This window comes from Cydia splendana, chromosome 2, assembly GCF_910591565.1.
Source record: "Cydia splendana chromosome 2, ilCydSple1.2, whole genome shotgun sequence".
Taxonomy (NCBI): Eukaryota; Metazoa; Arthropoda; class Insecta; order Lepidoptera; family Tortricidae; genus Cydia; species Cydia splendana.
In genome coordinates, this window is record NC_085961.1 from 3,762,060 (window position 1) to 3,906,238 (window position 144,179).

General features: G+C 37.3%; 1 protein-coding gene across 2 annotated transcripts; it reads right to left on the minus strand.

Moving 5' to 3' along the window:
- Window positions 1-9,176: 9,176 nt before the first annotated feature.
- On the minus strand, window positions 9,177-104,415 carry LOC134802541 (uncharacterized). Of its 2 annotated transcripts, XM_063775207.1 has the most exons (9): window positions 103,998-104,415; window positions 53,597-53,908; window positions 32,463-32,911; window positions 31,987-32,088; window positions 27,155-27,263; window positions 26,432-26,505; window positions 26,218-26,290; window positions 16,194-16,328; window positions 9,177-9,381 (listed from the first exon to the last, which is right to left on the minus strand). In XM_063775207.1, exons 2-9 carry the CDS (start codon window positions 53,808-53,810, stop codon window positions 9,245-9,247), a joined length of 1,293 nt encoding a protein of 430 aa, XP_063631277.1. In that variant the 5' UTR covers window positions 53,811-53,908; window positions 103,998-104,415; the 3' UTR covers window positions 9,177-9,244. The 2 variants fall into 2 exon arrangements, with proteins under 2 accessions (XP_063631277.1, XP_063631269.1); XM_063775199.1 differs by lacking the exon at window positions 26,218-26,290 and having other exon boundaries at window positions 26,359-26,505.
- Window positions 104,416-144,179: the final 39,764 nt, after the last annotated feature.

Below are 144,179 nucleotides of genomic sequence, written 5' to 3' on the forward strand. Positions count from 1 at the left end.
GGGAGCGTAGCCAACACGCCAAACGTTTGCGCTACGACAACGAAACGCTATCTTTGTCTCTCTGTCGCACTAATATGTAAGAGTGACAGAGACAGAAAGCGCTTTGTTGTTGGAGCGCAAGCGATTGGCATGTTGGCTAGGCCCCCAGAACAGCTAAATTTACCTAATGATTTGGTTATTAAAATAAAAACAAAAATTGTCATCTTGGCTAGGCACCTTGGGTTCGTAGCCAATATGCCAATCGTTTGCGCTACGTCAACGGAACGCTACCTCCGTCTCTCTATCGCACTAATATGTAAGAGTGATAGAGACAAAGCGCTTAGACCAGCTAAATTGAACCTAATGATTTGGTTAGTAAATTAAAAATAATACGGTTACTGAAACTATGCGTTCTGCGACAGTCAATTTGTAAGATTTTATTCCATAAAATAGGTATAAATTAGACAAGAGACTAACTACTATTACATCTACCTAACTATACGTAATTAGTACCTATACGGTACCCGGACTACATTTTTATTCGTGGAATATTATTTCGATTAAAAATCATGATTATATTTATTTGATTAAGAATAAGTTATTCTCATTCAATTTTTTCTCATACGAATTATTCCCGACCAAAATTATTTGAATATTTTTGACGGGAATAAAATCGAGATGATTTTATTCCTACGAATTCTTATTCAAATAATGATTTTATTCTTGAATGCCCAACACTGCTTTGAAAGCGGTGGTGGCCGAGTGGATCTAACGTTGACTTTCAATCCGGAGGTCGTGGGTTCAGATCCTGGCTCGTACCAATGAGTTTTTCGGAACTTATGTACGGAATAACATTTGATATTTAACACTAGCTTTTCGGTGAAGAAAAACATGGTGAGGAAACCTGCATAATACCTACATCCGCGAAGACATTCAAAGGTGTGTGTGAAGTCCCCAACCCGCAGCGTGGAGACTATAGCCTAAACCCTCTCGTGCTTAATAGGAGGCCTGTGCACAGCAGTGGGACGTATATAGGCTAAATTATTATTATTTTATTTGTACTTTTAATTTTTTTTATCTGTTTTGTAAAAGAAACGTTTTGTAAAATAATATAAAATGAATATTATTTGATCTGCGGTTTAAAACACCGAATTAAGAATAAATCCCCGAAATTAACGAAATCCACTCATATGTCCTCTTTTAATAACAGTTGGCACTCGTGCCGTGACAAATTAATTTCGGTCATGGGACATACGCTTTTAGTCACACACGAGGATATTTGAACCTCATTTTGAATGTGGATTTAACGCGTTCAAATTATATTGGAATCAGAGTGGGTTGAAGTTATGCTATCCAGAATTAATCTCTTAAGTACGTGTAAGTCTTATCTTAGACTTGTTACATTTATTTACATGTACGTCTACCACGAGTTTCGCTAACATCTTGATTTAAGCTAATACGATTTTCATTTATAAATATTAAAACTGAAACGGAATTTAATCGCGTACACTTACGTTTATTATTGAAGTGAAAACTTCTTCAGCGGCGCTGTGCACTTTTTGTGATGGGGAAAAAATGCGACTCGCGACAGGTAAGATTCGGAAGACGTGACGTCACGTGTCATTGAGTTTTTCTTTATTGATTTAAATGCCATCCATTGAGTTTCCCTCTAACTGGTACTAATATAACTCGAGTACTAACAGTGATGTGCTTAGGGGTTTCAAGTAATGCGACGAAATAACGCTAGATGGCGCGTACGGTGGGTGATTATATCTTGGAATATACTGTTACAATAACAAATAATTTACACAATCACATATTATTCTATGAATTTAATATATTCAATGACACTTGACATTTTCTGATTCTGGTCGCACATTTGATATTTGACAGGCATGTTCAATGTACAAAATACAATGTAGATCTGTACACATATTTAATTACACAAACGGGTCTACAGCAACTCAACGTCGCAACGTCGTCGGAATTTAAGATACAAACAATGAAATTACATTGTAGATCTGTGTTTACAACATGAATCATTTCCAGTAGAGTAAATACAACAAATAATTAATTGCAATATTTTGTAATCCTCTTTAATTTTTTCTCCATGTCTCAACGAATAAATGTAAGCACGAAAGATTCATATTGCATTGTTGCTAAATTATTTTTCTGAATAAGGCCCTTTAACTCGGAAATTGAACTAATTATGGCACTGAAATCAAAATCACGTTAAACTGAATCCACTTTGTACTGAACCTTGTAAAGTGAAATGCGTCACGGAAAATTAAACGGTATCATTATTTCATTTTTAATGTCAATTATGGGGTCAGTTACGATATTGCTGCCCCAGTGGACATTTATGCCCTGATAAGCATATATTATTAAACTAATCGTTCAATATCTGGGAGACCGAGCTTTGCTCGGAAAACACATAAAAACTCAAAAATGCGCATTTTTGCAGATATAAGACCTAGCTCGATCGATTTTTCGCCCTCGAAAACCACCATATAGCAAATTTCATCGAGATCGTTAGAGCCTTTTCCGAGATCCCCGAAATATGTAAATAAACAGGAATTGTTCGTTTAAAGGTATTAGATTAGATAGATAGATTAGATAGATAGATAGATTAGATAGATAGATAGATTAGATAGATAGATAGATTAGATAGATAGATAGATTAGATAGATAGATAGATTAGATAGATAGATAGATTAGATAGATAGATAGATTAGATAGATAGATAGATTAGATAGATAGATAGATTAGATAGATAGATAGATAGATAGATAGATAGATAGATAGATAGATAGATAGATAGATTAGATAGATAGATAGATTAGATAGATAGATAGATAGATTAGATAGATAGATAGATTAGATAGATAGATATATTCAGAATGTTCGCTTCGCCGTTTGACGCTAGTTACAAGTAAGGTAAGGTGGGGTAAGATGAACACAGTTTATTTTGCTCGGGGCAAGACAAACCGTATGAGGATTCCATACAAGTGTTTGACTTGCCCCGGTGATAGTCTTAGCCCACCATACCTTACAGCTGAAATGCAAGGCTAAGAAGGGGGGGGGGGGCTGATAAGATTCGGTCTCAAGAGATTCAAGTATTTGTTATAGGTACATATGTTACATATGTACTTGTAATTAGTATATACCCAGTAATTTTTTTAGGAACTTTAAATCTTGTAATATGACCATATTTAGTGTAACGGTCAAACCTGTTAGTTGCAACTATTAGTAATGGCTCCTCTACACGATGCGCCAACGTCGGCCAATCCTAGGGACGCAGCTATGCGGTAGAATGAGATAGCAATATCACTTGCTCCCTCTACGCATAAATGCGTCCCTTGGATTGGCCGACGTTGGCGCATCGTGTAGAGGAGCCATAAGGTTTTTAATGAAGTTGATATATTTATCAGTTTGGATATTACTTTGATAATGCGTTTTCGTCAAATCCCGTTGATTATTATATGGGTGTATCAAATATTAGCGGCATAATTAAAAAGGTTTTAATAATTTAAAAAAAACAATACGTACCTATTTATTTACCTTGAGATGTTTCTTATATGCAGCTATCTACATCACTAATGCAATGAATTCCATATCTACCGATTAGCATTTTCCACTTAAGGTCAGAGGGCCTACCGCGAACCACGTTCGACGTGTCGCCTCCCTGTCACACTTACGTACGAATTTACCAGTGCGAAAGAGAGACAACACGTATTACGTGGTTCGTGGTAGGCCTTCAGATGACGAGGCGTTCTGTAAAGGGTGATAGACAGAGATATGACGTATTTCGGGGAATCGCTAAACTTAAGTGCCTTAGGGTTGGGCTTCACTCGTAAAACTGATGGCTGATATGGGGTTCTATTCAATGGTCGCTATGTATAGATATTAGATGTGGGTAATTATATCATTGAAACGCAAATAAATTATGCAATACCTGAATGTTTCAGGTAACGCAAAATCAGGTAACTATAGTCCTTATACTCTGTATCTTTAGGTAGATATTTAAATAAAAGTGAACAAATAATTTGTACATTTTCGGGTACATAACATTTATTGGTTAACCAACCAAATACAAAATCGCCAAGTACGACTATGGTCCAATTTTAACGTTGTTTTTTAACGAGCCTTTATGATTTATACTCGTTACATTTATTTTGGAGCTTAGATACGCGAATGCTCTTTCTATATTATAATATTATCAACAGAATTTGAAAAATACTTAGGTAGGTAGGTATATAATTATTTTTTACTGGAACTTGAATTTGGACCATAGTTGTAAGTTGTAGACTAAAGTTACCTGATTTTACGGTATTATATAATTTATCTATTGAAAATTGTGAAAAAAGTACTCCGTTTTGTAATGACACCAACTTTATTCGTATACTTACGTTTTTAACAATTACGTAAATTTGAAAAAAATAAAGTTTCCCTGATGACCCTGCCGTAAGGCATAACAGCAGTAACAGTAAGTATATGTATCAATTACTGACCCCAGACTACCCAGGAAAACGCTAAGACTAGAAAAAAGACAATTGCACAAATACCTGCATAGCGTAGTTAGATAAAACCGGTTTTTTTATATTCGAGGTCTTAAGATGGCGACAAAATTAAAAATGTTATAACCTACCTAAATGAACCGGATCAAACGACAAGCGAGGCAATGCCAGGAGAGTTGGTAAATAAAATAAAAGCGTTGCAATTTGTCTAGCATACCATTTATTATTTATAACCGGTATTGCGGATATAAACCGGTAAATGCAAAAACACACATCAATCACACACACACGCACACAATTACACACACACATCAATTTCAGTTTACACTTCTATTTTCGTTTTAATACCGGTTTCGTAAGTTACACAGTTATTCAAGCCTCGGTATCTTCTCACAAATCTGAATACGCACCAACACTTGATCCCCCATAACTATCCCTCACGTAATCGCTAACACCTCGGATTGTCCCAACGATGAATGGTGTCCGGGACAAAGAACATGTCTGTCCCCGACAGGCGTGTGCAAGAGATTGTGTATAAATACGGATATTGTAGGCGCAGTTTACCATTTAAAACCCTATTCCTATAGAATTAAGATACAGTTTTAATGTTAGGTTGCTTGGGCGAAATCGTAACTTTTCAGTGACAAATGTTTTGATAAGTACGGGGTTTACACAGAGAAAAACTAAAGTTGTTTGTTATGTTGCGAAAAGTTGCCGAAGTATCGCCTCTTTTCTGGATACGTCTTATAGGTATTACAAAATATTGAGAATGTTGAAGTACATTTTATCTATGCTATAAAAAATCCAACTTTGTAAAAGAAACCCCTAAGTGGCGCTTCAATTATTTAAAGTCCGTGAGTTCCGTGACTGTGACTTTGTCCCACCACGCATGACAACCAAACTCCGTTATCAATGTTGCAATTCATGGAAGCTCAGGTTTGGCAATACCTACCCTAAATTCGCCTTTAGTACAAAATATCGCCTTTGACTAATAATAGCATTAAATCATAATGCCACTATAAATTGTATCGTGGGATTCATGGGCGTATTCAACGTTTAGGATTTGGAATAAGTTTTATCATTTGGTATGCTTTGATGTTGATGATACTCCTGATTTCCTCCTGATTTTTTTTATGCAGCCGGCTGCAATACTGGAGCTGTAATTTGGGTGCAGTCTTAATTCGAACGGTACCTTTAGGTTTCATTTTCATATGGTTGTTATACGGGTTGATACATATTTCGCCTTCTCCCCTGAATTTACTAAACTGCCCAAGAAATAACTAGCTAAAATGCTTTGTGCTTGTAACACGTGTCGTGTTGAGGCGATATTGTGTGAATTGTCCCGTGAATGGTGTCACAGAACAAAGGACGAGCCTGCCTCTTGCAGTTACTGTTTGCAAGATTCCATACACTATAGTCTGTACCTATCTTAAAGTATTTAAATAAAAGTATACAAATAATTTGTACGTCTCTGGGTACCTTATTATAACGTTTATTGGTTAACCGACCAAATACAAAACCACCTGGATCACTGAACGACCTGACTTTAACCTACATTATTTGATTGTGTAATGTTTTCATCTACCCTCAACTGGCTTGAGAAGCCATTTGAAGGTAGATTTTGTTTACTTTTATTTAAATACCTAAAGATACAGAGTATAAGGCTGGGCGCACATTTCACACGGAGCCCATTCGGTAACTATATTTTAACTTTCCCTACATTCACTTGTCCACGCGTAGTGGGACGCAGTAGTTGATAGGCTGGTAATCTGAGGGCCTACCACGAACCACTTTCGACGTGTTCCCTCTCTATCGCACTTGTAAATTTGTACATAAGTGTGACAGGGAGGTAACACGTCGAACGTGGTTCGAGGTAGGCCCTGAAAAGGCGGCGTAGCCAAGGTGACGATCGTTTGCGCTTCGCCATCGAATCGCTTTGTTTCTCTCTATCACTCTTCCATATTAGTGTGACAGTGACAGTTGTGTTTCGTTCGATACGTATGCTCGCTTCGCTATGGGTTAACAGCATTTGTTTGATTTTCTGAATATCTACTGAGCTGGCTAATTTTGAATACGACTTTAATGATTATCATTAAAATAAGGAAATAATTTTAAGCTGGCCCAAAAATCTTACACAAAATAGCATAATTCATAAATAAAACAAACGAGCTTGGCACGTTGAATTCAAAATTATTATTTATTCTTAAATCCAAGTGTCGATAATTACATTTCCCTTAATACATACTTATTGTTAGTAATTATTTCACAATTTATTTACATTAACATTATTGTACTCAACTGGTATACTTTTATTTATTAACTGTGATACATGATAAAACCTTGAAAAATATTTTGGTGTTTTTCAGCTAGTTTATTGCATTTTAATAAAATAATCTTATTGCTAGCGAAAATTCAAATTTTGTATATTAAAAGAAGGCAGTTCAAAAACAGTTTTGATCGTTTTTAACTTATTGGCAATACATTTTTAAATATAGAGCAATCCAATTTTAAATTACTACATAATTATAATAGCCAAATTCCTATGTAAGAAATAAAACTTTTCATTATTGAGGACATGACAATTTATGGTTTTTAACGCAATGCTAAATTTACATGGGCTTTCTAATAACAACAAAAAATAGCTGATAAATAATATAAATACAATCACAACAATATTATATCATTTAAATATAACATTTTGTCTAAAATATAGGTAATTTATACGGTTTTCCTAATAAACAATTCTAGAAAATGACAAACAGACATTATACATTTGCTGGAAAAACACCATATTTAACACCAGATCATAATTATTTATTATAAACAGTGAAGGTGTAGTGAAAAAGAAAAGTAGCTCAATGCATTAGACGCTTTATTAATTAGCTCAACTAAGCTACAAATTAAGCTAAGTCACACGAAAATATCTAAATCACAATAAAATTTATTGCAGCTAAACTCAAACACAACATGATTGAAAATATTTTATTTATATTTTTACGAATAATAATACCTACCGTACGAACTAAACCAAGACACACACCATCGTTAGATATTGTGTTGGTGGAATAAAATTAGCGATAGCGGTACAGCCTGAAATTCGGGAATCAGCTGCAAATGGTGTTAAAGGTATGAAAATCGGCACGATTAATCTTTAGGCCATTTGAATCAATTTGACCCGTAGCACCAAAAAAAAAAACAAACGGAAAGGAGTTATGACGTCATCTTTTTTTTTGTATGGAAAATTAAAAAAAAATTGTTCAGAAACCCATCGTGTGTGGTATTAAATGAAAGGGCATTTCGAGCCGGTTCTAAAAATATATCACATTATTATATTTCCGTCACTTGCATTCAATTAAAATAAAAATAATTTTCAAAACATACCAAGTTTGGGCTCCTCTAGATACGAAACCGTTGCATTATTTTTTGTAAAATATACCTCAAGTAATACCCAATATCCTCATATCTAACCTTAAGAAATTAATTTCGAAAATATTTAGTTTTAGTATTTTTTTTTTATTTTTTATTATTACAAATTGTGATCTATCAATCTATCAATGAAACGGCCTCCTAGCCTAGTCGATAGTGACCTATGAATCACGAGGTCCCAGGTTCGAATCCTGGTAAGGGCATTTATTTGTGTGTTCATCATCATCATCACACAAATAAATGCCCTTATCAGGGCTTGTATATATATGTATATGGGCATTTATTTGTGTGATGATGATGATGAACACACAAATAAATGCCCTTACCAGGATTTGAACCTGGGACCTCCTGAAAATGATTTTTATTTTAATTGAATTCAAGTGACGGAAATATAATAATGTGATATATTTTTAGAACCGACTCAAAATGCCCTTTCATTTAATACCACACACGATAGATTTCTGAACATTTTTTTTCATTTTCCTTACAAAAAAAAGATGACGTCATAACTCCTTTCCGTTTGTTTTCTTTTTTTGGTGCTACCGGTCAAATTGATTCAAATGGCCTAAAGATTAATCGTACTGATTTTCATACCTTTAACACCATTTGCAGCTGATTTTGGTCAACCGCTAGTACTAAATGACTTACGACCTAATTCGAACTTTAAGATACGTCAAATATTACGTCTATAGACGTATTTTAAAGTTCGAATCGGGCCGATACTGTACAAAAAAAGCTGAATACCAACGTCCAGACCAGTATTCAAACAAACCCCAATACACACCAGCATCCTCTCTCTCTTCCGAGCTATATATCCCACATGGTGATGGGGTCAGGTTTCCGTCTCTTTCGCTTCCACTTCGCCCTATCCTCGACGTCGTTGTCGGACAGTTTGCACTCAATCATATCTTTTAGCACTACGTCCTTCCATCTTGTTTTCGGTTTACCTCTGCCTCTTTTACCGGGGATGGAAAATCGTAGTGCTAAATACACACCAGCATCCATCCTTAACACGTTCCCTGTGCATGCATCATATGTGTAGCATTTTAGGGTACATATGATACGTGCATGCACCACTAATGATGCACGACCCCATATAAACTTAAAGCATTGCCAAAATTTACACGTCTGAGCTAGGTCTTTTTTATTTGCATGCACATACTGGCTATGAACCTTTTGACAAAAAAAAACACGTTGCACGTGAGGACTCAATTTCTGGTTCCTAGGTACACAGGGAACGTGTTAATTATTTAACAAAATGAGCTACTTTTCTTCTCAACTATGGGAAAGGGATAACAAAATGCTATTTTACGCTTTTATCACTATCCGTACTCTAAAGATATTTGTGTCAGCAATAGTCTTAACGCCAATAGATAGACGAAACCGCTGGCCAGTAAGTGTAGACTGGTGGTTCGGGCTGACGAGTTGTTGCCGTGCTGCATTGCTGCCGGGGTTTCACCTGTGAAAAACAAAGGTTATTTAAAAGAAGTTTATAGCTAACTAACTCTGGAGTACCAAGTGGCCGAAGGCCGTCTGGACGCCCTAGGTACCGTTGGAGATACGAAGTGCAGAAAGACCTTAGCGAACTCGGCGCCGTCGACTGGACAGAAACGGCTTTGGACAGAGTAGCATGGGGGCCTTTGGTCTCGGAGGCCAAGATCCACTTCGGGTCGTTGCGCCACAGCAGTGAGTGTGTGAGCTATCTCAGATAAGGGGTCACCAGGAGGGAACGCCAAATGGTGCGTCAAGGACCTGTGCTGCGATCTGTGGCGTCTAGATGATCGGCTTGATTTGATACAATCACGAACTCAAGTTGTGGCGTAATGTGCTAGCCGTGAAGTATACATAATATATATGTATATTGTCAAACGGTAACTTTAGCGTAGTTATGCATATTTGTTCTTATGCGAACTGCTAAAGAAATAAATTTGTTTCATTTAAGATGACATCCGAGGGCTCTTCCCTGTCCCAGTACGTGTCATCTTCAAACTTAAGTGTTTACACTGTTTATATATTATATAATTGTATTTGTGTGTCGCTTAAATCCATTCGACCCTCTCAGCAGATATACCCTATTACCTTTTCTTAATACCAAAATCGCATAATCTTACACATGGATTTACCCGAGTTTCGAGTTAAGCGACTCATGTATGTATATATATATATATATATATATATATATATATATGTATATGTATGTACAAGTAAGTATATTATAGCAGTATGTATATTTGAAGTAGTATGTTGTCTAACATAAACATTTATACGTAATATTAAATTTTTCGTACTTTGTAAATTCTTGTAATATGTCTTCTCTATTTGGCCCGAGGGTTAACTGGTAGAGAATGCCTTCTGGCATTAGGTTTGCCGTTTGTACTATTATTACTATTCAATAAAGTTTAAATAAATAAATTGTCAAAATATATGACAACGAGGTGCCATATATCGAGCATTATTTGTTATAAATATTTCAATTTCATTCCTATTGTAAATAATTATGGTAGTTTATGTTGCTATACCCTTACAGGGTTCATGTTGAGACTACTTAATCATAAGATCCTCTGTACACATGAAACGCAATAAAATATATGAGTATTACATATAACAAAAAACTTCCAAAAGTACGTCACGCAATTGTCCTAGTTTGCCTTACACAACCAACATTCAGCAATAAACCTATATTAGTAAAATAGCAGATATAAGCTATATAAAGTACGTCATTAGTACGGCGCGAGTATTACTGATGGCCGCCATCGCACTAATGTTGGGGATTTATCATCCAGTCATTTAGCAGGCGGTGAACATTTCTTTTGGTTCTAGTACTTACTGTTGCTTTTACTGAAGTATTTCAGTATTATTTCTTAAGTTACTGATAGTGAAATAGAACCATCCTTTGTTAAATAGCCTTTCACGATAATTATAATTAACGGCCTCCTAGCCTAGTTAGTAGGAACCCTGCGTACAAAGCAGGTCTCGGGTTCAATTCCTTGTGCTACATTATTTATTTTGTGTGTTCATTACATATATTTACTTCTGAGCCACGAATGTTATCTACGTATTTACGTATATATCTATTATAATTATATATCGTCGTCTATTACCCACATCACATGCCTTATTGGGCTTGCTGTAAGGCTAGGGTGATTTGTGTAATAAGATTTTCTCATAACAATACACTAATGGGTCACAAAAGTAGAATTAATTATATTATAAAAATATTTTAGTATCTAAAATTAACCATTATTTTGCCCTGTACTGTTTCTGTTCAAAGCTCTGGGACTTTAATTGAAAACTAATTTTATCCAATAGGAAGTACCTACATAATCTTATTACTCTCCTGTATGTCGCACTATCGGGTAAAAAGTAAATCATTTACCTACATAATTTCTATCCAAAAGTCCGTTTCTAAAATTTGGTGAACAATTTATACAAAACTTGAACCAAACCTGTCGCTGTCAGTAACAAAATAAGCCCACAGATTTCACAATGTCCATTCGTCAAATCCATTTCCGATTTACAATTTTGACAGCTAAATCTATCCATGAAACAGATATCCATAATAACAGTAGGTACAATGTTAATAATAAAATGTGTCTAATTAAATAGGCCAAGAACTTTCTTTTTCTGCTAGAGTTAAACCAAGAAAAGTCTGCAGAGATTTTGACGGCACACGTAGTATAGATGTTATTTTAAACGTCACACTTCTATGAAATTATGACGTATAAATAACACTGGCACTGCGGGTGCTGTCGAAATCTCTGCAGACTTTTCTTGGTCTAATTCTACTCGACCTAGATCAATGCTCGATTCCACCATCCTGAAGAGAATTCTTAAGCTGGCTTATTACTGTCAAGTTAAGAACTTAAAGTACTTCCATCTTGCAAACTTTGTAATTGCATTCACTAAAGTTTTTCATCTATTAAAATAGCTTACTCTATTACCCGTCTTGCGTCAAAACATTTCCTAAGGTTTATTCATATTTCTACCTTAGTAATATGTAAACTCATAATCAGGGAAAATATTCGGGATACCATCTTGTCACAAAATTGATCGCGTTAGTGCCAATTAGAATAAATTAAGACCCTTTTTTCCAGGTAAGTAGCACGTGCGCTTTTACTTAACAATAGACAAAGGAATCAAAGGATTAGCAGTTCGGGGCCAGCTACAAATCGACAGACTATACTTAGTTACTGTTGCTCCACAGTTCATCCCCAAAAGTTAACTGCAGTGTGGATGCTCCTTTACAAGACCAAAAACATAACAGAAGCACTACCACCAGTTTTAACATTGACATATTCACTCACGTTTAAGTAACTTACTTTCTATGCATCTCGCTCGTACTCGCATATTAGTGCAAGCGAGATGTATAGAAAGTAATTTACGTAGATGCGAGTTAATCTGTCAATGTCAAAACTGGTGGTAGCCGTACAGGTACCCAATAGACGCTAACTTAAGAAAAGGTCGATCACGTTTTTTGATGCTGTTCTGTCGTGAGCGTGTTCTGTCAAGGGAAAACAGATTGCACATGTGAAAAAAAAGTAGTTACATAATATTAAGACATTCTCTTATCATTATTAATAGAGCTCTTTTTTAGGGTTCCGTACCCAAAGGGTAAAACGGGACCCTATTACTAAGACTTCGCTGTCCGTCCGTCCGTCCGTCCGTCCGTTCGTCTGTCACCAGGCTGTATCTCACGAACCGTGATAGCTAGACAGTTGAAATTTTCACAGATGATGTATTTCTGTTGCCGCTATAACAACAAATACTAAAAACAGAATAAAATAAAGATTTAAATGGGGCTCCCATACAACAAACGTGATTTTTGACCAAAGTTAAGCAACGTCGGGAGTGGTCAGTACTTAGATGGGTGACCGTTTTTTTTTTGCTTTTTTTTGTTTTTTTTTTATATGGTACGGAACCCTTCGAGCGCGAGTCCGACTCGCACTTGCCCGATTTTTTTTATTTATTTCATTTAATACTTTTATTTAATAAAATTAAAATTTTAATATTTGACCTTCATAAAGGGTTCTGAAAGAAACTATGTGGAGTAAAAATTGAATATTAATTAAAGAACGACATTGTTTTGAAATAAAACCATTTTGATTATGATTTTGCTTCTAAACTTAGTGCTATACTTAACTGCAATTATTTTGATTCAAAAGGTAACCCATAAGACGTAACCGTCCCAACCAGATGCACAGAAGGATAAAAATAATTCACTTAAAACCAAGCATTTTCATCAAGCTGTTTAGTGTCCATTTCCACGCTATATCCGCACTAAAGTGGCTATTAGGAGAACGTCTTAAACGTTACGGTCCATAAACTGCAGTCTTTATACCACGAGGTATCTCGGTCCATTCAAACTTAAAGGATTATTTACGCTAGAACTGTCCAGACCGCGTAGCCAACATGCCAATCGCTTATGCTCCGTAAAGATCGAAACGCAACTGTCACTGTTGCACTAATATTGAAAAGCGATAGAGACACAAAGCGTTCCGTTGTCGTAGCGATAGCGATTGTCACCTTGGCTAGGCCGGCAGGTCCGAGCCGAGGTGTCCGACACTTCAGTTTTCTAGAATAGAAAGCGCCATGTGTCACTGATCACTAGTCATAGAAAACGAAGTGATGGACGCCTCGGCCCGGACTTGTAGCTACCACGAAAAACGAAAATCGAAACATCGTTATCTGCCTATCTATCACTCTTGCTTTGGAACGAAAGAGAGGCAGTTAACGAAATTTCGATTTTCGTGTTTCCCAGTCGGCCTTCTGGATCGATCTAGCCTGAGAGTATTTTTGGTCTGTTGTTACAAGTAGTAGGCCTAGAAGTATCGGTTCCTTTCCTCCTTATTTAAAGGAATTAAAAAAAAATATTTATTATGAACTACGTCCCTGCCTAATTTAACATTTATTCTAACAACCATTGAACTTATAAACACAAAAAAGTGCACCCCTAGTTCTTGACCTTAAGATTTCACTTTGCTTGATCGAAAACAAGAGCGAAACATTAAGTAGGTACCCCATTTAAATAGTTCATTGTAACTTAAACACAACTATTCTACGTAGTAAAATAAAAACCGGGCAAGTGCGAGTCGGACTCGCGCACGAAGGGTTCCGTACCATAATGCAAAAAAAAAAAACGAAAAAAAAGCAAAAAAAAAACGGTCACCCATCCAAGTACTGACCACTCCCGACGTTGCTTAACTTTGGTCAAAAATCACGTTTGTTGTATGGGAGCCCCATTTAAATCTTTATTTTATTCTGTTTTTAGTATTTGTTGTTACAGCGGCAACAGAAATACATCATCTGTGAAAATTTCAACTGTCTAGCTATCACGGTTCGTGAGATACAGCCTGGTGACAGACGGACGGACGGACGGACGGACGGACAGCGAAGTCTTAGTAATAGGGTCCAGTTAAAATATTTACTGAAATATGCGAAGCTGCTAATTTTTTCACCTCCCCATCGCCTTTGATGAATTTCTCGTGAACTCCAAAGGCGCTCAAGACATTAGTTAAGAACTTTAATTAGTGCAAAAAGGGACATCAAAGATATTTTAATAATTTTGAAATAAATGAGCTGAATTTCAGCTAGCGAGTTGATCAAACGCTGAAATTAACACCTGTAATTAAGGTAATTTTAGGAATTTACTCGACATTTCTTGTTTAATATTTCACAGACGATGTTTATTTAATGTAACCGCATGCTGAAGGTCCCAAATTTATTAAAGGTCTAGAAGCGGGGCGTCTTTAGAACTCAATTCCTACAGGCTTTTCTAAATATTCAGACGGCTGATCATTTTTAGGGTTCCGTACCCAAAGCGTAAAAACGGGACCCTATTTCTAAGACTCCGCTGTATGTCTGTCTGTCCGTCTGAACCGTGATAGCTATCCAATTGAAAATTTCACAGATGATGTACTTTTGTTGCCGCTATAACAACTAATACTAAAAACAGAATAAAATAAATATTTAAGTGGGGCTCCCATAAAACAAACGTAATTTGTTGCCGTTTTATGCGTAATGGTACGGAACCCTGCGTGCGCGTGCCCGACTCACATTTGGCCGGTTTTTATTACCGCGTAAGAAAAGGAAAGTCAAATTAGCTCCATCTTGTCTATACATAATTTTGATGCACCGCCACTGCTGAGTAAAGAAAGAACGGGGAGCACAAGAAATTTCGTACATTGACCCTCCTGTTCCTATCTCTATCCACGCACACAATTACGGACGCACTGTCCCGCTCGCACAGTGTCATTGACAGCCTGCATCATGGGCGAGTAGCAATATAATTATGCGCATATGATAGGGGGCTGCTCAAAAATTACGTCATTTATTTTTGACGATTTTTGACCCCCCCCTCCCCTAAAGTCATCCAAAAATCATGCTTCGAATGACCCCGTGTCCTCCTACGTCATGCTACCATCATCCGATATCCAGACCCTCCCCCCCATTTGAAATGACGTATTTTATAAATAGCCCCTAGAGATATAAAAATATATAAAATATATATGTATATAAACGCGTCCTTTCTTTAGCATCCATTTTTCTCCACTTAAAGATAAAACTAATTAACCCTTAAAATATAAAACTCATAACCAGAATCAGTGTTATTTTCAAAATGATAAAAATCCAATTTCAATCTGATCAACATCCCAATATTTCAATGTTCCTTGAATAAACAATTTAGTTGTTGTCTTTGACAATAAATTAATTTCACCCCGCTTTTAGACTCCGCTTTTTTCCCTTCAAAACAACAATCATTTGCATTTAAACAGAAAATTACTTTAACTTGAGAAGCTTTTTAACGAAACGTTTTAAGTAATTAAAAATTGCTTGAGCTCTTGTTGGTGCAAGTAATATAAAAATGGGGAAGGAAAATTCTGAGCGAAAAATACCTTGTACTTATAAAAGGTTAAGTACCTTATGAATTACCTAATCTATTTTTGTGGCGTTAGTGGCCATTTTTGTGAAAAAACCTAAGTGAAGATATATTTTATAATAATAATGTATGCTAGTTTTAAGATATTTATCTATGGGCCAATAGTTTCCTGAAAATAAAGATTTTCGCACGCGTAAGACGTAGCGTAGGACGCCCTCAGACTAGATGGAGCGATGACCTTCGCAAGGCGGCTGGCAAGAGCTGGATCAGAGTTGCCGCAAACCGTGCTCAATGGCGTGCAATAGGAGGGGCCTATGTCCAGCAGTGGACGAGAGTAGGCTGATAATGATGATGAAAGATTTTCATTCATTCATTCAAAATACAAGTTCACTTACTCTGTACAACATGCACGGTGACCGAGGCAGCCTTAGCGTTCGCTGGCACGCAGGTGTAGTTTCCTGCGTGCCGCGGCTCCGCTTTCCCGATCACCAGCTCACTGGTCTGACGCCCGTTGTGAACACTCACGCCGTCTGCAACAATTAAAAACAAAGTTTTTAGCAAAAAATTCATTATTGGTACAAGCTTTTATCGCTGACTATACTTTTCCTTCCACAGACAACTAATACTCATCGAGACAATTCTAAAAAACCCAAACACAATTAGGTTGCGTTGTTTTCAGAGTTTCTATGGCCACTTCCAGTCTCCATCATGAGATCAGCTCCATGATACTAAATATTGCATTGTCACCCAACTTACACACGTATGCAAATTTTCAGCTTCATCGGAAAGTGGGTCAAATTTAACTTGCAAGATTTGACCCGTACAAACATACATTACATAGGTACATACAATGCAACTTAAGTAAAAGCTTGTAAAAAATCAAATCAAGCAGGATTCGGAAGATTCCCACGGAACCGCCTAAATACCACATACCACCCTTCAGCCAGAAAACCGTGTTCGTGATGGTTTCCAGCAACCAAAGAAAGAAGAAAGAAAAGGGGAAAAAGAAGTATCTTCTTCAAACAGGTCCTGTTTAAAAGCTCCAGGAGCTTTCAAGAGGTCTGAGGAGTAAATGTAATAAAATGGGGATTTTCCTACAAGCGAGTATTCAAGAGTTGTCAAGAGTCACCAACGACGCATAGGTGGCATCGCATATACAGAGTGTCCCTAGCCATTGGACAAAGCCGAAATGTACATATGCATTAGGGTATTTAGAACCAGTATACAAAGTATCATAACAATCGGTGTAGCGGTTACGAAGAACCTGTATGTGTAAGTAGCTCCTGAGGTAATAAATAGTATGAAACCTTCTTCGACCGTTTTGATTATCTTTTTTATTTAAGTATGACATTAATAAGATTCTGACTTTTGACAAATGTCATCATTGCCGCACATTTTCAAACAAATTGTCAAAAGCACTGCCAATGATTAATACAGTATGTTTCTTTTTGTTGACGATTATTGGAAATAACTTTTGTTTGATAATTTATTTTTTTATCTTTTGTTCTAATTAAAAAAATATTACCGTTAGAGCATTTCTGAGAAGTAACCCTACGTGGGATTTCAGGCTTTGTCCAATGGCTAAGGTCACCCTGTATATATGTCCATGGGCAACAACGACCGCTTCCCATCAGGCGCTTCGGCTTGAGTTAGCTGACTATTATGTAAAAAATATTACTTATCAATAAACCTGGCCGCGGGAAATTTGCTTATATTTTAATAATGGTTTCGAGCGATCCGTCTTCAGATAAGGAAGAAATTATGTAAAATGTTTGTTGAGGATTGATGGGTTTTGAGCACCAGGGCCGCCTCATCTTTGCAAAGCCTGTCTGTACAGCGGAATTGCACGCAATTTTTCATAGATACCAAATCATTGTAAACGCAAATTTATCTGTAAGCTTTTGTTTAGTGAACTATAACGATGATTTAAATATTTGTAGGTATGAATAAAGGATGACTCACGTTAGACCGGGCCATGTCTGGGTCTGAGCTTCCGGCGCATCGTTTTGTATGGAAAGCATTACGTGATTGCCTGTCATGTCATAGAAAAGTAAGCGCCGGAAGCTCCGGCCCGGACACGGCCCGGTCTAACGTGAGTCATCCTTAAATACCTCCCCTAGCTTTTCCATAAAGCCGAAAATTCCTAAATTATTTTCATGGCCCTTCAGGGGCATTCCACTAAAAGGTCTAACTTGCAGAGACGCATAGGTATCTAGCTACTTTAATAACGTACAGAAATCTGCATTGTATACCGTTGAAATTAAAGCCAAGCCAACCTTATCATGCCAAATATCGGTTTCTTAGCTTTATCAGAAGTGTTAAAAAATAGCGTCACCTACAGTCACCTGCACTAATATGTTACGCAACGAAGGCCGCAAAAATATGTGACGCGCTCTTATTGCACTACAAATAAGATCATGTCAGATATTTTTGCCGCCTTCATTGTGTAAGATATTATAGCTGGTGACTGTACCAGACACGTTCTGGAATACCCCTTCAGCACATAACCAGAGGGGCTACCGCGAAAACCGAATTTCGCAAATTGCGGGGATCTTTCTCTTTTACTCCAATGAAGGCGTAATTAGAGTGACAGGGAAAAATGCCCGCAAATTGCGAACTTCGATTTTCCCGGTTATAGCTCAGAGTCCATATGCTACAACTAGTACGTTTCAAAGAGCCTCGTGATATCCCAGGAGACAAGACGAATGCAATACAACTTTGAGATTCCTAACTTCGGAACCCCCCGGCCAAATCATGTTCAAAGTTGGACATGTTTCATAGAGATACCTCACTAAGATATCCAAGTGCTTGTCACTGTCCTAGTACATGTCATCTTTAAACTTACGTCATTAGATGACAACAGGGTGTCATCAAATGGGCATTAGCATGTCAAGCATTGGGACGATTAACTAATATTATCGTTGGACTAACGGAATATAACTGATATGGCCCAATGAAGTTTGAGCGAATAAATATGAGCTTACTGTGGGACTAGGTCAATGTGTGTAAACTTGTCCTAAAATATTTATTTAGGTATTAATTTTGTTCAAGAAACTTAGATCTCGGCCTTCAGCATTCACAAGCCACAAAGATTTGTCTATTGGTCTGTAAATATTGTCACAGACAAACTACTATACGGATTTTTATTAATTTTTAAATGTAGAATTCGTAGGAAAAAACTGTAAACAAGAAAATAAAATCAAATACCGAACGCGCAAGCCGCAGGACCAGCTAGTAAAATATATTTTCACTTCAGCAGCTCGAACAATGGTACTTTGCTTCTTAAAAACAGTGAGCAAAATCCGATTTTGCTCACTGAGTGAGACAAAATGTCATTCAAGTGACCTTTATAGTCAAATGTCATTTCAACATGCGGGGTCTAATACAAGTTCGAAATACTTGGGTTCTATTATCTCTGTCCGTTTCACACTGTTAGCAAAAAGAAACAGACAAAAAAAAGTTAAAACGACATTCAACGGTATACTGACGGTTTATAATAGACCCCCGAAAACTTCAGACCGCATCGTTCCAAACCACGTACGAGTATGAATTCTTAATAATTAATTAATAAAAATAAAGTTTAAGATTTGATAAAAACTGATAAAATACTATAGTTTAGGTATTTTATAGTACAATTAAAATAATAAACTCAAAAAATACACAGATTATCACGCAAAATTAATTATTTTACTTTTAAGAATTTCTACCATAGTTGACAAATTTAATAGTACGTATCCGAAATTCGGAACGTATCTTACAAAGTTTTTTTTTTACAAAATAAAGTTGACGATTGAAGTGTCAGTTCATATTATTTTACTGAAATTGTTAATTACGTTTTGTTTTTGTGTTCGATTGCGGTAATTAAACTTAATTGTAAATATATCTTAAGAAAACATGAGTGCCGGTATTAAGTGTTGAAGAATGATTACATTTTTCAAGTTGTCTAATAGGTATGTTCTCACTGCTTAGGGTGAAAAACTTTGTGTACTACACGAGATCAAAGTTATTTCTATTATAAACAGAATCTATTATAGAATCTTTCGCTTGCACGGGACTCAAAATAAGCACTCGAAGAAATATCAAACTTTGATCTCTTGTTGTACAAATAACTATTAAAAATTTATACATATTATCGCGATAGACCTCTCTATAAATGTGAGTTAATAATATATGTGCAGTATAACCAACAAATTAAATTTTGGCAGTTGGTTATATGGTAAAAGCAGTTAAAATTATTATGCAAGTGCATTAATTCAGTCAATCATTAAACTAGTGGCTCTGTGAGCTGTAGACCTCGCGAGCAGAGCTTGAAATAACATGGTGCTAAGAGCTTTAAATACACCGTGTTTTTTTTGATTTCCGTTAATTTCAAGGGTGCATTCCTGAGCTTAAATCAAGTAACTTTCTCAAAGACACCGATGTTCTAATTAAGTCCATTTCGGAGATAATCCATAATTTATTTTTTTACTATAAGGCCTCTACAAGCGTGTACACTTGCCTTAGGGCCGGCTTACATATTGATTAGTGTTTAGAATGAGTTCATACATTTGCTACTAAACTTAAGTACAATCTCGGTCGATTGATGTACGAAATGACATTGATATGTCACAGATTTCAATTGTTTGGTTGAGTTAAATGTAATGCCCGTGTTACAACAACGCTATATGCTACATTTAATTACTTTTTAAACAAAAAAAAACAAAAAAGAAAACAAAAAAAAATTTTTTTTTTGAAAATTAACTATGCCATTTAGTTCTTATAAACGTACTTAACTATACCCCGAAGTTAACGGAATTCAATAAAAACACGGTGTATAGTAAATTAAAGAAAAACAATACGAAATTTATGTGTAAAAAAATACAAAAAGTTATAATATCCCAGCATACAATTACTGGGGATCGAACCCCGGACCCTCTGTGCAAACAGAAAAAGCGAACGTTTACAAACTGAGCCAAATAGTTCTTAGATGGGTTGACGAAATGTAGCTACTCCTTCTCAAATTAAAATTAGTTAAAATTAAATATCTAAATACCGCCTAAACCAGCGATAATTTTTTTCTGCATTTTTTGCTATTAACTCTGTAAACATGTTTCAAAAAGAAAAAAGTCTTATGATATCGATACGACTATTTGTTTAGGCGCCAGGTATCACGACTCCGCCATTTTAAAAAATTTCCAAAAACCGGATTGACAAAAAATTTTTATTTAGTCATAAAATTCGGTCACAAAATTTCACGAGAATCGGTTAAGAATTGCGACCTGTAGAGGAGAACATCCGGACATACGAAAGCAAAATGCCCGAGTCAAAACGTAGACCTTCGCTTCGCTTCGGTCAATAAACTAGTTAAAATTTAATTATTTTACCGCTACATCGGAAGTAGGCAAAATAGTGGATTACTAATTAGATAAATTGACCAAAATGGAAAATTAGCCACACATATCCAATGATCATTATTTATTATTAGCGTAACGTCAAAGGCTTAGTTTGAGGTAATTTCCAAGCCATTTATTTAATTAAATTCGTTGTTTTTGTGTAATTAGTTTTTAATTTAAACGAATAATTGACCGATTGAAACAAGACCTAATGTCAACAACTATATTATTTAATGCATATTTATAACCAACATGCTTAATTTGTTACCAATAGTTACTACAGTAACATATTTATGGTACATGGATAAGCTAAGTAGGTATAATAAAGAGATTAAACCTCCGTTCCATAGCGTGACGAAAATCAATGTTCGTAGCCGAAATACAAGTAATTGGATCAATTAATTACAAGCGAGTGTTCGAGCATTAACGAAAACACTTTTAGGCAAGTACCCACGTTTATTGCCGAGTCACGTGTAACCTTTGCGTGGGATCTTCGTAATCAATTTTCACGCAAAATATTGCTTATTTTGTAAAATTATTTATTAATAAAAACCGGCCAAGTGCGAGTCGGACTCGCGCACGAAGGGTTCCATACCATTACGCAAAAAACTGCAATAAAAAACACGTTTGTTGTATGGGAGTCCCAATATTTATTTTATTCTGTTTTTAGTATTTGTTGTTACAGCGGCAACAGAAATACATCAACGGAAAATTTCAACTGTCTACTCTGTCTAGCTATCACGGTTCATGAGATACAGCCTGGTGACAGACAGACGTACGGACAGACGTTGCACCTCAGTAGTTACGGAGCCTTTTCCTACATTTTAAACAAGCTTTTAGTATGAAACTTTTTAAGGCTTTTAGAGGCAGCGACTTGAAAAAGTACATTAGCGCTTTGAATGAAATTATATTATTTTTATTTTTATTACGAACCGAGTTGATTAGAAGTACCTGACTTGTTCTAACTGTATTTTTTTCTAAATGACTGAATTTAATTAAATTTATTTAGTACTCCAGCTATACCTACTTAAAATGTAGCTACATAATTTTGATGTCATTTCATTAATCGCCCATTTGTAAATGGTCCTGCCATATTGTAACGCTTTCAATTTTGCCAACCTTTTTAGATGCAATGCAATAATGCTTAAAGTGACATAATGCTGATGTTAGTTCTTCTTAGATAATCTTAGAGCATTTAATAACCGGAGTCGCCTTCAAAATCTTACCCCTCTGACGAAAACCTTGCACAATTTGTGCAAACTTTTGTATGGACTGACGTTTATCTGACATGGCACATGGCTATTTGTACGTTACGTACAAATCATGTACAAATAGCCATAAATTAGACGTGCACCTCCCCCGTAAAAATCGGCAGTCTGTTTTTTACAAAAAAATACAGTCAAGGCGTCTCCAGATATTAAATACTCTAAGTAGATAATATACCAACTAGAACAGCATTTTTTTTTAAATTTAAAATATAAGTAAGTGATATCAGAGTAAATATTTATTAAGGTCTATAAAACCTATGCATGGATACGTTAAGCTGACCGAAATGTCTCTCCCAAAACTAACTTGAAATTCTGAATACAAACAGTAACTTGTGTTTATTTTGAGACTACGTTCGGTCGGCAGCATCACAATACAATTTGGAGTAGAAATTATTTCGTGTGACGTCACACAAATTGACACCAGGTAGTGGGCGTTGTGATTGTTCTAAATTTACTATATTACGTTTCATATTCTAAATTATCTTTCGGTGTTCTTCACCTGTGGTATATTATGTATCTAAAATGTCATTCTATGGAACTTGCTAACTATGTAAACAAAAGTCAGTAGTAAATTCATCGTTCAGAGACAATTTCAATATATGGCGGTTTGTTTACATAGTTAGCAAGTTCCGTAGAATGACACTTTATAATAATGACATCTAAAATAAGAAGACCCTACACGGGTAATTATTTTGTAAAAAATGATAAAGTTACAATTCTGGAAAAATCTAAATACTAATAGAAATTCACAATTTTTATAGAACCGAGTTGTGTTAAACTTATCAGTGTCACTAAATATTATATACACTTAGCGTCGCAAAAAGCCGGTGGTATTCTGGCCAGTTTTAAATAAAAACAGTATTTCAAAATTGTTGACATTCAACATTGGACTCCATGGTAATATGAATAGGAGCTAAAATAGGTTAGACACTTGCAAATTATACAGTGAAAACCAGGCTAGAATGTTTGCATAACTTATTGTACAGTCGTGCAAATTGGCTGGTGAATTTAAAACTAGGGTAAATGTTCTATTTAAATGTTAGCGTTCATTAAATATTCCAATTATCAATTGGTTGTCGAGTGTGGTTGTCGAGAGTTATGTTTTGCTAAAGAAAATTTGGCAATATTAAAAAAAAAAGAATCATGAAATGATTGATGATAAGGTATGTCTTTCCCATCACGGAACAATGGTGTTCCGGACCTTTGGGAGGCGTGCGCGGAGCCGAAGCCAACACGTAGAGGCCCTTTTGACACTTTAATGAAAAGTAAGGGGTACACCGAGCGGATGCTGCCCTTGCCCGTGTCATGGGACGCACGCAGAGGCAGCACCCGCCAGGGTGTAAGGGCTATTGAGAGTTGATGGAATCTAAAATGAACTAGGTTATTGGGTGAAAGCGATGGACTAAGTACTGAGCTATGGGGTAAAAAACCGGACGCCTGCCTAATAAAACGGTATGCAATTTTATTTCCGGCAGACAGTGACTCGCCCTCACAAGATGGGCCCCCACAAAAAGCGACATCTAGGATGGCTCAAGGGCAACAATAAGGTATTATCATTATTAAGATATTTATCTTCTTTTAATAGTAATACCTATTGGTCTCCCGTTGCCACGTAGGAATGGAATTAAGTTAAAGACTGTAGAAATAAAAGTAGTAATGGTGCTCTTACACTGGCAGATACATAATGTTATATAACATCGTGTGACAGGGACAACATAATGTAATAAATATGTATGGGGGCGCCATAAGCCTTCAGTAAGAAGTGCATATACTTGGAAAATTTGACCTATGCCGCTGTGGCCCGGTGGCCGAGTGGCTTAGGCACCTGCCGCGATAGCAGAGGACGCTGGTTCGATTCCAACCTGGGGCACTAGAGGCTTTGGTCACTTTTTCTTAGTATATGACATTTATTTCAGTTTATAATGTAATAAAGTTTGAAATGAGAGCGCGGCTTCGGTGCAATGTACCTTTAACACGTTTTAAGCCTAGTGCGCCTGTCAGCAAAAGACGCGTTAAACAATAATTTGCATTAACCCAAATAGGCTAGATGACAAATTTTCATTTATGGTATCAATCGATCAGATTTCTTTTTAGAATCAAATGTCTATATGGGACCCATTGCATTAAAGCAATACAAAAGTCAGAAATGATAGTCAAAGTCCGACAGTCGTACTTCACTCGCGAAACGCTTCTAACAAAACGATAAGTGAACGTGACGTCAAGGTCACTGAGAGTCCATCTTGAAGTACATATGGGCAAAACAAGAAAATTGCGTTTTTGTCGGTGAAATATTGCGTATATGTATAAAGTTGCTGTACAATATTTTTTTGGATGAAATATAAGGAATCGAATGGTATCCTTATTTATTTCCTTTTTGGAAGTAAAAAGAAAACATAAATTTTGTAACTTTCAAGTCCTGTATTTTTGTATTATTTCCATATATTATTTTAATATCCACATTATTGTGATAAATTGCTCATTTGCTATCTATTTTACAAGATTTGTTATAAAATTCATCATATTGTGTCATCATCCCTATTCTGTGTACTTTTCGGATCCATCGCGGCCACTGCATTCGATTATGATAACGTCATTTTTAACAATCATATTATTATAACTATTTACATTTTAAGATCAATAAACATTTTCGAAATTTTAAAAAGTATGTGAAACCGTTGTCGTCTAAACATTTTCTCTACTTTTCTCTCTACTTCATTCAACGTGAACCCGCAAAGGTCAAGTTTTTAAAATTTAGATTCATGTCTAAGATTTCACACTCTTCGTTAGGTACTAAATTTGTTATCTACATACACTACACGTTACTTGTTATCTATTACTATTAACGTAGGTAACAAAGATCCTCACAAATGAAAATATGAACTACAATTTACCCTTTAATCCGATCCTTTATTTACTACAACAATACGAGTATTTGATACTTTATGGTAATTAACCGGTACACAGTTCCGACGTTAATTAACACCGGGAAACAATTATGGAACTGAGATTGTATTGATGTATACTAAATTGATTAATTAAATAGCGATCTTATATTTAATAAAATATTTGCGATTGTGTATTTCATTCGGTTGTAATTAATTTTGAATTTCTCTTTCGAATATTATAATTATAATAAGAATTTATGTTAAAGGACTTTTATGTCTTTGATATTAACTATTTCGATAGAAAACTATATCATTAGGTAACAAAAAAGGTCGGCAATTTTTTTTTATTAGAACAAATGGTGGGAAGGCTCATTACTATGAAATTAATACGTTTAATTAAATTACATACTACGTTTTTATAACTAATGAATTACCTAATTAGCCATAAAAAAAACAGCCTCCAACGCTCCTCGAAATTATAATGCCAAGCTAAAAACGTCAGGTATATGATAAAAGTAATATTATTACTTTTAAAAGTACCTTAATCTGCCTACTTAGATCGAAATTCTTGAGTGTGATTGATTCAGAGCGATTATTATTTCCATTTCCTCTTATCTTTCCAACTACATAATGAAATTGATGGAACCTTCAGAACTTTGAGATGATTTATAGGCATTGGATCTTTAATAAACTGTTTTTATTACTTTTCATTTACCGCTCAACAATATAAGTCCAATATAAGATCCAAAAAAAGTTTGGAGGAATTAATTCCCAGCAAGCTGGAAATCGTTTTAATACCTTCATTTCGGCCTAAATGCGAATCGTTGGCCCATGTACTACGCACATTAGCCTATTATTTCTTACTTATAATTCTATAACTTAAGAAAAACTTACTCGGGTCATAATTGATCATTCTGTTCTCAACGTACCAGAAGACGTATGACGGCGGCTCGGTGGATCGCCGCAACTCGCACACTAGCCTATTCTTAAGTATAATTAAGATAAGATAAGTTAGATAAGATAAGACAAACTTACTCAGATCGTAGTTGATCATTCTGTTCTCGAAGTACCAAAAGACGTATGACGGCGGTTCGGTGGAGCGCCGCACCACGCACACTAGCCTCAGCATCGAGCCCTCGTGGATGATTTTCTCGGATTCACCCATTATCTCCGCGTAGGCAGCTGTTAAAGTAACATTTTGTTAAAGTAACATTTTGTTAAATATGTTTTGTTAAAGTAACATTCTGTTAAATACAAAAAATAATGAACTAGTTAATCAACCACAGGTGGTCTCATAAACAGTATTTTACTTAGTAAAGCGGGACAAAGAAGAATACCTACAACTGTGTATTTGTGTGTTGATTGAGAAGAGGAATTTTATTTTAAGAATTACTGGAAAACAAAGGATACACAACCATTACAACATATACAACCATTTTTACTTGTTATCGTTGGTAGAACTATAAGGATGTTGTAGAAGTATTTCGGGTATTGGCACTCGCCATAGTTTTAAAAACAAATAAACATACATAATTCACGCACATTTTTATGAACGGAAAAACATAATCGTGTATTTAGACAAAGCTTAAACAATCCGTACTTAAACAATACCAAGGGGCATAATCTTCGTAATTTTGCATATAATTAATTTAAAAAGTAATTAAATCAAGGAAAAATTTGGTGAAAATTATAAAAAAAAAATTCTAGCACATCCCAGTAGAGTGAATTGGAAAATTAAGTGAAAAGATCTTCGCGTAGACTCAGGCCCATAAATAATAAATGAAAATATGCTCAAGACTGTTGGCTTTTTAATAATAAATTGAATACTTACCAACGAGAACTAGCTTAAAGAATATACTCGTAGGCGGGTGCGTTGGGACTTGGCACTCGTAGTAACCACCGTCTGCGGACGTTGAGAACCGTATGTGGAGGGCCCAGTCCTGGGAAAAGAAACGACATTAAAAACACTGTGACAAAGTTTTAATAGTCATTTTTAATTTAAGAAATGCAGCACCGGTTAAACCGTAAAATTGCTTTTTGTACTTAAAACTTACGAGTATAATATTATGGTAGCGTAAAGGAAACTTCCTAATGGACATGCTTATACCGAGGATACCCTAATGTTACTGACGTGTACATTATACAGCCAGTTGCAAAATTGCATGGACACATTATGAATGAGTTTATTCATAAATAGTGAATAGATTCAGGCGTTACTTTGCGGAAATCCATAGTAATTATCCGTTACCGGGTGTCAGACCGTCAACATCCCCTGAGGATGCCTCGTAGAGAGTCGAAATCCTTGTCGTTCCTGTTGTTATTTTGGTGGTGGTATGTTATATTTATTTGTGTATTTATTTTTGCGGTGGGAGGGTGGGAGCATTAATTGCATGTAAAAAATACGCAAGTAAGTATAACGGGTTAGCACTGACTGACGAGCACACGGACGTCTACCTTAATATCGCATAATATGTACAGACGCGTTAATTCATGTAACGATCAGATTTCACCATTAATAACAGCGACACGTGACGTTTAATTATAATGATTACCGATACATATTTGCATATTACTTGCATTATTTATACATTTTGTGTTTTATAAATTTTATAGTGCTCATAGGGGACAGATCCATTTATTATGTTCACTCCATTCCCAAGCGTACCCGAAAATTCCGTATTCATGCGATCGCTTCCACTATTAAAATATGAAATGATCTTTGCACACGTGCTCGTTCAATAAAGGAAAGCGGTAAACGTGCAACGGTTTCTACACCTTATTAACATACTAATAGAGTCACATTTGGTTTGAGCAGAGCATTCCCAATAATGGTGGCATTTTTTGCCATGGATTTTTGCAAGCGTATTATATGAAATGGAGCTCTTGTTATGTACGCGGTTATGTGAGTATATAAAAATGAAGATGCTGGGAGTACTTGAGTTGAGAGGAATAATACAATTTTGGCATGGGTTTATTTTTATTTTACTGGCTATGAAAGTAAAATTTAACTTGATTTGAGCATGAAGAGTTTACTAAATATGTTAATTTTTTGCCGTTAAGTTAACACTGCCAATATTAGTTAGCTTATTTAGGTACTTCATTTTTTTTAAACAATTAGTTGATAATTTTTTGATGAAATTGTTCGAAGGAGCTGAAGTTATTACTAGTTACTATTATGCCTACTGTAATCATTTTCATTACAGATTTTCATCATTTCAATAATAAATTTATTCGTGTAGTGTTTTAAATGTCAAACAAATAGTTTTTCTAGGTGTTTGAAGGAAATTAGCAGTACCAACCAACTTAACAAATGCATTATTACCGGGCCAGATTGGAGAAATTTCCGGTTGCCAATTACTACTATTATTCCCATTTGCTTCCAAATATTGACAAGAGGGATGACAATTCCCCTGACGAGACAATATAGAAACTTAGCCAAAGTTGGTGTAATCACGTCAAGTGGCTTGAGTTCGAGACCCGAAACCTCTATGTTGTGTTTGTCTTTGTGGAAAAGTTATTCGGTTGATTGATGAAATGAAATTTTAAACGTAGAGGAAAGTACAATTGCCGTGAATATTTCATATCATTTAAAAAAAAATGGATCATACACATTTATTAGTACGCTTAACTTTTTCACGCCTTTCCTGGAGACATCGCAAAGTTGAGGGAATTTACTTAAAGCTAATTTTTACGCTGCACCTATACATGTAATCGACATTTTTTCAATACATAACTTTTATTGTATTGTGCACAGAAGTGACCATTTTCTAAAATGTTTAGGTATGTAACGAGATAAAAATGATGGATGCGATAGATAAAGTAGGTCTACCTCGTCCATAATTCTCTTTATCTAATGAACATAGAAAAATGTGTTTTGCAGATTATATTTAAGTAGGTACTTACCACCTAAACAATTTGTCCGAGTGATTGATATGAAGTGAATATCAATGCTATATTGTAGCTTTCCAATAACGGTCACTAAGCTATTAAGCCAAGGAAGAATACACAGATAGACGGACATATAAAGACAGAAAGGAACTTTATCGGTTTCTAGTTGAAAACACTAAAAGAAACTGGTAGGTAAATTAACCATAAGGGTGAAAAATACGTTGACTAAGATATTTAAAGAGTATTGTTCTTATTTAAAATGTATTTTACAAAATGATATTAGGATCGTGTGATCGTGTAAGATCGCTAAGGCGATCGATATCAAAACCAGTTCAAAACTATTATTTTTTATTGGAATCTACCTCTAGTTATAATTTTAATGAACACTTAACAAAATCACCGTGCCTTCAATTAGAAGTGTTTGAACTACTCGACAACCTCAGTTTACTAGTAACGAGTTACAATTGGGGTCAAAAACTTCTTGTTGATCGGCATACTGTTTACAACTTACGTTTCTGAATTCTGCCGTGCTAACAACATATGCAGTAATTGCAGTTGAAAAGTCATGCAATTGTTTATCTTGTTCTCTTTGAATAAGTTCTTTATTTAAACGATGATTTTCATGCAAGTACTGCACATACAATAAGCAGGGCAGAATTGTACGGGGTTTCTAGTTCTGAACGCTCTGTTGCTTGTAATAATTCTGCCAACACACATAACAGCCTTAACAACCATGAGGAACACAATTCAATGTTTATCGTATTCTCGAGCAAGAAATTCCAAATTCAAATTGATTTTAAATGGCTAAACGAGGTACGGCAGAATTCAAACAGTTTCAACTATAACCTTACCTAACTCAGAAATCTTAGAAGGTTGCCTGCGGTTGTATTTGGCTCAAATAACTTAGGTCTTAATTTGATCTGGAAATAGTGAGCAACAAATAATCAAAGGTAATAGACGAAAGATAATAAACAAAATCAACAAACGGTAAATACACTATTCATTTTGGCTGTTGACGAGATATTTAATATAAGTTTTTCGGTTTTCATCTTATTTCAGTTGGTTATACAATACTTGTATTAAGATAGCAATAACAACAAAAATTAAATAGGTCAAAAAGCTCAATTGGAATTTTTATGCTTTCAACAGTTTACCGTACCTATTGGAAATCTAATTTTATACAGTCACGAAATCCCTCGATTTCCATTCGTCTCGGTTTTGAGCAATCTCCGGCCAGTCGTTAAGATATGCGTACAGGTCATCCCGCCATCTCCGTCTGAGTCTACCAGATCCTCGCCCGTCTTGTGGCATCCATACCGTGGTTATTTTGGCCCACCTCTGGGGGTGCATGCGGCAGACATGGCCCCGGTTTTAATGATAGTTATACTTACAGATCCTCGCCCGTCTTGTGGCACCCATACCGTGGTTATTTTGGCCCACCTCTGGGGGTGCATGCGGCAGACATGGCCCCGGTTTTAATGATAGTTATACTTACAGATCCTCGCCCGTCTTGTGGCACCCATACCGTGGTTATTTTGGCCCACCTCTGGGGGTGCATGCGGCATACATGGCCCCGGTTTTAATGATAGTTATACTTAACGTAAACCACGTTAGCTTGAAATCATATGAGACAAACAAAACTTGTATTCATGACCGTACTTTTATATTCTGATAGCCTGAATTTCCAATAAAATAACATTATAAAGACGTAGCCTACAGCTACATGGGTTGTAAGTTAACAACAATAAAACGAAAAAGAAAATGTAATCTGAATTTCACAGTCCATGTTCTATCAGCATACTTACATCACATTAGCAATATATTTGAGCACCGAACGATACCCTTTAACAACAAATGTCATTACCAGTGTGCTCAGCGTATCTTAGGACCATTTATTTTCCGAATCCCTCACTTATCTTTGTTTCCCGCATTACATGAATGTTTTCTCTCGTTTACGAAGGGAAACAATTTTATAGTGACCTCTGGATGCATATGGTTAGTACTGGTATAGGAGCCGTAGATACACTGGTTTGGAGCCCATGGCTCGCTTCTGGTCGGAATAATAAGTTAGGCACATGGGTTACTTCGCACAGACTCCGTACTAAGAAGCGTTTACGAAGACTCGTGGTTCGTCATGTTCGTCTTTCCGTCCGTTCGTACGTGTGTCTGTGTTTTTATGGAGTAACTGTCACGTAAAATACACTCATGGACATATTTAAAGGAACGCAAAAAAAAGTCTAATTACTAATTTTCAAATTACTTTAGGTGCTGTAACTAAACCTTTTTTTTGCGTTCTAAATTTGTCCATTACTATATATATATTGATTTTTTTAAAGAAGTTTGCACATAGCTTTATTCAGATACTAGCGACCCGTACCGGCTTCGTACGGGTTAACAAATTATACACCTAAACCTTCCTTAAGAATCACTCTACTCGTATTTATAGGTGAAAACCGCATGAAAATCCGTTCAGTAGTTTTTGAGTTTATCGCGAACAAACATACAAACAGACAGACGCGGCGGGGACTTTGTTTTATAAGGTGTAGTGATGTAACATTTTAGTACCTTATTTATATAAATACGGTAAAAACATATTTGTTCATTTATTACTCCAATTAAGCCCAACCAAAAAACACTTCAATGAACTGTCATAGGGTCTTTCTGTCGTAGGCGTAGGTCATTCGACGTGAGAGGTATAACGATACGTGTTGCAGCTTTTTTCCTGCCATTTTGGCCCCGCAATATATAGTAAAGTGATCTGTAAACAGGGCTTACCTTCACATGTCGGCCGTGGGCAGAAAAGAATCGGTTATCTGCGCTGTATGTAACCAGCCCCACTGATAACAACGAATAGTCTTTTTTTCTTATCCACGTTACCTGAAAAAGGTATTTCGGTTAATTCACAAATCTATTAGAACTGTTTTGGAGACCGTCAGCAACTATCATTGGTAAGAAAAAAACTGAATGACATCAAAATTTTTCGTACTTGTCAGTACATCTATTATTAGCGCGGGAGAGACGCTCGATAACTAGATGAAATGATTCATAATATCATTCTGATTTCAGTGTACGTTCTAATCGGACTGTTAGTTTTCATAATTAAGATAGACGTTTAGACGTCTTTTAACACACACTGAATTTAAATTTACCTAATACAAAATTAAGAACGGCAAAGGCAAATAAGATTATAAGGTTGAATAACAAGATACCTAAGTATCGAAACATAAGAAAATATATATAAAAATGCTTACCGTGTTCTCTGTGATATCGCTAACTTCACAATGCAAAACAGCTGTGGTTCCTATCTGCGCTATAACAGTTGTACAATTGTCAGTCAAAAATATACCCGTCTTTCCAACCTTCCCACTTAACTTATTAGCGGCCGACCCCGCCGAATCTCTGTACATTTTCTTAACTTTACTTAAAGATTTAGCTAATGATGTTTCATCTAGCTCTGTATATTTCTCATGGTGCTTATAACCTTCTATAATCTCACTTATTTCATCTTCAATTGCATTTTTATCTATATGTACATCGTAGTCTTTGTATGATGTTAGCCTTTGAGGCTTTGGTAGTTTGGGGTGGGGGGTGGTGAGGGTTTCGCTGGTGGTGAAGGGGTTGGTTAGGTCGTCCTCATTGTCGACTGCCGTCGTGTAGATGACTGTTGTTCGTGTTGTGGTGGTTGTTCTTCTTCTGTGTCCTGTTGAAAAAGGTTTAATGGGTTAACATTCTTTTCACATTTTTTCAGGGTAAATATGATTGAAAAGGTCCCTACCTTACGTGCCACGCCACGCCACGGTACATAAAAGTAATTTTAAGCCATAAAACTTATAATATATAAGAGATAACGCCGCAACCATAGATTTATAAGGCATAGATCGAGTGTTCGTACATCCCTAGTGAAGCCATTTCAAGTGCGACGTCACGTCGCAGTCGTGTCACCGTATTCGATCGGCCCTGGCAGTACTCAAGGTCACGTCGGTTTGTGTACACCTCCCGTTTAAAAATCAAAAACACAGGAGAAATGGTTGTTTGTGCATTGAATGGGTGTCACAACGCATCATATCATAAAAACAAACCGACTTACATTACATTTCACGCGTAAGTATAGAGTTTAAAGTGATATTTTTACGTAATCGTAAGTACAAAAATCCAATGTTTCGTCAGCCGCCATTTGTTATAAATGTTGCCAGTGTAGTGAATATTTTTTCCTCAAAATGGGACATGACGTTTACATTCTAAAATGAATACGCTTAATTGAAATTCCTTGTGTAATTATATAAAAATTATATATTTGACGGACGATGAGGCATATTGGACTCGTTGCCAGACATTGTGAGCGTAGTAGGCGAGCAAGACAAAACACTAAATTAATTGCTTAATCAATTATAATCAATAACACAAACACTTCGAAACGTGATACTGTTCCTGGCCTGATACGTCCGACCGCCAAGTGACAATTGACAATAATGACCGCCCTCCGGTCAGGTGATACTGGTTTTATACCTGCTACCCTACCACCTGTCGTGCACGAACGTCAGGCCAGACTCAGTAGAAGCGCGCCAACGCAGCGCTTGCGTTTCGTAGTCAATTGATGTCCCGTACTAATGACTTCCTGACACGGCCATCCTGCGAGACACACGTCCCTGTGTGTTAACCTGTAACAAGTTTAGCGCACAGGATCATATAGCTCGGTCACTCCTGACCCACCATATGGGTGATAAATGAAACTTCCTTAAAACTGATCATTAAGTTTAATTCACAAAATCAACAATACATTACATTCGGTAATTATTGATCGACATACAAATCGTCACAGCGACGTTTACTACGCATTTAATCCTTTAAATAATTGAAGTTATCTCAAATATTATCGTACACCACAGCTTAGTTCTCAGAGCTTTACTGATTACTAATGCACAATTTTAAATGCGGATATGCCCGACTCACAACTATGATTAAGCTCTACATGTGATATGGCTATACATAGCCCGGCAACTGACAGTTGCACTCATTTAATGCGCGTCCCCTGCGGACCGCCGAGTCCTTCCCTAGACTCCAAGGTTTCTCAAGAAACCCGACCAGTCCGCCAGAGTTGACGGCCCACCGCGTACTCACGGACTACTTACTGCGAACAACAAGTCGATACCGATTTCTACCGAGCTACGGCTACACGTCAACCTCTGGTACGGTCTCCATCACTATGTAAACTTAATCTTAATCAGATTCATAATTATCTGAACCAACTTCTAAATCTGCTTCAATTTCGTCAGTTAAGCTCTGATCTGGCATCTTTCTTAACCTATCGTGTGCGTATTTGTATGTACGTCTTGAATTTAATGATTTCAGGTTATAGCGATCGCCATCTAATACCTCTGTAATCTGAAATGGACCTTTATACTTAGGGTCTAGCTTAGTTTGGTTTCGCTCTTCATTCTTAAGTAAAACAAAGTCTCCAACTGAAAATTTATTGAGTTTTGCCTTTGTACGATCAAATCTTTGTTTTTCGTAAGATGCTGATCTCTCAATACTATGAGCTGCCTCGTCCCTAATTCTATCGAGATCTACTTCGGTATCTTCGTCCTCACAAGTCATCATAGCTACTGGACGTGCTACCTTGCCAATGAAAAGCTCTAATGGGCTTGCTTTCGTCGTCCGGTTAAAGGTGCAATTAATCGCGAGTTGAACTTCCCCTAATGCATCTTGCCAAGATCTGTTATCACTCGTTTCAACAGCTGTTAACATAGATTTCAAAACGGACATAATCCGTTCCACCTGACCGTTTGCTCGAGAAGACCCTGTCGCTATTAGATGCAGGTTTATATTACTAGAATCACAAAAATCCTTGAATTCTTTGCTTGCAAAGCAACGTCCTTGATCGGCAATAATACGCGTAGGTGCACCAAATAATGCTACGCTTTTCTTAACGGCCTTGATACTATTCTTGCTATCAATGTTTTTGCTATGAAACAAGAGGACATATTTTGTAAACGCGTCAATCAAAACGAACACGTACTCCTTAACATCATTTTTACCACTTAATCTACCGGTAGCATCTATATGTATCGTATGCCATGGCGTGGGCACCTTTGGGATTGGGTGCAGTTGAGCTTGAATCTTTCCCGATTGTGATTTTGAAACTTTACAAGTAATACAACTCTCAATAAATTTCTTAACATAACGTGACATTCCATCGAACCAATAGTAATTGTAAAGCTTTTCTAAAGTTTTGTCATAACCAAGATGGACAAGAGACTCGTGGATATTACTGACAACTGACCATTTGAGAGACCTAGGGAGGATCGGTAAGCACTTCGTCCCGCCGTTTCGCTGAATTTTACGATAAAGTATGCCAGCACGAATCTCGTAGGTATTCGCAACCTCTGTATTAATTTGACCAGTATTCAAGTCTGAAATAATCTTACAGATCTCGCTATCTCGTTTCTGCTCTGCAAGAAGCCAATTACCAGACAGTTCTGTGATGTTAATACGTTTTGGCTCTACTTTACTGAACTCTTTCCTGACAGTCTCATCTGACTCTACTTGGGAGAGGTTGGGGTTTTCTATATCAGGTTGTGCTAATGGTAAAAGGTTTCGAGAGAAGAAGTCTACGTGTGCCATTTCTTTGCCTTTGTTATAGACTACATTAAAATCAAAACATTGTAAATATGCCCACCACCTGTGGACTCGCGGCGTCAAGTCAATCTTTTTACTAGAACACTTGAGAGCGTTGCAGTCTGTCACCACAGTGAACTCACGACCGTGCAAGTACTGCCGGAAATATCTCACTGCGTTGACAACCGCCAAAGTCTCAAGCTCGTAACTATGATACCGCGACTCCGCAGGACTGGTTCGTTTACTATAATATGCGACAACGCGTCGTTTTCCTTCGATAATTTGAAATAGTATGGCACCATAGCCCTCTGAGCTCGCGTCTGTATGCAATTCGATTGGATACTGAGGGTCAAAGATCATCAGAACCGGTTCTTTCGTTAAAATTGAGATGATTTCTTGGCGAATGTTTTCGTGACGCTCTTGCCATATAAAAGGAACTTTTGCTGACGTCAGTTTATAAAGTGGGCCCATGATATGGGAGAATCTAGGAACGAACTGTCGAAAGTAGGTTGCTAACCCTATAAATTGCCGCAACTGAGTTACGGTTGTCGGCGGAGCCAGAGAAGACAACGCCTCGACCTTACGACGATTCGGCCTAATCTCTCCGCCCTTTACTTCATAGCCTAAAAACTCGAGTTCGGTTTTCAAAAACGAGCACTTTTTCAAATTCAAAGAGAATCCGGCTTTAGTTAATTTGTCCAGGACTATATTCAGTCTTTCAAGTCCCTCTTCAACAGTTTTAGACATTATTAAAATATCATCTACGTAGACAATAACATATGTATTTACTAAGTCACCTAGTGCCTTCACTATTGCTCTCTGAAACACCGAAATCGAATTTTTCAGCCCGAATGGCATAGTTAGGTACTCGTATTGGCCGTCTGCGGTTACGAAAGCAGAACGTTGAATAGACTCTTCAGAATTGATTGGAATAAGATGAAAACCGGAAGCACAATCTAATTTCGTAAAGAACTGCGCCCCGTGTAAACGCGAAATTTGGTCAGAAATGAGCGGTAACGGATACCGGTCAGATACCGTATTTCTATTCAGCTCCCTATAATCTACGACCATTCTGTAAGATCCATCACGCTTCTTAACCAAAAGAGCTGGACTCGCAAAAGGCGAACTACTGGGACGAATTATATTTGCACGTAACAACTCATCTACTCGCTCGCGCATTACTGTTCTTTCTTCCGGACTAAGACGATAAGGTCGCCTCTGTACAGTTAAATTCGGATCAATTAAACGAATCTCAAGCTCTCCCGTAGTTACTCGCGTCTTAGGCATACCGGTTATGAAAAACTCCGAATAACGATTTAAAACGTCAACAAGTTCAGATTTCTGCTCCTGGGGAACGTCTGTGTCTACAATAGTGAAATCATTAACTAAAAGTCGATTAGTCACCAAGGCATCACTAATTGTATTGATCGAATTTGACGAGAGTAGCTCAGAATGATCAGCATTTACTTTGAAAACTTTGAACTGTTTTTCAGTTTGTAGAACACCAAAACCTTGACGTAAAATCTCACGTCCTATCAGGATATCACTACGTAAATAATCGTCAGGCAAAACGTGCAATAAAATTTCAATAAGATGGTTGTTAATTTCAACAACACATACAATCTGCTCGGTACTTAAAACACTTGATTTAGTAATACCCTTTATACTAACAACATTGTGCTCACGCTTTCCACTAAATTTAAAAGCTATACTTTCTTTTACTACTGAGCACTCTGCACCAGAATCATAATGGAAAGTAAAACACTGACCTTGATGTTTCGCAGTCCCTGCTGGTGGATCCACTTCGCAAACGTCCACTCGACGCTCCCTGACAGTAGTCGCATCCGCGCCTCCTCCACTGGTGCAGCGGCTTGCGATGTGACCTGTTGTTCCACATTTGAAGCAGACAATAGCGCTTGATGTGGTTTGTTGTTGATGATTAGGCTTCGTAATCGTAGTATTTTGTTGTGACTTCACCGGTTTTGCTTTTCCATCTTTTTTACGAAGTAGACAATCTGCTTGTTTGTGTCCATTTTTCCCGCAATGATAACATTTGATCGCAGGCGAAATCTTCATCCGTTTGTTGTCTGTCCCTTTTTGATCTCCAACCGCATTAAATTTACGTTTCAAGTAGGTAAACGCCTGTAGCTCTTGTTGCAACTTCTGACGATTATTTATTTCAATCGTAAATGCCAATCGTTGCAATCGCGTATCAAATTGAGCAAGGTGTGCAAGTGTTTGTGACACAGCGATTTGTTCAATTGTGGCCTTCTTCCAACGATTAAGCAGTGACGTCATCACTCGACTTCCGTAGGCCGCTAAGGTCTCGTTTTCTTTAGGCTTGTCCGAGTTTAAGTTTATGAGGGTAGCCGCAGGTGTTTCAGCGCTTACAAATCTGTCCATAAACAATTCTTTAAATTGTGGCCAGGTCATACCTGCATAAGATATTTGGGATAACCATGCTGAAGCCACTCCCTTCAAGGCTTTACTGATGACAACAATCAACTGTCCTCCTTCCAAAGGGTTGTCTGTTAAACACAAATCGGCCGTAGCACACCACGACTGTGCGTCCACATCGGTCTTGTCGGGATCAAACTCTGGAAGACTCACATGTTTTCCGGACTGTTGAGGTTTATGAAGAGCCTCGATTAACGCCTTCATGTTTGAATTTTGCATTTCGAATAAAAGCCGCCAATTTTGGTCCTGACTACCACTTTGTTCACTTTGTGTTCCATCTTCACATTCGTCGGCCCGCTCGAATCCCACATCTGATGACGGACGATGAGGCATATTGGACTCGTTGCCAGACATTGTGAGCGTAGTAGGCGAGCAAGACAAAACACTAAATTAATTGCTTAATCAATTATAATCAATAACACAAACACTTCGAAACGTGATACTGTTCCTGGCCTGATACGTCCGACCGCCAAGTGACAATTGACAATAATGACCGCCCTCCGGTCAGGTGATACTGGTTTTATACCTGCTACCCTACCACCTGTCGTGCACGAACGTCAGGCCAGACTCAGTAGAAGCGCGCCAACGCAGCGCTTGCGTTTCGTAGTCAATTGATGTCCCGTACTAATGACTTCCTGACATATTTCATAATTATATAGTAATTTCATGCACATTTTAAAAAAAAATTGTTAAAATGGACCAATTTTTTTATTTAAACCTTATTTCACAAAGGACTCTAATGCAAAAAATCCTTAAATAAAGCTTTTGCTATTAAATCTACACACAAATTATTAATAACCAAGTGTTAAGGATATTGTTAAATCCCCACTTTGAGGGAAATATCTATATACTGGCAACACGTTTTTGTATATGTGTGTGTGTTGCTGAGCATAAAACACGAGCCTCCCACGCACACATCGATCGTGTTTCGGCTTCACTTTTGGCAGGTTAGCCGTATGGGATGGGGCGCTAGGTCGGGTAACCTCCACGAGGGTCTGGGCCATTCCAATTTCTGTTAATCCTTGCGGATTCGCAGCTAAGGGAATGGTTTATGGCTGGTGCGCCCTGGGGGCAACGGTAAGTGATCTCCTGCGTGGGATTGCTTACCGGTGCTGCTAATAACCCGACACCCGGGGTTTAGCCCGGGGGGGGGGGGGGGTGTTCTTGGCGTGTCTCTGTGATCTCCTAGGCTATACCGGGCAGGGCTACCCATACCGGGAAGGCGAAGAGTGAGGGACACTATCAAGAGCAGGACGGGTTTGCCCGCTTTCAGTGTAGAAACCGGGTGGACAGGCTCCGGCCACCGTCCCAAACTCGTTATCCCAAATGATAAGGTGTTGTTGTCATGTCTAGCAGCCTTTGATGGGACCGAGGGCCTTGCCTTGGTCGGCCGGGTCAAGAGGAGACAACCTCAATAAAAAACCACAATCCCTCGCATGCCGGTTCACCGTGCGGGGGTGCTCTCTATAGAGCGGCTGGGGTGTGCATCAGCCATTAGTGGCCAACCTGTGACACCGCCCGACCTCACAGAGTATATAGGGCCACAGCTTGGGTACGGGGATCTCTGCCCCTGTGGAGTTTTTGTTCTCCCCTTCTCGTGGGATTCATATGGCAAACAATATTCAAAAAACTTCTAATAAAAAACGGACTGGAAACACAAAAGACAGTGGCAGCGGAATGAATGATGTAGACTTAGCGGTGGAGGTGGGCACCCCGATGGTGTGCACCGATACCAACGACAATGGCGAGGGAAAACGGACCTACCTGAGGGATAGGGCAAGTGATGGTGAAGATCAGATACTCATGGAAATACTGTTGAGCGACGAGCCTCAGCATTCTGAGAAAGAAAGCAACCATGACCCTACGGACTCAAAAGTCTGTAGGCGAAAGGGGAAAAGAGGACGTGTCCTCACTGATAATGATGAGATGCCCGAAAATGGACCTAAGGTCAACTCCTCGCGGAGAGGGAAACCTCTTGGAACACACTGTGGTATGTCGCAGGCACGGTCCAAACTGAGGAGCTACAAGTTCGACGTATCCTGCTTAGACGACACCTCAGAAGAGGATTTAGAAGAGGAGGAAACAAGTGCTCGTCCTAAATACATGACGAGGAAGGCTTGCGCAGAGGACAAGAAGAAAGCTCTTACTGCAACTTCAGACGAGCGGCAATTCGAGCGCAAAGCCGGAGAGGAGTACATAAATGTTGCTCGCCAAGCGACAATTAAAGTACTAGAGGAAGCTCGGAAGTCGGGGAGCTTGAACGATGAAGCCCATGGCCGCATCAAGCTGGCATGCCAGGAAATAACTAAGGCCATGGATGACCTGGAAACCAGGGAAGAGAGTGATGAGTTGAGGATCCTGAAAGCCGACAACAAAAGAATGAGGGAACAGCTCGCACACCTCCAGTCAGAGACCAAAGCGCTACGAGTAGCTTTCTCTGAGAGGAAAAGCGCTTCCCGGATGCCCCTCCCCGAGGATAAACCGGAAGATGTAAAAGAGGTATTTAAAGAGTTTAAGGAAGAGCTTAAAAATGAACTCCTTAAAACGTTGGGCGAAATTATTAATGTACGTCTAGGAGAGGTGAAGGACCGTGTCCCTCCCGCGAAGATCATCCGCCCTCCCTTAGCGGCGGACAGGAAGAAGGCTGTGCACTCTACTAGTCAGCCTGAGCCGATAGTCCCCGAGCTTTGTGATTCGACTCCTTCACAATGTGCAACGCCCACTACTAACAAGGGTAAAACAGCTGCGGTTGGTGAACAGGCCACGACAGGGTCCACACTGATGCCCCCGGCAAGGCCTAGCCCAGTGATGCAAAAGAAAAATAAGGCTACAGCCAAACATCAGTCGGAACCTTTCAGGCCGGATAACCCTCCGCCCCCACCACCACCAGTTGAGGGCGAGTGGAAGAAAGCAATCGGGAGAAAGGCAAAAAGAAAATTGGAGAAAACTGCCTTACCCTCGCCTGCAAAGGCCAAGGCAGCATTAAAGCCGAAAAAGCTGCGAGAACCAACCACTGCTGCGGTGGTGGTAGCGCTAAATCCTGAGGTCGAGGACACATATGCCAGCATTATGACAAAGGCTACCTCCTCCATTAGGTTGGCAGATGTTGGATTGGATCACGTCAAGATTAGGAAGACGGCGGATGGGGCACGGATTATTGAAGTCCCCAACTCAGACAACGGAAGAGCTGCTGACGCGCTTCGCGAAAAACTTGAGGGTCTGATAGGAGAAGTTGCCAGAGTCTATCGACCGGTCAAACTAGCCAAACTTAAGATCTATGGGTTAGATGAAGCAGCTACATCAGAAGCCATTCAGAAGGCTATGGCTGCCAAGGGAGAATGCCCACTGACGCAAGTAAAGGTGGGCAAAGTGTGGGTTAGCCCAAATGGATCTGGTGCTGTTCTGGCGCAGTGCCCGGTCGGGGCAGCCAATAAAATATTAAATGCCGGACGCCTACTTGTAGGCTGGTCGTCTGCCATAGTTAGGGCAATCGATCCCACACCCATGAGGTGTTATAAGTGCATGGGCACAGGGCACACCAGAGTGATGTGCCCCTCTGCTATAGAGCGCGGAAACTTGTGTTTCCGCTGCAGCAAGCCTGGGCACAGGATGACAGACTGCACAGAGTCCGCGTTTTGCGCAGTTTGCCATCATTCTAAACTACCAGCCGGACACATAATGGGGGGATTATCATGCCACCCCACAAGCACAAGAGGGAAGGCGCCCCCGGTCGGGGCCCCAGTGGCCACCACGCCACCCAAGGAAAACAAGAACGAGGGACAAGAAATGGAGCACTGATGCCAGTACACCCTCAACAAGCACTGGAGGTTTTACAGAGCAACATAAACCACTGCGCCCGGGCTCAAGACTTGCTAATGCAAGTCATGGCGGAGTGGAACATTAGTGTTGCAGTGGTGGCAGAGCCCTATTTTGTCCCTCCTCTACAGAATTGGGTTGGAGCGACTAATGGCGTGGTGGCCCTGGTAGTTCCAGCAGCAGGCGGCTCTCCACCCTTAATTCCACTGGAAACAGGACCTGGCTATGCAGCGGCTAGGTGGGGGGACATTGTACTCGTCGGGGTGTACTTCTCTCCCAATCCTAATCATCCGCTGCGGGAATTCGAGAACTATTTAGCGAATCTGGGGGGCGTTCTCCGAAGGGCGGCACCGGCTCAAATAATGCTCCTTGGAGACCTTAATGCTAAAAGCGGGGCATGGGGTTCCACGGTCACGAACGCCAAAGGAGTAGTCCTTGAGGACTGGGCTGCCACAATGGATATGGCCATCCTTAATCGGGGCAACGCAAATACTTGTGTGCGGCGGCAGGGGGGGTCCATTGTAGACGTTTCATTTGCGACTCCAGCGACTGCTGCACGCATAAATCAATGGCGCGTTCTGGTAGACGTAGAAACCCTCTCCGATCATTTATACATTCGAATGAGGCTTTCCCCTTTGCAGGCGGTAACACAGACAATACAGCCTAACGGAATGGGCGGCAGGCGCAGAGAAATAAAACTCCCGAGGTGGTCAGTGGCCCAACTGGACCGCGCAATGGCGGATGAGGCTGCCATGGTGGAGGTGTGGTGCGCTGCCCCTCCAAACGAAGTTGGAGTCGAGGAGCGCGCGGCGCTCTTCCGGAAGTCACTCACAAATATTTGCGAGGCAGCTATGCCTCGATCAAGACAGTTGCCTAGGAAAAAGCAAACGTACTGGTGGTCGGCAGAAATCTCGTCCCTACGTACCACCTGCAACAGATCTCGACGAGACTACACCCGATGCAGGCGCCGGCGACACACTGCAGAGGAAGAGGAGCTCCTCTACTCTGCTTTAAAGGCTGCTAAGGAGGCTCTCACGACGGCAATCGCCAAAAGGAAAGACGAGGCACGAGAGGAGTTCATAGCATCGCTGGATCGAGACCCGTGGGGACGGCCGTATAAGCTGGTACGAAACAAAATGAAATTCGCTCCCTCCACGGATTCAATGAATCAGGAACTCCTCACCAGAGTCGTTGAGGGCCTCTTCCCGACGGCGCCGGACTTCAACCCCCCGGTTATGGCTGCCCCAATAGCGGCAGAAGAGGAGCCCCTCGACGTTCCGCTAGTTACAAACGATGAAATGAGAGAGATATTGGATCGCCTCAGGTCCTGCAAAAAGGCACCAGGACCAGACGGTGTACCGGGAAAAGTGGTATTTCTAGCCCTGAAACACCTTGGGGGCCGACTCAAGGAGCTATTCGGAGACTGCCTCAGGGAAGGACGTTTCCCGAGAGTGTGGAAAGAGGGAAGACTGTGCCTCCTTCGCAAAGAGGACCGACCGTCGGATTCCCCTTCTGGATACCGCCCTCTTGTACTGCTGGATGAGACAGGGAAAGCTTTTGAACGCATCCTGGTCTCTCGCATCAACAAGCACCTGCGGGAAACGGGGCCCAACCTTAGTGACCGACAATTTGGGTTCCGGGCGGGGCGGTCCACGATAGACGCGCTCAGCACACTGAGGAGGTACAGCGAGGGTGCGGCTGCGAAGAAAGAGGGAGTCGTGGCGGTATCACTAGATGTTGCCAATGCTTTCGGCTCCCTTCCGTATGCAGCGATAAGGGAGGCACTTAAATATCATGGAGTGCCATCATACATTAGAGGAGTTGTGGAGCACTACCTCACCGATAGGGTGGTGCTCTACGACACTCCAGGAGGCCTACGCACAAGAGCTATGACATGCGGAGTACCACAAGGGTCTGTACTGGGCCCCCTATTGTGGAACATAGGATATGACTGGGCCATCCGGGGGGCCCAGCTTCCTCGCATGATCACCATCTGTTATGCAGACGATACAATGGTGGCCGTGCGGGGCCAGGACATAGAAGAGACCTTGTTTAGAGCAGCGGTGGCAGCGGAATTGTCAGTGGGCCGCATTGAACGTCTTGGCCTGAAAGTGTCGCTCCCGAAGACCGAAGCAATTGTCTTCGGGGGACCTGGATGGACGCTACCTGACGACCTCACCATTACTGTCGCAGACGAAATGATCCCGGTCAAGGAGCACATAAAGTACCTGGGTCTTGTTCTAGACCGGCGTTGGAACTTCGGGGAGCACTTCAAGAGATTAGCTCCTCGAATTGTTGGTGCTGCTTCGGCCCTCAGTCGATTGCTACCAAATGTCGGTGGGCCGAAATCCCCCTGTCGGCGCCTGTACGCAGGCGTCGTCCGAAGTATGGCCCTATACGGAGCACCGATTTGGGCAGACCGACTCTCCGCCCAAACTAAACCTCTTCTAAGGCGTCCTCAGAGAGTGATAGCACTGCGCATCACAAGGGCGTACCAGACGGTGTCTTTTGCGGCGGCATGTGCACTGGCAGGCACGTCACCCTGGGAGTTGGACGCAGAAATGCTAGCCGCAAGATACCGCGTGCGAGCAGAAGCGATAGCGCGCGGAGAAGGCCCTGATCCGGAAGCGGCTGAAAGAGCTCAACAACAGGCCGTTGAGAGATTGAGGGAGCACTGGAAGAGAGACCTGGAGGACTCCCCCTATGGAGTCCGCACTATAGGGGCGCTCCTCCCGTCGCTCGACCAGTGGATTGATAGACAGCATGGTGTGCTGAGCTACAGGATGACGCAGGTAATGACCGGACATGGATGTTTCGGTCATTACCTGCATAACATCAAGAGGGAGCCCACGCCGGTCTGCCACGAATGTGGTGACCAAGACGACACGGCCCAGCACACCCTCGAAACATGCAGGCGTTGGGACACGGAGCGGCAAAGAATGACGGTGGCTGCGAGAATTACGGGAGGGGACCTCTCGCTGCACAACATTGTTTCGACCATGTTGCACAGCGAGAGGGCATGGAAGGAGGTGGAGGCCTTCTGTGAAATGGTGATGCTACAGAAGGAGGCAGCGGAGCGGTTGCGCGAGGACGACGTAGACGCGCATCCGCTAAGGCGCAGACGTAGAGGAAGAAGAAGAGCGCAGTATGCAGCTGCTGCGCGTCAACTTCCCCCGTCACAGTAGGGCCTGTGGGTAGAGGGCCCACACTCCACGGTTTCACACGTCAGGGGGGAGAGTCAAAGCGTTTCTGACCCTCCCTCCTCAGATGCGGGTGCCCTGGCGGAAGCCAGCCAGGGATACCGGGGGGGCATCCTGGTAGAATGTTCGCGATCCCAGGACGCCTCCCCAAACGGCATATTGCGGGAAACGCCGGTGTGGGTTTAGTGGGTAGGCTCCTCCCCTCTCTTCATAATTGAAGAGAGCTGGGAGGTGAGAGTCCCACATACCCCCCACAATGGGCCCACCTCGGGACCAGGGGGACGATGCGTAACGGCATTCCCACATCGAAAAAAAAAAAAAAAAAAAAAAAAAAAAAAAAAAAAAAAAAAAAAGGTTAGCCGTATGGGGACTATCTGTCTATGCGTTATTAGTTTAAGGCCGCAACCTCATGAAATACACACCCCTACTGTCAATATACTCTTGTTTTTCTTGATACGAATATAGGTAGTTATTTTAAAAACGAATATGCAATAGCAAAAATATTACCTAAATACATTTAGATCCATAAAATAAAAAAAATGAAAACTGACCAAGCGTGATAATGAAATATCTATACCATAGTCTAATAAAACATGGTCTTCCATTCCCAGAGTGACACGGGGCTACGTCACAACAACATGGCCGCTATATATAGCGCTATCGCATATTATCATATAGCGCTGTCGCATGATGACGTAAGCCCGTGTCAGTTAGGTGACCTAGAAAAGACGGGAATGGAGTACCAGGCGGAGTATATTATTATACCATGATCTATACTCTGTATCTTTAGGTATTTACTTACTTTAAGTACCCTCAAATGGCTCCTTAAGCCAGTTGAGGGTAGATGAAAACAGGTCGTTCAGTGACTGATCCAGGCGGTTTTGTATTTGGTCGACCAATAAATGTTATAACTACCCGAAAATGTACAAATTGTTTGTTTACTTTTACACACAACATTTTATTAAATTTTACCGAAATATACAGACTATAGGGATAGTGACCTTCATCAAATGACTGAATGAACAAAGCATTATAAAATTCAGGAAAATTTAATAATGTTTCATAGCTTTTTTTGATCCATAACAATTCGCTTTGAGGAAAATCAACAATGGAATTATGCCTATTTAGCTCCTTTGATGTGGTCACATTTGATTTCAATCATAATCTGCTGGAATATTAAATTAATAATACATTAATTTATGATGGAAACATGTTGAGTCCATTTTTTATACCTACGGTTAATTTCGTATAAAATACAATATGGTGAATAATTTTTCACAAAATAGTATGTTTTAATCGACTTCTAAATTTCGAATTAGGAGGATCTCAATTCTGTGAATTCTTTCAAACAAAAGAAGAATTTTCAGATCACTCTCGAGAAATTGGAAAATACCTACTTAAATAAATATAAAATCCTGTCAAATTGTGAATCACTTCCTGTTAGACCTCGATAAAATAATAGTTGTCATTGTAAAACCTTCGAACTCTTCTCTGGTGGGCCAATATGGGCCAATAACACCCACTAACATAGCATCAAAAATTTAAGATAAGCAAAATTTAATTTTACAGTAAATATGTAAGTAGAGTCGGACCACGCTACTTCTGCATCGCATTTGCAATGACAGTGTGGCAATGTCATCATTAATGTAAAAATTCTATGAAAATATGACACTCACTTAGTTTTGTCCAAGTGGGTGAAAAGTTAGGTTAGACGGGCTCTAGTAATCAAAACTACGAATTAAAGCCTGCAACCGCCCTTTTAACCCATTAGGTACGTGAATTAGTAACCAGAAAACATACCCACCAAGCTAAAAAACGTTTATTTGAGATCATTTATCCATAACAATAGTATAAAATAAGTTTTTGGCAAAAATTTCATTTTTGGTACAAGCTTTTATCGCTGACTGTACTTTTCTTACGACAGACAACTAATACTCATCGAGACAATTCTGAAAACCCCTAACACAATTAGGTTGCGTTGTTTCATCACAGTTCCTATGGCCACCTCCTGTCTCCATCATCAGATCAGCTCGATGGTACCATAATATTGCATTGTCATCCGATTTATACATGCATGCAAAATTTCAGCTCAATCGGAAACCGGGAAGTGGATCAAATTTAACTTGCAAGATTTGATTACAGACCGACAGACAACGGGACAGGTGAAACTAAATAAAAGCCTGTAAAAATTAAAAATCTTAAAAACTATGTTAATTTAAACGAAATTATAACAAAACAAACGAAAAAACTAAACGCCTAGGTATTAAACAACTAAAAGTTAGGTAATAAAATGAACAACTTCCCGGTGTAAAATCTCTTCCTGCAATAAACTTCTACAAAGACACCAATTTCCGCAGCAGCTTGTAAACGCCATAACGACAAAAGTACTGCAATGCGTATTACGAGAGACGGAGGTAATCAAACGTTTAGCTGTACTGCAGCAAAGAGAAATAAATACATAGAGTGCTCACTTCATACATCAGTTTTGGAGCATTCCATGAAATTGTCTACCATTTGTCCCGTACAAACGCGAATGTTCTGAAGATTTGCAGCTATAACAGTTTCCTTTTCTATGACAAATGGTGTAAAATATGCACAAAAATAATCGCCTGCTTTAAATGCCGAAAGAAAAGTCGCAACACAGGAAATAAAATGCGTTTGTACGGGACAGCCCGTGGAATGCTCCTTTTGATACCTGAAAAAGAGGGATGGACGATTATGTTTTAGTATTTACAAGAAATTATAAAAACACAGCATTTGACACGACCAATAAATGAAATCTTAAGATCTATAATGTCAGTTTCTTTTTTAAGACAATTTTGAATTTATAATAAGAAAGAAGGATAAAGCCTCCAAAAAGTCTGCAACAGTACCAAAACGACTATTATTTTCGCAGTCGACATCTAGCATCGAGTAGCGGAATTATCAGTACCGCTACTTGATACTAGAAAATAATTATCTGATGTCGCGACTCACGAAAATTGTATTGAACAACAATTTACAACCAATATTAAAAGCAGAACTCTATTTTCAGAGTTCCGGTTAATCCGGTTATAACATTAGGTGAACATTGTTGAGCAATAGACTGTTCGGCCGTCGGAACATCTTTTGACAAGTAGCAGTACTGATAATTCCGCTACTGAGGGCCGATTTTTGAATTTCGATCGTTCGATTTCGTCACTCGAAAATCGGTGGAAAACGGCGAAATGCTAATTTTTGAAATACGAGCGATATAAATTGGGAATCTAGTGGTATTGACCACTCATTTTCAATTCTATTAGTAGAATTTAAATGCCTAGTAGTGGAGATATTATTGAACGAAATACACGAAATCGAGCGGTCGAATTTCAAAAATCGGCCCCCTGGATGTTAGATGTCGACTGCGAAAATAAGTCGTTTTGGTACTAAAACTGATGTATGGAGTGAGCACTCTATGTATTTATTTCTCTATGACTGCAGCAACTTTAGTGCTCGTTTGATGGCTATACTTGATTTTAATGCTCTTTTTGATGACTGAATACGCCGTTAATAATAAATTTGGTGTGATTGCTTGTGTGGGCGAATAATTTCGTTAAAACAATCGGATTCCATGTATTTGGGTTAGGAAAAAAACCAGACAAGCGCGAGTCGGACTAGCCCGCCGAGGGTTCCGCACTTTTTAGTGTTTGTTGTTATAGCGGCAACAGAAATACATCATCTGTGAAAATTTGAACTGTCTAGCTATCACGGTTCATGGGATACAGCCTGATGACAGACAGACAGACAGTGGAGTCTTAGTAATAGAATAGGGTCCCGTTGTTACCCTTTGTGTATGGAATCCTAAAAATTAAAACGATCTTCACATTGGATGTGGAGTCGCACGCTGCTCCGGTGTGTGAGCGGGACATCGCTGTAAACTAAGCTGTCTCGCTTACACATCGGTGCGGTATTATTATTATCAGCCCATATTGTCCCACTGTTGGGCAAAGGCCTCCCTCTTATTCTTCCACGTATCCCTATCCTCAGATGTCTCCCACCAGTCTCTGTCAAAAGCGTCAAGCTCGTCCCGCCATCTCCGACGAGGTCTACCGTGACGCCTTACAATTTGTGGGACCCAACGGGTGGCTGTTTTGGCCCACAGGTCTTCTGGCATACGGCTGACATGTCCTGCCCAATCCCATTTGAGCTTGGCGGCAGTTTCAGCTAAATCAGTTATTCCAGTTTTGGAACGTAGTATTGTATTTTTAATGCGATCGGTTAATTTCACGCTCAAAATACTACGTTCCATGGCTCGCTGACAAACCTTGAGTTTGAATTTCTGAGCCTTTGTCAAAGATAGGGAATGCAAATCGGTTATTTTCGGTTATTTTTTGTATGGAAATTATCGGTTATTAACCGATAACCGATAATTTCCATACAAAAAATAACCGAAAATAACCGATTTGCATTCCCTAGTCAAAGACAAAGTCTGTGCTCCATAGGTAAGGATGGGGAGAATGCACATGTCCATTAGTTTTTAACCGACTTCAATTTCATAGAAGGAGGAGGTTCTGTATTCGGTTGTGGCTATCTTTTTTTTTTTTTTTTTTCTATGTACGTTCACCGATTACTCCGACATCCGTAGTCCGATTTGAGTAATTCTTTTTTTGTTTGAAAGGAGCTACCTCCGAGTTGGTCCCATTTTAATTTGGTTCTGTTCTGATGATGGGATCCATGAGCAATTGAGGGAACTCCTCAATTTTAAAAGGCATATGCATGGTGTTTTGGGCGTTTTCTTAAGCAACTCGAGCATTTTCTTCCGAAAACCACCAATTTGATGAAGTAGACCTGATGATGATGATTATTTTGATGATAATGATGATGATTTCTTTAAATGTAAGTATGTTAAGCGATTACTCCGGCACCTGTGATCCGATTTGAGTAATTCTTTTTTTGTTTGGAAGAAGTTACCTCCAAGGTGTTTCCGTATTATTTTTGTTTCTGGTCTGATGATGGAATCCATGAGGAATTGAGGGAACTCCTCAATTTTTAAAGGCACGTGTTAAGTAATTTCGGGGTTTTCTAAAGTAACTCGAGCATTTGCTTCCGAAAACCACCAATTTGATGTACTGCAACTGTAGCCTTACCACGAGTTTGACATTGACATATTCGCTAACGTCTTATGCTAAATGTAACTTTTTATGCATCTCGCTCACATTAAGGTTAGTACAAGCGAGATGCATAGGAAGTAAGTTACACACATGCTAGCGAATATATCAATGTCAAACTCGTGGTAAGCTGGTAAGGCTACTGATCGGGGGTTAGGAGTTAAGGGGTCAGGGATTAAGGGGTCGGGGAATGGCGGTTGAAGGGTTGCTAGTTCAGGATCGAGGGATTCCTGGATCAGGGGTTGATGTGCTGTGAGGTTGAGTGATCGGGGGGCTGAGGGATTGGGTCAGTGGCGGGGCGGGCGGATGGATTTAGTTGACAGGAATTATAATTTCCCAGACGGACTCGAGAAAATTCCTGATTTCTATTTACTAAAGTAATAGGTACTTACACGAATTTAGTGTTAAACATGATCTTGTTTTTCATTCATGCGTCGCGCTCTTAACAATGCGTTAAAACTAAAAATGGAAAAATAAAAACTTTTTACAAAAAAAAGCAAACCGACTTCAAAAAGGATGAAATAAAATATTATCCTGTTTGAAGTCTATGCGTTACCAACTGATATGTTTGAAGTCGGTGCCAAGCCAAGTAGTAACAATACCAGACAAAAATAATCAGCTTTATGGCTATAAATCCCATTACAACTGTACTAATAACTATTATAAATGTGTAAAGAATTCTGTCTGCCTCTTTGTCGCCTTTTCATGGCTAAATAACTGAACCGCCTTAGGTGAAATTTGGCAAGAAGGTAAATTCCTTGAATTTTTTTATATTTTCAAATGTAGTCATCTGGATAAGGGACGGGAAATAACTCAGTCCCAATCCCACACTTGCGTGCTATAGACTGTTCGAGCATTAGTAAGAAATGCTCTTTAAAAAATACGACGGCAAAAAAATACATTTATATTTACACTAATGTGCCGACAAACATGGTACAGACTGCGCCAAGAAGGTTTGATCGTGTGTTCTGAGGTGTGTTCTTAGGTCCAGTCAACGTCAATGATATGTTTACACTTTTGCACCTTACTCCTTTGTAATAAGGCGAAAAGTGTAAACATATTTTTAACGTCGACTGTACCTACAGAAAGTACGTTCATTGTCGTCGTGTAAGGCAATCCAACGTAGGTAAATCCTTATCGAATTGCACCAAAGTCATGGTATGCTTAAAAATTGGCTTGGCACCGACTTCAAACATATCAGTTGGTAACGCATAGACTTCAAACAGGATAATATTTTATTTCATCCTTTTTGAAGTCGGTTTGCTTTTTTTTGTAAAAAGTTTTTTCTTTTGAGTGATATAGGTAGGTTTCCCTTCATGTGCTCCTTCATGGACCAAAAGCTCCTCCAGGCATTCTCGGTCCGTCTTGCGACTTCTTTGTCTTGCCGTGCCTGGAAGGAGACAATTTGGCCCAGGTATATATACTCATGGACATATCCTACTTCTCTCCCGTCCACTTCTACTCTTATTGGTGCATTATTGGTCATGAGCTTGGTCTTTGATATGTTCATTGATAATCCAACCTCAAGGCTTGCCCTGCTTAGGTCCTGCAGCATGATGCGGAGCTCCGTAGCTGTAGATGAGAACAGGACAATGTCATCGGCGAAACGCAGATGGGTTAACTGCTTTCCGCCGACGTCAATTCCTTTGTGTTCCCATCCTGCCGCCAGCTTCCTGAACACCTGTTCAAGGGTGCTGTTGAATAACTTGGGTGACAGGGGATCGCCTTGCTTGACGCCTTTGTTTATGTTGAAAGACGGTCCGGGAGACTGTAATTTGATACAGGCGGTGCTGGAGGTATAGATGTTGCTGATAAGGTGTACATATGTGGAATCTATGCCTTGCGTGCGAGTGCGGAAAATATGGATGTGTGGGTTATACTGTCAAAAGCTTTACTATAGTCTACAACTACTACGGTGCGGTATGTAGATGTAAATCCGCGCCAATGTGATAAGTTATCAAGTATCACTGATAACCGCGTAAACTTTACTTGTGAAGATATCTTAAGGATCACTCACGTATATGCTCTCTCAGCTAAAGTAAGGACGCTTGCTGTCTCGCTCGCACAGTGTCTTTGACGTCGGTATCACGGGCGGGACAGCAACATAATTACGCGCGTGCGACAGAAATGAAAACAGGCAGGTCAATGTACGAAATTCCTTGTGCTACGCGGCCTTTCTTTATCAAAAGTGACATTTCTGGATGAACTAACCTGTGAAGGTAAAGTTGACGGAATATAAAGTGAGCCGATCTTGTTCAAACTTGTTCAACAGATCGGCTCATTGTGTATTTCGTCAACCTTAAGGCCCCAGTACACAATGGGCCATCGCCGGCCACTCCAAGGGACGCAGCCATGCGGTAATGAGATAGCAATATCACTTGCTCCCTCTAACGCATAAATGCGTCCCTTGGAGTGGCCGGCGATGGCCCATTGTGTACTGGGGCCTTTACCGATCGGATTCTAACTACACCAGAATTACTGCTCATATAACCGTGAAAATCGAAGTACGCAAATTGCGGGCATCTTTCTCTGTCACTTTTATTACGCCTTCATTGGAGTAAAAGAGAAAGATCTCCGCTATTTGCGAATCTCGGTTTTCGCGATAAGGCCCCTGGTGTAGATTCAAGGTACACAGTTAACAGACTGATCAACATCACGCAGCAGAGTTCTATGAAACTTCCCATACAATAAAATTTCACGAACGCTTTAACAGTGGCAGACGGTTTGGTGCAACCGACCCTTAGTTATTTCTCAGTATTTAGTAATTTTTAGGGTTCCGTATCTCAAAAGGAAAAAACGGACCATTCCCCCCCCCCCTTTATCTCTAAAACTACTGACCCTAAATTTTTAAAAAAATACACAATATAGTACTTTACCTATAGATGACAGGAAAACCTATTAGAAATGTGCAGTCAAGCGTGAGTCGACTTATGTACGGAACCCTTGGAACGCGAGTCCGACTTGCACTTGACCGGTTTTTATTTTTAAACATGACTTATAGTTGGTCAAACCAATTTGTCAGTCAGTAAGAACCAGGAAAACTATACTCATGCTTTTCTTTTGGGTGCTAGTACTAGTGTAAGACAAAGATAGTATAATTCTCCCTGTCTATGATTGAAAATGAGACAGTCCTTTGACAAACTATATTTACTATTTATGCCAGTTACTTACCCTTTTTGTGATGTCTCGTATAGTTTCCAAAGACACTACCCAGTCTCTGCTGATTCCTACTAATACATAGCTCCAAAGATTTCAATTCATCGGCGTTTTGCGCCAACAAGGAAGACCGCTTCGACTCCATAGCACCCGTGTTCACCAACAACTCAGCTTCAAGTAACAGAACAATAGTGGCGTAGAGTAGTTTAAGTTCTTTGCAGCAAAACATTGTTTTGGCACGATTGTTTTGAAATGTCACAGTTTTTTCCCACTCAAGTTAATGGTCATTTTTACTGTTATCTATTGGTGCGATCGTGTGCGAACATTCTGGAAAGAAAGAGAAAATGGTTAGGTGAAAATTATTACAGCATATATTATAAATAAAATACTTACTATCTATAAGAAATATTACAGCATTAGGATAATATGCATTTTATTTAAATGTAAATTATATTTAAATGTTTTTTCTGCAGAACAACTGGCATTTTTCATCAAGAAATGTTTATAAAGATGGTCCATTTAGAGGATCTAATAAGCGTAGTTTGTTTCTAAAGCAATTTTTATTCAACAACAGAGAATATAGACGTTTAATTATGAATAATAACGATTAGGAAACCAACAAATGTTGTACCCGTTGTTAGGAATTAATTTATTACAATTAATTACCTCTGGGCGGCTGGTAGAGCCCGCATAACACAATACAAAGCCCATTTCCTGTTTCTTTCAAGCCATGCGGGTACTAACTGACCACCAAAAACGCACTTTTACGTGTACGAATATACGTAAAACATATAAATGTCGATCGCAATATTTACAGCTTACATTCATATATCAAAAATTCTACTCTTTAGAACAGATACGTGTTAAAAAATCATCGCCCTATTCGCAATAAAAATAATTCTCACAAGAATGACAATAAAAGTATCTGAAAAACATTGAGCAGTGCAAGTTTTCTTTCACTATTAAAAGTCATGACGGCTTTCACAACCTTTGCAATGACAGCAACTGTCAAAAACAGTGTGAAATTGCCAGCGCTAAAACAGCAAGTGATACATACATTTTTAATGAACGTACAAACAGTCTGGAAAGTGGGACGTATGCCACAAGTTTCTCCGTGTATTCTCAACGACCCGGCTATTTGAGTTCTTATAAACCGAGGTAATTTGGCCTTGCTATCCGTAATAAATTCGCGTTATCAGAGACCTCACTTTACACTGGTTCTTTAGAAAATTTTACCCACCCGGGTACATCCAGTGGTGGGAATAAAAGTTCTGAATGAGGACGGAACGGATCCAAGACCGACAGTCTGCGCAAAACTGCATCTTTTATATTCTTTTTACGTTTGCTCCTCAAATACAGTGTAATATTTAAGCTTTAGAATCTGTATTTTTCATGGAAGTTTGTTGCAGAATATTTAGAATTGCTGGAGATTTAGGAGGAAATGGATCATTTATTTCCTGCTATCCTGAAAAAGAACTTTTTATTTATCCGTTCTGAACCTGACTAATAAAATTCTGGGTATCCGAACGTTTTTCACGGAAACGAAATATTAATTTTAGACACGACATCAAGGCAGAGACCGCTTTTTGAATCACGAGCGCTCGATTTCGTCACTCGTAAGTATGTTTTAAATGGCGAATTGATATTTTTGAAATACGAGACGTTTCGAGACCAAGTGCGGGTAGTTCGAAATTCTAGCGTGACCAGTCTTTCTCCGACATCGACATTACGGGGACAATGCCGTCCTCGAAACGCTTGAGGTAATTTTAAAGTTTCTGTAGGATAGGTACGCGATTAAGTGCCGTTGAAGTAAATAATAACTTTCAAACTCATGTACATAATATAAAAGAAGTGTATAATGGTAAAGTTTAAATATCGTTCTAGAACAAATTGAAAGGTCTCTATGCAAAATTAACGCCTGAAGCCAGTCTATTTAGAGTAAGCTAATCGATACTAGTCTTTAGCAATACACTATTCATTTCCTATTGAAGGACGGCTCAACGATTAGGCTAAGTATAAAGCGAACGGTAGTCTAGAAGGTCGTACAGGTAAAGTCTTACATAATACAACATATGTATGTACTTACTCGTTGGTGGTAGGTACTTAAATGAAAATAAATATGTCACTTAGCATGGTAATATCAGAGATATATATAACTCCGTATAAGATAAATAAAGTCTAAGAAAAAAACGTGCCTCGGAAATCAAGAAAAAGTCATCCTCGAATAGATGGCGCCATACCTTTGGCCTATTCTCGGCTAGATGGCAATTGACGACACCGTTTAATATTTAACAATTTTAACACATATCAGTGAAAGAACATGGGTCAGTATGGAACAATAAAAATGAAATATCATTTATCCGTAAACATATTTTGATTAATTTATATATTTTCAATTTTATTTTAAGTTTTAATCGTGTGTCGATAGATGGCAGTAAATATACCGTGATTACAAAATTTACTTTGGCAATAGCCCTCTATACTATCTATTCTCTTTGGTAATATGGACGATGTGTATAATTTACAAATGAAGTACATAATTGTTTTTCTTCGTATTTTCTCCGAAACGTTCCTATTTGTCATGCTACGTCAATCAAACTCCGTGCTTTTCGTACCGCCGAGACTGATCGAAATAGGAAGACACGTTCGTACGTTTCCGTGAAAATACGAAGGAAAATAATATACAATACACCTGTACATTACCTATTATTAGTAATAAGTAAAACAATATATTCCGTCATAATAATGGAACTGATTCGAATACTGGGGGGCAAGATGATGATCGTACATATCGATAAACGCCAAACGAAAAGTAAAAATATATCGGGATGACAGATGGTATGAAAAGTCAGGTGATTAATTTATACATTATTTAAGTTTCGATTTTACGGTAACCCCCTGATACTCATATCCCACATAAAAAATAGATATCAAATATTTTATACTAATATTAAAACTTCTGAAATTAAATGTCATGTTAATTTCCGTGAAACTATTGCTGACAAAAAGCGATTCAATGAAAAAAGGGTTTTGAAATATGAAACAATTTCCCTAGAGAAACGACAGAACCCTCAGGTCAGGATTTAATTTTCCGCTCCCTTAAGTTCCGGATAACGTAGAAAAACTTAAATCAGTAAACCAAGGTCGAAAAACCGTCGATGCCGAAATATGCCAATGTTTTATTCATACGGGGCTAAAATGACGGCGTTCGTGCCATTTTGCGAATGGTACACGGGCAAATAGATATTTTTTATGACGTACAAGATTATAAAGCATTCGTGCGTACTGTTTTACTTACATTTCGAATTGTTAACATTTTTTTTTTGTACTCGTGAGAATTAAGTAATGCAACAGTTTTCAACATAATATATTTTAAGAGGAAGGAAGAAATGATTATTATGATACTAAAATTTCAATGATGAGGTCTCTATTTATAATTGTCTTTTATATATTATTTTTCATTCATAGAGTAACGAAATGTTTTCCTCAGATCATTTCGTCTCACTCGGAATACAGCGACACACAACGCACGTACCTATGCCTTTACAATATATTGTAGGTAGCATACGAAGCAATTCAATGGACTTAGGCTTTGGACCGGTGCACGGTGCAACGACAGGGACGTAATAGGATTGTAGACTGAAAGAGGCTCGGTGGACATGTTTAGAGATTATGTATCCGTAGAGAAAAAAGATTAAAGGTATTAAACTGTAGCAGGATGAAAATTCTGTTGCAGAGCATAAATAAGTTTACATGACGTACTATATCATTACCAAACGGAGTAGCCATTAACAGGCATTCCCCTCTGTCGAAAAGAGGCGGCCAATGGTCATACACTTTGTATGGCCTGACGTTTGTCTGACATGGCTATTTTTACGTTACGTATACATTTGACGTGCCCCTCCCCCGCAAAAATCGGCAGACTGTTTTGTACAGAAAATTACAGACGAGGCGTCTGCGTTTGGTTGTATCCTCCGAGACTATATCTATTTATTTGGACTGTTTTTTTTTCACGTTTGTGGGAACTCGCAGAATTGTATGGCTAGAGGTAACAAAATTATCTTGTTTAATAGGTGTCTGAACATTGTGATCCTTTACTAAATCCTTAACAAACAGAAAATACAATTTAATACCCAAATATACACGACCCAATCTTCCTATTTTAGACATTCATAAATGTTCCTGTTCCAGTTGAGCTTGTTTTTGCTTGGACAAACACAAAGTTGTGGGGTTCACAAACAATGGCAGCAGCATTCAAATATCAAAGTTAATCAAGCAAAGATCTAATCCCGGGAGTGGGACGTGGCTGCCTGAAACCGGTTTGAGTTTTGTTGTTCCTATCGCGATCGCTTTCCAACGCAGCCAAGCGTTCGCCACATCTAAGGGCCAGCCGGCCTAACCAAGGTGACAATCGCTATCGCTTCCACAACGAAACGCTTTGTGTCTCTTTATCACTGTTCCATATTAGTACGACAGTGACAGTTGCGTTTCAATCGCTACGGAGCGTAAGCGATCGGCATGTTGGCTACGCGGCCAGGAAAGGAAGCCCAGAATTTTCTTGACTCGAGCGCTAATGAAGGAAGACTCACGCTATAACGGTTCGAGAATGGGCCGAGGTAACCGACACTTCAGATTTCTATAGAAAGCATCACGAGATCACTGATCACCTTTAATAGAAAACGAAGTTTCGGACCATACCAGCATGTCATCATTAACTTGATAGTTATTTTCTTGGTGGTGGAATATCATCCAGCTTTCCCTATCTTGCGCCAGCTCTTTGACTTTTTGATACGACACGACCCATACTTGAGTCATCCTTAATTTAATCACTATTTCGACACGCGGCGGTGAAATATCATTAGTTTTACTAGTGTATCTTCAATAAAGGAAAATATCATAAATAAACCTGCATCATTATGTGAAGAAATTCAAAAAGTTTCAAGAAAGTAAAATCGTATCCGAAATGAGCCGACGTGGGGATTGTTGTATCACAACCCATCTTATGATATGTAACAGTGGGACACTTACAGTCTTACACTGGTTCTGGTTAATGAATCTAGAATCAGGCGTTAATTTGCCGAAATCCATAATACCAAATATTACTTTGCTCTAGAGAGGATTGTTCTTTCGGTGGTGGTTTGTTATATTTATTTGCGTAAGTATTTATTTTTGCGGTGTTAGGGTGGGAACATTCACTGCATGTAAAAAATACGCAAGTAAGTATAACAGGTTAGCACTGATTGCCTATCACGTTATCTTTTCGGGGATAAGCAAAGTATCTGGTTATAGTTGCTTATTTTCACTTACACTGGTCCTATTAATATGAATGCTCGCTTGAACCCAATAAGCAACGTTAAGAACACCCTTGCTTTGTGGGTCAAACCGTCGTTTAGGGTTGGTTTGATTTCCGTAAGTATTTTGTTTATTTCTTTTGTCCCTTTCTATTGGAGAGCAAGTGCCTTTTGAGGCGTTGTAATTACTGTCCCAATAGCTTGCAGAATATAGTCCACCGATTTAAATCATTTGGTAACTTGTAAATGTGAGTGTGATCTCCACTTTTTAGAGTCTGGCTACTGAAATATTACACAACATTTTGGCGAGAAATTAAAAAAATCTGGGGCTGGTCACACGTCGTGTAGTAGGAATTATAGTTTTGATACTAGAAAATATTTTTTATTTTCTGTGCACACGTAAGTTACCTAAGAAAATAAGTTAAATATACGTTGACGTGCACTCAAAGTCTGCTCACATAATTTCTACCACTATTTAAAGTACAGTCAACGACAAACATATAAGTTTACGTTCCAATCCCATGAAATGTGATAGCCAGACAGTTGGAATTTTCACAGAGAATGTATTTCTGTTGCTGCTATAAAAAGTACGGAACCCTCGGCGGGCAAGCCCGACTCGTACTTGTACCGTTCTTATTTCTATCTACAACCTTTCGTAAAATCGCAATTTTAAATATCCACTCCCAAATATAAGATGAACATTTCCTTTTCTCATTGCCTCTACTTCGTACAGCATTAACCTTTCAAACATTCCGGTCTGAGGAACGTCATTCGATCAGCTGTGAAAAGATCTAGAATCGGTTGATGCCGTTCGATAACCTCCGAATAGGTAGCTCGGAAATCGCTGACAGAAAAAAATAAAAGCTCTCAAAGAATCGCCAATTCAATTTCTATAGTCGTTGATGCAAAAATTTCCGTTTCTCCGTTCGTACTGAATTTGCTATGGATTGTAATATTTTAAGATGAATTCGACGCTCGTTTGGAATTTACGTTATATATGGAATTGCGTAATGACTCTTGCCATTTCCATTCTATAGGGATTCGCTGTCCAATTTGGCAAAATCGTTTGAGTTTATCACGATACAACATTTTTCTGTAGCGAAAATTGATACAGAAAAATACCTAACGTTTATATTTAGTGCAAAATAAAATTAATTTGTAAAAAAGGGGTACTTTATGTTTGAAGTAGAAAATCTATAGTGAATCAGATTTCCCTTATTGGACAGTTGTTTGCTTTGGAAATTGAAACTGCGCAGAAATTTAGATTAGGTACTCATATTGGCAAAAAGACATAATTCTTATAGGTCCTCGCTGTTACCACGTACGGAGTAAAAACAATGTGTCATAAAGGTTAAAAGTTACAAATGGTTAAACTGTTTCATAGTTCACGTATACTTAATATCTTAAATATATTCACTTCACAAAAAAATTTTGTCACATAATTTGTATTACCTAGTACCTATTTTAGGTGTACAGTAATATCCTTATTTATGTTTATAAGTATAAGTAACTTAAATTAAATAAAACTGGTCTATTGTGTTATAAATATATACATTTTATTCTCAAATATTGTGGATCTCAAATAATAAGGCAGATTATACATAATTGTAACTATAATCGTCGGTAGCAGGACTTTCCTCTGGAAAGCTACCATATTGTCGCATACATATTAGACTACACAGTCACATAACGTTGTAACCAGACTAAACACAGAAATCGCATTAAATTACATTTCACAATACACTACACGCATTACATTACATTTAACACTGTCCATTTGCTCCCTTGCAGCTAAACCACCAAAATATCATGGTCATATATCACTATGCATTTGCGGGTTAACCTCACCCACAGTATTAGCGAGGAAGCACGTACTATACCGCACCTGATTCGGCTTATTACCGAAACGTACCATTATCAAGGTGGGAAAACTGGACCTGCCTGATTCGATCTAGTGTTGTTAAACTCGAGTCGAGTTTGTTACCTATTAACTCGATACAATTTATTTAGACTCTGGGTAGTTCATAATTCATACAGCGGTCTGAACGCTTTGACGACTTTCTTGTCCGCACTTTTTTTAAATCGAAATGAAACAGAAACACACAAGTGAAGAACAATATAGGAAAAAAAAACGTGACTAGTAGTTAGTCCAAGTAATAGTTTTGTCCAAGATTTATGGTTTTCATGGCTTTCCTTAGAATAAAATCTCTCTTAAATAACTAGAAATTATATCATAAATTCGGTCTTTGACAAAGGAAAGCCAGTGTAAGTTCATTATATCTGAACATAAACATAAAACAACGAGGAGTAAAGTTTTTTTTAGTCAAACTTAGATCAAATTCTAACCACCAGATTTAATAATTAATTAATTATTATAAGATTCGAGTCCTTTCCGGTTACTACTGAAATAATCGTTACGACTTACAACTACAAAGTCTCGTAAGTCTTTCAAGCGAAATTTCCAGAAATAAAGTCTAAACCAGATTTAGACTTATAAGACTCAATTCCTCACCAACACTAGTTCGATCTAATTCTAAAAGCCTCTGGCGAGCCGGCCAATATTTGACAGGCGTACAAAAAGGAAACGAAAAAGATGCTGAGAATAGGAATGGCTGCTTTAAACTCGCTTGAGGGGAAAATGTTAGAATGAGCTCAGCAAAAAGCGGATAACGAATTTTTGGCACTTTTTTAGCGTAAGCGTTTTTAATGTCGCCAAAAACTTTTGCAACGTTTTTTATTTATAATTGGGATAGAACCTTATTCCTACTGAGTAATTAGCACTGCAAAGTGCGAAAAGGTGTATAATTTTATTCAGTGAACAATTTTTTCGCCATTTTTGTTTACATAACTAGCTTAAAACAGTGAAGATAATGGCCATTAAATTTAACATTTTCACAAAATCAGCGATACTCACAGACAGCCATGAAACTTATATATTTAATGTAGGACATTTCGTTTAATAAATGGCTGAAATAAATAAAAACAGCAACATTTTAAATGAAGTAGCAATTACTCGGCATAAAATGGCAGTGAATATCGGGACGCACATTGTCTGAAATTCCGTCACTTATATTTTGTATCGGAGCGGGAAATGGAAAGGCTGTGTTGAGCATATTGGATTGTGTTTATGTTTATTTCATTACAACGGGTAGTGCGATTCAATATGTGACCCAATTTCTTGGTTTCCTTCGGAAACCGTTGTATGGAATGAAAATCTTGGGATTACCTTGCCCCGTTAATGGCATTTGGGTGCTACTGAAAAGAAATGTGTTAATTCACTTACGTTACGTCTAACAAAGAATTGGAAGTAATTCGATGCAATTTAACCCGTACATTTTCACAGGTAGAACGAGCTACCAACATAATATACGACCGGTGTGGCCTAGTGGTAGTGACCCTACCTGTGAAGCCGATGGTCCTGGGTTCAAGTCCCGGTAAGGGCATTTATTTGGGTGATGAACACAGATATTTGTTCCTCAGTCATAGGTGTTTTCTATGTATATAATTAATTATGTACCTATACATCTATATAAGTATGTATATCGTCGCCTAGCACCCATAGTACAATTACCTAAAAAACACTATTCAATATCTTTGACATCAGCAACTAGCATAACGGTTAAAATATCTTCTGGTTCCCTACGTTCAGCTTTGCTCATATTATATAAGTAGGTATATAAATATACTTTTCATTAATTATATTAAAAAGAAACACGTTTTTTGTAATTAATTAGTGTGTAGTACAAGAACCCGTGACGTGAAGGATAAAAATCTGCAATGCACTTAAAATTGGCGCCCAAATGTGGGCTTGAAAAATATATATGTATATATTTTTTTATTATGATCGAGTATAATATATTATGTTTCCGTGATAAATCTCCCAGTAGCAATGAATAACATTTTTATAATTTAATTAAATACTAATATGTTTTATTTATTAAACCCTCTTCAAAACGTTGTCATATTTTAATACTTTAAAATCTTGTAATAGCGATTTTGCGTTATTTTTTGAAATAGTCAATAAACAGTCTGTTGTAAACGCCTACAATTTTTACATATTTTTGCACAATATTCAAATATATTCCAAAAAGTGGCGCCCAACAAGGGACCGGGCATTCTGAAATATTTTTGCGTTTAATGGAAGCTTCATCTACCCTTATAGATGGGTGAGCGAGATAGGTCAGGACCGTAGGGAGGCTTTGATTAACTCGTCTGTCAATATAACAAGGGAACTTTTGTATGGGAATATTCAATAACATTTCGGGATGTTTGTTAGGGAATTGAGTTAAAGTTTGTTATTGTTACAGTAAAGTTGTTACTTGTTAGTGGGAGTTGTTTCTGTAGTTATACCTTACTACTTTCATAGTTAACTAAGTGTATTTCACCCCTAAAACATACATCAACATCAACAACAGACATCAAAGTTACTGTCGAAAGTTTCTGTAAATTTGATCCACCATTTCGAGTCTTGGTATTTTTCTTTATTAATGTTAAAAATTAGTTGTTAGGTTGTTACTAATTTTTATGTAGATCTATTTTAAGTGTATATGTGTATATAGGCGAACTGTATTTTTATAGTTAGCTGTTATTTGTGTTAAGGGTTTATTTTCTACCTGCCCGTCATTAATTATTCTATACCTTTATCAGCCGTCTATCCACCAAAACATTATTTAATATGGACGCGTCCAATCTATACATGACTAAGTTATTATATTTTCCTGTTATGAAGTTCAACAGTTGATATATCAACTAAACTTTCTTTTCTTATTCTTATTTAACTTTTTAGGGTTCCGTAGCCAAATGGCAAAAAACGGAACCCTTATGGATTCGTCTCTCTGTCTGTCTGTCTGTCTGTCTGTCCGTCCGTATGTCACAGCCACTTTTTTCTGAAACTATAAGAACTTTACTGTTGAAACTTGGTAAGTAGATGTATTCTGTGAACCGCATTAAGATTCTCACACAAAAATAGAAAAAAAAAACAATAAATTTTGGGGGCTCCCCATAATTAGAACTGAAACTCTAAAAATTTTTTTTCATCAAACCCATACGTGTGGTCTATGGATAGGTCTTCATCTTCAAAACTGATATTGAGGTTTCTAATATATTTTTTTTCTAAACTGAATAATTTGCGCGAGAGACACTTCCAAACTGGTAAAATGTGTCGTCGTCGTCCCCCCCCCCCCCCCAAAAATAAGAGAATGGTAAAACTAAAAAAAATATATGATATACATTACCATGCAAACTTCCACCGAAAATTGGTTTGAACGAGATCTAGTAAGTAGTTTTTTTTTAATACGTCATAAATCGTAAACCGCAATTTTATTATGTTACTTGCTGCTACGGAACCCTTCATGGGCGAGTCCGACTCGCACTTAGCCGCTTTTTTACCTTGACTTGATATACAATTTCATAGAGAAGACTTTGAAGTACTCTGGGGAATAAACCCATGGCAGAATATAATTTTCTATGTAGGATGTTTGACGGCTTTCCAAATAAATAAACGGATATTGATAGATGGTATCGCTGTCGGCTACCGTAAAGTTAGTTTAAGGTTAGTGGAGTTAGACCAAGAAAAGTCTGCAGCAATTTTGATAGCCCACACAGTGCAAGTGTTATTTATACGTCATAATTTCATAGAATTTTGTCGTTTAAAATAACACTTGCACTGCGTATGCGTGGGCTCTCAAAATCGCTGCAGACTTTTCTTAGTAACTCTATGTCTCACGACAGTTGAAATCCGACTAATAAAGTTGTTTCAAGCAAATAGATGCACATAAGATACAAGATAAAATATTATTACTTCAATGTTAAGACAACACAGTTTTAGGTATTTTCGTCTCAAAGTTCATATCCAATTTAGGACCATAAATTATGGTTTATGGTTTAAGAATTAATTATGTAAAAGAATTATAATTCACTTACATATAGAAATACAAACAAACATTATATAGATTATTTACAGAGTGCACGAATACCATAAAATATAATCTAAAACAAAACAAAGTGACTTATTTATTTTAAAAGTGGGTATTATACAGTGCGAGTGGGTATTATCGGCAGCGTATCAAGCGGGCGGACCAGGCTGTCGCGCAGTCCAGCGTAACGTGACCTATAGTTCGTTTTTTTAGCATTAGAAAGAACTTGAAAGAAGGTAAGCGATCTTAACATGTCTTTTAATTGAGAAATGTTTTTTCAAAGTCAGTAACTATTACTTATGATAGAAGAAGAATATAAATGATTGTATTAGATTCATAATTGTTACACATTTGCCGTAACTTGTTTTTTAAATGTGTTTTTCAATTAAAAGACACATCAAGATTGTTTACCTTATTTCGACGTTATATAGACGTTAATAAATTGAACGTTAAGAATGAAATTACGCGAGCAAAGTAGCAGGCAAAAGCTAGTAACAGTGTCGAATTGTCAACTCCTTTTTCGTCGATAAAAATATAAAACATTCCTGTACAAGCAATGACCCCGCAGCGTGTAGGTAAATAAAACATTGTCACTACACATTTTTCCGAAACCTTTTATCCCTACATTTCGCGTGAAAGCGCACGTCCCGTTTTCTGTGACATTCGTGGCTGAGCACCGTTTTCCATAATTGAAAACATTCTTTTACATCACTTTTCACTTAGCCTTCTTGAATATTCTTAAATGCTCGAGGTATTCTCAAGAGGCGACAGCATAGACTTAAAAACGGGTCAAGTGCAAGTCGGACTCGCGCACGAAGGGTCCCGTACCATTACGCAAGAAACGGGCGAAAAATCACGTTTATTGTATGGGAGCCCCACTTAAATATTTATTATATTCTGTTTTTAGTATTTTTTGTTATAGCGGTAGCAGAAATACATCATCTATAAAAATTTCAATTGCCTAGCTATCACGGTTCATGAGATACAGCCTGGTGACAGACAGACAGACGGAGAGATAAACGGACAGTGGAGTCTTAGTAATAGGGTCCCGTTTTTTTACCCTTTGGGTACGGAACCTTACAATAGGATATGAAGGTGTAGATTATACATTTTAAAGGACCGGGAACGCTCGTATGACATCAAAAGGCCTAGTCAAAAATGACAAGACGCCTCTCTCTCTCGATCGCATTAATAAGGAAGAGTGATAGAGAGACATCAGTGTTCGCTACGGCGCAAACGCTTACCTGCCTAGCCACTGAAGTTGCAAGCCCTGATAAAGTGGTATCCGTGGTAGGTATAACGAATTTGCTTCGCCGTATACCACCCACCTAGTAAACTTAGGACTGTAATAATATACCGTTCGAATTCAGACTATACCAGCACTGCAGGCGTATTATAGATGGCTTTATCCACGTCATAAAATAACTGTCACTTTTTAACACCGCGGGATAGAAAGTGACGGATACCGTTTTATCATGCTATCACGTAGACAAGAACGACCACCATACCTACCCGTGCAGCATAAGGTACGGCTGCAGTATGCTGTGCGACTGATGCTGCCGACTGTATGTCTACAGCACTGCAAATGTCATAAACCCGGGCAGAAACATCGATTTTGAAATTTGCAGCAGCAATGGAGTCGGTAGTAATATCGTGCTGTAATACTTCTGCCGTAATTTAAACGGTACCTTAAGTAAAGTAAGTCAAGAGTGACCCTTCAGGCAGGTGCAGTTCATCGGAACCGTCCTAGTTTTCCCAGCACTTGAGGTGACTAGATTTTTCCAATTTTGTCAATGGCACTTATCGTTTTTATCAGAACAGTATTTGTAAGGGCCTGCTTAAGCTGGGAGTTCTTAGAGTGAATTTATAGGATGTGTTAAATCTTTTTCTACCTACGTGGGTTTGTGTTTTGTCGGAGAATTTCAGGAAAAATGAGTAGAATTGTAACAAGTGAGCATTTCATTGTGATTGGGTACTCGAATCTCTAAGGTAAAATCAATCTCGACTAATAAATTAACATGAGGAAGAACAAGTTACCTAGAAGTTTTGTATGTACTCGTATAACTTTTAATCGGTCTAATTTCTTTGGTAAAAGAGATGGTATGGGTTGGTGGACTGTATTTTAATGATGAAAGGATTTTACCTTCGATATTGAGTATATTTAATAACGTCCCCTTTTTCATAAACGTTTACTGAAGTTAACAAGGCGATAATAATCGTTGGTCCCTTTCCAACGTATTGGTACGATGGAAAGGGACAAACGATTATTATCGGCTTGTCAACTTTAGTAAACGTTTATGAATAGGGGGTTAGTATTTACAAATAATTAGAAAAACACAGCATTTGACACGACCAATCAATGAAATCTGAAAATCTATAATGTCAGTTTAATTTTGAAGACAATTTTGAATTTATAAAAACAAAGAAGAATAAGCCTCCAAAGAGTCTGCAACATTTGTGTTACAATTTCTAGCAACGAAATCTAGTACCGGATATAGAATAGATATATTTGTCATTTGAATGTCCATGCCAAGTCTCATTTCATTTCAGCAAGTCGTTTTATAATGACAACATAAATTATATGGTGACGATTAGGCTTGTGTGACTCTTAGGGCCACTTGCACCATTCACTAATCCGGGATTAACCGGTTAAACCTGGAGTTACCATGGTTACCAGTACAATTTGACACTGGGTTAACGGTTTAACCGGTTAACCCTGGGTTAGTGGAATGGTGCAAGTGGCGCTTAAAGGCGCTGCATATCCAACGTGTTTTTCAGTTCTGCCTAAGTTAACTTTTGAGAGTAAAGAGAATACGACAGAAACAAAACAATACACTCTTTTTTTGGGCAGTCGTGTAAAAAAGGACTGAGGGCCTACCGCGAACACCCAAATTTGCAAGTTGTGGGCATCTCTCTTTTACTCCAATTAAGGCGTATTGAGAGTGACAGAGAAAGATGTTCGCAATTTGCGAACCTCGGTGTTCGCGGTAGACTCTTAGACTTTAGCTTAACGCATCAGATTCTTTATACAACTAAATCCAAGCTCCTTGTACGACTTTATTACACGCGACCCTATCTTTACATTATCTGTCGCATAAATAGCTTTCTCCACTAAACTTACCATAATATTGTCCTTAAAAACCCTATTTACATAGACCCTCTGGCCTCGAGCGACCTAACCGACTTCATCTGTAAGGACACGCGTGTCTCGTATATTTACTATGGTATTTATGATAATAATGTCAAGTAAACATGTTAAAGTTAAGGCATAGAATATAATAATATGGGTTTTTGGTTTTTCCATCAAATTGTGAACTAACGATAGCGAGTGTCAAACCATTGGTCTTATTCATATAAATGATAGATATTCCTTACAAATCCATGGATAGTTGCCTTCCCATGGAAGTAATTGCCATGTCAAAGTGAAGCATAAGCGATGCGTTGTTGCGAGATCGCTTAAAGGGAGCCGTTCCGTTGCGAGACCACTTGACTATTATTAAAACTTTTCATTTCTTATTAATAATACCAACTTGATTACAACTCTAGGTAATAAGTAAGTGAATTAATGTGAACTGAGAGCAGAATATTATATTCAAAACTAAAAATGCTAAAGTTTTTCGGCAAACTTCCTCAATTGTTACGAAATTTAAAGACAAATCGTTCAAACTAAAGCCCAAACTCTAAGACCGACTTTGAATACCCTCGCTAGTCACTAGTAAATAAACCGTGAGACAGTAAACTGTGAGACATTGTGTAATCTCATTATAAGATTTTAGAACTAACATGTTTACTTGTTATTGAAGTCGAGAGTAATGAACATCGTAATTGGATTTGAGCAGTAACCAAATTAAATTTAATTTGCATGTCGTTAACTATGCTCGAATGGCTGGCGAGGTTGATTTTGCTTAAATAAATACGAGTATATTTTATATACCAAATTTTATTACGCATCGATGTTGACACGGTTCACTTGTTCAATATTTTTATCATATTTAGGCTTTATTTAAATAACGAGAAAAGACAAAATTAATGACACAAATCTGTGCTATTTTTCCCAAAAAATCTATGTTTGATTAGCAAAGTTGAGATTTGTTGGTTAGGTCATTTATTTATGAAATGTGTGCAAATTGATCATATTTCCATAAAAAAACCCATAGGTACCTATAGAAAATAAGTAGGTACTTATTTACTGGCTTTTAGAGGTCCAAAGCACCTATTAAGTAATGGAGGGTAGTTCTCACAGCGTTTAACCGCTTTCATTGTCCTGTTAACTTTAGATATTTATTAAGCGTTACAATGTTTCTCAAATAAGGGATCATCCATTAATTACGTCACACGAATTTCTAGGTTTTTTTACCCCTCCCCCCTCCTTGTCACACTTGGTCACATTTTGCAAACCCCTCCCCCCCTGGTGTGACGTCACATTTTAGGCAATTTTGTTTTCAACGAAATCGACAATATTAAGTCGGCATGATTTTTTTAATAAAAAAATATTTTTCATATATAAATATTAGTAATTTTATAACACAACGAAAGATACATCCAAAATCTCATTATTTAACTGTACAGCGAATAAAAAAATATGAATTAATTTTCGGTTACTGATGAAGTTAAAGTGACATCACAATGTTTGTGACTCCCCCCTCCCCCATGTCACAACATGTCACATTTTCTTGACCCCCTCCCTCCCCCTAAACGTGTGACGTAATTAATGGATGACCCCTAACGAGAGAAGACAGAAAGGAAATGTAAGAGCTTTATTTGTAAAATCTTAATATATTTGGGCGGGGCGGAAATTCTAAAACGTAACAAATATAAGAGCCTCGATAGAGAGTACCATTTTGTACCATTTGGAGTTGAATCTCTAGGTCCATGGGGTCCCAGCGCGCATAAGTTGTTCGCAGAAATCGCGAAGCGTCTGGTTGACGTAACTGGTGACCGAAGAGCTAGCGGCTACCTCGCACAACGTATCAGCATTGCGATACAGCGAGGAAATGCCGCCAGCATCCTCGGTACAATGCCTCAGGGGCCTAGCTAGTTATTAATTTCGTTTAGTAGTACCACTGTATATATATTGTATGTAAATAAATGATTTAAAAAAAATATATTTGTTTTGTTAGCATATTAGAGTGTCCGACACTGCTGGGCAAAGGTATCTCCCCTAGTTCGCCGTTACTCCCAATTTTGTGCTTCCTCCGGCCAGTTGTAAATGAAGCTTGATTACTTAACACGAAATTAAAAATGAAGGTAATATTAATGCTTTTCATATCCTTGAAGCGTTTGAAATGAGGAAAAATCAATATAGTATTAGGTCACGCCTTGAGATTCATCCAAATCGCACTTTTAAAGGCCCGCCCGTCGTAGCTTTAAATCGCGCGTTCTCGATAAGTACCTACGAGTATAAATTTATTTGAATAACTTCCCTTATATCATTCACTTACACACGCACGATTAAACAATAGTTTGGCCATGCGCACACATGCCCTATTGACTTTGGTATTCGAATGGATTGAAGTCACTTTTCCTAACAGCACTGTATTTGCTATAACAACACGGGGCTGGAAATGTAAAAACAGTATTAGGTACGCTTGAATTCATTGATGCTCAAGTTCTAGATAGGGACGACCGGTCTGGTCTAGTGGATAGTGACCCTGTCTGCTAAGCCGATGGTCCTGGGTTCGAATCCCAGTAAGGGCATTTATTTGTGTGATGAACACTAATATTTGTTCCTGAGTCATGGTTGTTTTATATGTATATAAGTATGTATTTATCTATACAAGTATGTATATCGTCGCCTAGTACCCATAGTACAAGCTTTGCTTAGTTTGGGGCTAGGTTTGATCTGTGTAAGATGTCCCCTAATATTTATTTTATTTTATTTATTATCTTATATACGAGTAAGAGACGCTTTTCAGCTAAAGAAATAAGTTTTTGGCAAAAGTTTCATTTTTGGTAGAAGCTTTTATCGCTGACTGTGCGTTTCTTTACATAGGCAACTAATACTCATCGAGACTATTCTAAAAACCCCAAACACAATTTAGTTGCGTTGTTTTATCACAGAGTAACTATGGCCAACTTCTGTCTTCATCATCAAATCAGCTCGATCGTACCATCATATTGCATTGTCACTTGACTTACATTTATTATTATGCATGCAAATTTAACTTGCAAGATTTGACCCGTACAAACATGGTGACATACATACATAGGTATAAAAAAAAGTGTTTTGAAACTTCAAACTTTTTTTTGCTATAATTGCTCGTACAATGTTTAGATGTTATTATAAACCTCCACCGGTTCTGCACATTTAGCCAGAAGCAATGCAAATTAAAAAATATAAAAACATATTTACATAATCCAAACATAATATTTACAAAAGCCAAACACATTTACCGATATTCCAAAAAAATTCAAAGCGTACTAAGTACATAGGTACCTACCTACTTACGTTATAACACTTAATAACAAGGGCCGAATTTTATGTTGCTATCGATTTTCATTCCGTCAATTTTGGACAAAGCATTTCAATGTAAGAAATAAAATACCTATTGTGTTTATTGTCACCTTGGATTAGAGGACCAAATTATGTTAAAAGTTTGTTCATAAAGTTAAGCCTAAAAGGGTCTATACTATACCCTATTAACGGCTTATTTAGAAGTAGGGACTTATAACCATTATGTTTACGTAAATATCGTGCTCTCTTTAAATAATTTATTTAGATTATTCCAACTAGGGCATCCAATATCGGACGGTTCTCAATACCGGCATTGAAATTCGATATTAGCCCTCAATACCGGAATTACGGAATGAATACCGATATTGATATTCATGATTTAAAAGCCTTGTTTCTGTTTTAGTACCTACTTATATCATATTTGTAGTTTGTTGGAATTCGCGTTTCATAAAATACCTACACAAAATTGCTTATTACTATAAATTACAACATTTAATAAATATTTTTAGTCGTATTATTGGCAATAATCGCAGTTTGAGCCGTAGTATCATATTTTATTATAAAACTAAACAAAAAATTCCAATACCGGAATTTCGATATTGGCTCTAACCAATTCAGTACCTATTGCAATATCGTTAAAATAGGACCGATATTCCAGTATTTCGGGATTCCGGTATACCGGTATTTATGACCTAATCCCAACCCACTTTGTAGGTAAAACTAGATCGATAGGAATCCATCGCGATTTGTGTCACTGGAATAGATTGGTTATTCGCTGGCGAACACGTAACTTAATACATTATTTAAATAGGTTTCAGTTTCATTCAATATATCTTTGAATAAGTAAGGGAGTGAATAATTCATGAGATTCAAATTTGAAAGTAAAAAACGAAAAAATATATTATATTAAAATGTCAAAAAGATCACAATTAGAGATTACAGTTAGAGAAAATTGCAACTAGAACTTGAAAGATGAAGAGGAAAAGGACACTGTGTTGACATAGATTTAGCCTCCTACGTCCCGATGTCCTTTTAAAAGGACAAAATCAAATCGAAGTTTGAACTTTAATATAATTGAAGAAGGTTCCTAATGCAAAACTGCAAACATGACCTGGGACTTAGGAGGTTGGATTGCTTAGACCATCAGCATGTCAGATAGTCAAGAACTATACTAGTGTCCGACCGAAGATTGGGTTTCGGTTTTGGTCTCGGCCAGTTTCAGCCAAAAAATCAAGTTTCGGCCGTAGTGGTTTAGGCCAAAAAACGGCTGAACCTTCGGCCGGGCCGAAACTTACGAAATGGTACTTTGTACTATGAAAGTAAACTATGTGACAAAGGCTAAAGTTGGGGAACAAGTAGGACAACAATATTAATATACCTACTGATTTATGTATACAGAAATAAATTGGTTTATTAGAAAACACAATTCCCCTAATGAGGCCGCCACACTTAATATGTGTATACCTAAAAGCGGTTTCATGACATTTTTCAGCGATTTTAATAAGTCTACAAAAGATTTGGTTTCGGTTTTGGTTTCGGCCGAAACTAGAGCCAAAGCCGAATCTTTGGCTTCGGTTTCGGTTACAGAAAAAACACATGTTTCGGTCGGACACTATCAAGAACCGAGCAGCATGCTAATCGTGCGGTGAAGGCTTAATGGGGCGGTTGAAGCAATTTGCCGTGACGAAGATAGAGCGGTCTTCATTCTTTGTTTAAAAAGCCGTAACATACGTGGTTTTCTCTAAATCTTGTGTTTTTACGCAGTAGCGCCCGACTTAAGTAATTGTTTTCGTAGGACTTCTTATGTTTTTTTTCGTTTAAACGACCCTGAATTTTAATTTATACGTCAAGTCGTGAAGCTGATGTATATAAGAGTGTTTTTAAGTACGTTAAGAACTATTAGAATAAGACAGCGTACCGTGTACCGTGGGTAGGGGTACCAGACGTCAGGACTTTTGGCCCTTTGTCAGGAATGCGGCCGGAATACGAAAATGTCAGGAATGTTAGTGAATTAACAGACTTTTTTATTATGTAGGGTAGACCGGGGGCAATAGTACCATTTTTTGGATAATGGTTCCTAGTTCAGAATGTATATTATTATGAGCTGAACCAAAACTGTACGTACATATGAAATAGTAGGTTATTGATTTACGTATTTTTGAGGGTAATTGTTAATAAACGTATTAATAAAGTATGGTAGAAAATCCCGTTTTTCGTCAATGATTCCTTGTGGTACAATTGACCCCTCGTGCGGGTCAATAGTACCACAAAAATTGGAACGTAAATAAAACCCAAATAATATGTTTATTATATAAAGGTTTATTATTTTAGAGCTTAACTGTAATCAATATTTTCAGTTAAGAAGGAGAATATTTAATAACACTAATTGAGATCAGGATTATTTAGTTTTGAATAATATGACAAAATATTTCTCGTAAATACTTTGATCACTCGAAAACAAAAATGGTCTCTTAGCACCTCCGTTCCGCGTCGTAGCGAGCGGCCGACTGGTGAGCGGGTCCAGATAAGTATTGGGCTTTATCGTGTATACCCACATATTCATATTTCGTTGTAATTGTGAAGATAATAACGATGGTACTATTGCCCCGTGGTACTATTGCCCCCGGTCTACCCTACCTGTCTAAAAAGGTACATTATTTAAATTTACTTACGTAAATCCAAAACAAGTGTATCAAGCATACATAGATAAGCTAAGCTTGAGATAAGCTTAAGCTTGGTTCTATACCCACCCTCTAGCCGCCCAGAGGCCTATAAAAAAGACTCCCATTCCATTGAAATTTGAATCTTTCTTTTGGAAAATTTTGTGTCGTGGACAACTATGTAGAGGATACAGCAGCAGCTCTTGGCTACATTTAGCATTATTATGCATATGCAATCTTTGAAAGGTTAAGCGCCTCTGACTAACTCTAAAGGGCAAGCAGTACGTGCTGGCATCTCATTACTCTGGTATAGCGAGAGAGATGGTGCTGCCATCTATACAACTGCAGAAGATAGTTTCTCCTATTTGATAATTAATACTGTTTACGCCTGGCACGTGAATATGGCTGACCTACATTTTACTCTATCAGTGAGTGACTGAGTGCTCTCGAATGCGTTAAGACAAACAGGAGCTGAGTTTTAAATATTTTAGGTCAATATACCCGTCTCGCTAACGGAAGCGGCACCTAAAAGTAGTGCGATAAGGACAAGGCGAAAAATCCTGCGTAAAAATCTCAAAAATCGAGGTTTCGTACTCCTCTGTTTCCTCCTCCAAAACTTAACCAATCGTAACCAAATTTGGAAATCTAAATGATTATGAAATTATCTGTGTCGGACCGTTTTGCTTTTTTGGCTAATTGATATCAGTTTTGAATGCCATGCCTCTCATTGCGGCATAGTCAATTAGGCCATTTTGGCCATTTTTGAAGGGCTCTAGCGCCTTAAAAAACAAAAATATCAAAAAAAGCAAAACGGTCCGACACAGATATTGACAATATTAACCTGTGTTGAAAAAATCATTGCTCTAGCTTCAAAAACCACGGAGGAAAACGAGGAGTACGTTTGTATGGAGAAATGACCACTCCCGTTGGCTCTTAATAGGTAGCTGTATATCAGATACTAAATATTGGATGCACTCCCTCGCTCGCTTTTTTGGCTAAAATCTTAATATAGGTACATTAATTATGCCACACTGAATGATGTTTCAGCCTTTTAAGTGACTATCGTCGAAAGTTAACGAACTAATTATTTGAGATAAATATGTTGATAATGACGCCAGTATTCATAGAGGGTATTATATGATAATATGAGCTTTTAAATAAGTATGTAAATTAAAAACAATGTACGCTTAATACCGAAATACAAACCCAGTGCCTACAGCAATCGGAGAACAAAAAGGTATGGGGTAGGTTACTTTCAAGTGTTTGAATCGCTTTCACTTTCCTGTTCACATTAATTCTTAAATCCCCTATACTTATCTTAATTCTATGATATACATAATGGTGACACCGAAATAGGTACTAAGTAAGTTTTATTTGCCCTCGCGCCTTTTTAAAGTCAAACTACAATACATATATTGGAATAATCGTTTTAGATCGTATTTTCTCGGAAACGTTGATATTTGTCATGCTACTTCAGTCAACATCAGTACTTTTTGTACCGAGACTGACTGAAATAGCAAGACACGTTCGTATGTTTCCGTGAAAATACGATGGAAAATAATTATGCACTACATCTGTTCTCGTATCTGGGTACAGGCTATATAACGCCACTCACACAGCCACAAAACCACTAAACAGACACCGCAATCCACTACCAATACAGCTCTTACTAAAAACAAAGAGCAAACGGCCGCCCGTATCTATAGCGAGGACCGTTTGACTCAAATCAATTACTCAATAACACAAAAAAAAAAGCCACAGAAGTCATTTGTTATGTTATTTCACTCATGTCCGCGTTCGCAAATTGACCTGTGCCATAGAGAAAGAAATACATAGAGTGCTCACTCCATACATCAGTTTTGGTACCAAAACGACTATTATTTTCGTAGTAGACATTTAGAATCGAGTAGCGGAATTATCACTACTGCTACTTGACAACAGATATTGCGACGACCGAAAAGTCTAATGCTCAACAATTTTCAGCTAATATTATAACTGGATTAACCTACTTTATTTTCAACTCCTTCTGCTTTAATATTAGTTGTAAATTGTTGTTCAATACAATTTACGCGAGTCTCGACTCTCGAGACATCTAGTATCAAGAAGCGATGCTAGATGTCGACTACGAAAATAATATTTGTTTTGGTATTAAAACTGATGTATGGAGTGAGCACTCTATGCTTACTATATTTCTCTATGCCTGCACCTATAATTAAAATACCTTTGCGCCTGCACAACTTCGCCATTTTGGAGAGTCGCATCCCAAATTGCGAATTGGCAACAATAGGCTGTAAAACGTATATTCAATGAGATATGGTCGTTTACTGAACCGTGGTGTGGTTCTGCCGCGGATCACTGAATTTTTCAATTTATACGTTGGGAAATTTTGCCTTTATGTCGTTTTTTGCTTTCGACCGCTTAAATACAGCCGTGTGGGTAGCGTTTGAAATTTTATTTCATGTGTGTACCGGAGAACATATGGCTTTCACGTTTTGCTTTTGAAAAAAACACCTAAAGCTTTGGATCGCGTATTGGATCTCGTGTAAAGAGATTTTAAATTTTAGATTTGATACATTTTTAAAAGATACGTAGTGAAGTTAATTCAGAGGCGAAATTTAAAATCAGTAATCTATAAAATAAACTGAAATTGTCATGTCACAGCCTGTGAACATCATAATAAATAAATCAATGTATCCAAATCATTAACATTAATACTGGTTATAGGATAGGGGCCGTTTCCTGAACGTTTTGACCCAATTATACCTTCCTAATCAGATTTCCGTTATAGTAAGTTGTAAGCCTCACATTAGATAATAATTAAGTTTAGTTTCAGATTAATCGCACCTGTTACTCTTCTTCTTCTTCTTCCTCGCGTTATCCCGGCATTTTGCCACGGCTCATGAGAGCCTGGGGGTCCGCTTGACAACTAATCCCATGATTTGACGTAGGCACTAGTTTTTATGAAAGCGACTGCCATCTGACCTTCCAACCCAGAGGGGAAACTAGGCCTTATTGGGATTAGTCCGGTTTTCTCACGATGTTTTCCTTCACCGAAAAGCCACTGGCAAATATCAAATGATATTTCGTACATAAGTTCCGAAAAACTCATTGGTACGAGCCGGGGTTTGAACCCGCGACCTCCGGATTGAAAGTCGCACGCTCTTACCGCTAGGCCACCAGCGCTTTAATCGCACCTGTTACTATAGAATAATTTGGCAAAGTGTGTTCGTCTCGCAATCCACCTGTATTTCCAATAGTTCCATTTCTACTATAGTATAGTCGGATGGTTTTTAAATGTCGGTATATCTACTTGAGAGACTACCAGATGATAAATGGTACTGTTATCTTTTGTTAAACCAAACCGCTAATCACCTGTGCAAAATGAAATGCAATAACAACAAAAGATTCTAAACAGATAACATCTTTACCGCTTGAAGAATAGAATTAAATTACAATGTGGATTCCGACATTTTAAAACCGTACGACTATACAGGGTGGAACATTTCTAGAGACTGAGCTGAAAGGATAATGTTATCTAAGTGATCTACAATCGAGTTATTATAATCGTAAAGCTGAAGTAACAAGTAAAACAAAATCACTAAAATGAAATATTTTGATATCAGTGACAACCCTATAAAGATATTTACATTTTAAATTGACACATGTCATGTCATACAATAGGATCTACTCTACTTGCTAGGGTTGCAACATACAGATTTATGCACTATAGTAATACTTTTTTGTGACGCTATTTTTCTTAATACCGAGTCATGCTTGACAGGTTCAATATTTATGCAAGTACACCTACTCTGAAAAGTATGTTGATAAGGTCATTACACCTTCCAGCCTCAAATGGGAACAAAAGCGAAGCGAACTTTTAAAAAGCTTTTCATATTCAAGACTTTTTATGCAAAACACATTGTTTCACTAAGTTCTCGGGAATTGGATGAATTGAGTTAAGGCGTTCAGATTCGTCTCTTTTGTATGGACGAAATCGAATGAAATGGAAGGAACGCTTGAAAATGTCACTTGTCTGCGGCCCTTTGTTATTTGCAAAGCAATCCGACATGAATGACCAGTTTTATTTTAAGAGTCCAAGAGTGTTCGAATGCGTTTTATATACAGAGGCCGATTTTTGAATTTCGATAGTTCGATTTCGTCACTCGAAAATCGGTGCAAAACGGCGAAATGCTAATTTTTGAAATACGAGCGATAGTAAAAATTGGGAATCTAGTGGTATTGACCACTCGTTTTCAATTCTATTAGTAGAATTTAAATCCCTAGTAGTGGAGATATTGAACGAAATACACGAAATCGATGGAAAACAGCAAAATGCTAATTTTTGAAATACGAGCGATAGAAATTGGGAATGGAGTGGTATTGACCACTCGTTTTCAATTATATTAGTAGAATTTAAATGCTGGGTACTGGTGATATTATTGAACGAAATACACGAAATCGAGCGGTCGAAATTCAAATATCGGCCCCCGGGTCGTAATTATTATCAGTAGGAAAAAAATAGCGATAAATAATACATACTAACGAAAATAAACATACATATACATACTATATTAAATAAACTTACATATATATTACTTTATATACTCAACGCAAACAATACTATGCCTACGATGGACAGTTAACCAGTGAGCTTGTCAAAAAAATTATATGACTGAAGAGTAGATCCTTTTTCAAACAAAAGATATATTTTGCCATTATTTTTAACGTTATTAACCATCATAATTAGGTATTATAATGTTTGTTAAATTAGACGTATAAAGTTATAAGCCTACAAATGTTCTCAATAAATTGACGATACCAATAAGATAACACAGTTACCTACTTTCGATTTACATGCTTTGGCACCACTTTGTCATATTATTATTAATAAAAGGTACGCCGTTTCATATTTCAATCACAATTTTATTTGTTTTCCAATCAATGCTCAAAGAATGTTAACCGTTCCTCATTGTACAAAGAAGTTGATGAACTCCCGGCACTATTAGCAGTTCGACCCAGAAGCAAGTTTTCCAACACTCCTTCTATTTTTAAACTGGATTTTTCATTCAGTCCATGCTGCTTCTATGTTTTCATTACTTTTTTAGAGGCTTTGTTTTCCTTAATAGAACATTTTTCTTTGTGATGGTATAATACCATAAATTTATCTGCTTCTTAAATTTCCGAGAGGTCTTTGTGATGTTTTTAAATCAGGGCTGTTTAAAAATGTAATACAAAAGCAAGATATACTTATTATTTTTTTAACTGACTAGCCTAGAATATGTACCTACATTTATTAATATACCTAATAATTATGTTAATGGCGATATCGTTTTGCGGTATGCAAATAATTATAATTCACGGACAGACGCTACTAGACAAAAACATTCAGAGTTGGGTCCATTTTATGATAGTTTTATCCGTAATAATGCAAGCTGATGTATATTTTAATCAATTTCATTAAATAAGTTTACCTAGTCTCAAAACTGGGCCCAGAGCGTTCTTTATAACACTTTAAACTCTCGCGTTTGGTACACATATTTAATTACACAAACGGCCTACCGCGATATAATTTCATTGTTTTTGCCTTAACCCTTTACCTACGGGCTATTAAATCGCTCCGTCACCGCCCAATACGGGCATGTTTTGGCGAGAGTCAGCGGTTAGGCATAATTTCACTTACTTGTAACTTTTGAAGTATTACAGCTACACACTTGAAACTTCACACACATAATAAGTATAATGTGTTTAATCAATAAATAATCACTTGGAGTAATAATATTCACTTGTTTTTCTGCTATCAAGCAATATACCAGTCACTAAGAAATTGAAGATTTTTAAGTTACTACTCGCGGATTTCACAAGTTTACGTTTAAGAACATTAGTTTATAATATACTTAACACAAATAAACACTTAAATAACGATAATTATGAAAATAATGCATAAATATCAATCACAAAAAACGTTGCACTAAAATAATTTGCCACTTATGGAAAATAGTCTTGTGCGTCTATCGACGCATTTGTCGATATATCGATAACCTAGTAAATGTAAAACTGAAATTTAACAAGTTATGATTGTGGTGAAATTATTATTAGGTACAATAGTACCTAATAATGATTTTATAACATGTTAAATTCCAATATTTTAACCAAAAACGGTAAAAAAACACTAAAAAATAACACTCCAAACACTCCCCCGCCATACTCTCATATCGACAACAAGTCGATGAAATTTGAAAACAACACTATTGTCCGCCATATTGAATTCAATTATTAGCACCTCTGCAGTACGGGTGTCAACTCCAGTTGCCAGCAAAAAAGCGGTAATTTTAAAATTATGTTAATGTCAGAGCCATCTACCGAAATATTATGATATTTTTTTCTTTGTATCTATACTAATCACAGTGCATAATGTGACCGCTATTACCAAGCCACAAGGTCTCGTTTTGTTTTAAAAAAATGTTGAACACGACCATTACTTCATAATCATAATCATAATCATAATCATTTATTGCATCCATGGTTTACAAAGGTGTTAAAAAATAATAATTGGGTACAGCATGGACCCTACAAGGGCGTGGCAACATATTATACGTAGTACTTAGGGTACATACTTTATATTCTATTGGGTAATTAAACTAACTAATTAAATTAAAATTAAATTATCTTATCTATTTAATTGTCCATAAACTCTTGCAGAGTGTATGGGCATTCGGTTAAAAGGTAAGTCTTCAGCTTATTTACAAAGCTGTAATATTTATTTTCATTTTTTATATACTGGGGGATGTGGTTATATATTCGAATGGACATCGAGTAAGGACCTTTGTTGAAGAAATGTAGGTTGGCGGGAACTGCTTGTACAAGTTTATTGCGGATACGTAAGTTATGTAGTTGTGGTTTGGGATTTTGGGGTTTTACAAATAAGTTTTCGTGTTTTCGGACAAATTTGCAGGTTTCCATGATGTATAAGGATGTAAGGGTGAGAATATTTAATTTCGTAAAATGTGGTTTGCAACTTTCTTCATTACTTATCTTGGTTAGAACTCGTAGGCATCTTTTTTGTAGTAAAAATAGGTCTTTAGCATTTACACTATTGCCCCATAAAATGATACCATATTGCAGCCATGACTGGGCAAAAGCATGATAAGCACATACAGCAGTTTTTAAGTTGGTATTTATTAATATTTGTTTGAGAGCATAAGCAAATCTGGATAATTTGACGGATATTTTATCAACGTGGGCTTTCCAGTTAAAGTTTTCGTCGATTGTCAGGCCAAGTAGTGGGCAAGTGTTGGTAAGTTCTAGATTTTGTGATAGGTATGAATAATTTATTTGTAGAGCCAATCTTTGGTAGGGTCTAAATTGAATTAAGTTCGTTTTCTGCAGATTTATAATTAGATTATGTTCTTCAAGCCAAGGTAAAATTGTATTAAATATTGTGTTTAAGGTGTTCGTAACTTCAGTGGTGTTCGCGCTGGGAAATATGATAGAAATATCATCGGCATAGAGTAGGGATTTGATATTAGTATTAAGTAATTTTGGCAAGTCATTAATATAGAGTATTAAAAAAATGCAGCCCAACACGCTACCTTGTGGGATAGAACAAGTTGTATTTATTGTGGAAGACCGAACTTTAGATAATGTTTTAGTATTGTCATTGTAGTATTCTATTTCGACTATTTGCTGGCGGTTCATTAGGTAAGAGGTAAACCATTTATGCGCAGTACCACGAATACCAATTCCGTATAGTTTATTTAGGAGTATGTCATGTCGAACTCGATCGTACGCTTTGCTCATGTCTAGGAGCAACCCGAACGCGTATTTCTTATTATCTATTAATTTTAACGCTTCTTGAACAAATTTATATACTGTTAGTGTGGTAGATCTTTGTTTCCTAAATCCGTATTGTCGGTCATCAAACACATTAAATTTGTTGCAAAAGGATGTAAGTCGGTTAGTCATAATGGATTCAAAGATCTTCGAAAAGGTATTGAGCAAAGCAATGGGTCGATAATTTTGGGTGTCTGAAAGGTCTCCCTTTTTAAATATCGGTTTTATTAGTGAGATTTTAAGGCTTTCTGGGAATATTCCTGAGGAAAAGGACTGGTTTATTAGGTCCGTGAGAGGATTTGTCAACTCAGTGGCACATAATTTGACAAGTGAGGGAGGAATTTCATCAATTCCATGACTAGTTTTATTCTTCAACTGTTTAATACATTTAAGCGTCTCGCAGGGATCTACAGGCGACAAGAAAAATGTGTTGCTGGTTGGGTTAATGACAGGGCGGCCGCGCGGTATACTATTACTAGTGGTTGATCCTACGGAGGCAAAAAAGGTGCTGAAAGTATTTGTTACTAGTTGTGGATCGTTTGTAATACTACCATTTATGTGTAGGCTCATATTTTCGGTTTTTTTTTGTCTTGGTTTTATTTGTTTGTTCATTCACGATTTGCCACACTGTTTTTATTTTGTTTTTAGATATGTTTATTTTATTAATGTTCTTAATTTTTTTGGAGATATATACAGATTGTTTAAGAATTTTATCATATGTTTTAGAATGTTTTTTTAAAACAGGGTCGTTAGTTTGAGCCATTAATATTTTTAGGTGGCGTTTGTGTTCAGATGAAATTTTTATTCCGCGAGTTAACCATTGTCTTTTTGGTTTGGGTTTCGGTTTAAACTGTATTTTTGGAATGCATCGATCAAGTATGTTTTTAACTTCAGTATGGAATCGGTCAAAATTTTCATTTATCGTGTTTTGAAGGTTAATCATAGATGTAAAGTCTGTATTTTGTAATTCGGTTTTGAAATGATATATGTTTCTTTGGTTATAAATACGGGTCATATAAGAGTATTGACTTCGTCCGCATTTTGTCTTATCTGTTATATTTTGTGAGGTCACTAAAACTCCTCTATGGTCCGAAAGGCCAAGTTCAATGACGTCAACACCTATATTATTGACATCAAAGTTCGTGAATAGAATATCTATACATGTCTTTGAATTCTGTGATATTCTAGTCGGTTCTTTTACGTGTTGATGAAAGTTTGCGTTTCTGAAAAGGTTTAACAAGTTTTGAGATAGAATTGTTGTTTTTAATACATCGACATTTAAGTCTCCACCAATAATCACGTTTTTTTTACTGTACTTTATGTTTACGATTTGAAGGAGCTTATCTAATTGTTCAAAAAATAAGTCAGGTCTTCGTGAGTTATTTGGCCAATAGATTACTATCAATATTAAATTTGGTTTACGAATCTTGATTGCACAAGTTTCAAAAATACATTCTATGGATAATTTATTTATATTATATCTGTCAACTCTAAGTATTCTATTGTATCTTTTAGGAATATACAAACTCCACCTCCTTCGTGGTTTGTCCTACAGTAATAACTCGCTAAATTGTATCCTTCTAGTTTTAACAAATCAAATTTAGACATTGAAATCCACGTTTCAGAAATACAAAGGGCTTCGATATACGGCTTATCATCTATAAGTGACTCAATTTGGTAAATTTTATTTCTAATACTACATAAATTAAATTAAATTGTTGATTGGGTCCGTTTAGGGACGAAAAGTTTTGACAGATGACGCTGGTGTCGGCGGATGGTTTCTTGATGACTTCTGTTGTGGTTCATCTCCGGTGAGGCGCCTAGGTAACGTTTCTGAGTTTAAGGTTGTTGCGGGTATAGTCTTGTTTCTATCTTCGTTATCGGGGTATACTTCTAGGAGGGGCATCTCTTTCCCATTTACAAATAACTTGTTATTGCGTATCACTGCGCTTTGTCCGGTTTCTCTAACCTCTCGTAGTTTCTCTCTGAGTAATTTTCTGGTTCGAAGGCTGTCACGATCAAGAAACTCTGACACAAAGACTCCTGTGTATTTACAGTATGAGGCGTTTTCTATAATATACTTCGTCATCCTCTTGCTTAGGAGTTCTATTACAATAGGGCGCCTGAAACCTCTACGCCCCATTCGCCAGATCTCCTCGATTTGCCCTGTTAGATCGATGTTATAGATGTCATACAATAGACGAAGTACTTTATTTATCAGTACGGGTTCGGATTCACGGTCATATTCATTTAAACCATAGAGCACCAGCCTCCTCGTGTATTCAGCATGACTTGATCCAGTGAAATTATGATTTGAGCTATCTCTTACATAGTTATTGTTGTTGTGTTGTTCGATTTTATTCGAAGGCACTATTCGGTCCGAGCCTGAGGATTTTAATTTAGTTTCTAATAATTGAGTTTGATATTTTAAGGCCGCCATTTCATGTTCAAGAGTTAAGATTTTCCTGTTTGTTTCGTCAATTCTTTGGAAATTTGAGTTTGATGATCTTAAAATGTTATCTGTTTGTATATTTTTAGCATCGACTGTTAGCTTTATGTTATTTAATTCCGTTTTTAATGTAGCATATTTTTGAAAGAGGTCAGATATATTTGTTTCTATTTTATCAGCTAGGTTGGTAAAGCGTTGCTCTTGTTGTTCAAGCTGGAGGGTCATTTGAGATCTGAAGCTTCTTAATTCGGTAAGTATGATATCAGACAATACTTCATTGTTCTTTTTTAGGCTTAGATCCGGGTCTTTACGGGAGATTATTAACAAACTGTCGTCAAGGCTGTGTAATGTGTGACCTTTATTCCGTATTGTTACATTGGAGTCATCTGAGTCTGTGTCTGGAAGTTGCTGCCAATCGTCCATTGACACGTAATTTTGTAATGTGTTTTTAATTGGCGTGCTTGTATTACCTGTTTTTGGAGCATTGCATCGATATAAATTGCAGGTCCAATTTGATTTTCTTTCAATTGACATTAAATCAAATAATCCATGATATACATTGGCACAGGGAAGGTCGTAAGTACGCGCACAGGCACAGCATGTGAGACGATCCCGTTTCGGTAGTGTCTTGTGGCATTTGGTGCATACATCCGCTGTGCTGCACGTTGCTACGTCGGTATGCAGGTCTGGAGGTTTCGTGGAGTCATCTTTCGGCATGGTGACAGGAAAATTTAAAAAATTTCACTCGCGATTTAGCACACTCACTGTTTGCGGCTTATTGCGTTGATAAAAACGCTAGAGTATACTTCCCCGATGTTTTATTATTATTTTTGGTGATGTTGTAAACACTATTTGGCAATTTTATAATTAAAATATTTATTATTTACGGGAACAATATTTATTCGTGACAGTTGACGTTGACATCCAAGTACTGTTCACTGACTACACTTGCACTGCACTTCCTACCTTTTGTAATGAAACACTTTCTTGACAACTTAATACTCGAGAGTACGTGAGCGTCAACTTGCATTACATAGTGAGTGTCTATCGGTGAGTAAATATCTAAGTTAACGACGTGTCGTGGCAGTGAAGCTTGATTTTCAAGACCGGTGATATTAGCTGGCTGGAAAGTCTTCTTCAGTCGCAGCAATTGCACTGCAGACTCCGTAATGAAGGTGCCTTCTGAGCCTTGGTCAATAAGGGCTCTAAGTTGTACGAGAGAACCACTGCTATCCTTCAAATATATCTGTGCCGTGGCCAATATCACTTCGATCAACTATAGTTGACACCCGTACTGCAGCGGTGTTGCCTTACTGGCAACTCTGGTTGACACCCGTAGGTAAAGGGTTAAATACCAGAGCGTTCTGTCATAGAATTTGAGTTCTGTGCCATTTCTGTAGGCTGTCCTTGAGAAAAAAATTACAGTCTAAAATTGACAATTTATTCTGTTCTGCCTGGCCATAACGAAGGCCGCAAAAATTTATCTGACACGATCTAATTTGTAGAGCGATAAGAGCGTGTCACATATTTTTGCGGCCTTCGAAGAGGAACATATTATTGCAGGTGACTGTACAGGCACTAAAAAAAATCAAAGTGACAGATTTCAGAATTAGACCTACATAACTAAGTATTATGAATGAATCATGAATGACGCATTTATTTGGAACAGACATACGTACACGTCTTAAATCTTAGTAAATTGGAAGTTACAGTGCTGCGGGTGGTTCCATTAAAGGTTAACACTCAGCATATGTCGGAGCACATGAGTTACGATGCTGATTTTCAGTGTACCTATTTATACGTAAAACAAAACACAGAATAGGCAAATAGTAGCAAAACACAACAGAATGTGCAGTGTACGATGTAATTTTAACTGAAATAATTATATACTCAAGCACAAAACAATAGTCTCTCTTACCAAAGCAAAGGTGTAAGATAATCTAACATTCCCCTTGAAACACCTTTATATACCAGAGGGCCCTATAATACCAGAGGGCCTAACAAAGTTAGGGTAACTCCATTGTAACATAATAATGCGTGCTCGTTGGAGCTACGTTCCGTTTGACGTCTTGTCTCGATTTAAAGGAATTACCGTTTTTACGATGTTTCACTTTTGTTGTTGTTTTTCATTACTGGCAAAAATGCTTACTTAACGTCTTGAGTTGTGTGTTGAGTTGCAAAGAATTTAAGCTTTATTTATTTCTAACAATTGAAAAATCGATCATTCGATCGGCTATAGCTATGATTAAAATACATCAAATTGTGTAAAAATATTTTCAATAATTTTAATATCCAGACAGGAAACTGGGGAATTTATTTGTATGGAAATCAGGTTTCCAGGCGGTCGTCCCCTTTCCGTCTTAAGTTTGCGCATTGATATCGATCGATTGGTAAGAGCCAGTTCAGTTACCCTATTAATAGATTGAGCCAATTATTTTTCAAACTTTCTATGAACTTTATAGACGAAAATAAGTTAGAATTTCCAACAGACACTTCAGGCTCAACTCTCTTAACAAAGGCTAACTCATACGGAGCCAATTTATAGCTGTAAAGTTCGTCAAACTTGCTTGTGCAATATTAAAACTTTTCTGACGTTATTACAAAGTTAAATCATGAACTAAGATCCTGTTTGACTCAGAGACAAATTAAATTATTTCATTAAGTATTATTGATTTGTGTCTTTTTAGCAGTGAAACTACTTTAATTCAATTATAAACTGAAATAGATGTCAGATACTATAGAAAAAGTGACCAAGTGCCCTCCAGTGGCGGAGGCCGAATTCGAACCGGCGGTATTCTCATTTCATTCGCAGTATTCATGAGGGACAAATAGGAATGATTTATATGAAAATACCTATTCCGATTTGTGCCCGGCGTAGACAAAAGGGAATGTACGAGTACCTACACAAACACGGCGTCTTCAGCTGACGCGGCTAACACCCTGAACCTCTAAGGTACCCTTAGGCCTGGTCAAAGACGCCTAGTCTTTCAAAGATTGCATATACTCGAGAAATCGGGACGGGTTAAAAATTAACAGATACAGCGCTAGCGTCAAGCCTGCAACAGTAATATCGCAACAGTAGTGCGGCTGGAATTGGCATTCGAACGTTCGTTTGTTATAATAATAAAAGTGACAGCAGGGTGTCATCAATTGGGCATTAGCATATACCGGGTGTGGCCTGTAACACGAGCAAATAATTAAAACATAGATTGTACTCCTCAAACGGTGACACTTTTGTTCAACAACTTTTAAAAATTATGAAGTATTTAGTCTCCCTATTTTTCATACAAAATAAATATTATCTTCAATGGACGCCATCGCCACGCCATATCATTGTGATTGACGTTGCTTGTCACGCCTTAAACATAACAAAATTCGCAATACATTGCGTCTTAGAATAAACTTTAAAGTGTATTAAAAATCAAACCACAAGTTATTTTTAAAAGTCGCTGAACAAATGTTGGTCAGTATGAGGCGTACAGCCTACAGTTTTTTTTTTGCTCATATTACAGGCCACTCCCGGTATGTCAAGCACTAGAACGCTTATCTAATGTAATATCTATCACTCAACTCAATGGCGATACAAGTATATGATTGAAATTTGAGATAGCTTTACCGATATATCACACAAAGGCAAATTAATTATTAACTAATAATGATATTGCTAATGATAATGTCAGATATCTCATTAAATCGGTTTCAGGGATAAATTGTGACATGAACTGTCATTATACCCCTCAATGTGACTATTATAGCTCAAGTACAGACTATAAATAGTACATTTATGATACAGTATCATAAATATACCTAAAAATTCTATGTCAACGTATTTTTGGGCGCTGTACTATTTATAGTCTGTACTTGAGCTATTCTTGATACACGTCTTTTACAAAATGGCTTAAATATAAAAACTATAATCAATTTACTAAAATAAAACGTATTTTCGTCATATTCTCCATTAGCATTGATACATACCTAAGGGGATTTTCAGAATAAATGGTACCATTTACTTTTTTTCGAAAAAACATCAACTTTTTGGCTTATTAATAAGACTCAGAATCACGAGTACCTACTATTGAATGAAAGAAAGAAAAGATGGGTCCCCTGTTTTTTATACAAATGTTGGGTGTCAGTTTTCTAACGGTCCATACAAAATGTATGTGAATATGCGTTACAAAACTGTAATTTTTGGGACACATTTTTTTCCTTTTTAAATCGATAGTCCTCGTGATTCTGAGTAGAAATAACCCAAAAGTTGATGGATTTTCAAAAAAAAATAAAGGTAGGTACACTTTTAAGTGAAAATGCCCCTAAGCGAAAACGTTTGTTAAAATTACCGCAGGAAAAAACTTGGCAACGCATTTTTTTTTCATTCGGCAGTCCATTATTACTTCAATTTAACCGACAAAAAGATTAATGATTAAGTAATATTTATCCTTATCAGTCATAGATGTAAGTAAATTGAGGTAGATATGGTACCAGGCGCACGATTGTGAGCCGTTAAATATAGGTTCCGGAACCTATATTTAGTTAGTCGTATGGGTGACGCCAACCTGTCAAGTTGTCAAAATCGTTGGATCAAATTTAAATTTTGTCAACTATGAACGTCACACGTCTACATAAATAAAAAAGGTCATTGTTATCAGTACAGTTTCATTTGATTACTGCAAAAACAAAAGGAAATAGTTTTATCAGTATCAGTCAACGAGTGTGGTGGGTGAACATGTTTATATCCGGAGGGCTATACGAATTTTATGATCTTGTTATGAAAACTGATATTTCTGGTAGAAGAAACGTTGGTACTTAGGGCATACTGAAAATTCCTGGACTGGCCACTTAGATAAAATAAGTCGTCTCATATATCAGAATCCAGAAACTTTCAGTATGGCCCACGTACTAATTTTCGTTGCTAAAATTATTAAAATAAGATAATAGAGCAATCAGAAGTTTTGTACCTATGTTAAACTTTTATCGTCCACGTATTATATACTTCAATACAAAATACCACATATCAATTTTATGTCTCCTTCCTCAGTAGGTAAGTCAAGGACAAATGTATTCCCCTGTGAGTGACACAAAAGAATTGCGATTCCATTCTCTTTGATATGTCGTATCGGGTATCGGATATACAAGTCGGAGGCTTTACGCTTTCATTGACAAATTCGACAAAAAAAATTGAAGTTATGATTTTTTATTGAAGTGAAAACTTCTTTAGCGGCGCTATGCACTTTTTGAGGTGGGGAAAAAAATGTTAAACTCGCGTGAGATTACGTCACCGTAAGACGATCACGTAACCGTAAGACGGACCTGTTACATGTAATGTCATTGAGTTTTTCTTTATTGATTTACTTAAAAGTGAGTTTCGCTCTAACTGGTATTAATATGAGTACCTGCTGAGTGCTTAGGGGTTTCAAGTAATGCGACGAAATAACGCTAGATGGCGTTAACCTCAATTATACATAGTGCATTTTGCACTAGTCATTGAATTTTCACTTCTGCCGGCACTCCCTGAGTGCAACCCGTTGTTTTTTAAATATATTTATTAACAAGATATATACAGTGGTATTACTAAAAGAAAGTAATAACTAGCTTCAATATATATTTATTTACATAATTCATATATACAGTGGTACTACTAAACTAAATTAATAATTAGCTTAAATCTAAAATGGGCTCGTGAGGTGTACCAAGCATGCTGGCGGCATTTCCTCGCTGTATCGCAATGCTGATACGCTATGCGAGGAAGCTCACAAGTCACGTCAACCAGACGCTTCGCGATTTCTGCAAACAACTTGTGCGCGCTGAAACCCCATGGAGTTTCAACTCCAAATGGTCTCTACCGAGGCTCTTATATTAATGATTAATTATTTAACATCAAGTTATACCCAACAAGCGCCTATCGAGGGTAGTGGGATCATTAAACCGTTTGTGTATGTTTATACACAATTCATGTAACCTGTAAACTTTTAGGCGGATTTATTTTGAACGGCAAAAATGAACGTTTACAATATAGTACATAAAAAAAAGTTGTCTTTAGAATTAATGTAAGAAAGCAATAATATAAATTGTGGTCGAAGCGTTGTTAATAATAGCGTAGGCGCTGATCGCCTTATGGTACCTTTCCGCGGAACGTCATATTTTATTCACTAACTATAGGTACCAAAAAACACACACCACACACCAAAATCGTCAATTACTGGCCACCGGCTAATAACTGGTCACCCTAAACTAAAAATGAAATCTATTTACCTATAAACAGAATTCATTTTAGTATAAGGTTTCAATAACTGGCCACCCTTCAGTAACTAGTTACATTATACTAAAATGAATTCTGTTTATAGGTGAAAATAATTAATATTTAGTTTAGGGTGGCCAGTCACTAAACAGTGGCCAGTAATAGACAAATTATCCTACATATTACTTTTATTTCATCTAAAACATGCCTATTTTATTCACTCTCTAATACAAAACACCAAAGTATTACATTTTCCCCTACCGAAAGGTTGTGTATCTCTGCCTAGTGTGATTGACGTGAAAGGAATTGCGTATCCGCCCGCCTTTGATCTCGACGAGAGTACGCGCGGAGAATTGATAAAACTACCTACATGTGTAATAAAAGTTGCTATTTTGGTGTTAATTAACAAGATTAAAATATTTTAAGTACTTTATCTACGGATAATTATTATATACCCTCTATGATGCGTTCAAAAACCGCAAATTACGCCAGCATATACTGTTTTGTAAGAACAAACTTATCTTTGCTTGGGGGTCATCCATTAATTACGTCACACGAATTTCTAGGTTTTTTTTACCCCTCCCCCCCTCCTTGTCACACTTGGTCACATTTGGCAAACCCCTCCCCCCTGGTGTGACGTCACATTTCTTCAACGAAATCGGCAAATATTTATTTAATATTTTATCAAAATATTTTTGACAAAAGAAATATTAGTAATTTTAGAACCCAAAACTGATTAAGAAATAAAATTAAACGAATAAAAATGATTATCGTTTCAAAACCTTGTTATTTAAATTATAATTAGCGTATAAAATAATTTAAATACATTTTCGGTTACTGATGAAGTTAAAGTGACCTCACAAAGTTTATGACTCCCCCCTCCCCCTTGTCACAACATGTCACATTTTCTTGACCCCCTCCCTCCCCCTAAACGTGTGATGTAATTAATGGATGACCCCTTGTTAATATATCTGAAACAGATCGAATAACTAAAATTCGAATACGCCTGTGAGGTTGACGATGCGCGCCGTAATATACGAACAAACGAAGATGATATATGTTTGACCGGAACCATATTCCCATATGTAAGTATGTATAAGGATGATATACTATTAGAACACATGACATTGAGTAATCACTTGTACGATGCCCGACATCTTGGACCAAATTGTCCCGATTCTCCCTTTTCCGGGATTATTAATGATAAGTTTTGGACTGAAGTCTTCAAGTTACCTAAGGAAAGGAATCTTTTATCAGTGTAATAAAGAATAGAAATTTAGTTGTAGGCGTCTGACTAATATATTTACGTCACAAGCGATATGACAGCTAAATTGGACCCTGCAATTGCAATGGCCAATGACAGTATGGAATGACATCATTAATGTCAAATTACAATGAAAATATGACGTTTAAAATGACACTACTTCACTTTGTTTTGTTCAAATCGGTGCAAAGCAGACGGAACCTGAAGCTAAACCTTAAAAATATTTCAAGTAAAAAGTAAAATTAATATTCAGACTACGGATTCGTTTTTATATAAAGGGGCCCACTGATTAACAGTCCGCCGGACGGTATCGGCCTGTCAGTTAGAACAAAATTTGGACAGTTCCGAACAACTGACAGGCCGATACCGTCCGGCGGACTGTTAATCAGTGGGCCCCTTAAAACGTCTCATTTCTTGGAAAGCGATTAAAAACAAAAATAGCCGATAACACCGGTGACATAAAATGGATCGATTGACAGTGGATTGACACCTCATCCATCAAAATTTGTTACGTACCTTCGACACTGCCATGGAATTTAATATACCTACGTATAACACGCGCATAGAATCCAAACAATCCCTTCTATAATTTCTACTAAGTGTATCATATAGTATCTAAGAATCCTGACCGATTTACCTGATTCTGGTAAAATATGTCATATGGAATGTCATTGAGCAAAAATTAAATTCTCTAAAGTAAAAATTCATTAAAGTAGCACCTAGTAAAGAAATCAAATCTTTATTCTGAATACGGTTTTTTTTAAACCTCCCTACTTTTTGGATGTAGGTTAAAATGTACAATATTCTCGAAGTCAGAAAGGACAGAAAGTGATACTGAACAGAACCCTATGCTAGTCTTATCTGTAATATGTCATTGGGCAGTGGACATTGAGTAATCACGTGTCGTCCTTAGTCTGACATCTTGGACATAATTTTCCAGATGCTCCTTTCTATGTTTTATTAATGTCAAAGATAGGACTAAAAGTAAATTGTATTTAGCGTTCCGTGCTGTAATTGGCAGAAAAGAAAAACATGTCTTTTTAATTATAGTGTGTTTATAGCGTATTTCCAGACATAGTTATAGAGTAATCTAATGTCGTCCAAGTTGGACAAATTTCGTCCGTAGCCTGACAAGTTTGACTAATCATGTGTCGTTCTTAGCCTGACAAGTTGGACAAATTGTTCCGATGCTCCTATAGATCGTGGCATTCACGAAGACGCGTGCCTTAACTCATAATGACATGTTATTAAAGGTTAGATTTGACAATGCGCGTGATCGTGAATGACACGAACCCTATACCTTCCTAATTTTGAGCTTTAGACTGAAGTTCCTAAGTTACCTACTTGAAGACATTTTATTTTATAAATATCTGGGAGAACGGAAAACATATAAAAACTCAAAAATGCGCGTTTTTCCAGAGATAAGACCTGGCTACATCGATTTTTCGCCCCTGAAAACCCCCATATAGCAAATTTCATCGAAATCGTTATAGTAGAAGAGCCGGCCGCAAAATTTTTAACCGACTTGATACCACGATGAAATGCACAATGGTTTCCCAGAAAAGTTATGCTAAGTCCGAATTCGATAGTCTGCCACGGCGGAACTTGCCGAAAGTACGAAAAAGAAGGCCACTTCCGGTGCGAAAAAAGGGGCTGATTTAACCCATCTGATACCGAGATAGTAGTTATGGCAGCAGTTAGAAATTTACATGTAGACACAGAAAAGCGAAGTCTGCCACTATTTTTTTTGCCGGAAGTGCTTGGCAGACGCTCTCAAAGGTGACCATCGGGACCCCTAAATTAACCCATCTGATACCACCATGAAACCAATGCCAGTCGGTAGGTATGAACTCTCATGTCAGGAATATATAAGTCTGCCAAGGCTTTTCCTGCCGAAACACCATGGCAGACGAGATTATGTAAGCAAGGTCGCCATCGGTTACCCTACACTAACCCATCTGATACCACCATGAAACCAATTCCATTCGGTAGGTATGAACCCCCATTTTAGGAATATATAAGTCTGCCAAGGTTTTTCCTGCCGAAACACCTTGGCAGACGAGATTATAAGCAAGATGACCATCGGTTACCGTACACTAACCCATCTGATACCGCCATGAAACCAATTCCAATCGGTAGGTATGAGCCCTCATTTCATGAATATATAAGTCTGCCAAGGCTTTTCCTGCCGAAACTCCTTGACAGACGAGATTATGTAAGCAACATCCGCATCCGTGGGACCGGTATACGTGATTACTGTAGGCTTATTTATTAATTTATGCTTTTACATATTTGTATATTATTATGTTATTAATGAAATATGTTTATAATTTATTAAACCTATACCTAATACATTGGGAATTCATTACCTGCTTACGGCAGTAGTAGGGAGTAGTGGGTGAGTTCTGGCTCACTTAGCCAGGCCAACAGTCCCTCCCCCTTTTTTTCCCTTGTTGAGGCCCTGCAACCTTACCTTGAACCCAACCTAATGTCATTGTAGCTCGAATCTAACCTAATCTATTTTTATTGCTTTTAGAAAATATTCTAATAACAATTATCTACTTTTGCAAAGTTAAATGTTGAATTCTTTATTTCGCAAAATGGAATTTTAATGTGACTATAATGTATGTGCAATCTACTTAGAAACTGTGTTTAGAAATATAAAAACACACATTTTATATAGGATAATAAGTTTATTCAAGTAATATTCTGAACATATGAGATATAGTAACATCATTACTTATTCTGTGTACAGTGGAGAAAACATGCAAGTTGACATTTTTCGTTTTAAAATAAAGATAAACTAAACAGTATTTGCCACAAACCGATGTTAAAAAAACTTTGCAGTTGTTGGTTGGCATAATACCATCTCTTACAATTTCTCTTCATTAACATTTTATGATACCTTCCTGTTTTTATTTACTTAATTTAATTTTTTACTTTTTATGTGATCGGTACTTCATTTATTTTAGATTTTGGGCTAATATTAGTTTGTTAACCGACTTCCAAATCTCAAAGAAGGAGGTTATCAATTCGGTTGTATGTTTTTTTTATTTTTTATTTTTTTTATGTTTGTTACTCTATATCTCCGTCATTCCTGGACCGATTTTGAAAATTAGTTTTTTGATTGTATGTATATGCATACAGATTGGTTCCGTTTTTGTCAAAACCCAGTTCTGATGATGGGATCCATGAGGAATCGAGGGAACTCCTCAAATTTTAAACGCATACATATAGTGATTTTTGGGTTTTTATCATCAAATTAAGCATACACATTCAAAAAAGTGACATTTGATGAAGTGCAACTGCTGATGATGATCAGAACGGAACTCTTCAACGACGCATAGTTCACGTTTGGCGATTTGTCGTCTTCGTTATGTTTGTTAAGCAAGTCAAGTTTTTAAGCCACATTTTTGTCAAGCTCGAGTTCTGATGATGGGATCCATGAGGAATCGAGGGAACTCCTCAAATCTTAAAGGCATGCGTATAGACATTTTTGTATTTTCATCAGAAAATCAAGGATTTTCATTAAAAACTGGCGCATTTGATGAAGTGGAACTGCTGATGATGACCAGAACAGAACTCTTCAACCACGCATAGTTCACGTTTGGCGATTTTTCCTCTTCGTTATGTTTGTTAAGCAAGTCAAGTTTTAAAGCCACATTTTTGTCAAGCTCGAGTTCTAATGATGGGATCCATAAGGAATCGAGGGAACTCCTCAAATATTAAAGGCATAAGTATAGATTTTTTTTGTATTTTCATCATAAAATCAAGCATATACATTAAAAACTGTCGCATTTGATGAAGTGGAACTGCTGATGATGACCAGAACAAAACTCTTCAACGACGCATAGTACACGTTTGGTGATTTCTAATTTCGATTTTGACTTGGACTGCGACCCGGACTCGGACCCAGAACCGGACTCATACCCGGATCCGGTTCGGACCCGGACTCGGACCCGGACTTGGAATCGAACTCGGACCCGGACTCGGACTCGGACTCGGACACGGACTCGGACTAGGACCCGGACTCGGACTCGGACTCGGACCCGGACTCGGAACCGGACTCGGAACCGGACTCGGACTCGGACCCGGACACGGACTCGGACACGGATTCGGACCCGGACTCGGACTCAGACTCGGACCCGGACTCGGACCCGGACCTTGACCCGGAAAACCACTATAATATATATTATATTATAATTATTATTATTACACGTAAATTTGTTCACGAAGAAACCGTGTACCGACTCTTCATGCCATTATATTTTTAATTTGCTGTTATTCTCTACAAATCGACACTAAAAGTATCAAAATATCAAAATATGGAGTTCCGTTTGAGAAAGAAGCAAAACAATTTTGTCTTTGACAGTAATTGAATTATTGTGTGATTTTGAAAGCTAGACAATTCAAGATTTATATTTTTACTCACAAAGACAACACAGAAATTCAATCTCAAATGTAAACCTTCGAACAATTTCCATACATTGACGACATCACTCAAAATTCTTCTTCAAGTCAGATGCCCGCTGGGGCTGCACCGGAGCACACGTATAATTCTTCAAATAAAAATGACAGCTTGATTTGACATTAAATCATATACGCACACGAGAAAGTATACCAGTAGATAAATTGTATTTCAAAAAATAGGGTACATAAATATCAGCTCGCGTCTCCTTTAAATTTGATTTGCTGTTATTTACGGGTCATAATGGTTGAAAACCTCAGTAAACTATCTTAAAACAATACGATTACAGTCGAATTTAAGTATTATGTTCCTTCAAATCAAAACTCGCTTAAAATGAAAAAAGTTTAAAGACTCATCCTTTACTGATTGGGATTAATTTTCATTTTGCGTCATTTTAAAAACGTATTTGACTTCTGTACGTCAATTAATTTTGATGACAATTGTAATCTTGTAATATATTATAGAACTTTTATCTTAAAATATTGCCTATTAACAGGAAGCGTTATGTAATTCGTATAAGTAATACCTGAAAGTCTTGTACCTAGATCTGTAATACCATGGATTGCGACGAATAAATGATTATGATTATGCCGTTCGTTCCGTCTATATGTATAATGCGTGTACGTGCTGTTCTCTGAAAATCTTCAATAAAAAATAACGGCTAGACCAGCACGAAGTACTAGCGAGTTTTTGCGGCTTTGGAGACCGAGATAAAGCTTACAGGCCAATACCGCTGTGGCCTGGTTATTGTTATGTATACCTATGTATCGAATGTTTTTAAAAAAAATTTACTATAAAAAGCAATGTTTTATTTCGATTAGGTCTACATTTTGTGCATATTGTATATCTGAAGTATTTTCGTACTAAACTTGAAACTTTCGTTGAAACTAAATAAAATAATTATTCCTAATATACAGTCACCTGCAATTTATGTTACACAACACACAACGAAGGCCGCAAAAATATCTGACACGATCTTATTTGTAGAACCATAAGAGCATGTCATATATTTTTGCGGCCTTCGAAGAGTAGGTACCGGTCATTATCACCAACTTTGCCCGCATTTAAAAAAAAACACGAATTTCTCAAAAAAAAAAACAAATCGTAATTACTTTTTTTGCTCAGCACGTCCATTGTGATCAAACGCATCAGTTTATTTGAAGAAAAAATATTTTTATCGTGTTTTTACCCATTTTTTTGCGTTTTAGAGGGTGGGCAAAGATATCCGGAGTTTTCGCCAACATTGCCCACGTCAATTTGGTATTCAAATACAGCTCGTATGATGATGATGTCTAAGGATCACTGGTTTTGGGCAATCCTACCATTCCCTGTTAATAACTTAGCGATAAGTGTAAAAACTTTTAAATAAATTTGCTGGGCAATGTTGCCTACCCGTTTTTGCTCATTTCCATATAAGGCTCGCCTAAGCATTTTACAAAGGCTAGGGTTGTCACTTTTGAGAAAATCTGTTACAATAGTTTAATGGCCAAAAATATGGTTTTTGCTGTGTTTTTCATTAGTTAACGGGATAAAACATCTAAGTAAAGGATAATAAGACAAATTAAATACAGTATATATTTATAAACTTACTTTAGTGTACAAACATAACCTTATTTTACATGCGAAGTTGGGTAAATTAGATGAAAGTGACAAACCTAATCCGTTTTTGGTGGTGGGCAATGTTGGTATGGATGCCAAATCACCGGATTACTTTGCCCACCGCTAAAACTCGCTAAAAATTACAAATTAAAGATATCTTATTGATACTGTTTTAACACCCCCTGGCACTGATTAAAATAACCGACTTGGTTTCACATTACATCTCAAAACTTTTTGAAGTGAAAATTTCTTTAGCGGCGTGTAATAGTGCCCTTGCGGCCTATTTGCTGAATAAATGTTGAAGTTTGAAGTTTGCATGCCAAGTTTCGTGCTTTCTGCCGGATGGGACAGGATTTAGGATGGGTCAGACCAGGACCGCATTTTTGCAGGTTCATCTTTTATTAGCCAGACTCTACCTCCATACTAAATCGAGCTAAGGAGTCGCACTATAAAGAAATATTGAACATTTTCTTTCAAGTTGATATACAGGGTGTCCATGCATTAGGGTATTTATATTCAATATTCAATAATTTATTCATAAAATCAATACAATTTTACACGTCAATGGTATTTAGAACCAGTATACAAAGTATCATAACAAATTACGATTTTTTTACTTTGGAGCAACCTGTATGTGTTAGTAGCTCCTGAGGTAATAAATAGTATGACTAGATTTTGCCCTGTGCGCGGGGCCCGAGGGCCCCGCGGTCTTCTTGTAGTTTGTTGTTGGTGCTGTTTTTTTTGTTGTAGTAGTAGTAGTAGTAGTTTGTTTTCCAAAGGGAAAAAGAAATAAAGTTGTACTTTTGCTAGGACGAAAAGAAACGCGTGAAAGCACTACATTCCCGCAGCTCGGCCTGGCCTCGCGTGCTTGGGAACTCGTAAGGGACGCTCCGGGCCTTCGGCCCTACGCGGAGCTCGGCCTTCGTCCTTCGCTGGGTTTCGAAGCTCAGCGTCGGGCCTTCGGCCCGCCGCTTCGCTTATTAAAACAGTTGGGAGGGTTGGTTTTGCTTCGGGGCTTAAGCGGGAAGTTGGAGCTTAAACACGACCCAATAGGAAAAGTGTCTTAGACAAGCGAAACGGCGGGCCGAAGGCCGAAGGCCGTAGGCCAACTTCCCCCTCTCGTGTGACGCTTCGGGCCTTCGGCCCTACGCGGAGCTCGGCCTTCGGCCTTCGCGAGCCTCGACGCTTCGCCGTCGGGCCTTCGGCCCGCCGGCTTCGCTTATCAAGACAGTTGACTTTGTAGAACGCTTGGGGGAACTGCATTCACGCAGCTCGGCCTTCGGCCTCGCGTTTTGGGAGTCGGGGTGGAGGCTCCGGGCCTTCGGCCCTCCGCCGGGGTCGGCCTTCGGCCTCCCGGCCTGAAGCTCGCCCTTCGGGCTCGCTTAACACACTTTTTGTATAGGATTTTGCTTTGTTCGTCATTCCCGCAGCTCGGCCTTCGGCCTCGCCCAAAATTACTGGGGGCGGGGCACGCTTGGATATTCGGGGTGAAGCTCCGGGCCTGACGGCCCTACGCGGGGTCGGCCTTCGGCCTCCCGGCCTGAAGCTCACCCTTCGGGCTCGCTTAACCTACTTGGAAATTTGAATTTTGCCCTTGTCGCCCGCCATTTTGGATTTTTCCAAAAATTTTTTTTACATTGTAATGGTGGGCCCCCTAGCTCGCCGCATGCCAAATCTCAGCGCACTCGGACCAACCTGAAAAATTAAAAAAAAAAGTCGGCCATTTTGAAATTTTTTAAATGCAGTTTGATTTGTTTCGGGGCCCTCTATGATATTTGGTCGAGCACCCCCCACCTACCTCGCACCGTTTAAAAGTTGCCATACAATATTAAAATGACCATTATTTCCGCCATCTTGGATTTTTTCCAAAATTTTTTTTTTCATAGGAATCTAGAGGCTTCTATCTCTCGCCATGCCAAATCTCAGCGCGCTCGGACCAACTTGAAAAAAAAAAAAAAAAAAGTCGGCCCGTTTGAAAATTTTTAAATGCAGTTTATTTTGTCTCGGGGCCCTCTATGACATTTGGTCGAGCACCCCCCACCTATCTCGCACCGTTTAAAAGTTGCCATACAAAATAAAAGGGGCAATTTTTTCCGCCATCTTGGATTTTTTCGAAATTTTTTTTCCCATACGAATCTAGAGGACCCCGAGATTCCGTGACCAAAATTTCAGCGCGCTAGGACAAACTTGAAAAAATTAAAAAAAAAAGTCAGCCATTTTGAAAAAAAATGGCGGCGTCAAAAACTGCCAGGGTCCCTCTATGACATTTGGTCGAGCACCCCCCACCTACCTCCCACCGTTTGGCCGGGCCGTCGAACATTTTTCTGACCGGAAGCGGTAGGCCAAAAGTCGAAATTTTCTGAAGTCACGAGACCGCCCTCTATACGACCGTACTAAAGTCTAACACCCCACGAACCTCCTTCTGGGAGAACAATCATGTCAATTAATCAGTCGTGTTGCAGCTTTAAATAAGATTAATTATTAATTATTAAATTAAATTAAATTAAATTAATTAAAACTTTCTTCGACCGTTTTGATTATCTTTTTTATTTATGACATTAATAAGATTCTGACTTTTGACAAATGTCATCATTGCCGCACATTTTCAAACAAATTGTCAAAAGCACTGCCAATGATTAATACAGTATGTTTCTTTTTGTTGTCGATTATTGGAATTAACTTTTGTTTGATAATTTAATGTTTTATCTTTTGTTCTAATTAAAAAGAAATTACCGTTAGAGCATTTCTGAGAAGTAACCCTATGTGGGATTTCAGGGTTTGTCCAATGGCTAAGTTCACCCTGTATTTAAAAACGTAAACGTTAAAGTTTTTGGGATATATGTATAGTAGACTATTTATACTCCACATTGATACCATAAGAAGTTAATAAAACTGCCTGAAAGTTAGAGAGGACTATGGAGGAGATTACTGTTTACTAACTAGCTTTTGACTTAACTCCTGGCCCCTGTTTCACCAACGTGACAGGTGCGACGAAAATCACTGTTGCTGACGTCACAGGCATCCATGAACTACGGTTACCGCTTACCATAGGGCGGGCCGTATTCCTGTTTGCCACCATCATTGTATTATTAAAAAAAAACTTTATGATATCCGAAAAAAAACAGATATTTCTCTTGCTAAGTTTATGACAATTGTCACAGAAACACTGCAATTGTCACGAAATTCCGACATATAACTCATTACCTGTCAAGAATTACCTACAATTCTTCTAGATCTTTGACAATTGTCAGAAACTTCACAGGAGAAATATCTGTTTTTTCCGATATAATAAAGTTTTTTTTTTAATAATACAATGATGGTGGCAAACAGGAATACGGCCCGCCCGATGGTAAGTGGTAATCGTAGCCCATGGATGCCTGTGACGTCAGCGATAGTGATTTTACAATTCGTCGCACCTGTCACCGATGTGAAATTGGGGCCTGGCCTCTATTTCACTACGGTGGCAGGTGCGACACTTGTCGACATCACAGTTGGTACTGACGTTACAGGCCTCCATAGGCTACGGTAACCGCTTACCATCAGACGGGCGGTGTGCTTGTTTGCCACCAACATGTTAATAAAATAAAAACTCCATTATATCGCCAAATACTAAGTACTTATTTTGCGAAGCTAATGACAATTGTCACAAGAAACACGACAATTGTCGGTAATTCTTGACAGCAAATGAGTTCTGTGTAACACTATATGAGTAAAATGAATATAGGCGTGGAATCGAATGTATTTGCAGCCAACAAAATGCCAATGTTTGTTCAGCTACCTGTTCACCTGTTTAAATTGCTTATTATCAATTTAGATCCGGATTTTAAACCTGGCTGACATCGGATAGCCATTTATATTGATGTCAATGGTGTTGGTGAATATTTTAATTCATTCGGGCGAAAACCGGAAGGTTGGTTGGGTATCATAAAATGTTCATGGAGAGAAATTGTAAAGGCCCCAGTACACAATGGGCCATTGCCGGCCACTCCAAGGGACGCAGCCATGCGGTAGAATGAGATAGCAATATCATTTGCTCCCTCTAACGCATAAATGCGTCCCTTGGAATGGCCGGCGATGGCCCATTGTGTACTGGAGCCTTAAGATATGGTATTGTAATCAACAACTGCAAAGTTTTTTTTACATCGGTTTGTGGCAAATACTGTTTAGTTTATCTTTATTTTAAAACGAAAAATGTCAACTTGCATGTTTTCTCCACTGTACACAGAATAAGTAATGATGTTACTATATCTCATATGTTCAGAATATTACTTGAATAAACTTATTATCCTATATAAAATGTGTGTTTTTATATTTCTAAACCCAGTTTCTAAGTAGATTGCACATACATTATAGTCACATTAAAATTCCATTTTGCGAAATAAAGAATTCAACATTTAACTTTGCAAAAGTAGATAATTGTTATTAGAATATTTTCTAAAAGCAATAAAAATAGATTAGGTTAGATTCGAGCTACAATGACATTAGGTTGGGTTCAAGGTAAGGTTGCAGGGCCTCAACAAGGGAAAAAAAGGGGGAGGGACTGTTGGCCTGGCTAAGTGAGCCAGAACTCACCCACTACTCCCTACTACTGCCGTAAGCAGGTAATGAATTCCCAATGTATTAGGTATAGGTTTAATAAATTATAAATATATTTCATTAATAACATAATAATATACAAATATGTAAAAGCATAAAGTAATAAATAAGCCTACAGTAATCACGTATACCGGTCCCACGGATGCGGATGTTGCTTACATAATCTCGTCTGTCAAGGAGTTTCGGCAGGAAAGGCCTTGGCAGACTTAAAAATTTCCGAAATGAGGGTTCATACCTACCGACTGGAATTGGTTTCATGGAGGTATCAGATGGGTTAATGTAGGGTAACTGATGTACACCTTGCTAACATAATCTCGTCTGCCAAGGTGTTTCGGCAGGAAAAGCCTTGGCAGACTTATATATTCATGAAATGAGGGCTCATACCTACCGATTGGAATTGGTTTCATGGCGGTATCAGATGGGTTAGTGTACGGTAACCGATGGTCATCTTGCTTATAATCTCGTCTGCCAAGGTGTTTCGGCAGGAAAAACCTTGGCAGACTTATATATTCCTAAAATGGGGGTTCATACCTACCGAATGGAATTGGTTTCATGGTGGTATCAGATGGGTTAGTGTAGGGTAACCGATGGCGACCTTGCTTACATAATCTCGTCTGCCATGGTGTTTTGGCAGGAAAAGCCTTGGCAGACTTATATATTCCTGACATGAGAGTTCATACCTACCGACTGGCATTGGTTTCATGGTGGTATCAGATGGGTTAATTTAGGGGTCCCGATGGTCACCTTTGAGAGCGTCTGCCAAGCACTTCCGGCAAAAAAAATAGTGGCAGACTTCGCTTTTCTGTGTCTACATGTAAATTTCTAACTGCTGCCATAACTACTATCTCGGTATCAGATGGGTTAAATCAGCCCCTTTTTTCGCACCGGAAGTGGCCTTCTTTTTCGTACTTTCGGCAAGTTCCGCCGTGGCAGACTATCGAATTCGGACTTAGCATAACTTTTCTGGGAAACCATTGTGCATTTCATCGTGGTATCAAGTCGGTTAGAAATTTTGCGGCCGGCTCTTCTACCATTAGAGCCGTTTCCGAGATCCCCGAAATATATACATATATAAGTAAACAAGAATTGCTCGTTTAAATGTATTAGATTTATGATTATATAAAAATAGAAAATTTAAGGTTAATTTTATTCTGATGTAATAATTTGCTATAACTGTTATAAGTAATTTTGTTCTTGTTTTGGTAATAAGACCTTGATGATAGTCTTGGTGGTCTTTATATCGTGCATGACGTGATATAATTATTTTAAATATATTCAACATTGATTATTATGACAATAGCGATTATCATAATTATATTGGTATCTAAATATTATTAAAATTATATGAAAAATATCTGTCCTAAAATCCTTCCTTTGATCTAATAAAAATCTCTACAATATTTTAGGACCTGAATTTTATTTTTAAATAAATAAATATTGAAATAATTAAGTGACGATTAATCCGATTAATATTTTTCTAATAAACTAGTATAGTAATTAATTTTATTAATAATATACGTTGACGTTATTTAATGCGTCTTTATTTTAAAATACTAATGCTGTAATATCTTCCCTAATATAAATATGTAAATTAAACTTGCCATTCCATTTATTATTTTTATTTACTGTATTTTAAAATAACAAACTAAACCTACCTTTGATTCAGTAAAATCACGACACTTCCCACAAATCACTAAAATATCATCCACAGTTAAAAGTCGAACACTATTTAAAACGAAAAAAAATCACTAACCACACCACTAAAAGTTTTCCCTCGATACCGTTAAAAAATCACGCACGCATTCCGAATTCAAAAATCGCGATCTTCCATCATCGAGTAACGACACGACCGACCGCGTCGAGAAATGGAAACGCACTAGTGTTTGTTAGGGGTGGTAGAAAGAGAGGGCGAATCGCGAAATCTATAGAGATACGTGAAATACGGGGTCCGATTCGGTGCGACATGGAGCATGTTTGTCAATGAGTCAGCGTTCGCGTTTCGGTGACAATGAAGTTTGATGAGTTTTTTGACAAAGTGCTTTCCCTGTTGTTTCTAGTTGACAAATGTCAGATGCAACGGTTAGCTTTACCTGAAAACGGTGGAGTGCTTCGGTTGGGCGATTGTTTGTTTGGGTTTTAAATGTTTTTCGTTTGCAAACACCGGGATCACAGTGAGGATGTGTAGGGAATTTTATTTGCATTTGTTTACAAATATATGTATGCAATTTTCTTTAATAACACGGTAATATAACATTTATTTTTCATATAAAAAAAATCCTTATCTTATTACTTTCCCGTTCACATCAAAAAGGATCCCGTGGCCCTTTTAGACTACCTAATCCTAAGAATTAAGAAACTAAATTTTAGGAAAGGGGGCCACTTTAGTGCGGGTTAGAAGGTCAAATGGCGACCCATTTGACCTTCTAACCCAGCTGAAACTAGGCCTTACTGGAATTAGCCCGGTTTTGTCACGTTTCCATTACCTAAACAGCAACTGATAAATATTAAATGATATTTCTCACGCATAAGCTGGCCAAGTCGGACAAGCTCATTCACATATTAGGCCTAAAAGTATACAATCGACTCCCGGATTTAATAGTAGTTTCCAAAAGCGTAGCAGTATTTAAAAACAAATTAAAAAATTGGTTAGTCGAGCAAGCGTTCTACGGCCATAAAGAGTTCTTTAAAATTTAGGAACTAAGGTAGATGTAATATATTAAATACAACCTACATTATGTAGTGAAAATTCGTACTTAAATATAATCTTTATACACTGTATAAAATGTGACATGTAATTTATATTATCAATAAATATTATGACTATGATTATGATTATGATCACTCATGTGGTATGAGATCTACAGGTCAATTCGAAGATACACTGATATTAAAATGACGTGTAACTGATATTATTCAGTAAAATTGTATTTTGCTAGTACATGTTTAGTTTAGTTTAGTTTATTTCTTTCATAATGATAAATTACAGTATAAATTATTCTTACGCTAATCTATATGAATTACATTAAGTATGATCGTCAATAATTTAGCATGCAAACGTAATTATACAATGTCAACAATGATAATCAAATTACAAATTTATAATTTAAAAAGAGATTTGTGAACTATCGTCAAATTGAAAAAAAACTCAATAAATAACAGAATACATGTCTAATATCTCATAATATCTCTTATCATGTATTGATATATTGACGCGGGCAAGACCCACGATAACTAAGTAAATATGTATAATGATTCAAATATCACTCTGATGTCAGTGAATGTTTAAGCGCTGGTAGCCTAGCGGTAAGAGCGTGCGACTTTCAATCCGGAGGTCGCGGGTTCAAACCCCGGCTCGTACATATGAGTTTTTCGGAACTTATATACGAAATATCATTTGATATTTACCAGTCGCTTTTCGGTAAAGGAAAACATCGTAAGGAAACCGGACTAATCCCAATAAGGCCTAGTTTACCCTCTGGGTTGGAAGGTCAGATGGCAGTCGCTTTCGTAAAAACTAGTGCCTACGTCAATTCTTGGGATTAGTTGTCAAGCGGACCCCAGGTTCCCATGAGCCGTGGCAAAATGCCGGGACAACGCGAGGAAGAAGAAGTCAGTGCACGTTTAATTTGGCCTAAGATTTCGAAACCACGTGATCCATTTTAAAATTCTTATGTATTTTTTACCGCTAGGCTTTGATAGCATAGATTCATTATAAACACATAACTAGCAATATGTAGAATTGGGTACTTTCCTCTACTTAAAATAAATTATTTCACACCGTGCACGAAATAAAGCACCAGATAATTATTAGAAAAACATAGATAGCAGTTATTTTTAAACACAATTTCTATTTAATAAATCGGATCGAAGTATAAAAAGTAGGTGAATTGACTGTGACGTCACTACACACGTTTTCATATAAATTCCATATTAGCAAATCGTTTTGACAGTTCTGAAAAAGAAGCTGATTTGACTAGTAGGAAAGTAGCCAATTGTAAATAGTGAAACAATAGGTAAACGTTTTGTTTTGTTTCCAACTGGTAAACTTTAGATACTGATTGAACAAACGTAGCGAATTTATTCAGAAGGGAAAAGATAAAGATAAAAGATAAAAAATAGTTTATTCAAGTAGGTAGGCATATTACAATGAACATCAAATAAAGCTATACCGGCTCCAACCGTACGCCTCTGCCTCGAGAAGATTTAAATCTCCCCTCAATTGGAGGAGGGTATCCCAATACGGGATCGGCAACAAACTCGGCGGGACACATCTTTTCAAAACATTATTACATCTTATAATTAACATGCATTACGAGTAAATAAGAAAAATACAATTAAAATTACTATAGAATTCATGCAATTATACTCAGTAAGTATATAGCTTTATAGAAATATGATAAAAAAAAACATATATGTACATGAGATCATACAAATACGTAGCTCTTTCAGAAAACATATCAAATTCTTACAAAAGTAAAAGAAAATAAAATCAATAAAAGAAATGAGAATACATATTATATGAATCTGACTGATTGTCATGAGATGCCTTCATAAAATTTGATGTGCTTTCTTATCTGAGCTGAGTCACCTATAACTCTACACATAATACAATGCTTTTAATTGCTACTTGTTTTTATTACAGTTTCTGGTTTGGACCATGCATGTTTGTCTGTCAAGTAGTCCTCGACTCTGTAATAAGCCTTCAACATCAATGACTTTTTTAGGTAATTCTTAAGAGCTGGAAAGGGTAATCTTAAAGCATCCTCAGGTAACTTGTTATAAAAATGAATGCATTGCCCAACGAATAACTTTTGTACTTTACGAACACGAAACTTTTTCAAGCTTATTTTTATTTCTAGTATTATAGTTATGGACATCAGAATTCTTAGTGAAGGAGTCTAGATTCTTAACAACATAAATAATACTATCATATATTATGTATTGGGAAGCTACAGTTAAAATATTAATTTTTTTGAAAAGTTCTCTTAATGATTCACGCACTCTTAAATTATATATAGAACGAATAGCTCTGTTTTGTAAGACAAATATAGTCTGTATGTCAGCTGCTTTGCCCCAAACCAGAATACCATATGACATTACACTATGAAAATAACTATAATAAACAAGGCGAGCTGTTTCAACATTAGTCAATTGTCTTATTCTCCTCACGGCGAAGGGGGCCGAACTTAATTTGTTTGCTAGTGTTCCTATATGAGGGCTCCATTGTAGATTTTTGTCGAATGTTAAACCAAGAAACAGTGCTTTATCTACCATCTCTAAGCATTCATTATTCAAAAGTATCTTAGTATCGACTGGTTTAACATTCGGCAAAGAAAATCTAATGCATTTAGTTTTCTTAACATTAAGAAACAAATTGTTCATAGTAAACCAGTTAAGTACATCAACGAGTGTGCTGTTAATTACACTGTAATCGGTAGATTTCCGATCAACCTTAAAAAGTAATGATGTGTCATCAGCAAAAAGAACAATTTCACAAAGATTTTTTACTACACATGGCATATCATTTATATAAACCAAAAACAGGAATGGACCCAAAATAGAACCTTGTGGCACTCCTAATTGGACTACAGTTCCGCTAGATCGGGTTTTGTTTACAACAACTGTTTGTGTTCTATTGCTAAGGTAAGAAGACATAAATTGCCAAAAATCACTTTGAGGCCGCGAGCGCGTCCACTGCTGGCAGTGCCGGCGGCGCGCACGGTGTCGCATAGGAATTCGCCGCTCTATCGTGCGCTGACGCTGCTCAATGCGCTCCTGACATCGGCACCTGAATGTGACTTGTTTGCTTGGAGATGGGCGACTGTGTGCCGTGAATGTCTGAATTTCTGCGAGATGATGGATGACAGGCTGTCCAGCATTTATGTTTAATGTCTCCTTATATGTTTCATGTGTTTGTATACTGTGTGTGTTGCAATGTCTAATTTCTCGGTGTATTGGCTTGTCTGTAATGCCGTGTAAATATATTGTTAAATAAATAAAAATAAATAAATAAATAAAGCTCAGGGTATTTTCTGACAGACCATAGTGTTCTAATTTCAAAATGAGCGTTCCATGATCCACACAATCAAATACTTTAGAAAGATCACAAAATATGCCAATTGCATCACAAGAATTTTCCCAAATATCATAAATATGTTTAATGAGTACCGAAGCAGCATCGGTCGTGGAACGGCCCTTTGTGAAACCAAACTGATTGCTTGTAAGTAAATTATGTCTGTTGAAGTGACCCAGTAGATCATTTAACATTAACTTTTCAAAAACTTTACTTAGTACAGGAAGTATTGATATTGTACGGAAATTAGCCATATCACTCGAATCACCCGATTTAAAAAGAGGTATGACTTTGATATATTTCATAAGATCTGGAAACACGCCTTATGAAATTGAAATATTATAAATTACGGCTAAGTAAGGTGCTATTACGTCTAAGACATGACTAATGACTCTAACTGATGTTCCCCATAAGTCTTCCGTTTTCTTTAAAGTTTAAATTGAGTGACTTGAATGTTTTAACAATATTTGCTGAATCTACTTGACTAAACTCAAAGTTAATATTACATTTCTTAACATTAGCACAAAGTAAGGAATGAGCTCGAGACGAAGATGAATGTAGACATTTCGTAGTATTAATAGCTATTTTAGAAAAATAATCTTCGAATGCCGAGGCAACATCGTTGTTTGACATGGTCAGTTGTTTATCCGTGACAATGTTGACTTGACAATCGCGTGATTTACATTTTTACCAGCTTCCCTATTTATAATATTCCATGTTGTCTTCACTTTGTTGTCCGACACTTTCAGTTTAGAACTTGTATAGTTTGCCTTGGCTGTTAAACACACTCTCTTGAAGATTTTTGAGTAGTTCTTTACATAGTCCAGGAAATCTGTATTTTTGTTCAGCTCTCTCTCACTATAAAGTTCATAAAGCCTTTTCCTACTTTTATAAATGCCTGCAGTAGCCCATTCACTAAACTTTGTTCTAGTTTTTGACCCACTAATAGTTTTCATATTGAAATTTTGATTAAAATGATAAAGAATTACGCTAAAAACATCTTCATATAGACTATTACAGTTGTAATGTGAAAATGGTAACATACAGAGATTTTTTTCAATTTCATTTTTGAATGATTCCAAGCGACTACTAGTAATGGGTCTATATGTTATTGTTTGTGGAGTATCATGAATATCGCTTAAGAAAACAGCCCTTTGACCGCTATGATCAGAATTAAAACAGTTAAATATTTGCTTATCTATACATTCACAATTACAAAATTTATTAAAGATAAAGCGAGCTGATTTTCTTTTATTCTGAAGTAGGAATATAGTTTATAGTAAGAATATAGGTTCAAACAGCAACACTCCTAACTGTATATCGGTGGACCTTATTAAAAGGCATAAGTCCACCAGGCAAGTTAACGGTGTGAGCTATGTAATGGTACAGTCGACGTCAAAGATATGTTTACATATTTCGCCCTATTACAAAGGAATAAGGTGCAAAAGTGTAAACATATCTTTGACGTCGACTGTACGTATACGATTTTAACTGGCTGCCAGAATTCGCATTTGATACTCATACAATGGCTTGTTGATCGCTTTAATCTTTCTGGGGTGACATTTAAGTAATAAAATACTGTAAAAACATATTTAATCTATTATTTCTAGGTTTCCGTACCTCAAAATGAAGAAAACGGAACCCTTATAAAATCACTTTGTTGTCCGTTCGTCCGTCCGTCTAGCTGTCTGTCAAGCAAGACCCTTTATCTCGGGAACGCGTGGAGGTATCAAGTTGAAATTAAAACCATATACTCAGGTCTACAGTCCTTAGATGTTAAAAAATTAAATTTCTAAGTTTACATAAAAAAGATACGGCCGTTTATGCAGCAAAAAACGTAAATTTCGACACTTACGAGGGAATCAAAATTGATAGGGTACTTTCCGTTGACTTAGAACTACGAAATTTGGCAAGTAATATCGTCTTATACACTACAGATACAGAAAAAAACTGAATACTGTAAATTTATGTAATATTTAATGTTTTAATTTGTACAGAACCCTCGGTGGGCGGTGGGCGCGTCTGACTCGCACATGGCCGGTTTTTAGGGTTCCGTACCTCAAAAGGAAAAAACTGAACCCTTATAGTCGTGCGTCTGTCTGTCTGTCCGTCTGTCACAGCCTATTTTCTCGGAAACTACTGGACCAATTAAGTTGAAATTTGGTACACATATGTAAATTAGTGACCCAAAGATGGACATGTTTTTTATATAATTTTAAAATACATAGATTCGAAGTAATTTAAGAAAATAATCAAAAAATGACCAGCAACCTTTATTTCCAAAACTACTGGGTCTAAAATTAAAAAAAAATATATATAAAATAGTTCTTTACCTGTAGATGACAGGAAAACCTATTAGAAATGTGCAGCCAAGCGTGAGTCGGACTTATGTTCAGAACCCTAGAAACGCGAATCCGACTCGCACATGACCGGTTTTTTAAATTAAGGCCTCATAAAAGAAACTTGAAACTGTCAAAGGGACCATCGTTTAATTCGAGAGGTAAATAAATATTTGGGGAAATCTTACACAGATCGACCGAGCCCCAAACTACTACTAGACTACGATATACATACGTATATAGATAAATACATACTAATAATATAGGTAATATTGGTTTTGAATGTATGTACTTTTGTGCTATGCATACACGTGTAACAAATAACACGCGTGCTATTTATAAGACACACGGCAAATTCATTACCATTAGAAATGTAATAAGACTGAATGAAATCAAAAGACCGATATATCTCGTTGCTACTAATATTAATTACATTATTTGAACAAACCGTTCTACACGTGTATTAAGAGGTTCACAATACGTATTGTCAAAGTAAATGTCATAGTAAATTTTGTAGTGACAGTAAATTTACTGCCATCTATCGACACACGACTAAAACTCAAAATGAAAACGTATAAAATTATCAAAAAAAATTATATATATGGATAAGGTCACTGTGGCGAAGTCCGGCATACTTTATTTTTTTTTTGACTTTGGAGTGATCTAGTTCCGTTAATTATTCACCTATGTTACTGCTTGTAATCGCATACGATGAAGAATTTAATAATTAATAGTTTAGCCTTAGTGACAGATCATTTCAAGCACAAATTAAGCAAAAACAATGACATTTTTTAAAATTCGGCGAGTAGACGGACTTCCCGTGCAGTTTAAGGGAAGTCCGTCTAGTTATGATATCAGCCAATCTATGGGTGTGTATATGTTCGTAGTCAAATTCCTAAAAAGAACGGATCAAGACAATGAAAAGTGTATTTTAAACTTGTCAATATACGGTTCAGATTCGAAATAAACACCATTTTTCTAAAACAAAGGCAAGTCCGGCATATACTACCAAGATGGGGTGGTAAACCTTTTTTGGAAAATATTTAAACATAATTATTTTTTTGATGTCCGAAATAAAAGATCAATAGTAATTTTAAAATGTATTTTAATCGTTTCTTTTAATTTACTGAGATCAAAATTTAATAATGTAACATCATGTGCAAAGTCAGGAGGATTATTTGATACCTTATCAAATGGTTATAATATTAAAGTCGCAAAAACAGTTGGTAATCTCTGATTTAACGAAAGGCATATGACGGACTTGCCTTGAACATAATAGACGGACTTTCCAACTTAGTCAAATTTTAATATGATAAATTGTGGAACGTATAATTACAAAACTAAGCTAATTTCTGATATTTTAAAAATAGAATAAAGACAACTGGTTCTTATGCTACCTACGTAGTTACTTTCTGATGCACAATCTTTTCAAAAACTATTTTTTTAAAAAAATTTTCGAACGGTTGTCGCACTATGACTTCGAGTTCAAAACACGAAATGACTTGTTGAGGCGGATTGCTCTGAAGTTGGTTGTCACAGCGCCATCTGTTTTACAGTGACGGAACAAGCGTGAAAAACTGGTTACTCGACTGGACTCCAAAGTCGCATACGCCTTCAAATTCAAAAGTTATAACGTGTTGACGGACTTGCCTTGTAGACGGACTTGCCCACAGTGACCTAAATGATTTTATTATTTTTATATAATTTTAACCCATGTTCATTCACTGATATCTATGTGTTAAAATTGTTAAATATGAAACGGTGTCGTCACCCCATCTACCCGAGTATAGGCTAAAGGTGTGTGCGCCATCTATCCGAGAATGACTTTTTCTTGATTTCCGAGGCACGTTTCTTTCTTAGACTTTATTCATCTTATACCAAGTTACATATGTCTTTGGTATTGTGACTCCTAGCCTCGTGAGTCATCGTGAACTTGTTCGAGTACCTACATATTAAATTCGAGTTTTGAATTTATAATGAAATAAAAGATAATTCCAAATTAGCTAAAATGGGTTACATAAATTCTTTCAACATACGAAATCTACCAAATAATGTGAAATCTGCAATTTTTGGTAACATTTTTGTAAAGATATTCCAATTAAGTTTTAACATATTTTTATTGCCCGATATTGAATAGGTACCTACTTTTAATAGATTCCTTTATACATTGTAGTATAGTGAGAAAAAACTTATGGTAATATATGGTCCCCTTAGCATCAGTGGACCATAATACGCTTGTATAAAAAAACCACAAATGATGTGTGAATTCAATATTTCCAAGTAAACTCGACATAGTTGACATCATTCCGATTTCGGTCGCACATTTGACAGCAAATATTGTCCTAGACATGGGTTTATTTTTCAAGTATTAATATGTTTAGTATTATGTTAACCCTTAATCAAATAACGGGAAATGGTTTCCCACTTCATTCTAATTTACTAAATATTTTTTATCTTTTTAATGGCAGCAATCAGCGATACCAACCAATAAATCTGTATATTTAAAATCTTAGTAACATTTTGAATTTGAAAAATGGCAACACTTTTCTAATGGCCGCCATTTGTGACCATACGTCAAAGACAATGTCAGTTGTCGTGATTTTTTTTGCATTAACGACAATTTTTTTGGTATATTGAGTTGAGGCTAAGTGCGAGAAAAATCTGGTAAGTGCATACACTGAATACTATCACAAACTAGACTTATTTTTCCTATGTTTTGCTTGAAAAAAATTGTGATAACGATATGATTTATCCAAGATTTTAAGGTTTTAGTAAGTGGGAAACTATTTCCCAGTGTTTGTTCTCCACCTAAATTTTAAATTGTTTCCATAAATAAAAATATATGCCCGTTTGTCTGTTACACAAAAAAATCTGTGCCTTGTTTTAGTTTTCTTTTTTCTTTTATTTATTTATTTTTGATTTTTGAAGGTAACGTTAAAAATCATACTTAAATTCCACGCGAAGCCGGGGGGAGCTGCTAGTTAGTAAAAACTTCGTAACCGTATCGGATAATGGGAAACTATTTCCCAGTTCATACAAAATTTTGCTATTCCGTAACGGATAACGGGAAATTATTTCCCACCGAAAAACCTACTTTTCCCCCCACTTAATTTATATATATATATTTTTTCGTAATCTACGCACCCAAATTACCTAAAAACCATTCTTAGTTTTCAAAAATCTCATAAAAAGTGTTCCGTTTGATTAAGGGTTAAGTTCAAGTTTGACATCTTTTGTATAAATGTGTAGTGTTGTTAATAATATTTTTTCCGCGCGTTGTTGTTTTGTTCAATTCCCCACCACTTCGCATACAGCAAATCACGAGTTGACTGAACTTGTTAAAATGACATCTGATATTTGTGATCTACAAAGGTAGGGTATTCTTAGATTTCGTTGGAAGAGATGACAGCCGCAGATTATACCCGAATGATCCTTGTATGTTACGCAGAAGTACAAATAAAGACTAAGAATACGGTACGGGACTCTGAGTCTTATAACTTTGTATTTAGTGTGAGATTTCTTTGCCATGACAAGGTGAGCATGACAAATAAACTACTTGTACTTACTATCTGCAGCATACCAAATAAATTGCAAATTTAATTTGTAGGTATTATTATAATAAGACCAGAATAAAATTAAACGACGAAAATCTCAAGAGGATTAATTTCTTGAGTTTGATTTATGATTTCTCTGTGTATCTATTCTGGTATCTACTGTATAATAAACAGTTTAAAAAACAACGAGTTGCACTCCGGGAGTGCCGGCAGAAGTGAAAACTCAATGACATTGTAACTCAAAACATTAATAACAGCACCATCTAGTGCAAAATGTCTGCAGCACTATGTATAATTGAGGTTAACGCCATCTAGCGTTATTTTGTCGCATTACTTGAAACCCCTACACATCACTGTTAGTACTCGAGTTATATTAGTGCCAGTTTGAGGGAAACTCACTAGATGGCATTGAAATCAAAAAAAGAAATACTCAATGACATTGTAACAGTGTCCGTCACACGTGACGTCACGTCTTACGAATCTTACCTGTCGCGAGTTTAACATTTTTTCCCCATCACAAAAAGTGCTCAGCGCCGCTAAAGAAATTTTCACTTCAAAAATACAGTGGTATTTACGGCTGTTATGCTAGATGGTCCCTATCAAAGGTGTAAAATGGAAAAGCATTTTAATCATTTCACCCTGACAACCGAAACGAACGAACACTTCACCTAAGAAATCAGTAACAGCTTGTTAGGTGCAGGGTTGAACCCTCCTGACGAGGGGGCTCTTATCAGACTACTGATTATGCGAGGGAAGGTCTTGAAAGATATGGCTGACACCGGGTGTCTATATAATTACGGTATTTTCATTTGTTTTTGTTCATCTGTATTGTTATGTACAGATGTAGTGCATAATTGTTTTCCATCGTATTTTCGCGGAAACGTACGATCATGTCTTGCTATTTCAGTCAGTCTCGGTACAAAAAGTACTCGACTGAAGTAGCATGACGACGAACGTTTCCGAGAAAGTACGATGGAAAACAACCTACATCTGTAGAATGTATACTTTTGGTGAAGAATATAATGTTTATTAAATTTGTTCTCGGTCCATCATTATATCTTGAGGTTCCGTAGGTTCAGCAAGCGCTTTTTCAGATCACAACACGGTTGCCAAAAATTTAATTAGCAATTTAAAGGATTGTCTCTAGGGACTTCTTCGATTTGAATCCTGATTAGGGTAAACCCTCCAGTGAATGAACACCCCCCAGTGAATGAACAAAATCACGTTTTTTGTCTAAAATAAGAAATACAGCAATTTCCACCACTTTTCGTATTTTTTTTCTTATTAACAACTCTATTTTCTATGCAATGGCAACCCGTGATAAATTTATTTTCGACCAGTTTGAATGTGACTGGCATTTGAAGTTTACAGGTTTCTGGTTTTCAAGTTTTGTAAGGAAAATTTAGATCCCAGGTAAGAACAGTGTACGTTTGGAGCAACATATGAAGTGCTTATTTAATGTTTACCTGTACAAAGTTGAGTTATTTGGTTAGATTAAGAGTTATACCTTCTATAAATGTACACTTTGTCGGCGTATTATGCGATTTAGTCTTTATTTTTTATAGTTCCATTACTGGCTTATCAAATGTTCTGAAACCAGTAAATGAACGGTGTGTTCATTTACTGGTGTAGCCCAGATTTACATTGTTTTCAAAATTTATATATAAACGAAATGGTATTGAGCTTGTTTTTTGTGATTCTGCATAGAAAACGATTCTGATTCATTCAGCCAGTATTGGAACAAACCAAATTTCTATAGTCCATTTACTAGATTTTTCATGCCTATGTATGAACAATACAAAATTTGGCTTGTTTATTTACTAGATTTCTACTAATTCTATGTATGAACAATATAACCACGAATAACGCAATGACAAGTTTATTATTTTAAGCATTACTTGTTAAGCCTGACCTATTTTCATCAAAATATGCACGTTATTTCTTGTTTTAAAAATTGATTCTCTTTTTCTATACGTAAAGGGTTGCTGTGTTATCGGTGAATAACCATCATTTTATTTAATTGAAATCAATATGAAGGGATAAAAAGATATGAACGCTTTAGCTATACCTACTACAATAGAGTTAGAAACGGTTTTTATGTTAAAAGTGTTTTATAATGCTGATTAAAAAGATGTAAATAATGTTCATTCACTGGGTTTTGCGGTGTTCATTCACTAGTTTTTATGTTCATTCATTAGGTTTTTGGGTACTTTTTGATAAATTCTGCTGTAACTCAAAAACTATAAAAGTAATAAAAAAACGCAGAAATTACTTTCTTGTTTATTAAATGAGGATTGATTAAATTGCAGTTAATTATTCCAATTATTAATGAATGCTGAGAAATGATTTTTCAAACTTGGACAATTGCTTAAGTGTTCATTCACTGGAGGTCTTACCCTATTTGACTTTTTTCGCTTGATAGAAAAAAATCACGAACATAGGTTTAAAATGCACTTTGAAAATTTGGAACAATTTATTGTTAATTATTAGTTAATTACAATAATTACACTAAGCTTAATTGCTCCCAATAATACTGTAATTTAAGTTATGACCTACCTAATACAAATAGTATACAAAAAGCCGGACAAGTGCGAGTCGGACTCGCCCACCGAGGGTTCCGTACTTTCTAGTATTTGTTATTATAGCGGCAACAGAAATACATAATCTGTGAAAATTTCAACTGTCTAGCTATCACGGTTCATGAGATACAGCCTGGTGACAGACAGATAGACGGACAGACGGACAGATGGACAGTGGAGTCTTAGTAAAAGCGTCCGGTTTTTACCCTTTGGGTACGGAACTCTAAAAACTATAATAATGAAGAAAATGCATAATATAAATCATTTGTTTCTTAAAAATATAATGAGTATTTATAATAAACAAAACATTAAAATTTACATCGTAAAAATAATAAACCCAAATGAAAACAATTTCATCAAAAACCACGCTAAAATTTCTTACCGAATACAAAAAGAAAATAAAAATAAAATGTTTTCCTAAACAAGTGCCGACCCATATCAATGTCAGGAATTTCTTTTATGTACACAACGGCCAGAATCGCACGTAAGCTGATACCTGAGCACCTATTAGATACCTTATAAAATAAATCGAGGAATGAATTTTATTAAAAGCAATTTCGGAAAAAACAGGTGGTGATGTATTGATTTTCATATCAGCTAGTTATAAATTATTTTTAGTCGTAGTAGTAGTAGTTAGTAGTTCAGTCACGCTCCGTGATTGGTATGCCATTTAGAGTAGTAGTAGTTAGTAGTTCAGTCACGCTCCGTGATTGGTATGCCATTTAGAGTAGTAGTAGTTAGTAGTTCAGTCACGCTCCGTGATTGGTATGCCATTTAGAGTAGTAGTAGTTAGTAGTTCAGTCACGCTCCGTGATTGGTATGCCATTTAGAGTAGTAGCAGTTAGTAGTTCAGTCACGCTCCGTGATTGGTATGCCATTTAGAGTAGTAGTAGTTAGTAGTTCAGTCACGCTCCGTGATTGGTATGCCATTTAGAGTAGTAGTAGTTAGTAGTTCAGTCACGCTCCGTGATTGGTATGCCATTTAGAGTAGTAGCAGTTAGTAGTTCAGTCACGCTCCGTGATTGGTATGCCATTTAGAGTAGTAGTAGTTAGTAGTTCAGTCACGCTCCGTGATTGTTATGCCATTTAGGGTTCTAGCTAAATTAGACATTCCATAGATCAATTTGGCTATGACCCTAAATGGCTCAACAATCGCGGAGGCGATGGTACTTATTATCCATCACCATCATTGTCAAAGCAGTCCACTGCTGCACATAGGCCTTCCACGGAGATATTTACGACTAGTCGTGCCCTCATCTAAACGTGTCCTGCGATCTTCACCAGATATCGACCCACTTTTTCAAGCTTTTTGCGTCTCCCAATCCAAATTACTTCCTAGCCTAGTGGCCACTAGTCCCCCCCCCCCCTACTTTTAGTGCTAAATTAAAGAACCTAAATTTGCAATGATAGGCATAATTTATTTTCAAAATCCTCACTGAAAGTAGGAGGGTGATATCGAATGACAACAAACATCCCCGCTGTAATACTATTCTCCAACTTCTGTAATAATCTAAAGCCCGAATCCATATAATTGGCCAAGAAGCCAACTATTTATCGCCCCAATAACGACAAGACGTTGTCCATACTGTGAACAACCCTAAAGCTATATCCGTAGAGATTACCGAATATTTACGCGAACGAATGTTGTTTGCCGGATTTGCCCCCCGCTGGTCGTAAAAAGTTAGTGCGGTATTACGCATCTATATTTATTTCTTTGACCGTGAAAAGATCGTAAAAGGCAATGCGACCCGTAGACTTACTGAATAGAATGTATTACAAGTTGCTTGTCAATGGCGTTGCAACACGCATTGTAAAACAATTATTTTTTTACGTAGGTACAGTTACAGTTTCTTAATTCATAATTATGTTTTCGAACTAAAAATTTAAACAAAAACAGATTTCGATAAAGCATCTACAAATACACGATTTTCAAATAAATATTTCAAAATAAAATATCATCGTCGCCAAATTTTTTTCGGACAAAACTGATTTCTATTGTTTTATAAATGGAAATGCAACAGAAAAGACAAAACAACTAAACGTTGACGTAAAAGCAGCAGTTCTTGAATTCGATATTAATGTTTTTGAAGTGGAAGTACGAATAAGGAAAGTTTAAATACACTTATAAGCTAGAGAGACATTTCGAAATCGAATATCGGCACCAATAATTTTTCACACAAAACTGATTCCAACCGCGCTGTGCCTTTCGTAAAAATAATATCCCATCCACACTATCCAAATTCGGGAAAATGTAAAGAGCAAATAAATTCCCCTAGTCGCATGGGAGCCCGGATAATCGAATCACCCTGTGTAGCGTCCCCTAACATGAGTCGTCGTAAAGTAGTGATAAATGATGCATTTGATTTTTTATCTGGAAGCGAAGACACATAAAACCTGGTTGTCCGTTATGGTAAGATTAATGCATTTTCTTGTGGGTTAAAAGACGTGTGTTATTTTAAATTTTACTAATTAGGTTATTAGGTAGAGTCAGTAGCAAAAGTAGCGGATCAAACAACGCTTCAAAAGTAACAGCTTAACAAAAAGTGATAAAACAATAAATAATGTATAATATACTTTAAAACGTGAATTTTAGAGATTTATCTATATTTGATTATCCGGAATATCAGATACTTTTGGCGCACTGTTTCATCCGCTACTATGGACTGTACCTACTACAACGTATGTAGAAGTATTAAGAAGCTACTAGCTTAATGCGCACGACTTAGTCTACGTATAAAGATGATGATGATTGTAATAATCTATCCTGTCTATCCCCAGGCCTCAAACTATCTTCGTACCAAATTTCACCTAAACCGGTTCAGCGGTTAAAGCGTGAAGAGGTACCAGACAGACTAAGATACTTTCACATTTATAATATTAGAAGGGATTAATATTCCTTCAGGATTTTGAATGGTAAACATAAAAAATATATATTTAATAGCTTTATGGGCCCTCAAAAACGGTCATTCGAGCGTTTGGGCAACCTCAATTTCGAGTACCTAAATATTTTTGGCGAAGTGGCTATAGATTTTGATAACATTTATTTTCGGTGAAGGTCCTATCATTCCACCTAATCTACCTGCCACTCGTACAAAAATCCGTACCCAAAATTGGATGGAAAGAATCCCTGCCGCTTCTTTCCGCCATATCGCTCTTTGTGACGACAATTCAATCTTCACCACTTAGATGGTCGGCAGTCCTGCATGTGCGTTTCTCCCGAAACTTCCTGTCTCGCACAGCTAAACTGTGAAATCAACTGTCGCCTGCGGTATTGCCAAACCGATATGAACTTTAAACCTTCAACAAAGAGACTTCCATCTTAAAGGCCAGCAACATTTGCAACCCCTCTGGTATTGCAAGTGTTCAATAATTGTTTACCAAGCTATTCGTTTACACGTTTGCTGCCTATATCATTAAAAAAAATCGCCCAAAGAATAATCCAGCTGTGTTTTTGCAACTTAAAACCTGTTCTAACTTTTGTGTAAAATGCTCGTATTCCATTTAAGTATTAAATTGCGAATCAGGCTTATAGAATTCGTCCATTTAAATGGCTTCCCAATTTTTCGAAGTTCAATGCGCCGTTAATCCTCAAAATATGAAACGTGAAAATAATACGGATATTCAGAATTGGTTTTTAAAAAGCCAGTAATATTTATTTTAGATCGAAGGGAATTATTTTAATCGATGGTTTTAACAAAATCGGAGATCAAACGGAGATATTGAGTTATATTTTAGCAAATTGACGAATTGAAAATGGAATTATATTATCCGTTATTACCTTGACCTTTAGAAATAAAAATAATTACAGGAAGCAATAATAGCAATAATGAGTACTTATCGGTAAATTTACCGTTCGTATTCAGACCACGTCAGCATTACGGCAGCAGTATTGGAGCGTGATATTACTGTCGACTGCATATAGTCTGTATCTTTAGGTATTTAAATAAAAGTAAACACACAATTTGTAAATTTTCGGGTAGTTATAACATTTCTTGGTTAACCGACCAATTTTACAAAACCGCCTGGATCAGTCACTGAACGACCAGACTTTAACCTACATTATTTGATCGTGCAATGTTTTCATCTGGCATAAGGAGCCATTTGAGGGTAGATTTTGTATACTGTTACTTAAATACCTAAAGATACAGAGTAAAGCTACAGCAAATGAAAATAATCCGGGCAGCGAAATCGATTTTGACATTTATGGCAGTGATACAGTCGCCAATAATGTCAAAATCGATGTTGCTACCCAGATTTTTACATGTGCGTGTTGTTACTGCTAAATTCGATGTTACGTCCCGGATTTTTGACATTTGCGGCGCAATGATACTGCTAAATTCGATGTTACGTCCCGGATTTATGACATTTGCGGCGCAATGTTACTGCTAAATTCGATGTTACGTCCCGGATTTTTGACATTTGCGGCGCAATGATACTGCTAAATTCGATGTTACGTCCCGGATTTTTGACATTTGCGGCGCAATGATACTGCTAAATTCGATGTTACGTCCCGGATTTATGACATTTGCGGCGCAATGTTACTGCTAAATTCGATGTTACGTCCCGGATTTTTGACATTTGCGGCGCAATGATACTGCTAAATTCGATGTTACGTCCCGGATTTTTGACATTTGCGGCGCAATGATACTGCTAAATTCGATGTTACGTCCCGGATTTTTGACATTTGCGGTAGCAACAACACTGGTGCAGTCTGAATTCGAACGGTACCTTTAGTAATAGGCTGTAATAATATCAGCAATACGTATTCAGTAAAATAACATTTCGGTTGCCTTAATAGTTATTGTAATATTCACCCTAATATTAAGAGCTTATTGAAGGTTGTATTGGGAAAATTAATGAGACGTTTGTTGTATCCTTAAAGAGGATCTAGAAATGCTATATAGAAATACGAGCAGCAAAGTAATGTTTTGCTACGTTTGAGGGATTTATTATTTACATAGGTAGGTAGGTACCTACTAAAGGAAAATTGTTTCGTAAAAATGTCTACATCACAGACGGTCTTAGGTACCTACGGATTTAGTATTCTAGTTCGTATAGGGTGGACCAGAGAAAATCGGATTACAAGGTGAATGATCAAAAACAAAAATTTTGACGCATCAATTATCCATAGATTTTTTTTTTTTTACCAGGTTCGACAACCCTTAGTAAAACACAATACGTGGTTACGAGACAAAAAGACCAACTAGATTTGATTCCGCACATATTGAGTGTGAAGGCGCATGTTAGGGGGGACTAACTTTTGCCTTTATTACATTTTCTGACATTTTTCCCGACGTCCCACATTTAAACTATACCGGGTGTGGCCTGTAACATGAGCAAAAAATTAAACTGTAGGCTGTACTCCTCATACTGACCAACATTTGTTCAGCGACTTTTAAAAATAACTTGTGGTTTGATTTTTAATACACTTTAAAGTTTATTCTAAGACGCAATGTATTGCGAATTTTGTTATGTTTAAGGCGTGACAAGCAACGTCAATCACAATGATATGGCGTGGCGATGGCGTCCATTGAAGATAATATTTATTTTGTATGAAAAATAGGGAGTCTAAATACTTCATAATTTTTAAAAGTTATTGAACTAAAGTGTCACGGTTTGAGGAGTACAATCTATGTTTTAATTCTTTGCTCGTGTTACAGGCCACACCCGGTATATCAAGTTGACTGAGAATACGGCTGCTTAGATCAAGATTAAAATACAATGTAGTACATTGTGCAACGAGGGGGGTAAGTGAAATTTTGCGAATAGTTCTATAGATGCACCACAGCCGCTTATCATAAGGACGAGATTTGCTTGTATCTTTATACGAATAACCTGGCAAAGCGTCCTTATGGCAAGCGAATTAGTGGGACTTTTTGCTTGGAACGACTCATATTTTTATACTACTGCAATATTTGTTAGAACAACGATTAATTTTTTTGATTTATAAGGCATGATTATGATAGGTATAAATTGAATAGTAGTGGGTTACCTACGAGACAGGCTGAGCCTAGTGTAGGAACCAGAGCAAACGGAGTAGTATATTTCTTAGCCAAGTAAAAAAAAAAGTATAACTGTAAAGATGCACAGTGTAAAATAATACGGGTATTAGAAAGCTATAGTACCAAATAGCCCCATCATGCGTCTACGTCAAAACCTATAAGAAGTAAATAGGTAGTTACTACAATATCCATCAAATTACTTACAAAAATGTTATTGTTATAAAAACTTATGGAAATGAATGCGCAAACCGCGTGCTTTCAAATGATAATGCATTACATTCACGTCAATTGATGTTATACAATAATCAAGGAAATATGGACTCTAAATCCAAGTAATAAGGCCTAGAGGCATTTCTTGATAAATTTGTTGGGCGGTAGCTAACGAATGACGAGGTAATGATGACGGATAAGGCTTTCTTCCCCATATGTTTCAGAGACACGAATCCTTGGTTGATTTATGAGTGGTAGTTCTTAGGTACCGAACTCTCGGTTGTTTTTGCTTCGGTGTAATTAATTTGTCATTTCGAAATACCGTGTACCTCTGAACTTTGTAACGGTGCGTGTAACGAAACGTTACACTACCACCTTTCCTATTGCTACTGGTACATCCAAATTCTAAATTCCCTTTTTAAATTCAAATCCTTCTTCAAATTCCATTCCATGATTTTTATTTTCAGTTCGATCTAATACTTCGATCAATAAACATCATAATTTATTCTAACAGACTGTACTTCAGTTTCTAAATACGACCGTTGAATTCTGATTTTAATTAGTGAAATATAATACATAAGTGCTGTGTGGTACAGTACAATAGTGCTCGTCTAGTGGCCCTGCACACCTTCCAGATATCTACATCATCATCAAGGCACATATTGTGCCTTTATATTTAAATTAATAAATACCCACTCATCCTGGATCCTGCCTTTTAATTCCTACCATCCCGGTGAGGCTCCATCAGCTGCCCCCTCACAAACTTGGTGTTCTATGTGCCATAACTCCTGTCGCAAGTTACGCACAGCACGCCATATCTTCTGTCTCCTAATTTCCTTTTCTTTACCCCCTTCTCTCTAAATCACCTTAGTGAAAGTAAACATTTACCTACTAATAACATGATATTACAGGTCAAAGTTAAAACTAAGTATATATCACTTATTTGTATGTCATAATGTACAATTATACATAGTCCAACTGTATACTTAATGGAAGTAAGAGCCCGTGTACATTATTTTGACCACCTGCTTAGTTTTTGTCTTCCGCTGCTGACTGTCCAAGAAATGTTTCCGGCTGAATAATATCGTATACAAAATCGACACATCTGTTGTATAAGTTATAACAATGATATCAAACTTTTCCCGAAAATATCAGTATTATAACTTCCTAAAACTTCTGATATCGCCCAATATGGTAATATGATGCCGACGTTACGTTCTGACGCATGTAAATGTGAATATTCCGTGTACATTCGTGTGTGTATATTCAAATAAAGCATGTGAGCAGGCGATGATTGAGGCCTTTAGAAGAAACAGTGTATCAAGACCTTAAGATTTGTAACTACTATAATATTATTATATTATTATGTCAAATAATTTAATTAATTATAATGATATTGCGGTTCTCAGCCCACACAAGCATGAATAAAAAAAAAAACCTAATTAGTAAATACAATTAGATATTTGAACATTTTGAACGCTTACCTAAGCTAATGGAACCTCCATTAGCTTACGTAATTAACATCAATATTATTTGAAGATTTTGCACAAATACAAAAAGTAAACATAAACACGAAAGTAAATATTGAATAAAACACTGGCAAGCCAATTTGCGAAAACGTTGAATCGTCGAACAATAATTAAAACAAACTTTTACTGTAACATTTTGTTAAAACATGGCTGTTTCATACAATTTGACTCTCTGACATTTTCTATGGGATAGTATTTTTTTTGTGATTTCTGGGTTGGTTACAGGTGACTAAATAACAACCTGTATAATGTTTTAATTGTATTTACTAAATCATAAAAATGATCTGTTAATTTGCTGACGATTTGAAGATAGAAGATACCTAACTAAATATTTACAATTTTGTAGCAATCTCAACAATAGAGAATGCCTTATAGCATTAAGTCCGCCTTGTGTACGATTGTGTTTTCTTTTATGCAATAATTATTAAATAATCTCTTAAATGACGAATATTACACTGTTTTTCTCATAGCATCTCCCTCGCACTAAAATATGAGTCAGAGCGAGACTCACTGAGATTAATATCAAATCGAAGTCATACATTTTATAATCTAAATATGCCTCAGTAACTCTGAATAGCTTTATCATCGAGATTATATCGTGTATCCATAACTTATGAACTGAACGCGTGATACGAGACAAGCTATCGCGAGGGAGTTTTAGGTAAATAGATATAAATGTGGTTATCTTTGATCACAAACCATAAATTATATAAGAGATATCTTTACAATAACTTGTGATCCAGATTTTTCTTTATAAAAAAGAAAAAAAAAATAGAAGTATTTTTTTTCTAAGCGTATTATAGTGCCCCGCTGCCTGGGCACTTGATCTCCATAACTCCCGGTGATGTGCATGTTCTGACCCGTTACCGATGAAGGTGTCTACGGCCCGGCCACAACATTGCGCGACCGGGGACGGGGGTGGCGGTAAACATAGGTTGGAGCGCGACACAGCGATCGGACCTTTCGTTCCCATGTATGGTTGCCGCCGCCGCCAGTCGCGCAATGTCGTGGCCGAGCCGTAAGCCGTCCCGCCATCTCCGTCTGGACCTGCCACGTCCGCGCTTATCTTGCGGCAATTGGTCCAATTTTACCATAGTTCTATTCTGAATATTTTTTTTTTAAATTGTATCGTTTCATTTAATAATTATTATTTGTCTTTTGATAATATAATTTTATGATTAAAATGCTCAATTAGGGTCAAGTTTCTGAATATAATTAGACTGTACGGTCCCGTTCAGTACGTCTACCACCAGTTTTGGCATTGACATAACGCTCACGTCTACGTAATTTACTTTCTGTACATCCCGCTTGCACTAATATATGAGTACGAGCGAGATGCTTCCCTAGTGTAAATCTCATTCGATAGCGTGACGTGATGTACGCGTTTGCGTTAAGTGTCAAAACTTCCCGCATGGCGCGCTGTTCAAAATCCCATACAAAAATAGACATAAAGCAAACGCGAACGCGTCACGCTATAGAATGAAATTTACACTATGGTCTCTGATATGTATGACCAAAAAAAAATTTACTATTATTATTAGGATACAGCCAGTAAACTACAGCCTACAAATACTAAAAAAGGTAACATATTAATTATAAGCCATGATCTATTCCTAGGAGAACTAGGTCGCCGTGGAACGCTCTTAGAACCGTGTCGAAGTGCCTCTGTAATTTACAGTGCGGAGTCTCTTATTAATCTTATTATTTATTAATTTTGACATAGTATTATAGTAGCCTTGGGTAAAGTGATGTGACTGTGATGAGTATTCCAGTTTTTTTTAGTATGATCATTTTAAATGTGTTATATCTTAACGGAAAATTTACCAAAAATATACATTCCTCAGAGTCCCTGCTCAAATAGATATTGGGAACCTAATTTTAGTTATTTGCATTAATATATTTAAAATCATAATATATTAAAGGGTCACTTACATAGAAAGTTAAGGGTAATATTCCATTTCTAACCGCAGCTGCATTACTGTCAATTTTAATATGGAATTTGACAATGACAGCGACGCGTTCAGTACCGGTAGTGCAGCTGCGGTTAGAAATGAAATGTTACCATAAACCTCAAATTCCCTAACTGTCAAGAAATTCACCACCAACTTATATATAGCCGCCATTCTGCCGATTCAAATCTAACAATTTGTTACAGTTTTGATCTTATTTTGATACGACCTTGAAAATCGCCCACGCTGAGTGGTGCATGAAGAATCCCGTGAAAATTGTGCGTGAAATATGCACCGATCACCAAGACGATCGGCACGGTCGTGTCAAAACCAATTCACAACCATAACGGTTTGTAAATGTAAATCGGACTCCTGAAATCTATATTGTTACTGTGTTCAATGTATTGTTTTTAAAAACATGTCAGCGTCTGCATGTTCATGGCGTCTATAGCGTTTCCATCATGTCAGACGTACAGTCGATATCGGATCGAGTATCGGATCGGATCGGTATCGGATATGTTGAGTATAAATTAAATTTGCTTTTCACCGGGGAAAAAAAAAATTAAAATTTTCTTAATGTGGAGAATATTTCCCGAAATTTCTCGGTAGCAAATTTTCCAATAACACATCACTATTGGGTATATTTTTTTCCTGTAAACGTATGTAATTATTTAGAGTCTCACCGATCGATTGCCCTAATCTGCGTTTCCGGTTAAATAATTAATGAAGGTCGTTGCTTTAAAATTTGCCTTTTTTACATTTCTATGAAGAATAGTGGGAATTTCATAGTTGTACTTTGACGTCATACGAGTTTTGTTCATTATTTAAACATGCCCACAATCTACAGTATTGGTACAAGTGGTTAGCCTTGTCACGAAAAATTATACTTTCAAATTCATTTCAAAATAAGTTTTTTCAAATTTCAAAATAGTTAAACGTATATTTTTATGACGTTAGAAGTACTTTCTAAAATGGGTCATTTACCATTGATAGCTAACGGTAGACTGTATAAAGTAAGATGAGGTGATGAAAACACGTATTCTCGAACACTTATTTTAATTAATAATTTTACTTCATTATTGATCGGTGACATAGACAGACTGACATATGACGTGGAACACAAGAATAAGAAGAATTTACAAAAATGTAAGTAAGAGTTCTTGAGGCCACTCGCCAACAAGCATATTAGTAAAATTGTATAACATTTCTTCTAACAAACTTAAATTAAATTACAAACTATGCTAATAATTGTCTCCTGTCTGACGGGAAAGAATAACAACAAGAAAAGTTGATCCAACCCAGAACCTTAAACCGTCATTAAATAGTTTCAGCCTAAATCGATTTATTTACCGTGATTAAGTGTTAGCAAAAGGAAATCAAATTAGAGCCCAAACCCGTGACCCAACTCTCAAGTCACTTCCGAAACTTGACCAAAGGACAAAAAGGTTAAAGTTGTACTTAATTGCTGAAAAGCATTCATTTAGTGTTCGAGGGAGGGTTTACTGGTTACTAAATGGTTCCGCAGGGAAATGAGTTTCGAATCCTAGTATGTAATTATACTAATCGATTGGTGGAGAGCCAGGGATACAGTAGGTTAGCGGTGTAACCTTGGTTGAGTTACATTATTGTTGTTAATTTTAATCATATGTAATGTTGTCTTGAATTGGTTGTAAAATAAATGGGAGAGGAAAGGGCTCATATAGATTAAACATGATTAAATAAAAAAAAACTACATATGTAATAAAACGCAGAGTTCCTGTCAGTAGGTAGGTATGAATCTTGAGAAGCTGAAGGTGTTTTAAGCAGATTGATTGGTACTAACAATTCAAAAACTTTGGTGCTTAAGAATGCATGTTAAAAAGATAAGATGAGATGTGTGTTTTGGTGTTTTATTCATTTAGAGCAAACCAGAAAAAAACTGACTTTTCGAGCCTTTTTTCAAAAATATACTGATGGTGTACATGTTTCAAATTCATAAGATGTGGTTAAGTGGTGGTGATGGGAATATACTTATGCCATTATAACGTACCTATATTTAGGTACTGTTATAAGCCATAGGTAGACCTTGTATGTCTGCCCTACGCCTTCTGGACAGCTCAGCGACAGTGGACACGAGATAATTTATAAATATTTTTTTCCTTACGCTCTCCACGAGTTTCATGTCATGCTCGTTCCTACAACCTCTCCTTTACATCAGACCTACTGTATTTCTGTATCCACTGTGTTAACTGGCCACGTCGGAGCTATAAATTAGGGAAAATATATTTTTGACTTTAATTACCTATCACATTTAATTTGGTCCTTATCTTCGATTATTTATTAGGGTTTTATGCTGTCATTATATAACAGAAAATAACTCTAAAGTTACTATGGCATAGTAATTTGAAAATATGACCTTGGAAACAGTGGCAGCAATAATGGTTCTAATAATGAGTCTCAATTAATTATAATTTAAAACTGGCATACGTAGGTATTTGTATTTTTGTATTCTTTGTATTTTTAGGACAGTAGAACGTAAAACTTAGTACCTATGACTATAAATAAAAATAAGGTTACATTGTAATTTTGTCGACATTGCAACGCTGCAATATTGTCAATTACATTGGGAGGAATGCCAGCAATACAGGAAATAACGAATTACTTCGTTAACACTTCAAAAAAAATCTTATTTTGCTGAAACTTATGTTGGCAAATCTGACTTGTGCAATAGTTGGTGAACTATATGTGATTTTTCACCCGTGATTAGAAATAATAAGTACATTACTTACTTGGCACTACAGATTGGCGCTCACAATACAATTTTCAGGTACGTTAGTAAGTGCACAGTGCGTTATAGAGCTAAATGCATAGGTAATAAATATAAGATTGTTTTTTAATTGTGTCGCTTTCCCACGCGATATGGACTATGAGTCGTTTTTTTAGGGTTCCGTACCCAAAGGGTAAAAACGGAACCCTATTACTAAGACTCCACTGTCCGTCTGTCCGTCCTTCTGTCTGTCACCAGGCTGTATCTCATGAACCGTGACAGCTATAGCTATCACTTGAAATTTTCACAGATGATGTATTTCTGTTGCCGCTATAACAACAAATACTAAAAAGTACGGAATCCTCGGTGGGCGAGTCCGACTCGCGCTTGTCCGGTTTTTAACTTGATTTAGGCTCTATACCTGTAGTCTATAAAGCGACAGAGCCGTGTGGGGGGAAGGTAGAACGGGGATAAGCAAGGACCCTTCCACATCACACTTGAATTTTCTACACCGGAATACTCCCACAAAGTTTGCGCTCCAGCGAGATCAGTTGAGCGGCTCAACCTGATCTGGGTGTGGTGGAATCGAGCTAATGAGAGTTTTGTCGCTGGTTCGCTAAACCTAGCCTAGCCGAGAAAACTTCTTCTTCCTTGCCTATTATCCCGGCATTTTGCCACGGCTCATGAGAGCCTGGGGTCCGCTTGATAACTAATCCCATGATTTGACGTACGCACTCTTTTTTACGAAAGCGACTGCCATCTGACCTTTCAACCCAGACGGAAAACTAGGCCTTACTGGGATTAGTCCGGTTTCCTCACGATGTTTTCCTTCACCGAAAAGCGACTGGCAAATACCTATAAAATGATATTTCGTACATAAGTTCTAAAAAACTCATAGGTACGAGCTGGGGTTTGAACCCGCGACCTCCGGATTGAAAGTCGCACGCTCATACCGCTAGGCCACCAGCGCTTTTTTTTAGCCTAGCCAAGAAAACTCCAGCAAGAAGCTCAGCTAGGCCCGACTATATTGTCGATTTGAGTCGTGCAAAGTCGTATAATATGCATTCAATGCTCGCTCAGTACGCAGATGCCGACATGTTCGCTAATAGTTTAGCATACCTATGCAATACTTGCTAGACAATTTCTAAATTTTAAATATTGTAATGAATTGACTGAATTGTAAATTTTATCTTTTTTGAAATTTTATCTGTATGCATGTTATTTTTGTAATTTTCCTGACATCTATCTATTTTTTCTAGCGTGTAAGTGAATTGGTTGAATACTGTAAGCTTGCACTGTATTAAATAAACAATAACAATATCAAAACTGCAACAAATTGTTCAATCAAAATACCGCTCGAACATACATTTCTGCTAGGTAATTATGAAACTAGTGGCTCTGTGAACTTTAGATCTCGCGAACCCCATATACCATGAGTACCATGACTCCGCTATTTTGAATAGGTACGTACAGTCATGTGTCAAACAAACATTACACATAAAAAAAATCTCGTCTTGTGAATTCGATATGCCAGTGTTTGTCGACAAAAAAATAGGTGCCTAATTAAAATACCGCTCGAACAATACATTTCTGCCACGTAATTATGAAGTAACTGTAATTCTCAGTAGATAGAAATATTCCCGGCCCGTGTAACTAATGTCTTCACGTGCGTGTCCGGGAATTCCCGGGGCTAATCTAAAATGCCGGCACGTGCCCGTTTCCCGGACACTAGTCCATTGCATTCAGTTTACTTGTGCTGAGTTATTAATGGGGAAAGTTTCTTATTGGATTGTCTCAACTTTCAGCGGCAAAATAATATTGATTAGACATACGTATATAGAGTTAGACCAATAAAAGACTCCAGCGATTTTGATAGCCCACGCAGTGCAAGTGTTATTTTAAACGTAAAACTTCTATGAAATTATGACGTATAAATAACATTTGCACTATGTGGGCTGTCAAAGTCGCTGCAGACTTTTCTTGGTCTAACTCAAAATGTATAACTAAATAACACTTGCACCTTGCATCTTGGTCTAACTCTAGCTAAAATCTTGTTACTAGAAAGCCTGGTAAAACACAATATCTCAAGCTAATACATAATGCATGGCGTGGAATTATTTATATGAGATTTTTGCTCAATGTAGCTCATTAGTTATACGTGTACCAGAACATTTGTCTGAATCATCGAATGTTTTATTCATATCATTTTCAGCTTATTTTGTCCATGGCATTTAAGAAGATATATTGGCACTGTAACTCAGAAAGTAGATATTACAAAGCACTTGATAATGATAAAGGAAGAAAAAATCATAAGAAAGACCCGAAGAGACCCGAAAGTTACTCTGGTTGAAAACATTCTAAATCTATCGAGATAGATCAAATCTATAACTAATAACTACAGATCAAATTTATAACCAGTTATTACAATAAGAATTTGCCTGAAGATCGTGGAACGGTTACTCAGAGAACCAATGGAACCCATTTACCCCATTGGATGGGTAAACATAAACATAAAAACATAAACATAATTTATTTAAAAACACGTATTTCATGGTTCCATTAATATAAAACAGGTTCTATTATATCTCAGTCGCGATCACAGTACCAAATTTGAACAAATGGGTTAGTTAGACGATCTAGTGAGATGTCAAAATGAAGAAAAAAAGACATACCTGCCTCAATGTTTTAGTGTGATTTTATTGTATGTATCCCTGTGATAGTGGTTATGCAAGTAGTCCAATTCAATTTAAAATGGTAGCAATAAGGTCAGTTTTTAAATGCACCAAGCTAAAATAAAAATAGTAAATAGCGCCTACAGAATGACGAGGCACGTGGCGTTGCATTGATAACTACTCATGATTAATTTGCTCTCTGTTATCACACATTTTGATGGTATAGATATCAGATTCCTTAGAATTAAGCCAAAGAGCATTATCAATGCGGTATGCGGTGCAGTTTGTGTTCGATGAGAGGCGAGGCACGTGTCCCAACAGTTTAGATTAGTCGCGGGATTTCTACTGTGCCAGACGGCATAGGGAGGGGTGGTGTCCTGAGTTACAAGCTTTGGCGGAATCTGTCTTATTTCACATTGCCACCAAGCGGGACAGAAGACTTAGGAGTAGGTACCTACCTACATGGTCATCAGTGAGGGCTGCTACAGGATGCGGTGCTGCTACGCGAAAGTAGTTTAATAGACCACCATCCTTAATACTTCAATAAACGCCGATTTTATAGAAATTTATAGATTTTGTAAAAAATATACAGTCTGTGATGAAATTGTCAGTTTCACGGTCAGTTTATACATAAGTATTTTAGACATATCTATGATCTATATACCTACCTATTATAATAAAATAACATTTTATTACAGGTACCTATATTAAATGTATACCTACATCTTTTTTTTTACGAAACTTATAAAATTTCATTTTTATCATCACCATCATCAATATTTTCATCAGTTTCAGTTATCATTAATTGAATTGCCATTTTTTATCATCAGTATTTGAATTGCCAAAAGCAACTACTTAGAGACTATGCAGAAGTTATGTATTTTCCTATTTGTTTTGCCGTGTGATTCCTCTTTCGCTTGTAACTTGCAATCACTGTTTTTGTCTGTCTGCACATTTAATTTTGATTTATTGCCCATAGTTTGGCCCGCTTCGGTTAGCGCGTGACATTTTGTACACCCCTGTTGCATCGGGTGTTTTTGCAGGGTGAGCCAATAATTCAGGATTAATGTATTACTTTGACAGCCGCTTGTAAGGGGATGTTGAAGTAATACGTGACTTTGTTTCGTGATTTTAATTATAGGGTAGGTAATTCTTGTTATTTTGTTGTAATTGCAAAGTCTACAAACGGAAGGGGAACGTTTTTCAAGTATGCATGTTTATCTTAGGCAAATATTTGATTTTGTATGCTCCGCTAAATGTATTTATGATTTTTACCTTATACTTTTTGACCCCGAAGGGAGATGGTATAATGTTTCTACGTTTCTTTTATGTAAATTGTCTTGTGTGTTTACGTATAAAACATATTCTATTCTATTCTATTCTATCCTTTAAGTGTAAGGTGAGAGTAAAATTGCTTTCGTTTCTTCATACGAATGAATGATCCCATTTATCTCTTTAAATTATTGACCCATTTGGTTGCGGTTTTCAGTAAACGTAGGTTTTAAGGCACCACATAGGGCATTTATAATTACCTATAAATGTTATCCGATGTTTTATAATTAAAGAGTACTTTTATGTTTATTATAGTTGTGAGTAGTCATATACAGGGTGATTCATGAGACGTGACCAGGACTAATCCTGCACACTCAGTAACTGATAATTGATCGATCACCGTCGTATTTAGGTGAAACAACCACACTTTTTCCTATTTTTTTACTTTTTGGTGAGGGCAAATTTATTTCTCTACAATCATGGTCACTATAAGACCTAATTAATAAACATAAAACCTCTTTAACCGTAATGACAGTATTTTGATTACGAAGAAAATAAACTGTCAAACTTGAGTGAGATACGAGTTTTCAAAAGTAACCAGACCGTGATGACATTCAATTTGACACAGAATATCGATAGTTTATTATTCTAATTTTAGGGTGACCATGCATGTCGTAAATAAATCAAATAACTTTTTTTTTAACACGACTAGAAAATTAACGTTAACCTCACTAATACTCATATGAAACAGTTGCTTATAATTTACGAAATGCGCAGTGTTAGTCCTGCTCACGTCTCCTGAATCACCCTGTATAAGGGCTTTAAAAAAACAATATTTTTTTTAAACTCTACTTTTTTCTAATTTGCAATTTTGCGTACTGTCAAGCTTATTCATAAACTCGCTACAAACCTCAATTAGCTAATAATCGTTTGTCTTTATCTGTCATTTTGACTAATGTATTTGTAAGAAAGGGATAAAACATAATTTAACTAAATCCCGCAAAGTTATATGAATAAGGGGGTCAGTTTTTAAAACCATTGCAATAATTCGGACAGGGAGTTTGAAATGCGGTGCTAATGAAAATGGTCGCGAAGCCGCATATTATTGCAGCAGCTCGTATTTTGCGAGCGCCGTGTACAGCCGTCGCCTATTTCCGGCGCTGACTGTACAATGCTACCTTGATATTTTAGGTCACATTACTTGCTTTTTGTCAATTTGACCTAATAAACACAAACACCTGGGCCACCCCACACAAACGTCTCCCGAGCGTCGGGGCACAGAATAAATAATAGTACTAGGTACAGAAGACTCACGCTCTAACAAAACGCGTCTGTTACGATGCGCGGCTTATGGCTTTCCCCAAAATTGGGGCGGAACGGATGTACTTTCAGCTACCTGTAGCAAAGCGACGAAATCGCGGAGTGAGCCACGCCTGGTCGGGGTCTAGTCAACTCTATGGTTGCTGCTCGACGCAAAAGACGCTAGTGTGGGGTGGCTCTAAAGAATCATAATTATTGTTGTTCATACGTCTGTTTATTGAGAATGACTTTGGTAAAATATAAGTTTTTGAGTAGATAAGTATTGTAATAGGTATTAAATTTGGGTTTGGAAATAGGGATGTTAATCCAATTATTATAACTGGGTCTCCCAAGAGCCACCTGACTCAAAACTGGACTTGCACGATCTCCAAGCAGATAACCGGTGGGAGATTGCGTCTGTCTGTTTGTGTGTACTATGTTTGCGATAAACTCGAAAACTGCTAAACGGATTTTCAGGCGGTATTCACCTATCAATGTAGTGATTCTTGAGGAATGTTTGGGAGTATATTTTGTTAAGGTTTTGTGTAACCCATGCAAAACCGGGCAGGTCGCTAATTAAGTAAATATATTTGTTTGTAAATAGGAAGCGACCGCAGTGTGCACAACTATGGTAATCCCACTTACATCGCAAGCTGCAGCAAATCGCCATTGTTAGTGCCGTTGCGTCGCTCTTAAATGCGCAACGTACTTTGGAACTCATTTCCCTATGAGTATGAGTATTGCTTCGGGGAGTTTCGTTAATAGGATAGGATTGGAGAAGCAAATGAGATTCCGGAATTTGGGAAGCTGTTTGTCCAAAGCAGCTTGGACTAAAATGTTAATAAATGTGAAAAGTTTGAAATGGAGCCTTTGTTCTGGAGTAACAAACAAAATGTATCATTCTGTTGTAGAATTTTAAAAAGTCTGATATACGAGTACGCTCTTTTGCGATAAGATCGGCTGTAATGTTATTTACCTCTATTTGTGTTGCTTTATTTCCTTATATTTCCTTAATAGCATGCAATAAAGAGTTTATAATATATGTAGGTATGGCACTGTATATTGCTTGTACCAATAAACAAAAGTGATATAGTAACGTCATTAATGTATCAATATAAAAGTAAATTCTTAAATACGCAGCCCGTACTTAAGAACTTATTTCTTTTTGGCTATTATGAACATTGTAACGCACTTGTAACTTCCCTGGTGGTATTACCGGTATCCATGGGCAACAGTAATTGCTTACCATCAGGAGATATCTTTAAAAAATTTAAAAAGGTCATGTGAATGCGAATATCATCTAGCCAACCTTGAGACTTATTTCTATATAATTTATTTAATTAATTAGCACCCAAAGTAAGACAAAAAACTAAAGGTTTTTTTTTAAACAACAGTAATAAGAGAATCGAGATGTACAAACTTCGAAACATTCATCTTAAATGATAAAGTTTCGGCCTCAATGTTAGAAACATTCTTCCCGAGAAATATTCCCTTTATTTAGCGGATTTTGTTTGAATAATATATTTATACAATCTTCATTGTTGTCTCTAGCTGATAACTTTGTTTTCTTCTGCCAAATATACAATTTATTTGACTTCTTAAATCACTTAAGATTAACAAGAAAATGTAGGGAGAATTTAGCATTGGAATGCAAACTCGTCAATAAATGTGTATTATATTCAGACATAGAAGTTTTTGTGACAAAATATAATGATTGACAAAATAAAATATTGAGATGGTCTGTTATCGATGTTACCTTAACGTTATACTTAGATGTTTAATACAATTTTATAAGAAGATAGCTAGCGCGAAATACACAACACGTTCCATATCTTCTTCTCTTTTGATATATTGGTAGTATTCTATTCTTTTGGCACTATACTACAGTTTAAGTTTTAATTTTTAAGTACTAAATATATGCAATAAAGAAATTATGTACCGCCTTGGGATTGATTTGCGTTATTGAAATTTCTCGGTAACTTTTTACCCACAGCAAGTAGGAGTTACATGTTTTAAATATTAATCTACCTATAACTTATCGATAACAGATTTATCGATGTTTCGTTTTCTCAAACACTCGTTTTTGCCACAAAAACTTCTATGTCTGATTATATTTTTTACGGTCCAGTTCACAAACATCTTTAGCAACTTTCCAAACATATATTTGCACGGCCTTATTGTTAGTGTCTTACGGCGCGATTCGGGAAATAAATTAGAAATTCACTACATATGAAATAGTAAAGATATGTGACGTTCCACGGCAAAAGGTACCTTATGGCCGCAATAATATTGGAGCGGCGTTAATAATAGCGTAAGCGCCAACCACCACAGGGTACCTTTTGCCGTGGAACGTCACATATCGTTACTATTTCATATCTAGTGATTGTCTAATTCATTTCCCGAATCGCGCCGTTAGAGACTTGTAAAAATATTTGTGAACTTGACTACCACCTACGGTTCTCAGTTCTAGACTTGTGAAAATATTTGTGAACTTGACTACCACCTACGGTTCTCAGTTCTAGACTTGTGAAAATATTTGTGAACTTGACTACCACCTACGGTTCTCAGTTCTAGACTTGTAAAATATTTGTGAACTTGACTACCACCTACGGTTCTCAGTTCTAGACTAGTAAAAATATTTGTGAACATGACTACCACCTAAGGTTCTCAGTTCTACACTTGTAAAAATATTTGTGAACTTGACTACCACCTACGGTTCTCAGTTCTAGACTTGTAAAAATATTTGTGAACTTGACCACCACCTATAGTTCTCAGTTCTCACATATTATGGTATGTATATAAACTCTGTGGCACCAGCTGGGGAGCTTCGGCGGATTGCTTACGCACTTCGGGTATCGCGCTTGTGTACTCTGCTGCCGAGTACTGCGCACCAGTATGGCTAGGCAGTGCACATACCAACAAAGTGGACGTCAAGCTGAACGAGACCATGCGATGCATCTCTGGTACTATTCAATCTACTCCGGCCCACTGGCTGCCAGTACTAAGCCATGTAGCCCCGCCTCATCTCCGACGCGCTCAGGCTTTGAAGAGAGAAGTGGAGAAGATTATGAAAAACCCAACGCTACCAGTACATCAAGAGTTCTGCCACCCTCCTCCACAACGTTTGGTTTCTCGAAACCCACCCTGTGCTATAGCGCCAGGCCTAAGCGACTTCAACATCTCGGATAGGTGGAAAGCTGACTGGTCTACTGCTACGGCTGGAAAAGACACACCCTATCTTTCAGACCCGACGAGAAAACCAAAAGGGTTTCACCTACCTCGTAAGATCTGGTGCCGTCTAAATAGGATGAGAACAGGTCACGGCCGTTGTAATTATTTCCAACATAAGTGGGGTTGGAAGGAGTCTCCCCTCTGCGAGTGCGGCGAAGAAGGACAAACCACTGAGCACATATTGCGGCGCTGCCCTCTTCACTCCTATCCTGGCCCAGCTGAGGATCTGGATGCCCTGACACCCGACGTAGTTGCCCGGCTTAACAACCTCAAAGCTGTTCTCTGATTGCCTAATCATGCATGCCATACGATTAAATAAATAAACATATTATGGTCGCTCACTGAAGTAAGACCAAATACACACGGTAGGCATGGCGTTGAAAGGGGTAAACACGCGGGTATAGGTTAAAATTAAGTACATAGAAAGATATGCAGACCGCACCAAGTTCGTAGCTCATACGTACGTCTAAGCACAGAAATGAGAAATGTCCCTTATAATCCATTCTTAAATAATAATCTATTGTACATGAGAAGAGATTACCTACATCTTCTTCAGGTGTCAAAATTACCGTTACAATAGGCTAGATGACAAATTTTCATGTATGGTATCGATCGATCAGGTTGTTTTTAGGATCAAATGTCTATATGTGACCCATTGCATTAAATCAATACAAAAGTCAGAAATTATAGTCAAAGTCAGACAGTCGTACTTCACTTGCGAAACGCTCCTAACGTCAAGTTAGGTCACTGAGAGTCCATCTTGAAGTATGGACAAAACAAGAAAATTGCGTGTTTGCCGATGAAATATTGTGTTTATGTTTGTTTAGTCGCGTTACAATCTTCTTTTGGATAAAATGTAAGGAGACTAATGGTATCTTTACTTATTTGCTTTTTGGAACTTAAAATAGTTATTTGTTTTACAAGGGGGCAAAGTTGTTGTTTAACCGCTCGTGCTAATATTGATACCCGAGCAAGCGAAAGATCCCAAAGTTGAACCACGAGCGTAGCGAGTGGTTCGAAAATGGAATCTTGAGCGTTGCGAGGGTTTCAAAGCACGAGGGTTAAACAAAATTTGCCTCCGAGTGAAACACAACATTTTTCACCACACCAACCCGAAGCAAATATTTAATGTAAAATATCAAACAAAATCAAACCAAATCAAATCCAAATGAATGTTTTTAAATATGATCATCCAAAATCATCATTTAAAAGTCAATTCTACCAGCAAACATAAGAAAACAAGTCAAAATTTGCATTTGCTTACTTTGCCTCACATGTGAATAAAATGCAACTTTGCTATCAGTTTTTGAAGTGCAAAGTAAGCCTTTCCGAGCTGGTGTGGTGAAAAAAAAATTCTAGTCCTCTATCTTTGTATTATTTCCATAATATAAGTATGTATAATTTTAATAATATCCACATTATTGTGATAAATTGCTCATTAGCTATCTATATTACTAGATTTTGTTATACAATTCAACATGTGTCATCATCCCTATTATGTTACACTAATTTACACATATAAATACTCTATTGTCTATGATAATAACGCACCACAACTACCTTAGTCCAACTGAAATCAGCAAAGCATGAAACCTATTAATGTGAAAATGCATTAAGTTTCAAATCCCTAGACAATGTACTTATTGTTGAGGGCGACGACGGACCACGGTACGAATATAAACATGAATGGTGACAATGGCGCGATTTAATAATAATAATGGCGTATTGTGAGAGTGTGCGGCCGGCCTAAGCTGGGATTATGGTTCCTAGTTCAGTCATTAAAAGCATTTATTGATTGTGTTTGTTTAGAGTTTATATAGGATATTTTTAGGCTTCCGTACCCAAAGGGTAAAAACGGGAGCCTATTATAGTCCGGTGGCCGGCTGCATGAAACAAACCTCATCAAAAAATAGAATATACGTACCCTGTAGAGGTACCTGACATTTAGTAGCTTCCAACGCACTTGGTCGGCCTAGGCTTAACCTGGCAGATTTTGTACAAATGGCAAAAACGTTGGACAAAAATTCATCAAAAAAAACCTCATCGAAAAATAGAATGAAACTTGTATGGTAGGATACCTGACCTTGAGGACAGTAAAAAAAAATTGGTCGGCCTCACCTTAGCCTGGCAGTTTTTGCAGTCCGACCAGATTTATTGGGTCACGTGAGAGCTACAATTTACCTCATCGAAAAATAGAATGAAACAAACGGATTATAATAGCTAAAATAAGCCTGTTGACGTATGTCTTGGTCGGCCTCACCTTAACCTGGCAGTTTTTGCAGTCCGACCAAATTTATAAAAAAATCATCAAAAATTTTTTATCGAAAAATCGTATGAAACTGGTATGGTACGATGGCTGCCTTTGAGGACAGTAAAAAAAAAGTGGTCGGCCAAATCCTGTGTTGGCAGGTTCCTGTGTCCGACCAATTTTGTGGTACCACGTGAGAGCTACAATTTCACCTCATCGAAAAATAGAATGAAACAAACGGATTATAATAGCTAAAATAAGCCTGTTGACGTATGTCTTGGTCGGCCTCACCTTAACCTGGCAGTTTTTGCAGTCCGACCAAATTTATAAAAAAAACATCAAATTTTTTTTATCGAAAAATCGTATGAAACTTGTATGGTACGATAGCTGCCTTTGAGGACAGTAAAAAAAAAGTGGTTGGCCAAATCTTGTGTTGGCAGGTTCCTGTGTCCGACCAATTTTGTGGTACCACGTGAGAGCTACAATTTACCTCATCGAAAAATAGAATGAAACAAACGGATTATAATAGCTAAAATAAGCCTGTTGACGTATGTCTTGGTCGGCCTCACCTTAACCTGGCAGTTTTTGCAGTCCGACCAAATTTATACAAAAATAATCAAAATTTTTTTATCGCAAAATTGTATGAAACTTGTATGGTACAATAGCTGCCTTTGAGGACGGTAAAAAAAAAGTGGTCGGCCAAATCCTGTGTTGGCAGGTTCCTGTGTCCGACCAATTTTGTGGTACCACGTGAGAGCTACAATTTACCTCATCGAAAAATAGAATGTAACAAACGGATTATAATACCTAAAATAAACCTGTTGACGTATGTCTTGGTCGGCCTCACCTTAGCCAGGCAGTTTTTTCAGTCCGACCACATTTATAAAGAATAATAATTTCTATATTGAAAATATGGTTTCTTCGCAGCTTGAACTTAACTTAATAATGCTAACTGAAAAAAAGTCATAAGTAAATGAGTCCATGGAGGTCTTAGAGGGCTTTAAAAAAAAAGAAAACATTCAGTTCAAATTTTATTCATAAATCTATCTAATATCTAAATAACGTTTTCTAACTACTGACGTGGTTTCAGAGTAACACTTACGTTGAGATGATGTCTCACAGATGTCAAAAATAAAAAGGTTTTCATCGATTTTGACAAGTTTTGAATCGTATATCCTACTTTTCCACTACAGATAGAATGAGGAGGCATAACTGACATTTTATCACGCCAGGTGGCGCCTCCATAGTGGAGTTGCTGTCACTGTCAAATCAGATGTCAGAACTTGGTGGTAACTAGTGGGAATAACCCTTTTATTGTTAATAATTACTGTTAATCATAATCATCTTCGGAGTCGAAGTCTGGCGAACTTTCCCCAGACTCCGACTTATCTATTGTTATTTCTTCGACTCGCAAAGACGTTATGTGTCCTTCAAACCATTTGATTTTATACATTTCATCTCTTAATGTCCAGCCACAATGTGTTGCATCAAATTTGATGCAAGTGGATTCTGCCGCACACTGCCACATTGAATTTATGAAAGCCGTCCGTAACAAGCCATACGTCAACAGGTTTATTTTAGGTATTATAATCCGTTTGTTACATCCTATTTTCGATGAGGTAAATTGTAGCTGTCACGTGGTACCACAAATTTGGTCGGACTGCAAAAACTGCCAGGCTACGGTGAGACCGACCAAGCCATACGTCAACAGGTTTATTTTAGGTATTATAATCCGTTTGTTACATTCTATTTTTCGATGAGGTAAATTGTAGCTCTCACGTGGTACCACAAAATTGGTCGGACACAGGAACCTGCCCACACAGGATTTGGCCAACCACTTTTTTTTTACTGTCCTCAAAGGCAGCTATCGTACCATACAAGTTTCATACGATTTTTCGATAAAAAAATTTTTGATGATTTTTTTATAAATTTGGTCGGACTGCAAAAACTGCCAGGTTAAAGTGAGGCCGACCAAGACATACGTCAACAGGCTTATTTTAGCTATTATAGTCCGTTTGTTTCATTCTATTTTTCGATGAGGTAAATTGTAGCTCTCACGTGGTACCACAAAATTGGACGGACACAGGAACCTGCCAACACAGGATTTGGCCGACCACTTTTTTTTTACTGTCCTCAAAGGCAGCTATCGTACCATACAAGTTTCATACGATTTTTCGATAAAAAAATTTTGATGTTTTTTTTATAAATTTGGTCGGACTGCAAAAACTGCCAGGTTAAGGTGAGGCCGACCAAGACATACGTCAACAGGCTTATTTTAGCTATTATAATCCGTTTGTTTCATTCTATTTTTCGATGAGGTAAAATTGTAGCTCTCACGTGGTACCACAAAATTGGTCGGACACAGGAACCTGTCAACACAGGATTTGGCCGACCACTTTTTTTTACTGTCCTCAAAGGCAGCCATCGTACCATACCAGTTTCATACGATTTTTCGATAAAAAATTTTTGATGATTTTTTTATAAATTTGGTCGGACTGCAAAAACTGCCAGGTTAAAGTGAGGCCGACCAAGACATACGTCAACAGGCTTATTTTAGCTATTATAGTCCGTTTGTTTCATTCTATTTTTCGATGAGGTAAATTGTAGCTCTCACGTGGTACCACAAAATTGGACGGACACAGGAACCTGCCAACACAGGATTTGGCCGACCACTTTTTTTTTACTGTCCTCAAAGGCAGCTATCGTACCATACAAGTTTCATACGATTTTTCGATAAAAAAATTTTGATGTTTTTTTTATAAATTTGGTCGGACTGCAAAAACTGCCAGGTTAAGGTGAGGCCGACCAAGACATACGTCAACAGGCTTATTTTAGCTATTATAATCCGTTTGTTTCATTCTATTTTTCGATGAGGTAAAATTGTAGCTCTCACGTGGTACCACAAAATTGGTCGGACACAGGAACCTGTCAACACAGGATTTGGCCGACCACTTTTTTTTTACTGTCCTCAAAGGCAGCCATCGTACCATACCAGTTTCATACGATTTTTCGATAAAAAATTTTTGATGATTTTTTTATAAATTTGGTCGGACTGCAAAAACTGCCAGGTTAAGGTGAGGCCGACCAAGACATACGTCAACAGGCTTATTTTAGCTATTATAATCCGTTTGTTTCATTCTATTTTTCGATGAGGTAAATTGTAGCTCTCACGTGACCCAATAAATTTGGTCGGACTGCAAAAACTGCCAGGCTAAGGTGAGGCCGACCAATTTTTTTTTACTGTCCTCAAGGTCAGGTATCCTACCATACAAGTTTCATTCTATTTTTCGATGAGGTTTTTTTTGATGAATTTTTGTCCAACGTTTTTGCCATTTGTACAAAATCTGCCAGGTTAAGCCTAGGCCGACCAAGTGCGTTGGAAGCTACTAAATGTCAGGTACCTCTACAGGGTAGGTATATTCTATTTTTTGATGAGGTTTGTTTCATGCAGCCGGCCACCGGACTATTACTAAGACTCCACTGTCCGTCTGTCTGTCATCAGGCTGTATCTCATGAACCGTGATAGCTAGACAGTTGAAATTTTCACAGATGATGGATTGCTATTGGTGCTATAACAACAAGTACTTACTCAGAAGTACGAAACCCTCGGTAGGCGAGTCCGACTTACACTTGTCCAGTTTTTTACTATCTTCCGATATTTGGCAAGGTTAATAAGTAATTTTAGGTATGTTATTTTATCATTTATGAAAAATCATTTTTAAATCAGAAATTGGCTTAATTACGACAAAAGATGGCAAACTCTCATAAATAAACAATAACAAAGCAGACAGCTTCCAGTCATAATAAAAACAATTACCTACTGTTTTTATTTTAGCATTGTTTTAACATTATCGTAAAAAATATAATATTCCAATCAAATCAGAACGTTTTGTCTTTTACGAAGAAGGGTTAAAATTGCATGAATCGTTGTGTTGTTGTAGTAAGTTAGGGAAGTTATTTTGTCTTTGTTCCTAGGGTTAGCAGATACCAAGTTTAAAATCCTTTGTTTTTTAAAATATCAAGTTGTTCAAACGAAACAAACAACAAACATTGAACAGTATTAAAAGGCAGAGATATGGAGGTCTATTCAGATAATAATTTCTTGTTATTAAGAGGAAAGAGAACGGTCGCTTC

What these genes read in the sequence shown, in the direction of transcription:
- LOC134802541 (XM_063775207.1), bottom strand. Translation starts at nt 53,810, where the DNA reads ATGTTTTGCTGCAAAGAACTTAAACTACTCTACGCCACTATTGTTCTG. An exon ending in CCCACGGCCGACATGTGAAG is followed by an intron (nt 27,264 to 31,986) that starts GTAAGCCCTGTT and finishes TTCTTTTCCCAG; the next exon opens with GACTGGGCCCTCCACATACG. An exon ending in CTTTAAGCTAGTTCTCGTTG is followed by an intron (nt 26,506 to 27,154) that starts GTAAGTATTCAA and finishes TTACTTTAACAG; the next exon opens with CTGCCTACGCGGAGATAATG.